This window comes from Cydia fagiglandana, chromosome 1 (genome assembly GCF_963556715.1).
Source record: "Cydia fagiglandana chromosome 1, ilCydFagi1.1, whole genome shotgun sequence".
Taxonomy (NCBI): Eukaryota; Metazoa; Arthropoda; class Insecta; order Lepidoptera; family Tortricidae; genus Cydia; species Cydia fagiglandana.
The window spans coordinates 23,919,934-24,064,112 of NC_085932.1; the positions used below are offsets into that span (position 1 = coordinate 23,919,934).

Sequence of the window (144,179 nt, forward strand, 5' to 3'; positions counted from 1 at the left end):
ATAATTTGTGGATTTATAAAATAAAACGAAACGAAATTTACTGGATTTATATTATATTATTTTGGATTTATATTATAAGTTTTCTAAAGTACAGTCGCCATCAGATATATTGGTGCAGCTAGGGTGCTCATAAATATCTGAACACGCCTCTATTATCAGGGCGTGCGTGTTCAGATACTGTGAACACCTTACCGAGCCCATATATAATAGCCAATAACGACCTAGTTATAAGACTATTACAATCTTAATCATTATGTATGTATAATACAACAATCACGTTTATATAGTCCTCACAAACGTATAAGTTACCATTTTGGCCAATATATCTTCAAAGCTTGGCACCGAATCGCTGTTAAAGACTTTGGTGTGCTCAAATACGCTGAATTTGGAAAGTAACGTCACGTAATATTTACTATTTACTATATTTACTAATCGTTATCATTATCAAAATATCCGTGTTGAGCGTGCTAGGGACGTTAAAAATACTTATTCTAGAAATCACACCGACATCCAATTACAAGAAAACACAAATGTTTCGTCCGACCATTATTTTCCAATTATTTGCAAGTTATTTTCCAAGAATGACACTGACAGTTGACATCGATTTTTTTTCTATCTCGTCCCATTTACTACGGCAAAGGAATTAATTACTCGAATCTGCCATTTCACCTCACAAACGTCATATCGATCATTTAAAAAATTATATTTAATTAATAAAATAATATAAAAATAAAAGAGCTGCATTTCCGTGATCGCTATAATGAATACTATCGGGAAAAAATATAATTTGCCTATCTTCAAAAAACTTTACCTACCCAATTGTTAACACTCAGGTCAACTGAAACAAACATTTCCTCAGTAAGTAGTTACCTACTCGTACCACCAACATTTTGTTAATGTATTTAGTAATTGTATTGTATTATTGTAATCGCCATGAATTCTCATTGTAGTAGGTATAGCGATGTGCCTTACCGGTAAAATACCCAAGGTGGGAAAATTCCCAGTAATGTTACCGGTAAGATTCCCCAAAATCAGTAATTTACGGTAATATTCAAATTAAGTAAATGTCAACATAAGTTGTTTTACATTAAATCATTACTTGACAACAAATGCATCATACGAATTGCAAAAAATCAACATAGGTTTACTTTTCTAGTAAATTCCCAATACTACTGGTAATTTTCCCAATGTTACTCGGTATTTTACCAATATTACTACGTCAAAACCAGTTCCAGTCAAAACCACTCAATGAATAATATCAGAATTTTAGTAAAACTAAAACGAAAATGTAAAAATCACATTGATTTAATAATAATCATCACATTTTTATTATGAGTAGGTAAGGTGTAGTACAATGACATTGTTTTTATATGTTATTTATTTGATTTATTTTGTTTATTTTCATTATTTTATTTATTCATTTTTTTATGTTATTAATTTATTTATTTTATTAATTACTTATATTATTAATTTATTTATTTCATTAATTTATTGATTTTATTAATTTATTTTAGTGACCGAAAAACGCCCGCTATAGACGAACTTCGATTTTTCGGGTTATAGCCCAGTACATACGGGATACAGCGTAATACTACATTGCTTCGCAACTCCGCTAAGATTGAGTGAAAGAGATAGCTGATGCTACGAGTGGAAGAGACGTAAAGATAATTAAGCCATTTCTACATGTTTTAAATTAAATTAATTCAATTATAATGTAAGCGTTCAAGTTCGAGTATATTACCCGCTTTTGGGAATATTACCGGTAAGAATGGTAATTTACTAGTAATATTCCCAAATGGTAAAATACCGGTAATGGTATTTTACTCTCGGCACATCACTAAGTAGGTAGTTCTATAGATGGTCAAGCAAATTTTGTCAGTAGAAAAAGGCGGCAAATTTAAAAAATGTAGGCGCGAAGGGATATCGTCCCATAGAAAATTTGAATTTCGCGCCTTTTCCTACTGACAAGATTTGCTTGACCAAGTATATCTGTTTTTGTCTAAAGCCTCCTCCACACTCGTGCGCGAATCGCGGCGCGAAGCCGCGAACGCAAGTGTGGCGCCGATTTTCGCAGACAGCCAAATCGACTCCACACTCGCGTTCGCGGCTTCGCCCGCGATTCACGCGCATAGTCTGGAGGGGGCTTGACGGAAGTGAAAAGACCTATTGAAATTAACAGAAACTTGTAAAACGCCTAGGTCTTGTTATACCTACTACCTCAAACATAAGACTGAATTATTCGGAATAAAAGGAGAAGGTGCGGGCCGATTACTCTCATAAACTTTTACCCGCGCCATTTCAGTGACGCCCCGCGTACGAATTCGCGTAAAGCCGGACTATGTTTTATTGCCCTACTAAAAGAACCAACAACAAAGCCGTCACAAACATGAAACTGGGGCAATAGAATCGAACAGTGTTTCTTGAGGTTTATGACAGATTTATTGAATCAACGATCTTATTCGCATCTAAAGTTCATATAAATTTTGTTAGCAATCGGTAGTGACGGCAACAGCGATGTTACATTCAATCCGTTTTGTTACAATTTATCAAATATTTTCTGAACAATGGTTGTCAACGGCAAAATTTTTCGGAGTGACTTTGATATATAGGTATCAAACAAAATTTATCGATGAATGTTTCGAACCAGAATGCCAAAACCTGTTCATCGTTTCAATTAAAAGTTGGGGAAATAAAAGTTCGGCAGAGGGTTCCAACCAATACACTGGTCCGGCAGACGAGCAAAAGCTTTTCGCCGCAGGCAGTCTCGTTACTTTATGTCGAAATTCCAAATCCCCACTGAACGAACACTGCATGTGCTATCTCTTCCTGTGTATTGAAAATAGGACACCCATATTATTTTATCCGCGTTGCATTACTGTAGTACATGTTGCTCAAAATGCACAAGCAAAAACTGATCATTATAAATAATCTTTTCCTCACATGCAAAGCAAAACCAAATAATTATGACAAAAAGTGATATCGATCGTTTATAAAAATATATCGTAAAGTATGCCATTGCCCATTACCTACTCGGAAATGCATATTTAACTAAGTAGCGGATATAGGTAACGCTACACATACCTATAAGTGGACGTTTAGAGTTCATAGTGGAATCGGCGAACCAAATTCCTTGAATTAAAATTTTGTTTCGAGGCTACACAATTAAAATGCCAATTTAATCATTTTATCCGAAAAATTGTCCCGTCTCAACATTGCACACAATAATACGACTCAATAAGAACTAAATTTCCCATTAGATGTATTTATTTATTGGTTACATGAAATCCTGCATAACTCTACGCGAAGTATGTACCTTACCTACCTAAATCGTGGAAAGTGCGACAGAGTTTTAAGGGAGGTTATCGAGTGATTTCTTAACAAATTGCTCATATTTTTCATGCGATTGAACGCTTTGAATTCGCAGGGTTGCCGCTACCGGTGCGTTGGCCTGACAGCTGTAATGTTCCTCATCTTGTCGAGCATTTTTCACTATAAATGCCTAACAAGAGGCATGGTACGTAGGTAATACATACCAAAGATTTGTGCAAGATGAGGAAAGTCTAAGACGGTTTCGTGCTTCGAATTTGACAGCTAAACGAGATGGATGGCGCTGTATGGCTCCGTACAATATGCGGTAACTTAGGTTGTCAAAATAGATTGGTTATACTCTACTCATAGATTAGAGTAGTAGGGTAGGATGAGGGTAGGATAGGTTAGTTCCGGGTCATTTATAAATCAAATCGTACCTGGTCTGTAATAAGTACCTAAGTACATGAAAATTCTTTTATTTTAAGATATAAGTACTTAAAAGATATAATACAGACGCAATTTTACTCCTTATATCATAACTTTAGCTTTCATGGTAGCACTTCTATCGTGTCTTGTCGACGTAGTCAGTGGCGTAGCTAGGGGCGGGCGGTGGGGGCGGTCCGCCCCGGGTGTCACCGATTTAGGGGTGACACCCGACCCTGAACATCAGTAGTGTCATCTATAAAAAAAACCGGCCAAGTGCGAGTAGGACTCGCGTTTCTAGGGTTCCGTACATAAGTCCGACTCACGCTTGACTGCACATTTCTAATAGATTTTCCTGTCATCTATAGGTAAAGAACTATTTTGAGTATTTTTTTCAAAATTTTAGACCCAGTAGTTTCGGAGATAAAGGGGCGAAATTTTGGCGAAATTGACGTACGTAAACTCTTTTAGTTTTTTTCCTTATTTTGGCCTCAGAAATGCGTGGTTAAAATCTCTCGGGTTCCTCGTGGGCACCTGGTATGTAACAATAATCTGTTGGTTTTTTTATTAAGTGATTATTTCTGTAATTGAGAAACTATGTCTCTTTATGAAATGTGGGTTACACCGAGCGTATGCTGTCCTTGCCCGTGTCATAGAACGCGCGCATAGGCAACACCCGCCATCGCCAGGGACTATTGTGACCCCATGTGGACTATTGAGAGTTCATGGAATCTAAAATGAAAGCGATGGAGTAAATTGTGAGCTATGGAGCATTAAACATAAATTACTATTACTTTTTTAAATAATTATATTTTACTATTTTGATTGAATTTTGGGGCGACACCCACAATTTCCGCCCCGGGTGCCACCCATGCTAGCTACGCCACTTGACGTAGTAACTATTTATTTATCTGTGACTAAACTATAAAATGTTTAGTTCCTGATCCGCCGGATTTACTTTAGTACGCCAAAATCCGAAGTATCTTATCCGACGAAACAAGAATCCGGCGAAACAATAATCCGGCGAATTGGGAACTAACAATTTTATTATGACCACATTTGTAACACACAATAACTATTACTCTTTACCTAACTCAATATTTGACGAAATCGTTCTCAAACCATCTCCCCTCAACGTCCCCCTATTCCTTTGTTCCTCTGTGCATGTAAGCTACCCTTGGTAAGGATGCTCCAAAACGGAGCCAAACTTACACGATGCGCAAAGTGAAATCTGTAATCTCTCCATGAACTATTAAGTTACATTAACATTAGTTCATTTTGGTTCATGGTGTCTATATTTACGAATGTCATTCTAAAATAGGAACGTGTCTTCCGCAAATCAGAGATTGCAATGCTTTAATCAGATTACTTAGGTACCTATCTATTTACATGTTGATTTTTGGTGTACCACTATACGGAGGGCTTTGTAACGAAAATCAAATAATGTACTATATAAACTTGAAACGTTTAACTATCTGTTATGTATTTTATTTAGTCTAGTACATTTTGTAGTCAATGATCGTTAAACGTGGACCAAGCAATTTAAATTTTAGCTAATAATTATAATAAGTTTTTGTTCTTACGTCTTGTTAAAATGGCACGATTACGAGTAAGTTCCATTTCATACTTTGTAAGTAAGGTTCCTAAGTAAGCACCATGAATATTCTAATCTAATCTAAGAAACTTTGCTTTTCACGAAAGCCGTTGAGATTACTCTTTGACTTTCAATATTGTTGACCTTATATTTCAGTACGCGCCTGGATGCAAATTAATGACATAGCGCCGGCTTTATAAATAAAAGGCGTGGATGTTTCCGAGCGGGTCACTGAGCCAGGGTGGTCCTTTAATTGATTCGACGCGAGATTGCTCGCGCGCGGAGATAAGCGGACATTTTTAACCGGCCCTTTTGTTTTAAAAATGACTTTATCCGGTCGGGAATCCGTAAACAGGCGACCCTTTTGTATGCCAATGAAGCTTTTAGCCATGTACCGGAATAATGATTATCTTCATTGAAGCGGACCCACTTTTTTGTTTATTTCGTTATTTTTAGGATAACGAGCACATTCACACAAATTGAAATTATAGGTAGGTACTTACGAGTATATAACATCCAAATCAATAGGTAGGTATTAACTGTCGCGGCTGACACGGATACTGACGATGGCGGAGACTAGCCATTACAACTTTGTGCATCTCGCTTAAGTCCCCCGCCGCGTCTGTCTGTTTGTATGTTCGCGATAAACTCTAAAACTACTGAACGGGTGATCATGCGGTTTTGAATTATAACTAGAGTGATTCTTGAAGAATTCATCTTATACACGGTGGCTAAAAAATAACAGCATTCCCGTTGCCAGGGAGGTTTTGGGATTATACTGAGCAACTTTTACTATGGGACCAACCCCAAAATCTTGAGAAAAAAACAGGGTTGGTCCCATAGTAAAAGTCGCTCATTATAATCCCAAAACCTCCCTGGCAACGGGAATGCAGTTGTTTTTTAGCCATCCTCGGCGCGATTCGGTAAATGAATTAGAGATTCATTAGACATGAAATAGAAAAGATAAGGTCAGGGAGCGCATTTCCGTCATACTTTTTTATAAGTTCAGGAAAATCCGTCAACTGGCACGTTTTTTAAATAATTGGCTACTGTTTTTGTGCTCACCATTCAGCGCCACTGTTAAGGTCCGAAGTACAGTGTTATTATGGGCGCAACAACTTAAATTTTAACTCTGTATTAATTTTCATACTTATTATTTAATTAATTCAAATCAAAAAGGTTGGCAATAGGTATATGAAATGGGGAATTTCCGGCACGTGACGGTTTTGCTCGTTTCACAATTGACGGATTTGTCTCCTCGATCATTTCGTTGATACCAATATTCAACCGCCCATAGTTTCTCACCAACAGATTATAATTGAAAATTTAAAGAACTACCAACAAACATGCACATCGAAGTATATTAAAAAACATACTTACCTACTAAGCCAGTGGTTCTTAACCTGGGGGTAATTACCCCCGTGGGGGTAAAACTGGTATTTTACGGGGGTAATAAGTAAACCTAATATAACAATACAACAAACGTACACGTTTTATTTTTTATTACCATTGGGAGGAGGGGTAAAATCAGGTTCCCTAGTTAGTCATAGGGGTGACCGGACTGAAAAGGTTAAGAACCACTGTACTAAGCCATAAACTTACATTTTCTCATCGCACCGTCCCGAAACACAGCAGCTCACTACACTCGAGTTCGAGTTCGGAGCAAAACTAAACTTAGAAAGCGGTTTTTTTTTACTGGCTAGACAGCGCCATCTGTTTTTGACTGTGGGTATACTATGTTCTCTCTGCTTTACCGATCGAGTCAGAAAGCGTGTACTGTTGTTTGAATAGCCGCAAACGCCGCTTGACGGAAATGCCGCGCTGACGAATTTGGCCACCCTGACCTTATGTGACGTTCCACGGAAAAAGGTACCAGTAAGCACCAACCGCCATAAGGTACCTTTTGCCGTGGAACGTCACATATCTTTACTATTTCATGTCTAATGAATCTCTAATTCATTTCCCGAATCGCGCCGCCTGTATATGTATCTATATATAGTCCGTTTTTTTTAGCATTAGAAAGAACTTCGCAGAAGTAAGCTTGTGGTTCCAAATCCGGCACTTTTAGCGGTAATAATTTGAAGTAAATTATATGTATTGACCATGCTACATTAGACAACTCAATAATTATTAACAATTCAAGAGCCTGATAAGAACTGCACGCTTGCTTCTGTGGAGTTCTTTCTAATGCTAAAAAAAACGAACTATAGTGCCAACCATAATCCTTGTTTCAAATTACAAGTGCTACGCGAAAAGCTACGCCTTGTGCTACGAACGCGTCGACGTCAACTTTGCTACACAATAACCGCCTTGCTCTGCAGTCGGATCCGAAACCCAATATCGTTATTCGGCGCGATTCGGGAAATGAATTAGAGATTCATTAGACATGAAATAGCAAAGATATGTGACGTTCCACGGAAAAAGGTACCTTATGGCGGTTGACGCTTACGCTATTATTAACGCCGCTCCAATATTATTGCGGCGCTATGCGACGTAAGCGCCGGCCGCCATAAGGTACCTTTTTCCACGGAACGTCACATATCTTCACTATTTCATATCTAGTGAATATCTAATTCACTTCCCGAGTCGCGGCGCCAGCCGCCATAAGGTACCTTTTGCAGTGGAACGTCACATATCTTTACTATTTCATACCTAGTGAGTCTCTAATTCATTTCCCGAATCGAGCCGTTCGTCTTCGGTTCAGACTCTGGCGGTTTTATCAATTTTATTTGCGCAAAACACGTTCCTTTTATGATGCCTTTGTTTCGTGGAGGTGAACGTAAAACAATTTACAATTTCGAAGGGTAAAATTCAATTAAGGCTGGGACGCTGAGGGCACCACGCTCAATCAGATTGCCTAAAAACATTTCATTGCATTCCTTATAACGAGAAAATATTTCGGAACTTATAAATAGGGTAATAGTTATTACTGTTATTAGCCAAAGGTTGTCTGGCTGTCTCTGCTCTTTAGCGATTATACCGCGTGTTACCAAATACATACGGCTCGATTCGGGAAATGAATTAGAGATTCACTATAATAGATATGAAATAGTTAAGTAGTAAAAATATGTGACGTTCCACGGCACCTTATGGCGGCTGGCGCCGCGATTCGGGAAATGAATTAGAGATTCACTAGATATGAAATAGTAAAGTTATGTGACGTTCCACGACAAAAGATACCTTATGGCAGCTGGCGCTTATGTCGCATAGCGCCGCAATAATATTGGAGCGACGTTAATAATAGCGTAAGCGCCATAAGGTATCTTTACCCGTGGGCAGGCGTGGCTCACTCCGCGATTTCGTCGCTTTGCTACACCTGTAGCAAACCCCAAAATTGGGGTCTAACGGATGTACTTTTAGCTACCTAGCTAAAAGTACATCTGTTCGACCCCAATTTTGGGGTTTGCCATAAGCCGCGCGTGGCGCTTTCGCCACCTAGCGGCCATATCTGTGCTAAATAGCATATTCGACGAAGAGTTTTAATTCTTTTATGAAATATTATATACCTATTCATTTCAAGTCAAGTCAGATAGCGCATATGACAAACCCGAATTGGAGCACAGTCAGCGTCAAAAGTAGCGGAACAGACGACGCGTCAAAAGTATCTACCGTTTTCTAACTGCATAACAAGATATACCTAGTATGTCTCTATGGACAGGACGATTAGACTGAAATTGAAACTTTTAAATGATAACTGTACCTAGAGATTTATCTCTATTTGGAAAAGTTTTCCAGGGTGGCAGATACTTTAGGCGCGTTGTTCCATATATCCGCTAATATTGATGCTGAGACATGCTGACTATACCTAATTTAATGCAAACGTGACTGTTATTGTATGAATAATTTTAGGTATTTTTACTTTTTAGCTGTAGGTACTTAACTGTAGTAGTTAGGTACGGTAATCATATTGAAGTGGTATGTACTACTGTCGGGACTGCTTACATGTATATTTATCGCAAAGATATGAAAGTTACGGCCGTTGCAAGAAAATATTTTTCCTGTCATAAAACAACGATTTCTTTTAACGTTACCGTTTCATAGCACAAACCGCGTATATGAAAAAGATTTTCCTCCTCCTACACTTTTCGATATACTTCACGTTAGGTTGTCTTTATAGTGCTATAAAGCGGTTATTGCTCAAAGGCGATAACAGGCGATTTATAACACTTTAGTGCTCGCAGGCTTCTTTTGATCATTTCTTACCGAGCGTGGGTGAGTAGGTATAAGTATGATCTCTGATTGAACATAATTGTTATGAATATCGAGGTCCTAACTATACGAGTTGACTTAGTCGAAGCAGACTCCTATGCTCAGAAAGTGATGTCAATAACAGCGTGGGTGGGCTTCGACCGCAATCCCTGCTAAAATACACTTTATTTTCTCACGTTAATAATTTTCAGTGTCGCTTATCGAAGTCGCTGTAAGCTGAAAAATATTTCATGCTGGATAGAAAAATAGCTTACATTTTACTGTTATAGCCAGATGTGTACGTCGGAAGTTTTGTTAGGTAAAAATTTGTTGTTATTACATATACACCCTGTCAATTCATCTTCGTCAGTAGAAAAGAGCGGCAAATCTAAAAAATGTACGCGCGAAGAGTTATCGTACCATGGAAAATTTGAATTGAGCCTTTTTCTACTGACAAACCTATTTACTCATGGAATAGGGGCTATATTTACTCATGGAATACGGGCTATATTTACTCATGGAATGGAATACCCTCCCAAGGCCCAAGGTCCTACGTCTTCAGTTCGAAGAAATTTAAATCCTATTCAATTAGATTTGAGTCCCTTATCCTTTGTTTCGTAATTTTTCAACAACGCAAAATCAAATTTATATCCTACAAAATAGATTCAAATGTTAGTGACAAATTTTGTATGTATTTTTCATATGTACGGCTGGGCCTTAGGAGGCTCAAAGACGTTATTAACCTTTTCAACGCCAACAACGGACTAGTCCATCACAGGCAACAGAGCAACATAGACCTATGTGCATATGCATAAAGTTCATTTTCAGTTTCGACATTAGGATGATGTGGCGTCTGAGTGACAGCTTTGGTGTTTGACACAGCGTCTACTTATTAAACATGTCATAATAGTCTTTTATTTATTTCTCTCTCGCCAAACATCAATGTTATTCAATAAAAGCATTTATTTTAATTTATAGGTGAATGATGGATAGAGTGTAAAACCATAAACAATTAAATGCAGTGGAAAACAAAATATATTTCATTAGTAAATATCTCTTGGTGGTGGTCGGCCAAACAGAAGCTTCCATGACACAGGCTGTATTAGCTCAGACATCAAATCTGATCCTTCACTATAAAACTGCAGAAGATTATTTAAATAATTAACCATTTCATAGGCATCAGGAATATTGTCTCCTTCAGAACAGTATTTGTATATTATGAGAGAGGGCACATCAAGCTCTTTACAAATTTGAAATATTTGAGTCGCAAAGCCCCCTCCGTATATTTTAATGCCGCCTTCCAATGACTCATGCACCAACCAATTCAAAGATTTCAAGCAATCTTCATATGGTGAAGTCTCACTTGCTAAGTATCTAAATGGAGATGTCATTATGTGCTTCCTTTCATGAGCAAAACTGCTGGTGAGCACAATAATATCCTTAATTTTTTTTGCTTTGAATTGTTTTACAACATCCTCTAGGAAATTTTGTGCGTATTCAAATACAAGAGGTGCTCTCAGCTGTAGAATAACCAATTGTCTTTCTCCACATTTGTATGCTTCACAACTGCTTGAAAGTTTGCTGGATTTCAAGTCGTACGGATCATAACCAGCCACCGGGATAAGAGCTGAGCTGTAAACTGATGCAATTTTCTTCATATTTAAAGACGAAATTAGCAAGTCACAGGCAAGCTGCCCAACATTTCCCACTGCAACGCTCGGAATGATCAATGTGAACCCCTTCAAATGACCAGTATCGAAGAACTTCCACAGGTTGATTTGATCCATTGTTGTATCACAGAATGGTTTATTAAAAAAAAAACTTTAAAATTTGATTAAAAATCTTACAAATTTCTAAACTTGGAAAGCTGCATGTCATCGACTCATCGACAGACGACCATCAAATTTTTGTTATGACACTTGACGTTTTATTTGACGTAAACTATGGTGTTGCTACATGGCAATAAAATATCTATAAAAAGGATGCATAGACGATCACTAAAGGCGTGTCCAAACGGGGACAATTTTTCGCCAACCATTAAAATAATTTTAATTTAAAATGTCCGCGATTCGCGCACGATTGTGGAGGGGGCTACTGAACAAGGCGCGCTCTTTCTTTCCGTGATTGCTTCTGACAGTTCTAGTGGTTTTGACATCACATTTATGGAGTGTAGAAGTAATCTCTACCTTCCATAATCACATTATTTTGGCCTACCGCGTTGCTCTACACACAATTTGGCACTGGTCCCACCGCGAGCTAGTAAGCTATGAGCTATCGGCTATAAACACGAACAAAAGATAAGCACTCCCGTGTAAATAAAAGAGACACGGCGATATTTATAGCTCACCGCGGACGACGTAACGATAAATCGTTGCGATAAAACTGTGCAGTCCACACACACACAGTGTGTGTGTGTGCATCATACACACGGTTCGATTTATCTCATAGAAGTAGCATCCTATAGAAGTGGTGTGCGCGTGCCTCCGTGAGGGACAAAACATACGCAATGCGAACATATTAAAAACACGTCTTAACATTCCTGATAATATACCAAAAATAATCTACGTAATTCGGTCGGGTTATTTGTTGCCCACCATAGCCCATACTTGGCCCATACTTTTGAGATAGAGTCTGTGCGGAAAGAGAAGAGTCGTGGGATTTGAGGGCGCGCCAGTGCTATTTTATGGTTTTTGCTATACTGACAACACTGGTCACGTGATTATAGTACGATACTAAAGGTCATGATACTTGAATCCCTTTTGTTCCGGTTTTTTACCACGGCTTACTAAACGGAGCCTGGTGGTGGTGTCGGCTCGTCAACTCAATCCTCTGATTTAGCGCAGGCACTACTTTTCTTTTTAAAAAACACTTTGATTTTATGTCTCAGATACTAAAAAGTGACTGCGATTGACAAAACTGCTAAAACTAGTTAAGAATCTGCCGAATACAACTGTAATTTTAGTACCAAACAAGATAGAATCTCATTTATGTACTGCCTAATCTGTGCAGTCCAACAGTTATTAAAACCGGGTAGATCGGGTAGAAATTGGGCAATAGAGCTGTAATTTTATCTGGGATATATTTCACCCATTGTAAACTTGACTTGTAATGTATGTGTACATTATTAATAATAAATATGAATATGAATAAAAATACTGCATAAGGAGGTAGGCCTTATTGGGATATGTCCGGTTCTCTCATCTCACGATATTTTACTTCGCCGAAAAGTCACTGCTAAATATGAAATATAATTTCGTAACTAACAGAATACAGATCAATTTCGTAAGCAGTAAAGAAATATTTTATTAGAAAATGTTTTATTCAGAACCTAGTAAACGAACTTACAAATAAAGAAATATTTTATTAGAAAAAGTTTATTCTTTGTAATCGAAGTCTGAATTAAAATATTCAATGTCATTTATGTTTGAGCTAGCGTCAAAACAACCAGAGACCCTCATAGGAACTATCTTCATCTAAACTGGATGTGCTTGAATCCGGCACGTAGATTACGAATTCTTGCATATCACCTACTTTTAGCGGTCTTTTATTCGAGATACCGTAGGTACTTTTACACAATCCTGAAAAAGAAATTACATATAAATATGCATAAAATGGCAAGTATCAAGACTATTTGTCAGTTATTTTAAAGATCATGAATGACCTGCATATTTATGAAAATTAATATATTTTTAATGAATATACTTACCGATTATATACCGGAGACAAGTTACTTAGGGGGGTAATTATTTAATATTAAATACAACATCAATACCCGCGAATAGCGGAAACACGTTCCGCGACTTTTTGTAAGTAGATAGTCGGCTTTTAGCCCTTTTCTTCCCGCTGAAAAAACCGAAGAATGTTAAATATAATTTTCCCTGTGGTTTTATGTACGGTTTTATCGTGTTTTGAAAATATTTTATACATAAAACTTGCGGTTTTTGTTAATAAAAATATACATTGACAGAAGTTTGTTTACTTTTTACAAGACAGGTGTCAAAGGTTTGATTGCCATATAAAATTTAAAATGTTAGTTCCCGTTTCTGCCACGACTCTTCTCTTTCCGCACAGACTCTAGGATATTATGGAAGATTGAATTTATTAATATTATTGAAAATAAAATTAGCGTAATGACATGTTAGTTTATTCTTTCAGATAGAAATCAAATATAGAATAGGATAAAGACAATAAAGTATTGCCAACACAAAATACTACTTTAACACTCCTCCTCGATTATAAATGTGGCAAAGGTTAAAAACATATATAATCGTATATAAGTAAAACTAAAAGTAACAGTTCTTAGTTACGAAAACTTAAATAATAGTGTTTATCATTAACACAACACACAACACTCTCGCTTTACAGAAACACTGAAAATAGAAAACTAAGAAATGTTTAGTAAGTCTCTATTGTGAGCAAATTTCTCTGCAGACAGTATTTTTGTAAACATATAGCCCCCTCCAGACTATGCGCGTGAATCGCGGGCGAAGCCGCGAACGCGAGTGTGGAGTCGATTTCGCTGTCTGCGAAAATCGACGCCACACTCGCATTCGCGGCTTCGCGCCGCGATTCGCGCACGAGTGTGGAGGAGGCTTATCAGCAGCATTATTGTATGAGTCTACGTGATACACTGTTATGGTTTTGTTCTTCACTAAGTCTTTGACGAAATGGTATTTGATGTCAATGTGCTTTGCACGTTTGCTGTTTTCGTAGCTATTTGACATGGCGATGGCTCCCATGTTGTCTACGTAAATGGTAGGGGTTAAGCACTTACCGAAATCCTTCGCTAATCCTTTTATATTTACTACCTCTGTACATGTGGTGGCCAGCGCGACGTACTCTGCCTCAGCCGTTGACAAGGAGACACAGTGTTGTTTTCTCGAGTGCCATCCGATAACATTGCCGTTGTACATTATTACACTTCCACTTGTACTTTTCCTATCATTTTTCTGGCCTGCCCAGTCGGCATCTGAATATGCTTCAATATTATTATTGTTCTTCGTGTAATTCAGCCCGTAATCTGCTGTTTCTTTTAGGTATCTCAGGATTCTCTTTGCTTGCTTCCAACATTGTATATCTGGTTTGTCCAGAAATTGACTTAAGTATGACACAGCATAACTGATGTCTGGTCTAGTTACTGTTGCCAAAAACATAAGGCTTCCTATTATCTCTCTATAGGGAACATCTATCACATTATTGACATCTTTGGTCGTTTTAATTTGGCAATCTTTTTCCATCGGTGTTTTAACACCATTACATTCTGTCATCTTAAATTTATCAAGTATCTTTTGTACTTGTTTGCTCTGGGTAAGCTTCATTCCTTCATCTGATCTTGTTATTTCTATGCCAAGGAATGTATTGATAGCGCCTAAATCTTTGGCCTGGAATTCTTTAAACAATTCCATCTTTACTCTTTTTATCTCTTCCTCTTCTCCTGTTATTAATATGTCGTCAACAAATACTAACATCCAAACTTTGTTGTTGTAGTACAGGCAAAAATCATTTTGGGACCGCTTTAGTCCTATATCATTTGTAATAAAGTTATTCAGTCTTCCGTTCCAGCATTTTGGACTTTCTTTTAATCCATATAGACTTCTTTTTAATTTTAGTACTTTGTTTTTGCCAGCTTTAACACCTTCGGGTACTTTTATGTACACTTCATTTTCCAACACTCCATTCAGGAAAGCTGTTGGTATGTCCATTTGACATATTTCATAATCATTTTGTACGGCGTTTACTAAAAACATCCTGATTGTATTCATCCTTGCTACTGGTGAATAATTGTTCCCGAAATAGCTGTCTTTCTGCTGGAATCCTTTTGCTACTAGTCTAGCTTTCTTTAAACCGCTATCTTTGGTCCTAAAGACCCATTTCGTATCTATCGCTTTTTTGCCTTTAGCTTCTACTTCTTCCCAAGTATTCAACTTTTTTAATGAATTTATTTCTTTTTCGATAGCTTCTTTCCATTCTTTATCTTTAATTGCTTGTTCGTATTTCAGTGGATCTTCTTCATTACTTGTGAGACAGTACGCCATGTAAGTCTCGTAGTCATTGAGATGACTTGGTTTGTTAATCTTTCTTCCTGATCTCGTCTGTTCTTGCACGCTCATATCTGATATATTATTATTTTCTATTTCTATATCCGTATTGCTTTCATTATTATTATCTTCTGCAGTATCATATATTGTTGTATTTTCGATATTTGTTTCAATTTCCATATCTTCATCTATTGGCTCGTCTATTGGTTCGTCTACTTCATTATTGACTATTATATTTTCATTATTTATGTCTATTTCATCTTCTTCATCATCATCATTCATATTTTCATTATTTATGTCTATTTCATCTTCTTCATCATCATCATTCACGTATGGTATAAAATTACGCTGATTATCTTGTCTTTTCTCTTTATTAAATGTAGTTTCGTTTTCATTGAACTTAACATCTGTGGATATTATTACTTTATTTTCTTTAGGATCATACAGTCTATATCCCGAGCCACTGTATCCAACCATTATATATTTCTTAGCTCTTGGTTCTATCTTTGCTGGTCTGGGTAGTGTTACAGCCCATGCTTGACTGCCAAAGACTCTAAGTTTTGTTAGATTGTTATTACCAAACCATATCGTTGCTGGTGCTTCTCCATCTAGCGCTGCGGTTGGACTTCTATTTATTTCGTAAGCAGATGCTGTAACTGCTTCACTCCAAAGACATTTTGGTAACTTGGTTTCTGCCTTCGAGCAACACGGAAGGGAGGCGGCATTCGCACTATTTCCCCTCTGCCGAGGTACAAGATTAGCGCGTCAAAATAATCTAGCGCGGGTAATAAAACTAGTTGCACTTGGATTTTTCACTAGACCGAGTCCAGACGCGCGCGTGAACACTGCTGCACAAAAATGCCTGTTTACTCGGTTTTTTGTTATAAAAAGAGGTCGGGGACATCAAATTTACAAAAAGAAAGTGTTACATTTCACATGTAATTTTTTTTTACATATCATACGTTAAATTACATCTAAATACAATTATTATATTTTAGTCTCAAGTAATTGTTGGATTTATCGATTTTGCTCGCTCATTACAAATTGCGGATCGGTCGAGCGACAAATCCGACTTCTCATCTCTCAGAATACAATGACATACTTCAACGAAAATGTGTTAGTGTGCGTGTTGTGACACTAGTCACTCGTCCGTACATAAAAAGAGATCGAGGTTTGCAAGATTTGTCTTTGACGTGTGTCATTTTCTATGTAATTGTGTCGTCATTACAGATTGGATTTTGTACGTAAGTGTGTGAGAAATGCGACTGTGTGCACCTTTCCCCCCGCGAAAAATGGCAGAAAGATTTGTACGGCGAGATATCGCTTGGGCCCCTCCCTTCCGACGTGTCGGAAGCCGGTGTTGCTCGAAGGTTTCTGCTAATTTGGTTCGTACTTTATTTAGAATATTTCTGTTCATTCTCTCTGATGTCCCATTCTGTTGCGGCGTGTATGGAGTAGTATATTCGATTTGAATACCTTTGTTGTTACAGTATTGTTTAAATTTATTTGAACTGAATTCACCTCCATTATCTACTCTTAGCCGTTTCGTTTTTAGTCCAAATTGGGTTTTTATAAATTTAATGAAATTTATTATATTATTTTCAGCTTCATTTTTAGTTTTTAGTAATCTTACGACAAGGTAGTGTGAAAAGTCGTCAATCAGAACCTGAAAATATTTGTGTCCATATATACCAATCGGATCTATTGGTCCACAAACATCAGAATGAATTAGATCTCCAATTTCTCTTGTGTTGCTTTTCTGATAGTAGAAACTTCTTCGTGTACTCTTACCTTCGACACAAGTATCGCAGATCTTGCTTGGTACTGGCAGGTTTAATCGTTTTAAATCATTATAATTAATATGACCAAGTCTCTTGTGCCATAAGTCATTATTTTCGTTTGTAAGATTTGCATTTTCAATGTTTTCAAGTTCAATTAGTTCTAGTTTCAGTAAGTATAAGTTGTTTGTTTTATTTCCTTTTATGTAAATATCGCCTTTTTGTAATTCTACATTTGTTTTCTTGAAGGTGATTTCAAAGTCTTTTTCAGTAAGTTTATTAATCGACAATAAATTATGTTTCAATCCATCAACCATTAGCACTTCAATTTCAATTTCTAAATTTTCATACTTGGCGTTTACAATTCCGTTCCTTCGTGCTATCAAGTATTCTCCATTGGCGATTTCTATTTTAATTGGTATTGGCATTTCTTTAGTTTTAGTCACATATTTCTCACATTCTTTCTTTAACATATGGTTTGACGCTCCTGAATCTAGAATAAAGTTATCTGTATCTTCTATTGCAGCCATTGCTATAAATGCTACTTTGTCTGTCAAATAATGTGGACTTTGTCCTCTGTATGAACCTCTTGTGCCTCTTGGTGCACTTCGATATGATCTTCCTCTATAATTGCTCTGTCCTCTATAAGAGCTTGTGCCGCGATTGGGAGTTCGACCTCTTTGTTGATTAAAATTATTGGAGTAGCAATCAGTTGTTCTATGGCCTCGTTTTCCACATTTGAAACATGCTACAAATGTCACTTCGGGTTGCGATGATGGGTTATTCTTTAGTTCGGCGTCTAATAGTCGGCTCTTTACAAATTCTGTAGTTAATTCTTTATCTACGCTCATAGTTTCTAGTGTTGTAATGACGGTTTCATATGAATCTGGTAAAGTAAGTAATAAGTGAGCGACTTTATCACTTTCATCTAGTTTACAGCCTGCGGCTTCCAGTTCGCTTATAATTGTGTCGAATTTCAAAAAGTGGTCTTGTAGATTCCCGGTGCATTTTAAGGTCAATAGTTTCTTTTTTAAATATAATTTGTTGAAAACGCTTTTTCTTTCGAATATTTCTTCCAACTTCGTTAACATATCTTTGATACTATTTGCTTTTTTAATTATATCTAAGTATTTATCGGATACGTATTGTACTATTGTTGATTTTCCTTTCGCGTCACTTTGTAGAAATTTCTCTTTTTCTTTTGCCTCGGTGGGCGGATTATCGGTTAATACCTTTGCTATGCCTTTCTCTTCTAGTAATATTTTTATTCTAAATTTCCAGTTTGAAAAGTTCTGTTTATCATCCAATTGTGGAATTACATTGTGATTCGACGTAGCCATCTTTTATTTTTCGCCGTTGTGGCAGAAAAATTTGAAATTATAGGTACTTACCTTGTTTGATTTTTCGCTCTGGGCTTTTTATTTATTTAGCATATTTACTTTTAATTGTTTATTTATTGCCCATAACCTTTTGAGATAGGATATTATGGAAGATTGAATTTATTAATATTATTGAAAATAAAATTAGCGTAATGACATGTTAGTTTATTCTTTCAGATAGAAATCAAATATAGAATAGGATAAAGACAATAAAGTATTGCCAACACAAAATACTACTTTAACACATACTAACAAAAAGGTGGGGAACAAACAAAAAGTGAGACTGTGACAAGGACAAGCAATAGTACCGCTTTCTCTGCTACTCCTACTGAAATTTCTATAAGTGTATCCCCGGCTACTCACCGGTTACGTGAGTAGCCGGGGCAAAGAATATAATACTCACTAGGAGAAGAACGATAACTCCATACAAAAAAATGTCCCCTTCAAAAGTTCGTTTACACTACTAGCGCTCGGTAGGATACCATTGTAATTAGAATTGACAACCCGTTTAGCCTAGCGCCCCTAGCGGGTATTGGCAGTAATCCAGTTCAGGAAGCTAATGGTCCTGGGTTCGAATCCCGGAGAGGGCATTTCTTTTTGTATTATTTTGATTTTTTGTTGGGGTCAGGTTTTTAAGAGCCCATCAACGTGCACACTAGCGCCACTGCTGAATACATTAAACTAATTTTTATGTTACTGGATTCGTCAACCTACCCGTTCAAAACTAAAGCGGCCGTTTTTGTTTTGAGCTCATAGATTGACGAATCCAGCAACATAAAAACTAGTTTGATGTATTCAAAAGGTACTTAAATACACAATACAGTCAGTAGCGGCCACTTTTTTAAATACCTGTAAAATTTAAATTTAACTTAAATAATCACGATTATTTATTTTAGCAGTGGTGCTAGTGTGCACGTTGTTGGGCTCTTAAATTAGCATATCACAAATAAATAAAGAAATACGTTATAAGATAATGATTAGGTACTATATTTAAAAATTCGTCAAATATAAAAGGTTACAAAAAGTTACGTATTATTAAAGTATAAAATAAATATTTTCATTCCTATTAGGATTAGTGTATATATGTTAGGAGCAATACATATGAATACATACATTGATATGGCAAATGGTTACAAGTTGTTATTACATCTATCCGGTTATCGGACACTTCTGCTCCACAGTTCCACGCAGCGTTCTTGGTCACCGGAAAACTAGTCTGTATATGCAGCAGATACGTGCCCTTTGAGCTTTTTCCAAGAAATCATATGACGGGCCAGGATTATATTATTATCTCACGCTCAAGCCATAATTCACTTTCTAAAACAAAATAGTCACAAATTAAACAATATAATCTAACTTCCTAATTACTAACGTCGCTAATTCCTAAGGTCTAAATTTACCAGCTTACTCGTAAACAATGAGAGGTTTTACATCTATGATGAATTTAGATTATAATTTCGGACGCGATATAGCGTCCGCGGGACTTACGGGGATAGTAAGATTAAAGTATTATATTTGAATTTGGTAATTAGTACGCTCATTTTTATTTAAAGATTGATATATTTCTTACCTTGAAATTATCGCTGTTTCTGGTTTACTACAACGGTTTCCACACACACATTAGGGCTTTTCATAATCCGGATAAGAATTGTTGATGAAGTCGCCATTGCCGGATACATAATACAGCAAGGAAGGAAGAGCGACAACGGTTTAAATTTAACTAAGTCTGTGCGAAGACGCATTTAGATATGTTGCTCGTACATATGAATAGTTTTTATTTTTAAATTAATAGGTAAATAAATATATTTCAAGTGAATAAATCGTTTTATATGAAAATTTATATTTTTGGCGTTAAATGACTTAAATGACAGCATTGACATTACTGACTTTTGTATTGTCTATGTTCTTACCGGCCAGACTCAAATCAAGGCCTATCAAAGAGGCCTATTGACAAATTTTTTTTTTTTAATTTTATCAAAGAGGGTAGAGGCACGTCTACCCTTCATAGATTTTATGAACATAGACAAAGACAAACTGAAATAGATAATAATTAACATATTTCAAAAAATAAATAATAATTTACATATGACTTTGACCACTTCATAAAATACAAATCAAAATATATTTGATAAAATAATTGGATTTGTTCCTAGAAATCGTATAGACAAAGCCAGTTCTAGCAATGTTGCTGTAGTAAAATATTTTTATGGTAATTACTGGCAATACAGCTCTAGAAACGGAGCACACATATACAATTATGAAGGGTCACGTCATTCCAAGGAAGTCAATAGGCCTTGAGCCGGGGTATCTCTTTTTTTTTAATCTTTATTTTGTAAAAAGGGTTTTTTCACAATTGAAAATACCACCCTTATCGTGACATAGCAAAACAAATCAACTCTAACTCTTATTATCTACGCTTAATACCTAGGTTAACAATTTCATATATTTTCAATGCCTTTTTTGAATACGGGTAGGCTAAAATTAAGTTAACTTCACCCACGTCATATAAACTGCAGTTGTATTTTTGCGTGAAATATACCCTCTCAACCTCGTTTCGGACACATTCCACCAATATATGAAACACATCCTCCTTTACCCCACATTCAGTACAGTCTGGTGACTGGTTCTTATCCATCATGAATCCGAAACTATTAAGTGGTATGTGTCCGGAACGCAGCCTGAGAGCAGTAACAATATCCGATCTGGCCATATTTAACCCTACAAACCAAGGGATCCGTAGCAGATTGGGTTGTATAGTCCGATACCAGATACCTTTGCTTAGCGATCTTTCATTAAAATATTCTTTCCACATATCAAAGCATTTCTGTTTCACTCCATACAAAAGATCACTGTGACATGGCAACCACTTAGTAACAAGACCGTCCGTTACCGCCTCTTTAGCGAGACGGTCTGCCTCCTCATTACCCAGTATCCCAATATGTGATGGTACCCATTGCAAAACTATGGCAATTTTATTTGCTTGCAAGTTACGGATTGACCTTAATATGCTATAGGCTATCGGTGCGCCTCGATAGTTTGAGGTGCATCGAGCCAGGTGTTGTAAACCGCTTCTTGAGTCTGTAAACACCACAAACCTACCAGTTTGGAACGATTCAATGTAAGACAGGGCTTCAGCAATTGCCAGCAATTCAGTATTCATAGATGACGTCGTGACCTTCAACTGTAACTTAATACTACTATTTATCTGAGGATCAAACACAGCCAGACCGGAGTCACTGGTATCCCTAGAACCGTCCGTATAAATGTGATAGTAATTTGAGTAGGTCGATGTAATAAAGTCAGTACATGTTTTTCTTAAATTGGCTCGATTACATTGACGTTTAGGTAAATTCATATTACTAATGTTATACATTAAAACCCCGGTTAAATCCACATCGCTGATCCACGTGTTTAAGGAAAATATCTCCAATTGACTAGTTGAATATATTACTTCCGATTTGAGATACTCATGAATTTCGACTAATAATGGCTTCCTTTTCCGCCTCCAGAACCGATTTTGAGTGCTCGCGGCAAGGTGGTCCACTGTACCAATATTTTCAGTGGGATCGAATGATTTCGTTTTGAGCCAGTATTTACTCGCCAAATAGAATCTACGGATATAAAGCGGTGGGAGAAGAAGTTCACTTTCCATAACATGTATTGCTGTACTCTTAATGAATCCCCCTATTGTACGCATGCACTGATTCTGCAGTTTATCTAACTTGCTCAAACTTTTTTTGGTACTAGTATCATATAAAAAACTGGCATAGTCCATTCGGCTACGAATAGATGCGATATAAAGTCTCCTTAGATAAGTCTGATGCATACCCCATCCAGGACCAGCTAAAACTTTAAAAGCATTTAAATATCGGAAAGCGTTTTCTACAATAACCTTTATGTGCTTGTTCCAATTTAAATTCCGGTCTAGCCAAAGGCCCAAATATTTTACATCGTCTACAAGCTCTAAAAGTGTACCATTTATTTTAAGATGAATAGGATCCTTTAAGAAACCTCTTTTAAATACACAAACTTTACTCTTTGATGCCGAAATGTCCAACCCTATACATGTTAATAAATCATGAAAGATATCGAGCGCGGCTTGCAATTTTTGTATACTCTCACTTAGTTTATTTCCTGTAACAAATATAACGAAATCATCAGCATATTGCGAGATGTGTATATCCTCGTAAGTTTTGACGGTCTTACAAATATTTAAGGTTGCCAAATTAAAAAGAAAAGGTGACATAGGATCCCCTTGAGCTAGGCCTTGACTGGTAGTTCTACAAATAACCGATCTATCTTCTATAAATATTTTTAAATTTCTGTGTTTTAAAAAATTCCAAATATAACGACAAATTTTTGACCCAACTCCAATTTTATCCATTATGCTTAACAGGAAATGCACATCTACATTGTTATAAGCGCTATTCACATCTGCAAAACATGCTACTGTGTGTTGCTTATCCGCAAAACCGGTTTGAATTTTAGAGACTAAATAGGTTAGATTATCTAAGGTAGATCTACATTTTCTAAAGCCAGTAGTGTATTGTGATAATATGTTTTTTCTTTCCACGTACCATTCCATTCGATTAGTAATGATAATATGGAACAACTTACATAAGCAGGACATCATCGATATGGGTCGTAAAGATTCCGAATTGGGTTTAGGTATAGGGATGACATTGATGTCTCGCCACTGTATTGGTATAATACCAGTATTTAAAATTGCATTAAACAAATTTAAAAGGATTGACTTTGCGGTATCGGGTAAGTTTTTTATCATTGAATATGAAATATTATCAAAGCCCGGTGAGGTGTCTTTATGGCGGATATTTCTCTCTAATTCCTGTTTTGTAATAGGGCGTTCTAACTGTAAATTACTAGAACTGAAAACAAAATCTTCCCTGCTGACGTAATCCGGCGTTAGATTATATAAAAGTTCTTGTGCCCGTTCATGGTCCACAATGGGAAGACTATTCTTACCACCTTTGAACCACCTCATCTTTCGCCACATATCAGCATGTGTTATATTTTCATTTAATGACGAACAAAACTTTTGCCACGATGTATCTTTCGCTTTCCTAATTAGTCTCTGGGATTCCTGCAATCTGCGTTGAAGATGCTCTAAATTGTTAGGAGTTGGGTTTCTTCTAAATTGTGAAAGTGCTAAACGCCGCATTGCTACCGATTTCGAAAGAGACGGATTCCAATACGGTTTTGGTGCAAACTTACTGCTAGGGTTGTTACACATTTTAATATGCGGAATGTGTAAATCTGCTGCCATAAGAATATACTCCATAAAACTGTCATACGAAAACTGCAAATTATCCGTTACTTTAAAATTGTCAAACAGGTTAGTCAGCAAGATTTTATATGAATCCCAATCAGCTGCCTTAAAATTTCTACGTCTGAAAGTTGTGTTTCCTTTGGAGTTATCCCAACTGGTAGAAATTTTAATCATATAATGATCACTTCCAAAATTTCCGTTTAAAACTTTCCAATCAAAATACAATGCGATATCCGATGTTGCGAAAGTCACATCTGGCGACGACTGTTGTAAGTAATTGTTAACTATCCGCACACGGGTCCGCTCTCCATTATTAAGGGACACAAATTCATTATCAATTGAAATATCTAATAACTGGGATCCCCTCTGGTCAATTTTATACGACCAGTTAGTATGGTGGCCATTAAAATCGCCCATAAATAATGTGTTTCTGTTAAATTCGGGGGACGGGGGGGGGGGGGGTATCTCGTTCGGTCATTTGGCCCCTCCCCCATGTCTTCTCTATATTATGCCGGCTACATACGTAACGATAAATCGTTGCGATAAAACTGTGCAGTCCGACTGTGCAGATAAATCGAACCGTGTGTAGTGATTATATGCTCAGTGCCGTGTGTATGACAAATTGTTACGATAATCGACAACGATTTGTCATACACACGGTTCGATTTATCTGCACAGTCGGACTGCACAGTTTTATCGCAACGATTTATCGTTACGTATGTAGCCGGCAGTCTGTTGACATTTTATTTTTGACAGCCCTCTGCTTCTGGTCTGATCTTTGATTTATGCAAATGATAATGAATATTTTACTTCTGAATGTGGTTTGTGCTTGTTTAATACTTTAGGCTTTAAAACATCAAAAAAATAGTTAGAAAACCTTCTAAATTATTAATTTTAACTGATATGACAGAAAACCAAAGTATAGATCCGCAGATAGAAGACTTCATTAACGCCGAAACGCAAAAACAACGTTTCCAGGTTAGTCATGTAAAACGATTTCCTTATTGTTCTTTCTTCATTGCTTGAGTAGATATGATATGACTCTCACGTAATACTTTAAAGCGACTTTTTAAAGTGTAGATTTGTTTCTGCTTTACACGTTTTATATAAGCCAAAGAAAAATGCAGTCCCACTATAATTATACCTTTGATATGTTTCAGGTGTTGGTTCACGGTCTTACCGACACATGCTGGGACTCCTGCATGGGGCGGCCCTCGACGCGGATAGATTCTAAAACGGAAGTATGCATTATGAACTGCGTTGAGCGCTTTATTGACGCAACCACATTCATTACGAAACGTTTGATGAACACTACTAAATACCGTTCGGACGCCCCGCTAGAATTCTAGCAACTGACTGTTTATTTTTGGTACTTAAGGACTAAATAGAACTAAACATGTTCTCCAGTGTAAGAAACTTTTTGCACCGACACAGGAGGAAGTTTATAGTAACTGGTGCAGTATTCGGTGGCCTGTACTTATTAACAAGTTACGCTCAAAAAAAATTGCGGGAATGGCAAGAAAGAGAAGCAAAAAAGTTTTTTGAGATGACTCGCAAAAAGCAGCACTTTGAAAGCACTGAACGGACTTGTAATCAAACAATTCTGTCTTTGTCTAAAATTGTCACAGATAATATTTTGAGTTCTATAGACACTGAAAGAATTGTTCTAGAGTTGCAGGAGAACCCAGAAAACAAATTGGCTCTGTGGGAACAAATGAAAATAATGATTTTCACTAGAATCTGTGTCATTGTGTATGCATTGACCATACTGCAAGTGACATTGAGAATTCAACTCAATATAATTGGAGGATATCTATATAGAGACTCTGTATGTGAGGAGGAACCTCTTATTGACAGTGATCTACAAGCTAAATACTTATCTTTATGCCACCATTTTGTCAGCCAAGGCATTGAAGATTTTGTAAAACAAATTGAACAAGCAGTCAAACGGGTTGTAGAGCCAGTATCATTGAAAAAGAAAATAACATTACAAGAAGTAGAACAAATGTTCTGGTCCATACAAACTATTTTATGTACTGATACAGTACAAGGAGATCCAGTAAAGAAAATGGTGCACTATTTAGTGGGTCACACTGCTACCACTAATGACTCAAAACTGGATACAATAGTAAAAGAAACTATGGATGTATTGGAAAGTGATGAGGTCACCTCAATAGCTATGTCCTCGATTGGAAGAAGTTTCTCATCTGTTATTGATGAAGTGGCAAATTTGTTTGCAACCAGGTCAGTTCCAATTACTAAGAACCATTTGGAAGTAGGAGAGGGTCATGTGGTCACAAATGGAGCTCTAAGGCTGGGTACAAGTCCCAGTCCATTCGTAGATGTAAATAAAGTAGAATTGCATTTTGTTAAAATTTTACCACTGATCAATGAACTGATCACTAAGAACACATGCAAGGGTAATACTAACATTCCAGATTTATTAACTCAACAGTTAACCCTCAATGACAAGTTAAAATTGTTGGGTGCAAATATTTATGAAGTATTCAGTAGTTCCTAAATAATTTCATGCTGCTCTAAATATGGAATCGGATATGGTTGGGTTTCCGGGTTTGTTTTTTAAAGTTATTGTAGTAATAGTGGCTAAATGGTTCTCTCACAGATATTATAATGTGATGTTTTCATGCAAATCACAGGTATCTTTTTGCATATTGTCATTATGGACTTTTTCTAATTAATTCCTCATTCAATGCCTGTAGTGTCACATTGACATGGTAATGCTTACCTAAGAATGACTCATTCAAATGGTTTTTCACCGCTAAATGACAAAAAATGTTTTGTTCATACTTTAGAATCTAGTTTTAATAATGTATAATTTATTGACTGCTAGACTTTGAACAATATTTATTTCATTCAATATATCACTTGATTTTGACCATGACTAATATCTACTTGAATAATGGATAAGATATTTGTATATCTGTAATGATAAGGGGGAAATAAACATACAATTGGAACAATTCTTCTTCTATTACTAGAATCCTTTTTATGTTGGCAGTGTTCTTTAAGCATACCTACCCAGTTTTAATGCCTGCCTCGTACAGATATGCGCCAACATAGGCTAATGAGGTTCAAACAAAACCCACAGTTTATTATAATGGTTATAATGGCACCAAAAAAGATCTAGTTGTTGGTTTTATTAATATATTAGGTATATATAAAGACTTTTTCTTTTAAACTACTGCAACGCCATCTGTGTTATACTTTGCGAGTTTATCCTCATTGAAATGACACAGGACACAGCTATGCTGCAGGAGATAGCAATAGCAATACTGCTTGCTCCCTATAACGCGTAACTGTGTCACTTAGATTGGCTTTAACCGAAAATGTAAAGGTGAATTATATAATGTAAGCCTTTCCCTTACGCGGAACAATGGTGTTCTAGACATTTGGGAGGTGTGCGTGGAGCCAAAGCCAACACAACACGTAGAGACCCTTTGGCTTGCCTGGCAGGTCTCAAAGCCTAGTACGAGTAGTATGCAATGGAAATACGCAACCTGACAGTAGGTGCAGGTACATATTTCTAATAATGATGCGGTAAAAAGGATAAACGTGCAAAACTTAGTAGAATGGCGCTTCAATCGTTTAACATACAGGGTGGAAAGATAAGTCGGGCCCTGGAGGGAAACTACCTTAAATCCTTAAGCTGGCTCATTTTACTTAAAGGAGACATTCCTTTATTTTTTAAAATAAACTAAACTGCATTCATGCATGCGTTTTCGCTAAGGATGGCACCTGCTAGAAACAGATATAATTATGAGGATGAGCTATCTACAATTTATTGTGTCATTCCTTTCTTTTGTAGCGTCGGACATGCTTTGTTTATGTGATGTTTTTGTTTTCTTTAGTTGGACGTCGGATCCCATTTGCGCGTGAGTGACAGCTCGGAAACATTCCTACATAATTCAAACGATAAAAATAAAATACTTCTTAAAAATGATTTATTGAAGGAAACCGTACATCTCATGTGATCATAGAATGTTTACACTACCGACCGCTTATTTCGCTTGAAAAAACACTCTTATTTTGTGCCAAATAACATTTATAATCCAAAATCAGGAAAAGCGAATATTAAAGATACCCCACATTCGGCGGTTGAGTGAAATTTTCAGCGCGGTTAGCTTATTCCGTGTGCATTGATATGCGGCCGGATATCTAAACTTTGATAAACGAAGCTATTTATCTTTATTACGCAAATACACAACTCCATTGACAAATGGGCGCCGTCCAGCGATATTATGATCACGAGGTTTAATGTTGAATTATAGGTACCGTAAAAGTAGGTATAAAACTTTGCCCTTTAAAATAACTGCCCACCGCGTCACAGTTCAGTAAAAGCGAAGTAACTTATTAAAAGTAGGTAGTTACAGATATATCTAAACTCTAGTCGATAGAACACTCGCTCTTTTTATTTAGGTAGTCGAAAATTGATTAGATCGTCCGATAAATTTTCAACTAAATGAATTAAAATCGTAAATTGAACCGTCGTTTTAGTCAGTTATGAAAATGTTAACGGACGCGGACGTAATTAATGTGTTTAGAGAGACTGTGACCAAGTTTAGCTTTCCAGTTTTTCTTAGCTTTCCAGTCAACAAGGCAGCAAAAAGTGTTTGTGCGTTCGTGTGGTGCCGTCATTGCAGGCGGCGGCCGCGGCCGTGGTGCGGCAGCCTGCGCGCGCAGCCCTGCCGACGTAGTTGCCTCGCGGCCCGAGCCGTCGCGCCGCCAACCAACCAATAGCCCGACCGAACTCGGCATGAGCGCGCGCCGCCGTATCCTTATCGACGCGCAAACGTGATACACCTCTACGGGTGATACCCGGACCCTCAACAGTGCCGCACATTTTTTTTGTGAACAATTTTTACAGAAACAATCACTAAAGAAGCCAGAACCCAGAGCGCGGATCTAATACAATTTCCATTATCAGTGGCTGAAATAGCAGAAGCGTACAATCATGTAAGTAAATAAATAATCAGCAATGCTGTGCTTGTTTTGATAAAAAATCATTCAATCAATCACTGAAACAATTTTGATAAATGTTGAATAAACATATATGTAAGTAGACTTACTAGAATACGGTACCCAAATAACGTGTTTCCCATGTTTTGTACGGTTGGTGGGTAGATAGGTACGCACTTTTTTAAAATCATTATGTAACTTGTGTCAAAATGTGACAGGTCTTTGAGGTCCGTGGAAGCATGGAAAAACATCCGCGACGTTATTTCCAAAACTATGTGTCTACCTAAATGTTTTCGATTACTTAAGGATTTCATTTTGCATGCCAAAAACACGCAAGTCTATTGATGCAATATCAATAATATCATGCTGTGATATGTTCATGCTTAGCTTATTCCAGAGACTGAAATCATAAACACCTACTTCATTAATTATAATGATGTAGACACTCTTTCCGCACAAACTCTTCTTCTTCCTCGCGTTATCCCGGCATTTTTGCCGCGGCTCATGGAAGCCTGGGGTCCGCTTGACAACTAATCCCATGATTTGGCGAAGGTACTAGTTTTTACGAAAGCGACTGCCATCTGCCAGAGGCTTTGCTTTGCTGAGGCTTATTATTTTATTCCATGATTACTTAGTAAGTAATTATATTATTAATTAAGTAACTATATATCCTTATTAAATCGTTCTTATACCTATTAGGTACAATGGGTCAAATAGTAGTCTATCAAATCATACCTATTTGTTTACTTTTTTGCCTTTTCCAGGCATTATAGGCCAGTTTAGGTGTGCTGTTAAATCAACAAGAGTCATTATTATACTTATTCATTAAGCTACCAAAAAGTAGGAAAAGTTACTGCCAATTATATTTAGTCGGCCAATCACAAAAAACACATAAATTAGGTAGGTACATATTTATCATTGGCGCTTATATATATACACCTACCTATATAAAAAGCAAAACATAATATTGTATCATTTGTATCTAATATGTATACCTATAGTACAAATGACACAAAACAAACACGTTTCGTATGGTATATTATAGAGAACTTAGAGAAGGTACATACCATACCGGCATCAGAGCCAACTTTATCGTAGGGTGCAAATCCGAAATTAATATAGGTACACCTGGGGGAAAAGTTTGTGTTTTTATTGTTATATTAAATAGTTAAGCTACTATTGCAACAATTTATTTCATTAAATAGGAGAGTGCATAAATATACGTTGCCACTTGCCAGGCTAGGCTTTGCCATATGAGCGTGACGCAACGTAATCGATTTTCTATTCGGAGCCCACTTATCAATCATGAGTAGGTACATGCCTACTTAAATTTAATTTCCATTGACTTGTACTTACTTACCTACTTCTCGAATACAGATTGTTTTCAGTGTTTTCAAATTCCTTACTGAAATAAACAAACTGCAGACGAAAAGAGACAGGTATTTGTTTTATTAACACCTATCTTATTTACTAAACATTTAGACCAAGCAATGAGAAGGTATAATAGAGGGAAATTATACAGGGTGATTGCTGAGTCGTGATCCAGAACCTTTTCTGACTCTGTAAATGATCCACATTATCACATGGTTAGTATTTGATTAAAACATAATTACTTTAATTATTCTTATTTTTCAAGTAAAATTAATGTTATACCACAGGGCGGACACGCCATACATCGAAAATCATTTGCGTTTATATGTGTGCACGGCACGTCTGTACACGCGTCATTGTGTGAGTAAGTGGCTTAGGGCTGACTCGTGCGGCGCGCGGGGAAGGCGAAGCCGAGGCTTGCCGAGGCCGGCCGAAGGACACGACGAGCGGCCCGCTGCGTTGCATAATTCGACCGAAATACGTAAAAAAACAAAATATAGGTTTATGTTTTATTTCGCTCCAATTGTTGAATTGGCTTTGTCAGTTTATAGTCCTGCACGTACTTTGACTTTCAACACGCCTTTATTAAATGTACCTTATTGTTGATGCCTATTGATTATTTTATATAACATACATAATTAATTCTTAAATTATTAAAATTAAATCGCGACCAACAAGTTCTTTTTTGTGAAAAGAGTGTTAAACTAAAAATAAAACATTTACGAGGAATATCTGTGTAGAAGATCTAGTTACCTTAGGTATACTTTAAATATTAAATGTTGGCTTAACATTCACAAATTCAACGAACGGGTTTTAATTCATATGATATTATTATTTTTACGCAAAAGTATAGCCTTATTTACTGATACATATTTCGTCTCTTTGGAAAACTAACTTATTATTCATTTCTACAATAAGTAGGTACCCGTACATCGCACAATACGCCGGCATTTTGAACGTTGCGTCATCGCGTCGCGGCGTCGCTAGCCGAACTGAGCGTACGTCAGGAGTCCGTCAGAACTCAGTCGCGGGGCGAGGTAATCCGAGCCGGGGCGGGGCGGTGCGTGTCCGTTCTGTATGATAATACTATTACTTATTCTGTGGTTATACTAAGTAATTATGGTCACCCTATGACTTTTGACATACGCTGTATGGAAAGCGACAAGACGTCACATTGAGTAGGGTCACCAAATTGTATGCAAAAATGTTTTTTCCTACTTGTCATCTGGAAAATAATCATCATTATTCTTGATAAACAATAATTGCAATAATTAACAACATCATTAGGCTCATCTTTGGATTCTGTATGATTTCTGGCTCTCTTGCTCCACGACCCTGAAATCACCCTGTAGGAACACAATTTTTGACTCCGCAGTTTTGTTTAGACTAAATAGGAGGTTAACATATCAAAAGTCCCCGGCCGTAGCCTTTGAGCCGGAGGGGAAGGGGGGTAAGAAGGTCCCATTTTCCGGCTTTTCACTTAATAAGTGAAGATATAATATATCTTACTTATATCTTGGAAACGTTGCTTCTTAGCGACATCACTCCTTAGACAAACCGAAAGCTCATTAAATTTACTACAGGTTTAGTTTGGTCAAGTTTATATAACGATATCTTGAATAGTTTTCGTGATATCCCTCTCTTGTAAGTTTATTTGGGGCTCTAAATTTTATCGTGACTTCTACATCAGTGAAGCTACTACATAGGCCATGTTTGGTAGGTATCGTTTTCGTATAAATCAGTATGGCTACCACCAGTTTGGCACTGGTTTTTAAAATCCAGCTAGACAGTTTTTCTACACACAATCATATAATCCACTGAAGGCAACACTTATAACTTTAAGATCTTTCATCTGCATCGATGCATTTTAAGAATAAAATTTCTTTCAAGTCGTCCACTAACTCGCTAAAGTCAACACTTTTTCTTTTTGGATGTTATCGTTTTCAAGGTTTTCTCCCGTTCGCTGCTGAGAAATAAGTTGTTCAAGAAAGTGTCCACGTTTTCTTCGCGAGATCTTTCTTTTTTCACGTCGCCTTGCGTTTTCATGGTGAATCATAGCCATACGTCGGACTATAGGGGGCAGTTTGAGGGCAAGGTAAGGTTAACAAAAAAATCTTAACTTACGAGTATCATAATGTACCTAGTATTTGTAACATAGCCGTGTTCATAGAACTTGACATGCCCAGTTAACTCATTTGTTTTGTTCCTTTCTCACAGCTGCAATAGGCATGTTGACAAGTTTTTAGAACTGTATTCATTTTATAGATAGACACGTAATTATTACAAAAAAATATATTTAAAATTTTTATTCATTAATTTTAAATACTAAATAGAGCTTAATTAGTTTAGTGTTTAAAGTTTGAGCCTAAACGCTCTAAGCTGTCACGTGACGTCACGAACAGATAAATAAACAAACTGCTGCCAAAATGTCAGTCCTAGCGTAGAACAAAAGCTGTAGTATTTAATTTATCTCTCTTTCTAAAAGATCAGTATTACGTAAATATATAAGCTAAAATAATGAATAACAAGTTTTACATGTCTTATGCAGTGCCTATCTGTAAAAGAACAACAATCAAGACCCTAGAGTATAAAAAAATATATACATATTACGTTCAGCGATGATAAAACCATTTCAAAAATGAATCACAATAACTAATTTCACACAAAAATACTTACAGTTACAATTTAAGATGAATTATTATGATACAACTAAAATTGTGAGTGCAAATATAGTGGCGCAGATATAACTTTTTAATTTATTTATTTTTTGTTTCCGACAGCCAACATGGCAATGATAGTTCCATTCAGCCAAATTATTAAAAAGATTTTGGTGAAATATCGTATTATATAACATTTTATTTATTTAATAACTAATAAATATATATTTTATATCATGTCATAATATTTTTTGTACGTAATAAATGTCTATTGTCGAAATAAAAAGTACATACACTGTTTGAACATCCAAACTCTTTGGCGGTGTCCTATGGATTACGGTCAGGTTTGACGACTAGTCTGTGGTGTTTCTCATGTCATGACGTCACGCGCTCCGATTGGCGTTTGCAGTCACGTGATACTGGGCATTATTTTAAATACTTTTGACTATTTTTAATTAATTAATTACGCATATTTACACTTACACAATATGATTTTCAGCATTCTAATATTCCCTGCTATGGTAAAAACATAACATGTTATATATTTGCGATTCATGTCAACATGCCTATTGTCTGAGTGACGGATAAAGCCAAACGAACTTTTTCGCCATTTTGACTTATGTGTAGTTCAAGTACGTTTACAAATAACGCAGTTAGTTGCTATGATATTTGGAATTTCACATTATAAATACTAGGTACCAAATACTAAGTACAAATACTCGAAAGTGAATTGATTGATTTGCGAACCTTACCTATCATTCTGACATGCCACGAAAATGCCCGCTGGAGTCCGACGTATGATCATAGCTTTTTTTTCCACTGCCTTGGCAAAGGATTTTTCTTGAGTGGGTTGACTGGGTAGGGCAGACTGGGTACATTCTGAAAATTTTTATTTCAGAAAAGAAGCTTTTTTCATTTAAATAAACTGGACACGGCCGAGAGGGTGATATACAGGGTGGAAAGATAAGTCGGGCCCTGGAAGGAATCTTCCTTAAGCTGGCTCATTTTACTTAAAGGAGACATGCCTTTATTTTTAAAAAGAAACAAAACTGCCTTCGAAGATTTTCTAAAACTCGCTTGCCTCGCCCGGGTCTCGAACCGACTAAAAATTCCAAAAAATAAACACTCGCAATCTTATTCTACTAGTCGATACAGTTAATGTTAATGATAACATTTCTCCAAGAAACATTAGGTCTTACACTCGTCTGTCGTACAAAATATCCATAAAATCTAATATTTAGTACTTAAGATTTTTTTAGACAAGCCAGATTGAAGAAAAAAAGAAAAATACTTTGAATGCAGTTTTGTTTCTTTTTAAAAATAAAGGAATGTCTCCTTTAAGTAAAATGAGCCAGCTTAAGGATTTAAGGTAGTTTCCCTCCAGGGCCCGACTTTGAAAAAGCGTATTTGGACGAATCACACCTTTGACCAGAGGCGGATAACCCATCTTTCCACCCTGTATAGGGGCCCTCGCAATTAACACATTTAAATTCGGTTGTTTCGCAGCTTGCGTGATTGTTCCCACACTTCGGCAGGCGTGGCTCACTCCGCGATTTCGTCGCTTTGCTACAGGTAGCTAAAAGTCCATCCTTTCGACCCCAATTTTGGGGTTTGCCATAAGCCACGCGTGGCGCTGTCGCCACCTAGCGGCCATATCTGTGCTGATCGTGACAGACGCGTTTTGTTAGAGAGTGAGTCTTCTGTACCTAGTACTATTATTTATTCTGTGACTTCGGACATATTAGTTATTCTACTAATCTTATCGCCAACTATCTCAGTCATGTATATAGTATAGTACCTATTAGTAATACAACAATTTGTTATGTTTATAAATTAGGTACATGTTTGGTATACCTGTTAATGTAATTTAGTCAATAAATAAATGATGATTCTCATCATAACCCCGTTTCGGTGGCCAAGAGGTATCTACTTCCCCGTTTACCTTTATTTCTCTTAACTCATTATTTTGGTATTGTTCTGGTTCTAATATTTCCGCCTCATCTAAACTAAAGAATTGTTAGGTGACATCGGTAAAGGCATTTCCATCGCCCATCTTTTCTTACTTTGTAGTTAGTTGTAAACAACAAACACTAGCCCACCGGCCGTCCAGTACATAGAACCAATACTGGTACACAATGATTTCCTTATCGCTCAACGATGCACTTGTTGACCATAGGCAAAAAAGCGACTGACCCGTACGAGTGCCGTGCCGACTTGCCGAGACTGATAATTTATTTTTAATTCGGTAGTTGTAACCCCTGTAAATTTTTCCATCAATTTTGTGTATTTACACGCCTTTTGTATGCACTTGCACGTAAGTCACGTAACAGAAGTCAGAAAGATTAGAGCGACTGGCCTCATGGTTGGAAAGGTCACGAGTTCGAATCTTGCTCAAAGCGGCGGATTTTTTAACCGACTTCCATTTCATAGAAGGAGGAGGTTCTGCATTCGGTTGTGGCTATTTTTTTTTTCTATGTACGTTCACCGATTACTCCGACATCCGTAGTCCGATTTGAGTAATTCTTTTTTTGTTTGAAAGGAGCTACCTCCGAGTTGGTCCCATTTTAATTTGGTTCTGTTCTGATGATGGGATCCATGAGGAATTGAGGGAACTCCTCAATTTTTAAAGGCACATGCATGGTGATTTGGGTGTTTTCTTAAGCAACTCGAGCATTTTCTCCCGAAAACCACCACTTTGATGAAGTAGACCTGATGATGATGATTGTTTTGATGATAATGATGATGATTTTTAACCGACTTCCATTTCATAGAAGGAGGAGGTTCTGTATTCGGTTGTGGCTATTTTTTTTTTCTATGTTTTAAATGTAGTATGTTCAGCAATTACTCCGGCACCTGTGATCCGATTTGAGTAATTATTTTTTTGTTTGGAAGGAGTTACCTCCAAGGTGTTTCCGTATTATTTTTGGTTCTGGTCTGATGATGGAATCCATGAGGAATTGAGGGAACTCCTCAGTTTTTAAAAGCACGTGTAAAATGATTTCGGTGTTTTCTAAAGTAACTCGAGCATTTGCTTCCGAAAACCGCCAATTTGATGTAGTGCAAGTGTAGCCAAGTGTAGCCTTACCACGAGTTTGACATTGACATATTCGCTAAGTTAGCGACGCTAACGTCTTCGCTACGCCACGCTAGCGAATAAATCAATGTCAAACTCTTGGTAAGCTGGTAAGGCTACTGATCGGGGGTTAGGGTTAGGAATTAAGGCGAAGCGAAGTTAAGGGAATGGCGGTTGAAGGGCTGCTGGTTCAGGGTCGAGGGGTTCATGCATCAGGGGTTGATGCGCTGTGAGGTAGAGTGATCGGGGAGTTGAGGGATTGGGTCAGCGGCGGGGCGGAGGATGGATTTAGTGTAGTGACAGGAATTATAATTTCCCAGGCGGACTCGAAAAAATTCCTGATTAAGTACATATTTATTAAAGTAGGTACACGAATTTAGTGTTAATCATGATGTTGTTTTTCATTCATGCGTCGCGCACTTAAGAGCCAACAGGAGTGGTCATTTCTCCATACAAACGTAGTCCTCGTTTTCCTCCGTGGTTTTTGAAGCTAGAGCAATGATTTTTTCAACACAGATTAATATTGTCAATATCTGTGTCGGACCGTTTTGCTTTTTTTGATATTTTTGTTTTTTAAGGCACTAGAGCCCTTCAAAAATGGCCAAAATGGCCTAATTGACTATGCCGCAATGAGAGGCGTGGTATTCAAAACTGATATCAATTAGCCAAAAAAGCAAAACGGTCCGACACAGATAATTTCATAATCATTTAGATTTCCAAATTTGGTTACGATTGGTTAAGTTTTGGAGGAAGAAAAAGAGGAGTACGAAACCTCGATTTTTGTCATTTTTACGCAGGATTTTTCGCCTCAGCTGCAGTTGTCCCTATCGCACTAATTTTAGGGGCGGAGTCAAGTTTCTAAATACGTACACAGCCAGAAAAGTGATGGGCAATAGTCGACATTTAATGTCGATAATCTAGTGATGTAAGAAGTTATCGATAAACCGTCTTGTGTGAAAATATCTAGATCCTCCTAAGACACAAGGGGTTTTGCATTGAGAGGGAACACATTTTTGTAGTTACATAGGTACAATCTATTTTGAACATTTTAATTCTAATATTTCAAATAAGAAATCAAAATCAAAAATATTTTATTGCATGGTTATGGGTTTACAAAATTTTTAGGTACGTCACGCTCCGTAATTGTCGAGCAATTTAAGGTCCTAGCTAGGGAATGCAATCTCGCACCAAGATTGGCGATTCGAGATCTCGCACGAAAAATCCGAATCGAGATTGGGCGTTTCGAGATCTCGACAGTCAGATTTTCGGGATCGAGATTAATATCTCGACGAGATCGAATTTGACAAAGTAAAATGTGTTATTTGTTATTTTAATCAATAATCTCTAAGAATTCCATACATATAGACATCGTAAAATCGGGCGTATCGAGATATTCCTAGGAATATAATGAAACGCCGACATTTCATGATCTGCCTAGCGAACACCAGCCATTTTTCGCAAACCTCAAGGTGTGATATTCTGATATTCCTATAGTCTATAGGCAAATTAAACAAAAGTCGTCTCCTTCACGATTTTCGTCGACATCTCTTCTAAATACCTAAAACTGGTATGGACGTGTTTCTCGTGGTCTCCAGAATATGAATAAACCGGTTTTTATTTTATGGACGGGGGGGGGGGGACGTGTCGAAAAAAAGGAAGGAAAAAGTGGGCGGCCGACCAGCATTGATATTTATTCACGTCTTCAGTCCTATGGGACCGATCGGTTCGTGTGAGATGTCGTTTGAAAGAGTATTAAACGTGCAATTATTGTTTTATAATACCCGTAGTCATGACTGTAGTCATTTACAAAATATTTAAAATATATGATTTTTTACCGTGCATGGATGGCATAAGTACTGACAAAACATGCGTCTAACTCAATAAATTATAACTTTACCGCAATTAATGTTATTATAAAATACTTATACGAAAAATTTCATTAGCTTTCCAAAAACATAAGTTTTATTGATGTATGATATTATACATATAACAAAGTAATGATGAATTTTGTTCCGTCACGTAAATGGCGGGCGACCGACCTCAACTGATCATTATTTCTCGCGTTCTATTTTACTGATCAATTGGTGATGCATACCATTAGAAAGAATATTAAACATACTATAATTGGTTTCTAATAACCGTAGTCATAACTGTAGTTATTTACAAAATCATTGAAAATATGTATTTGATTTCTCGATCAATTATTTTACAATGCGCCCGCTATGAAGCTAGGAATATCAAAGAATGCATTGCTCTGATGGATCTGCCGTCTCTTTCATAAGGAAGATCGTGATATGCCTGGGTTAATATTAGATCAGGAAATGGTGGCGTTTCATGATACGCCAAGGATTACGATTTTACGATATGCCGCCGACATACTACTTATTTAAGGTACCTCGTGTTATATTTTGAAAATAACAACAACAAATTAAATATTTAACATAAAATCAATTTTAATTTTTACTTTACTTCTATGAAATGCTATCGATGTTAAACCACTATTTACCTTTACTTAGAAACTGCGTAACAATAATAGAGCTAAAGCCGGACACATAATAGCACTGCCTGAACAACATGAATCTAAGGTCATATATTACTCAAAACAAAGTATTTCACTTTCAGTCTTGTTCGAGATCTCGAATATATTAATCGAGATCTCGACCGAGATTGCATATATCGAGATTTCCTGTCAACTAGGTTAAATTTCGAAAATACGTGCGAGATCTAGCGAGATCTCGAAATTGCGAGATCTAGATAGCATTCCCTAGTCCTAGCTGAATTGGTTGTTTCAAACACTTACTCTTACTCTATAGAATGTCCAATCCTGCCTTACAAAGACGTTAATATTTATATTTGTCATGTCTATACTTCGTTTCTGAGCATTATTGAAAAAAAAATACTTACTTGATACTAGTATTAACCACTAAGTACATAAATAGGGTAATTCGCCAGTAACAGGCCACTATTAGTAACGGGCCACGCCAAACCAAAAATGAATTCTATTCACCTATAAATAGAATTCATTTTAGGGGTCATCCATTAATTACGTCACACCAATTTCTAGGTTTTTTGACCCCTCCCCCCCCCCCTTGTCACACTTGGTCACATTTGGCAAACCCCTCCCCCCCTAGTGTGACGTCACATTTTTTCTACGAGATCGCCAAATCGAATTAAGTAAGTACCTAAGTATTATTAATATTTTATCAAAATATTTTTGACGATATGTATTAGTAATTTTATAACCCAAAACTGCTTAGGAAAGAAAATTAAACGAATAAAAACGATGATCGTTTTAAAAACTTGTTTTTTAAATGTACAGCGCATAAAATAATTTCAATAAATTTTCGGTTACTGAGGAAGTTAAAGTGACGTCACAAAGTTTGTGTCTCCCCCCTCCCCCATGTCACAATATGTCACATTTTCTTGACCCCCTCCCTCCCCCTAAACGTGTGACGTAATTAATGGATGACCCCTTAGTATAAGGTGGCCAGTTATTCTGTATAGAGGTGAATAGAATTCATTTTTAGTTTAGGGCGGCCAGTTACTGGCGAATTACCGTATTCGATATCGAGTTCCGTAAACGTAAGCCGGGTAAGTAAAAAAGTTCAATCGCAATAGGGTAATCCGTCAGTGACCACCCCAAACCAAAAATGAATTATATTCACCTATAAATAGAATTAATTTTAGTATAAAGTGGCCAGTTATTGAAGTTATTGAAACCTTATACTAAAATGAATTCAGTTTATAGGTGAATAGGATTCATTTTTAGTTTAGGGCGGCCAGTTATTAAAAGTGGCCAGTTACTGGCGAATTACCCTACTTAGTAGTAGCAGTAACAAAAAGTGGCAATGCAAATTGCAATCAGTGAGGTGCGCGCCAGCGCAAGTACGGGCGCACCGCACGCGTCTGTGTGCGTGCATTACACATACAAATACAGTCTCTCACGCCGCGGTTACGCCCCGTCAGAGCGACGGGTATATTCAGCTTGAAATCTCAAAATTGACTTTTAGCTCAGCTCCCGTTTCGTCTTACTAAAAATGGAAAAATAAAAACATTTTACAAAAAAAAGAAAACCGACTTAAAAAAGGATGAAATAAAATATTATCCTTTTTAAGTCTATGCGTTACCAACTGATATGTTTGAAGTCGGTGCCAAGCCAAGTAGTAACAATACCCGTCAAAAATAATCAGCTTTAAACCCCATTAGAACTGTACTAATGAGTATTATAAATGTGTAAGTAATTCTGTCTGCCTCTTAGTCGCCTTTTCATGGCTAAACAACTGAACCGCTTTAGGTGAAATATGGCAAGAACGTAAATTCCTTGATTTGTTTTATATTTTGAAATGTAGTCCTCTGAATAAGGGACGGGAAATAACTCAGTGCCAATCCCACGCTTGCGTGCCGACAAACATGGTACGGACTGTACCAAGAAGGTTTGATCGTGTGTTCTTAGCTACAGACGCTACAGTCGACGTCAAAGATATGTTTACACTTTTGCACCGTACTCCTTTGTAATATGTAATATAAGACGAAAAGTGTAAACATATTTTTAACGACGACTGTACCTACAGAAAGTATTACGTTCATTGTCTTCGTGTAAGGCAATCCAACGTAAATCATTATAGAATCGCACCAAAATCATGATATGCTTCAAAAGTTGGCTTGGCACCGACTTCAAACATATCAGTTGGTAACGCATAGACTTAAAAAGGATCATATTTTATTTCATCCTTTTTGAAGTCGGTTTTCTTTTTTTTGTAAAAAGTTTTCGTTTCTTTCATTTACATTACAAATAATTGAAGGGATGTTTAACAACCGGTTGACACTTTTTTAAGAACATTGTTAATCGTTTTAGGTGTTAACCAGTGTAGTGTTATATTGTTTTTGTAAACATCCCTTCAATTTTAATCTCGATTATTTCAACAGCAAAGTTGCCGATTTAGTAAAGATAAGATAAAGATAAAAAATAGTTTATTCAAGTAGGCATATTACAATGCGCTTATGAACGTCAAATTATAGTACAAAATTAAGTCAGATATGTGGAAATAGATCTAAGTTCTTAAACTCCTACTTTGTTTGCATTTTTTCAACGGATCTACACTGATGTTTTGTAAAACAGATGATACGTTTCCGAATAAACTTCCAAACGCGAGACATTGTTTCTAAAAGGTTTATGGCATTTGCACATAATCGTAAACAACTTTAACGACAGCTACATAAGTTTCACAGAGAACTTCTTCTATTTCGTTGTTTCGTAATTATTGTGCAATTGCAATTTTTGATATCGCGTAGTTTATTAGGCCTGAGTTACACTTGTAAGTTTTACTTACGTAAGTAGGGACACGGCTATACTACAGAAGGAGAGATGAATATCGTTATCTCATTCTAACAAATAGCTTTGTCGCTACTTACGTAAGTAAAACTTACAAGTGTAACGCAGGCCTTACACTTCATTGACGAACTGCGAAAAGCCTTTTAAAGACTAACGGATTTAAAGGCTAAATAGGGACGTTAAGAAAAACTAGTTTCAACTATACTGCAAATCGTAATTAGATTCCAAAAAATGTTGCCACTGCAATAATTTGTTTGTAAAATAGTAAATTCCTATTTATAAATAAACACGCTAAGATAATTTATTTATTGGTAATTTTACTCCTAGGATTTAAAAAAGTACTTTTACTTACTTATTTTTACATAAATACAAGACGCGCTAGTAAAAAGTGGCAACATTGTCCTACTTTTTTTGGAATCTAATTATGATTTTCAGTTTAGGAAAAAATGAGCTTATATGTAGGTAGGTACATCATAGGTATATACATGTACTTAAACTTGTTTCCTTTCTACCATCAAATTTCCAAAATTTTATAGGTCCCAACTCAAGCACGGGTGTATTATCGAGTACTTAGGTAAACCCACTTTCAGCATCGTCGGCTTCTTACCTACTTAGTGCAAAAGGGCAGAGACATTTTCAATACCTATACTTACGCCCTAACTGCTCGATCACCTATTTATGTATAAAATTATAAATATTATAAATATTATAATACAAAGTTAACATTATTCTTTCAGTATGTATGATTTTGAAATATGAAATTTTTCTAAATTGCCTTCAGCGCAAACGGTTTACCTATTGTTGAATGACCATGATTCATAAAATGTATATCCAGGTGTGTAATGATTTGTTAAGTTGTTACCTACGGTTGTTGAATTAATACAAAGTGGTTTGTCGTTCCTCCATACTTAATTTCAGGGCGGTAATTTACTAAATAACTCCACCTATAATACAGGCGAACCATATTTAGTATAGATATCTTTCTAGAATTGCCTTTACTCGTATATGCACAGGCAAGGAAGCACGCAAGACAGGGAAGGGGGAGGCCTATGTTCAGCAGTGGACGTCTTATGGCTGAGATATACGAGTATATGCACATACCTATATACCGGGTGTGGCCTGTAATATGAGCAAAAAATTAAACTGTAGTCTATAGTCCTCATACTGACCAACATTTGTTCAGCGACTTTTAAACATAACTTGTGGTTTGATTTTTAATACACTTTAATGTATGCTTTAAAGTTTATTCTGAGACGCAATGTATTGCCAATTTTGTTATGTTTAAGGCGTGACAAGCAACGTCAATCACAATGATATGGCGTGGCGATGGCGTCCATTGAAGATAATATTTATTTTGTATGAAAAATAGGGAGTCTAAATACTTAATAATTTTTAAAAGTTGTTGAACAAAAGTGTCATCGTTTGAGGAGTGCAATCTATGTTTTAATTATTTGCTCGTGTTACAGGCCTCACCCGGTATATTGATTAAACAAAATATACTATAGGTATCAGGCGTCTAACAGAACAGTAGAATACAAAACGTTTTGAAAATATCGACAAGCATTAATGTGGAACTGTTGTTATGATTAGTTAATAGAGGGGTATTATGACATTACCTGAATAGTGCTGTGATGGTGTGAAATGATAGGTCAATAAAATTTACAACACTGTAAAGTATGACATACATTGCGTATTTACCTATTACCTGACTCCAGATTAGTGTTTTTATCGTTTATTGACTGATATTAAACATTATTATCCTATGTACACGATGATAATAACCGGCATTTCATAATTCTAAGTAGGTACATGATTGAATTTTTTTAAACCTTTTTAGGGTTCCGTACCTCAAAAGGAAAAAACGTAACCCTTATAGGATCATTCGTGCGTCTGTCTGTCTGTCTGTATGTCCGTCTGTCACAGCCTATTTTCTCCGAAACTACTGGACCAATTAAATTGAAATTTGGTACACATATGTAAGTTTGTGACCCAAAGACGGACATGTAACGTAAACAAATGAATTTTAACCATGGGGGCCACTTTTGGGGGGTAAATGAGAAAATTAAAAAATAAAGTTTTTCAAACTATATCACGTTACATATTAAATGAAAGAGCTCAATGTGCGTCTCAAAATTTTTTTTTATAATTTTGGAATAAACAGTTTAGAAGTAATTCAAGAAAATAGGCAAAAAATTACGATTCACCCCCCCCTTTATCTCCGAAACTACTGGGTCTAAAATTAAAAAAAAAATACATAAAATAGATCTTTACCTATAGATGACAGGAAAACCTATTAGAAATATGTAGTCAAGCGTGAGTCGGACTGATTACTTAGTTTTTGATCCGACCCCTACGGGTTTTTTAAAGGCAATTCACTCGCGTTTCACATATAAAAATACATTGTCAAAAATGGAGTAATGTACGGAACCCTTGGAACGCGAGTCCGACTCGCACTTGACCGGTTTTTTTTTAATAAGGTCTTAGATATTATATCTCCGTGCTATCAAAGCGAATTTGTGGTAATGGTAGAGACAGCGATTTTTTACAAACTTTTATTTAACTTGCCCTGTTACTTGTTAGTATGTATTAGAGACGGGCCGAAATTCGGTAATTATTCGGTATTCGGCAAGTTTTCCCATGCTCGTATTCGGCCGAACTATTCGGTTAAAAGTGCCGAATATTCGGCAAATACCTTTTATTAGGTATGTTTGTCTTGTTAACAAAATGTACCTACTCCTGAAGAACTTATCAATTATGTACTTTCTTCCATCACGTGTTCGCGTTGTTGTCATTAGAAATACAATATGACGAAACATGATGAATCGATAGGATGTTTTAATTATTTGGAGTGTGTTATAACGATTGCAATGCGATTTTGCTCACTGAGTGAGACAAAATGTCATTCAAGTGACCTTTATAGTCAAATGTAATTTCAACATGCGGGGTCTAATACAAGTTCGATATACTTGGGTTCTATTATCTCTGTTCCTCTAGGTATGTTCTCACTGCTTAAGGTGAAAATTTTTGTGTACTACACGAGATCAAAGTTATTTACATCTCGTGCGCTTTTGAATCCCTTACTACGCTCAAGATTCTAAATTAGATTCACTCGCTACGCTCGTGAATTACATTGCGGGTTTTGATCTACCGTCACCTTACGGATACGTCAAGTAATAGATCTGGAAACGATATGGATTAGATGTGTCAGTGTCAAAAGTGACGTTTTTGTTTGAAGCAACGTCCCATTTGACACTGACATATCTAATCCATATCGTTTCTAGATCTAGTACATGAATCTATAGTTCGTATTTTTTAGCATTAGAAAGAATTCCGCAGAAGCAAGCGTGCAGTTTTTATCAGGCTCGTTAATTGTTAATAATTATTGAATTATCTAATGTAGCATGGTCAATACATATAATTTACTTCAAATTGTTACCGTTAAAAGTGCTAGATTTAGAACCACAAGCGAACTTCTGCGAAGTTCTTTCTAATGCTAAAAAAAACGGACTATAGTATTAAACTGGATTGGGCATGAGTGGTGGGGATAACTGACAGAACGGGATAGTCTTATGTATCTTTCAGTAGGAGTAGCAGCGAAAGCGCTATTATTGTTTGTCCTTGTCACAGTCTCACATTTTATTTGTTCCCCACCTTTTTTTTAGTATTGATAATGGTGGGCAACAAATGAATTCGACCAATCACAGTGTCGCATTTGCGTATGTTTTGTCCCTCTAGCGGAAGCAGTTATAAAGTTGACCCAAAAATTTTTTATTAAGCTATGAGCTTCATCACATATGTTCCTTGAGTAATTCTAAGCATTTCAAGCCTGGGAGGCAATAAGAAATGTGTGTCTACTCGGATTTGTAATGGATTCAAACTTTCAACCCCTTTTTAACCCTGTTAGGGGATGAATTTTACAAAACGCTGAAATTACTTTTCCTGTCTTTTAATAATATCCCCAAATACAAAGATTCAAGTCCCACGTTCGAAATTTTTTTTGATATCCATACAAACTTTCAAACCCTTTTTCACCACCTTAGGGGATGAATTTTCAAAAACGCTGAAATTAGTTTTCTTTTATTTTAATAATATATCGTTTTACGAAGTTTCAAATTCCTAGCTTAAAATAAAACTTGAACCCCATACAAACTTTCATCCCCTTTTTAACCCCCTTAGGGGTTGAATTTCTCAAAATCGCTTCTTATCTCTTGTACACTTTATAAATATAATCTAGTGTGCAAATTTCAACTTTCTATCATTTGTAGTTTCGGCTCCGGGTAGCAAAAATCTCCAACCAAATTTTTCACCTTTTTACGTTTTTCTTGTAAAATTACTATGAAACTGAAAAAAAACAAATACCTATCAGCAATGAATTCTACGTCGTTGGTTTATACGAAAATTATACCAAACTTGCCCTAGTATCCACCAAGATCAGAATAGATTTTTTTTAAAGATGACGGGTGGCGGCCGTCTTTGTACCCCACCCTCCCCCCCACCCTAGGCTAGAAATGCTTAGAATTACTCAAATATCAGATGTGATGAAGCTCATAGCTTAATAAAAAAATTTTGGGTCATGTATGGCAGCGTTACATAACTGACTCCAGTACTCACGGAGGCACGCGTATGCCACTTCTATAGGATGCTACTTCTATGATCTAGTAGTTGACGTATCTTAAAGTTAGAATCGGGCCGTAGGTAATAATATTTGAAGGATACATGGCTGATACTGGCTGATACACGGTAAGAACGTGTCTAGTCACTTTAATAACATTTTGAGTAATCGCGTTTTTTAAAGTATCGGACGATATAAAAAGCGGCCAAGTGCGAGTCGCGTAGCGTAGCAGCAAGTAACATAATAAAATTGCGGTTTACGATTTATGACGTATTAAAAAAAACTACTTACTAGATCGACTCGTTCAAATCAATTTTCGGTGGAAGTTTGCATGGTGGTACATCATATATTTTTTTTAGTTTTATCATTCTCTTATTTTAGAAATACAGGCGTGGACACACATTTTACCACTTTGGAAGTGTCTCCCGCGCAAACTATTCAGTTTAGAAAAAAAAAATAAGAAACATCAATATCATTTTTGAAGACCTATCCTATAAAAATTTTGAGTTTCAGAGTTCTAAGTAGGTAACCCCCAAAATTTATTGATTTTTTCTATATACCTAGTTCTTATAGTTTCGGCTTCGAGCAACACCGGCTTCCGACACGTCGGAAGGGAGGGGCCCAAGCGATATCTCACCGTACAAATCTTTCTGCCATTTTTCGCGGGGGGAAGGTGCACACAGTCGCACTTTTCACACACTTACATACAAAATCCAATCACAGGCCCTACCGCGAACCACGTTCAACGTGTTGCCTCTCTATGGCACTTGTAAATTCATACGTAAGTGTGACAGGGAGGCAACACGTCGAACGTGGTTCGCGGTAGGCCCTCTGTAATGACGACACAAATACATAGAAAATGACACACGTCAAAGACAAATCTTGCAAACCTCGATCTCTTTTTGTGTACGAAAGAGTGACTAGTGTCACAACACGCACACTAACACATTTTCGTTGAAGTATGTCATTGTATATTCTGAGAGATGAGAAGTCGGATTTGTCGCTCGACCGATCCGCAATTTGTACTGAGCGAGCAAAATCGATAAATCCAACAATTACTTGAGACTAAAATATAATAATTGTATTTAAATGTAATTAAACGTATGATATGTAAAAAAAAATATTACATGTGAAATGTAACACTATCTTTTTGTAAATTTGATGTCCCCGACCTCTTTTTATAACAAAAAACCGAGCAAACAGGCATTTTTGTGCAGCAGTGTTCACGCGCGCGTCTGGACTCGGTCTAGTGAAAAATCCAAGTGCAACTAGTTTTATTACCCGCGCTAGATTAGATTGACGCGCTAATCTTGTACCTCGGCAGAGGGGAAATAGTGCGAATGCCGCCTCCCTTCCGTGTTGCTCGAAGAGTTTCGGAAAAAAGTGGCTGTGACATACACGGACAGACAGACAGACATGACGAATCCATAAGGGTTCCGTTTTTTGCCATTTGGCTACGGAACCCTAAAAATTCCGTTTTTTAAAGTAAAAAATAACAATACTTCACACTGTAGTGTAGCGTTATTATTACACACACATCAGGGTTCCGTACCTCAAAAGGAAAAACGGAACCCTTACAGGATCACTCGTGCGTCTTTCTGTCTGTATGCCTGTAACAGCCTATTTTTTGTTATGTTAGGTATATAATTATGACATCTATGTATATATATATCAGTTTATAAAAATAAATAAATAAATTATGAATTGACATAGTCATAGACATAGAAAAATTTGATTAAACATCACATTAATAGTACATTTGAACATGAAATCTTATAAATTAAATAGCCGTGAATGCTGTGACCGTTTTACTCCAATGGCTACAGCAATGCATCCTCTATTAAGTCAGACAGGATTTTCTATGAAGCAAAAGCAAGACTCATAAATTATGAACATTGTCACAACAAAACTAGATATAGACCATCTATACCTACTTAGGTATAGATGGTCAAGCAAATCTTGTCAGTAGATAAAGGCGCGAAATTCAAATTTTCTATGAGACGATTTCCCTTCTCGCCTGCATTTTTCAAATTTGCCGCCTTTTTCTACTGACGAGATCTGCTTGACCAAGTATACTTACAGAACTGTATCTCCATTATTTACTTTTTTTTATTCAACGCAGAACATTTTAGGTCAGGAAATGAATGCTAAAAACGTTGTAGAGGGAAATGCTAGGAACACAATTTTTGACTCCGTAACTTTGTTTGGACTAGTTAGGAGGTGAACATATCAAAAGTCCCCGGCTGTAGCCCCGGTGCTGTGGGGTAGAGGGGGGTAAGAAGGTCGAATTTTTCGGTTTTTCATTGATATCTTGGAAACTTTGCGTCTTAGCGACATGACTACTAAGACAAACCGAAAGCTGATAAAATTAGTTACAAGTTTTATGCAGTCAAGTTTTTCGATATCTTGAATAGTTTTTGAGATACCCGCTCTTGAAAGTTTATTTAGGAATTTTTATTTTATCTTGATATCTACATCAGTGAAGCTGTTAGGCCATGTTTGGTATCATTTTCGTATAAATCGGGGGTGCTGAATTCATTTACGGTATCACATTGCCACTATTCCGAAGTAAAACCAAAATTTAAAAAAATATATTTTTTTAAATCCCTCTTCACGCTTAAGCCGCTGAACCAATTTCGTTGAAATTTGGTATAGAAATAGTTTCAGTCTCGACACAGGACATAGGATAGTTTTTATAACCAAAAGCATCTTTTGGGGGTGCGAAAAGTGGGGTGGAAGTTTGTATGGGGAGTCAATAACCGCTGAACCGGTTTAGATGAAATTTAGGATGGTATACATCTGTGTTTAGATGAAATTGATACCAAACATGACTTCAAACCTTACCTTAAGCAGTATTAACCTCAGGAATTCAGTTTCGTCGATGAAGTTGAATTCCCCCCATACTCCATTTCACAACTTTAAAGGATGATTATTGAGATAAATAGTATCTTATGTCCTGTCTTAGGACTCGAAATATCTGTATACCAAATTTCAATTAAATTGGTTGAGTGGTTTAAGCGTGAAGAGGACTTGAAAAAAAAAAGGTATTTCTTTAAAGTTTATATGTTTTTTCTTAGGAATGGTGTCAATGTGATACCAAAAATGAATTCAGCACCCCCGATTTATATGAAAATGATACCAAACACGGCCTAGCAGCTTCACTAATGTAGATATCAAGATAAAATTGAAAGCCCAAAATAAACTTTCAAGAGTGGGTATCTCAAAAACTATTCAAGATATCGAAAAACTTGACTGGATAAAACTTGTAACAAATTTTATCAGCTTTCGGTTTGTCTTAGTAGTCATGTCGCTAAGACGCAAAGTTTCCAAGATATCAATGAAAAACTGAAAAATTCGACCTTCTTACCCCCCTCTACCCCCCAGCACCGGGGCTACGGCCGGGGACTTTTGATATGTTCACCTCCTAACTAGTCCAAACAAAGTTACGGAGTCAAAAATTGTGTTCCTAGCATTTCCCTCTATACCTTCTTATTGCTTGGCCTATTTCTACGTCACCGCGCGTCATTTTGTTTTGGGTATGGGCACGCGGCGTAAAATGCAAGTACGTCACATCAAATATTTTTAAAGGCAAAAGTTTTTGAATTGAAAACTTCTTTAGCGGCGCTGAGCACTTTTTGAGGTGGGGAAAAATTGATAAACTCGATTCAGCGTAACGCGTAACGTAACGCTGACGTCATGTTTCACGGACAATGTTATTCACCAAATAACTTTAGTCATAACGTATCATAATCAGGTCAATTATTTAAAACTGGACTTTTATATCAAGCAATAAAGCTCAATGTTTTAATCTTGTACGGGCTGAAATACGAGGGAGGATCTCACAGTTACATTCTAACTTTATATCACTCAAATATAATTCAATAAAGCTACATGCTTCCAGAAAATGTTGACCTTCTTTGGCCATGTGGCCCGCCAAGACCCGTCCAGCTTTGAAAAGCTCGTTCTGGTTGGGTGCGTCGAAGGGAGAAGGAGTAGAGGCAGGGCTCCAACTCGGTGGTCTGATGCCATACGCGACGCTACGGGCGTCAAAATCCAGGGGTCAATACAGCTGGCCCAAGACAGGGGGGTTTGGAGAGCGGTGGTGAAGAACTGCACTCCTGATGGTCACGACCCTCAGCCTTGAGGAACCGACTAAGAAAAAGACATGAAATCGCTAATAAAAGTGAACTCTAGTACTGGTGAATAAAACTCAAAATATCATGACCAAATATATTTAGATGCGAGGTCTGCAAGGTAACTTTACAATTTCTATTCGAATTTGAAACAATTAACGCTACAAATTTAAACTCTCTGGCCAGCAATTTCGGAACTAAAGTTTTTCAATAGAAAGGGGGATGGGTCAATTATACATAGTGCTGCAGACATTTTGGACTAGTCATTGAGTTTTCACTTCTGTCGGCACTCCCGGAGTGCAACCCGTTGTTTTTTTTGTAAGGGTAGTTAATTTAAGTTTGCATTTGACTTTTTCAAATTATGTTATTGAATATTTTTTTACATACAAAGCGGTTTTATGCTGAATGTTGCGTTATTCTAACATGGGTATAAAATTTAACTCAACCAAACAATTGTAAACTTTGACATATAAAGGGTTATATATTTTTAGGGTTCCGTACCTCAAACGTAAAAAAAAACGGAACCCTTATAGGATCACTCATGCGTCTGTCTGTTGTCCGACCATGGACCTCCTCCCACCCCCCCTCCCTCTTTATCTCCGAAATTACTGGTACTAAAATTTAAAAAAAAATACACAAATTGATTAATGTACGGAACCCCTGGAACGCGAGTCCGACTCGCGCTTGACCGGTTCTTTTTAATAAATATGTATGCCTAAGACTGGACTACGGATATTTCGGAACCCTAAAAAATGATTAGGTACATTGATTACCTATTCGTGAAACATAAACATCCGCTTGTTTTTAAAATGTTATCTACAGTTTGACAGTTGCTATATATCTAGCAGTGATACTAAACTACCTACCTAGGTACTTATATACTTTACGAGTACAATTAGCTTACATAGGTAAGCTAATTGTACTTGGTATAGACCAACCTATATTATACCTATACCTCTATTTAAATGTGAAAGACCTCTACGAGTATTTCTATAAAGGGCAATAGGCATGTTGCAAGTAACAAAGAATCATGGAAATAATGGTTTCAAAGAAACATATGTTAACATGATTCTAAAAAATGGCCCAATCTCAGTATAAACTGAAGGATTATTAAGATATTCAATAAAATAAAAGTGCAAAATTCTCCAATCGGCCATTATTACTGAAACGCCAATCAGAAGCGTTCTAAACAGTGACGTCATCAATCCATAACATATTTCTTTATTATTATTTAGGTCAAGAAATGAATGCTCAAAAAACGTTGTAGAGGGAAATGCTAGGAACACAATTTTTGACTCCGTAACTTTGTTTGGACTAGTTAGGAGGTGAACATATCAAAAGTCCCCGGCTGTAGCCCCGCTGCTGGGGGGTAGAGGGGGGTAAGAAGGTCGAATTTTTCGGTTTTTCATTCATATCTTGGAAACTTTGCGTCTTAGCGACATGACTACTAAGACAAACCGAAAGCTGATAAAATTAGTTACAAGTCTTATCCTGTCAAGTTTTTCGATATCATGAATAGTTTTTGAGATACCCGCTCTTGAAAGTTTATTTAGGGATTTTAATTTTATCTTGATATCTACGTCAGTGAAGCTGTTAGGCCATGTTTGGTTTCATTTTCGTATAAATCGGGGGTGCTGAATTCATTTATGGTATCACATTGACACCATTCCGAAGTAAAACCAAAATTTAAAAATAAATATTTTTTTAAATCCCTCTTCACGCTTAAACCGCTGAACCAATTTCGTTGAAATTTGGTATAGAAATAGTTTAAATCTCGACACACGACATAGGATAGTTTTTATAACCAAAAGCATCTTTTGAGGGTGTGAAAAGTGGGGTGGAAGTTTGTATGGGGAGTCAATAACCGCTGAACCGGTTTAAATGAAATTTAGGACGGAATACATCTGTGATTTAGATGAAAGTGATACCAAACATGACTTCAAACCTTACCTTGAGCAGTATTAACCTCAGGAATTCAGTTTCGTCGACGAAGTTGAATTCCCCCCATACTCCATTTCACAACTTTAAAGGATGATTATTGAGATAAAAAGTATCTTATGTCCTGTCTTGGGACTCGAAATATTTGTATACCAAATTTCAATTAAATCGGTTGAGCGGTTTAAGCGTGAAGAGGAATTTAAAAAAAAAGGTATTTGTTTAAAGTTTATATGTTTTTTCTTAGGAATGGTGTCAATGTGATACCAAAACTGAATTCAGCACCCCCGATTTATACGAAAATGATACCAAACACGGTCTAGCAGCGTCACTAATGTAGATATCAAGATAAAATTGAAAGCCCTAAATAAACTTTCAAGAGCGGATATCTCAAAAACTATTCAAGATATCGAAAAACTTGACTGAATAAAACTTGTAACAAATTTTATCAGCTTTTGGTTTGTCTTAGTAGTCATGTCGCTAAGACGCAAAATTTCCAAGATATAAGTGAAAAACCGAAAAATGAGACCTTCTTTCCCCCCTCTACCCCCCAGCACCGGGGCTACGGCCGGGGACTTTTGATATGTTCACCTCCTAACTAGTCCAAACAAAGTTACGTAGTCAAAAATTGTGTTCCTAGCATTTCCCTCTATAACTTCTTATTGCTTGGCCTAATTATTTTTTCTTTATTTAGGATTACCAACAGATAATACATCTTACATGCTCTTAAATCTATATAACAATCATGACTGATGCTTATCTAATTATAGGTAACCACAACTCATATAAGTGTCTTGTATATGTGAACAATATTGAACATGCGATAAACTTATAGGTTATAGGTAAATGAATTAGGTAATAGGTACCAGTACATTACATTAACTAACATTAAGCCTCCTCCACACTAGTGCGCGAATCGCGGCACGCGATTCACGCGCATAGTCTGGAGGGGGCTTTACATATCTTGACAACTAGGGTGATGTTAAATTGTCGATAACAATTATTGACTATAATACGTACATACTTCTATACAAATATTTTCTATAAATATTTTATAAAGTATTATATATTTTTTTAGACCAACATAGACAACCTCATTGACCGAAATCTATACGTCCTCACCAAAGAGTTCGAAAGGTGCAAAAAAAATATTATTTCGCCACTAAACATTTATTACGTCCAAAAAATATTATTACACGATATAAAGTAGATATAGATGGTCAAGCAAATCTTGTCAGTAGAAAAAGGCGCGATATTCAAATTTTCTATGGGACGATATCCTTTCGCGCCTACATTTTTCAAATTTGCCGCCTTTTTCTACTGACAAGATCTGCTTGACGCAGTATATCTATTTGTTATTACTTAAATAAAATGCTAAATAATACGATATTTCAACAACAAACTTTTTTAATTATTTGGCTGAATGGAACTATCATTGCCATGTTGGCTGTCGTAACTAGAAAAAATGAAAAATTAAAAAGTAAACCGGCGCTCGGTGATTTTCACTCAATATTTACATGTATCTAAATAATTCATTTTAAACTGCAACCGTGTGAGAGTTTTTTGTGTAAAATGAGTTATTGTGATAAATTATTGTAATGTATTTATCATCCCTAATCGTAATATATGGTGCTGAATTAACAATATCATTCCGATTCAAGGGAAATTCGTAACTGTAAGTATGTAAACATTGTCAGAGTCATGGGTGTTTTCTATGTATTTAAGTATTTGTATATTATATATATCGTTGTCTGAGTACCCACAACACAAGCCTTCTTGAGCTTACTGTGGGACTTAGTCAATCTGTGTAGGAATGTCCTATAATATTTATTTAATATTTATTTATTGTCTACCACCCTACCACCAACTAAATTATGACGTCTCAAATGGCATGCGAGGCGTTTTCGCGCGAAGTTTAAACTAGCTATAATAAAATGCAATTATCTATGTTAAGTCTTACGAGTATAGCTGAAATATTGTGTTTTTCGGAACCAATACAGGTGTACCGACAATAATAAAAGGGATTTCAAAATTTGTCATCAGGCCTATTAAATAGATCACTCGCTAAAACACATTTCTTAAGGATTAATAGTTGTTTGTTTGCACTTTTGTAGTGCAAGCTTGATGTTGTTTGGCGCAACTGTTTGTATTATATTGGGAGCCGACCGAATGGTTTACGAAATACACGAGAATGAATCACGAGAACCGCACGTTCTACAAAATACGGACGGACAGACAGACAGACAGACATAACGAATCCATAAGGGTTCCGTTTTTTGCCATTTGGCTACGGAACCCTAAAAAAGACCTTTGAGTGATTTCCATAGTACGAGTAACCCTACATAAAATATAGATTCCATTGTATCGGCAATTAACACCACTTGTTACTAATGAATAAATATAGACACGACGAGTGACGACGTATATTTTATTGTAACGAGAGTACTTATTGTCATGCAATTACTTAGGTACTTGTATCTGGGTTTTTAACATGTGTGCGCAGACGACAAGCGGTACCGTCATTAGCATCTGAGTCTTAACCAGGCGAGTCAAGTTCATAACCCTCCGATAATACCTGCCTTTTGTGGGCCGACCTACTTCAATCATTATCATCATAACTATCATTATATTCATTATCATGCAAATTCATTTTACTTAAATATATATCGCATGTGGTTTCAGTTGTAGACACTTATCCATATACTTTAGGTAATCATAATTAAGGCTGTACGTAAAAAAACTGTGCTATTAAGTATATTTTGGTCTTAAGAAAGACAGAAAGAAAGAAAGAAAATACATTTATTTACGTCAAACCAAACCAGTTAATTATAAAAAGACATAAATCAGCTCAGTTATCTTATGGGCCAGATCTATTTTAGGATATAGAAAAAGTGCATTCACAGATTTTAAAGAAACTCCTACATCCAGATGCGAATTGAAACCGTGAAGTACATACGTGTGTATTAAAAATATTTTTAAGTTTATTGCCGAAGGGGATAGTAGGTAATAAATTAGCTTATTAGGGAATCAAATATTTATTTTTTTATAAAGGAATGTTATTACCTACTATGTAATAATTTGCTTCCAGATGTTACAAGGGTCATGGCGATAATGGACGCAAGGGGGCGGATACCACATCTATAGGCATGGCAGACTGCAGTATAGAGGTTAGTCATAAAATAACCAAGAGATATTGAGATAGGTCCGGAAAAAGGTTAAATCATTTATAGAGCAACGAAACCCCTCTAGGTATTCTGCCAGACTATCTTTAATACGTCCTTAATATCTGATCCGAGAGCCTTGCAGCTGTTCATCGGTGAAGGTCAGAAAAGAACAGAAATGCCTGCGTGGGTGCGTGGGGGTTTTAAAATTAATTTACGGTGCGCGGTGTGCAATGTACACGTATTAGCATAGGTATACGGCTCGATTCGGAAAATGAATTAGATTTCTACTAGACTTCAACAAGTTACGATGTGGATAATTTGAAGATATTTGTAAGATAGATGTGTCAAATTTGACGTTTCCGCGATTTTGAAGGTCCTCTTGAACGATTTCGACAAGTTATGACTTAATAAATATCCAAGTTACATCTAGTCGATATCTAATGTAGATCTAGTTGATCTCTATATCGTCTCAAGATCTTGTGATTATCTCGAAATCCGAATAGGCCTGATAGTCGTTATGGTTTTAAAATGTCGGAATCCACTTGAGAGATTACCTGCCGATGAAGGGCATTTGTTAACTTTTGTAAATTAAATTGTATTCTGCGGTCTTTCCGGACCGATACGACCTACAAACCTTCAAGAAAAGAGCTTACTCCCAACTTAAAGGCCGGCAACGCGCTTGCAACCCTTCTGGTGTTGCGGGTGTCCCTAGGCGGCGGTAATCGCTTACCACCAGGTGATCCGTCTGCTCGTTCGCCTATAATTCATTAAAAAAAATTAAACAGATTATTACCTGTGCAAAGTGAAATGCAATAACAACAAAAGATAGCTCGTACCTACTCGATATAGGCCCTTTTGGAATTCGGAGCCATGGTCACCCAGGTGTTTCTTATGTGTCTTATGTTTAATTTCCAAAAGATCGAGCACCTATTATTGTAATTTAACTCTATTCGTCAATCGGTAAAGATGTTATCTGTTTAGAATCTTATTGTTTTTATAATAATGAACTTTATTTCAATGTAAATTGTTTTTATTGCATTACACTTTGCAGAGGTTTGGTCTAACAAAAGATAACAATGCCATCTCAAGTGGATCCCAACATTTTACAACCATACGACTATAACGTAAGTATGGGCTTAATTAGGGTTGACATACGTCCGGATTTGACCCTTTGTCCGGATTGCGGCCGGACTTGGCAAGTGTCCGGATTTTTAGGAATGACCTTATAAAAAAAATGTTAACGTGATATATTTATTACAAAGTTTTCATGAATAAAAGGATATATATGTCGTAGTCAGATCGTATAATCCGCCGTATTACATTACGGCTAGCCGTTTTCAAAAACAGGGGCGTTTTGAAATGCGGCGGTTCGACGATTAGCCGGATTGTCACTGCGATACGTTCTTCAATAAGGCGGCCCACGTTTAGCCGCATCGTACATTGTAGAGTGACCAGTTCTTTCGGTTGCCTACGTAACCGGAGTTTGACAATGTTTGCAATTTAATTTATTTCTACCATGGTCCCACCGCACTACATGTGTTTCTTTTCCAAAACATTTCCTTCACAACTTAAATAGACGGAGCCCCGCAAGCGGGGCTCCTATTTCTGGGCGGTTTGCCCTTCGGGCATCTGAAGTTACCTAACGAACCTAACCTAATTACCTACCTACGCTTTTTTCCCCAAAGTGTAATGTTTTTACGGACGTCTCACTTAATCAATAGGTAGGTAGGTTAGGTTCGTTAGGTAGCTTCAGATGCCCGAAGGGCAAACCGCTCAGAAATAGGAGCCCCGCGAAGCGGGGCTCCGTCTAGTTAAGTTGCGAAGGAAATTTTTTTTTGAAAAGAAACAGTCCGACAAACTCCAGATTTGATGGACACCCCAGCGTTTGTCAGGCAGCGCCACGAGTGTTAAAAATGGGAACTAAAAACTGTCAAAGCGGCGGCTAATGACTCGCTGTATTACATTACGGCTAGCCGTGTTGAAGAACGTATGGCGCCGAATACATTCCGGCGGATTCTCATTCAGCCGCATTCAATACGGCTAATCGTTAAACCGCCGCATTTCAAAACGCCCCTGTTTTTGAAAACGGCTAGCCGTAATGTAATACGGCGGATTATACGATCCGACTGCGACATATATAATAATTAATAAGTAATCAACGAAAACAATAATATTTCTTTCAACGATACAGTACCTACACCGCTCAAGCTACGTCGTTCAAGCTACGCCAAATCTCTGTTACAAGAAATTTCCGGATTTTTATCAGGACATTTAATGCTTCCATATGGCAACCCTAGGGTTAATTGACTTTATAAATTGGATAGATAAGTATACCTATCTTTTTCCAGATCTACTTCCGCCAGCCCACTCCGTCTCTCTACTTATACCTAAAACTTGCCTTTTCTTTTATATTTACACATTTTTTGGCTTAGAGGATATTATAACCAACGGAGACGCCATGTCTATAATTTTCGGTACAAAATAGTCTGCCGTTTTTTGCGGGGGAGGGGCACATCAAATGTATACGTAACGTCAACATAGCCATGTCAAATAAACGTCAGTCCATACATGTGTTTGACATGTGGTTGACCATTGGCCGCCTTTTTTCGACAGAGGGGAACGCCTGTTAATGACCACTCCGTTGGTTATATTCTCTAAGTTTTTTGTTGTCCATATATTGCAGGTAGTATAGCCAGTATAGGTAATCCCACCAAAAACATTCTGTAAAAAACTAGCCAAGTCTCGATGGAGCTGCTTGTTTATCTCTAAAAAGTAATGAAATCTAGACAAAGTCGTGCCAAGTCTAAGGTTCCTTACTGCGATTTCTTTATTATTATAGTTAATGTTGTGTGACTTGGCCGTTGAAGGGTACACAAGGGTACAAAACCAGGTGCTCCGTGACACCATTGCACCAATCTGTCGCCAGAACCGCTACCCATTGACGATGGAAAATTGCCACTTGGAAAACGTTGATTCAATAACCAGTCAATTGTAGGCTTGATAAAGCTGCGTATTTCAATAATACTTATGTATGGGCGAGCCTGAAACAAACACTTCTTTTTGGTGCAATGGCAGATTGGTGCAATGGTGTCATGGAGCACCTGGTTTTGTACCCTTGTGTACCCTTCAACGGCCAAGTCACACAACATTAACTATAATAATAAAGAAATCGCAGTAAGGAACCTTAGACTTGGCACGACTTTGTCTAGATTTCATTACTTTTTAGAGATAAACAAGCAGCTCCATCGAGACTTGGCTAGTTTTTTACATGTAATGTTTTTGATGGGATCTCATCTCTTTTTGTAGGCAGTCCTTCTTTTCGGGTACTCATACCCATACTATGTATACACATATCATAACTAAACATATCTTCATTCATACTCACATCGTACATCGTAGAGTACCTTTACTTTACTTTACCTACTATTTGTAGGAACTGCAACAGTAACTTTGTAATATCATATATTTATATGGGATTACAAACTTACTTATGCAGTTCTTAGATCTTTAAAACGTGACTGATATTGCAATATTTTTAGGTTTTCCCTTTATGTGGCCATTAAACCCTAACTCTGTACCAAATTTCAGCTCTCTGAGTTTATGGGAAGTACTAGTTCTATTCTGATGATCATGAGTGAGTTTCATAAATGCGAAACTTTGCTTTCGCTTAACTTCGGAACTAAATGACCTACAGACTTGAAATTTTGGATTTTAAGTATGTGATTATAGCTTACTGGATGACCAAAATTTCTTCGTTCTGGTCTTATCCAGAGGTTCTCAAATAGGGGCCTGAAAATGCGGCGAAATGGTTCCAGTAAATATGGTACGGCAGTGTTTGCTTCGCGCTCGACTTGGCGGGGGCACTGCCGTGCCCCCCGATATATACTTACGAAACATGCTGGTACGGACAACTTTGACGTTGAAAATAGCCTGTCAATTATGACTTTTGATAATAATTTATCAGTTATGTTTTATAATTAATTTTACATATCAATATTATTTAAGCATCGCGATTACGAGTTTACGATATATAATTATGAAAAAACTATTAACAGTGTTTCAACGTCACTGGAACCAAATTTATTACATATTAGGTCTGTCCTCAGGTAGCTATTATAGATCCTTAAACGCGCCTAATAAACACTTTGTAGTAGCCTATTTCCTAATAGCAAGACAGTAGTAAAGTACCTATTAAAAGACATCCCCGTGTGCTCATACCAGATATGTAATAAGTACTAAACTTACCTAATTGTCTGACTGTCTAACCTTACTAGTCCCATGGAGCTAGTCTAGGACCTGACACCATGCTCCCATTTATTATTGCATTTTACTTAACTAAGTACTACGTATGCCTTGTAGGACCTTAATATATATCTATGTACCTACATAGATATGTGAAAGCAGAGCATTATTATTATTATTTTTTTATTATGAATGGGCTTACTCATGGCCACAGACTAGCCGAGGCGTAGACGTGGCCTACGATGGAGCGAGCTCGCCCAGAAGGTGCCTGTTCACTCTTGATTTGAAGGTTGCATTTACCTAGTGCCTGGGTACCTACCTAGCCACTAGGTAAATGGTCTCTATCATAGTCCATAAACCGCAGCAGTAATCTACTGCTTTAAGCGGATTAATGAAGAGCTTTTCAGTCTAGTACCTGCCGTTGTTAAGGCCATGAAGCTTGCCGAGTTAGTTATAGTTAAGTCAGAACCCCATAATGAAAAGTACGCGATTTCAGTTTGGTATACGAAGTCTTAATTCAACCATTACAGTTCACCAGTCGAAAATAATATTATTTTTCGCCTGCACATAAAGTACATAAACACTTAGGTGCCTATTACCTACTTACATACTTTCTACGCCGCCTATGAACCTTTAACGGTTTGTGTTACGTTTCGTAGAGTGGGGGTTAAAGCAGCGGGCACAATGTGGGCGCGAGTGTCGCGGGCGCTGCGGCGCGTGGCGCTCCTGCTGCCGCTGGCGTTGACGGCGCTGGGGCTGATGCTTTTGCCGCGACCCCCGCCCATCACACCTACTCGCCTGCACTCCGCTCCAGCTCAGTCGTCGCCGCTGCGCGAGGATACACATCTCCAGGTAAACATTTGCTGAATAAGGGCACGATGGAAGTGTCCGATTGAACAACATCTAAGCCGCCGATATTTTGGCCCTTACTCTTACCGTTAAAGTCAGTCTCGTTCATACTTAACTCACTGGCATATATTTTCGTAAAGCATAAAATAAATCTAGCTACCTAACTACTAGGTTCCTTACTTACATTCATTCTTGATCATTTCAGAACGCGTTGAATGACATCGCGGAAAGTGAGGAAAATGGCGCGGATATGGACGACGTCTCAGACGTGGCGCACCGGCTGTGGTTCATGAAGGGTGGCGAGCAGCGGCCGTGGCAGACCGACGCGCACAACACCAAGCTGTTCCCCGAGGATGCGCCGGGCGAAGACAGGCAAGTAGCGCAGCGCCGTGGTTCATATGGTCTTCATAGGGGGCGAGCGGCGTGACGACCGTGGTAGACCGACCCGCTCGACGTCTCTTACGTTGAAATGTAGGTACTTACCTATAACCTGAAAAGCATGCCAACCACATGGAGGGTAGGTACCACATAGGTACCTGCGTATTTGCATTTGGCTAATCGCCGATATGAAAACTAGTGAAGTCACTCAACAGTTTAAATTATTGTAATGTCTATTACTCCTAACTAACCTCTATTACTTACTTAATATTTTTAAGGGATTTTATTACTTACGACACGACAGTCACGACACTTATCTTACTGCAGAGAAGGATGAAAAAAGCTATTATGTACCTAATGTGATATCATCCTAAATTATCGATTAGGTACGACATAGCGCTACGACCGTAGATTAGCTGTGACTACTACATTATGTATTTTCGCTACATGTACCTACATACACCATTTTAATAATTAAACAGTTTTCTCATTAATTCGTTATCAGAGCCTAATGGCAAAAGGGAGTTTATCTACGTAATTAAATTGCGAGTAGACTGGTTTTGATTAGTAGGAATTCATGTATTCATAGGCACGAGAAGCAACCACAAACTCATTTATGTCAGTGCGAGAAGTAAAAGTATACACACTATACCTACCTACTTACTAGCAGTAAGTTAGTGCCTAGTTAAAGCACGATATCGGCAATAAGTTACTGTTGAACACTAGGAAAGGGTAGTTGTAAGCTAACCTATCTCTTTTATTGCAATCATGTACAACGTAGGTAAGTACTACAAACTAACATATTATTGAAAAACATGAATCCTGACAGGGTGTAGTAAGTTTATAAAAGTGTCAGCACAGCAAGTGAAGTCAGCGTTCAGAGCCATTTTTAACATTTAAGTATGGGTCGTTAACTCGTTACATGTGGTTCATGTAGGTAATCGATGCCGTTGCCGGTGTTCCTCAATTAATTAAGTTCTTTCCTTAAACCATGCCGGTTAACCTAATTCGCTTCTGCGGGGAAATATAATATTATTAGTCGACCTTTAGAGGCAGCTGTTAATACATATGTGTAACATCATCAACTGATTTCATAACAAATTTACTTGTTTAAGATTTCGCTCTCTTATCAGTAAGAATGAATTAATTATGTCGGAGTTTCCCAAACTTTTTACCAGGTGTATCTACCCGTAATAAGTTTTTCAAATTACTGCTACCACATAACGAAAAAAAATCTGGTTAGAGATACGTATCGCGAACCCCTATACGCTCACTGGCGAAACCCTGGAAGTTCGCGTACGTACCACACTTTGAGAACCTCTGACTTAAAATATCAATTAAAATCCCCTGTATAATCTTACCATAGGTACTTTAACCGCCTTTCATAAACGTCTTCTAAAGTTGACAAGCCGATAATAATTTTTATCGGCATGTTAACTTCAGTAAACGTTTATGAATAAGGGGGTTAGTGTTCAGTACCCATGGCTAAGTACTAAACACAGTGGTCCCTTTTAAGTCACGGCTCCCTTAATTTAAACCTCTACTTTTCAGGATGGTCGAACAGCTAATGTACACCCTACCAAAAGACGAGGAGGTGCCGATAAAGAAGATCTTGCTGGCGAACGGTCTGGGCGCTTGGGGCGTGTCGAGCGGCCGCACGGAGTTCCTGCGCAACAAGTGCCCGGTGGACCGCTGCACGCTGTCGGCCGACGCTCGCGACGCGGCCTCCGCTGACGCCATCCTCTTCAAGGATCATCACACGCCTTTTAACGTCAAACGCCCGCTTAACCAGGTGATCACTCATTCTTTTGTTTGTGATAGGTGGTACGTCACTTGGTGCTGGCAGGCGTGGCTCACTCCGCGATTTCGTCGCTTTGCTACAGGTAGCTAAAATTACATCCATTCGACCCCAATTTTAGGGTATGCCATAAGCCGCGCGTGGCGCTGTCGCCACCTAGCGGCCATATCTGTGCTGATCGTGACAGACGCGTTTTGTTAGAGAGTCTGTCTTCTGTACCTAGTACTATTATTTATTCTGTGGTGCTGGGTACAAAAATATGTTGTTTTGGACATGGGTTTTCATATACCTACCGATAACAATGGGGTCAACAGCTTGAAAAATTTGAAGCAAAAGCTGCTAAACGGCGTCGCATGTCCCACGTCAGATCTAATTACTTAAGAACACATTGAACAACCGATGTGTGATGCATTTTAAAGTACTTTCATTACTAAAGAGGCTGAGACAGTTAGGACCGCCGGTGAAATAACTAGTTATACTTACTTACCTATATAATAGACTGAGACAAAGCGGGCATAGGTGGGTATGTAATATTCTAAAAAATATGCGCGAAAAAGAATAACGTTGTACGAAATATAAAAATTAGGTATTAGGTACTTCTCGATTCACCACGCCCTAAACTAGAAACTTCAATGATTCCTTATATGTTCGGGAAAATGTGTACCTATTGACCTTAGAGTGATGTATGTATCAATTTACCTCGTGTTACTTGTCAGATCTGGATCCTGTACTACCTGGAGTGCCCGTACCACACGGCGTCGCTGCGGCCGGGCTCCACGGGCGTGTTCAACTGGACGGCCACGTACCGCCGCGACTCGGACATCGTCACGCCCTACGAGCGCTGGGTCTACCACGATCCGCGCATCACCGAGAACAAGATGGAGAGGAACTATGCCGCTAATAAGACTAAAAAGGTAAACTGGAACGCACTGCCCCCAGACCACAGAAGAAATAATATTACTACCGTACAGAAAGGACACTTCCTACAAACCCGAAGTTTGACATGTTTGACAGCGATTCAGGGTTGAATCATGCTATCCCTTTCTAATATATGGGACTATGCCTTTCGGCAATTTAGGGTTGTCAAAATTCAAGTGATTATATATAGCTACTATTAGCTACCTATCTTATCTGTGGTCGTGCACGCAAAAGGAAGTCAAGTGGTGCTAACCCTAATAATTACTCGGACTCCGAGTCGAGCCTCGGAGCAATGCTGAGCCGAACGGAGCCGAGTTCGACCGAAGTCAGGAGTGTCTCCCCACTGCTCAGACATTGAGGAATACTGGGAGTCTGTATTCAAATAATTCCCTTAAACGAGGGGGTAATTCATTTCTAAAGATATCATTTGAATAATGTTTATTTATGGAAATGTAGGCCGATACATTATTCCTACGCTTAGTTACAAGTATGATGATGCTAATGACAATTTATTCCAACCGCTCTCTAAGACTTTTTGTATTATTCTTGGAAATGTCCTGTAGCTTGCATTAACTAATCATAAAACATTAGAGAATCTACATCAGTGGTAATGTTTATGTTTAATACACACTTGAGTATGAGTAGTGCATTAAATTTAACCCGGTATTAAATGCTTACCTAAAAAACAATAGGAATCTTAAATCGTCATAAAAATGATGATCTGACGATTCTGACGAGATATGTAACATTTTAATGGCTCCTGAAATTTCACGATTTGTAGGAAAACTACTGTTTCTGGGTATTATAGTTACCCACGGCAGATAGCAAACACATAAGGGTAAGATAAAAACTTTAGTTATCTACCACGTCAGCACGTTATTGTTGAATGCCTTGTCTTTTTGTCGTTGCTCAAAAATGTCGACCAAAGGAAAGTCCGCCTGCCCGCTTAGGTGTAGTCCGTATTTACTTAAGGTTTCGCCGAATTTAACAATTTACATTTACCTACAACTGTAACTCTTGAACGATAAACTGTAAGATAGGGAAATAAATTCAGGTCATAAGTAGTTATACCTATTTTACCATAGCATAGCGAATCCTTATCGCTTGTCGCGAGCACTTATTCGCCCGGCAAGCGATTGCTGTGCCATCGAAACTACTATAGCGACAGCGATTATGCATATGGTAACGACATCAATAATTGCCTAGGAACACTTTATTGCTTAGATAGTCTATTGAATTAAAATTGGGTTTATTTTATCAATAGATACGAGTAGAGTGTAAAGATACTTACTCTTCAAAGCACGATCTTTTGTCTTTTATTATTTAGGTGCGCATGGTTTTAAAATCTAGGTACTTAGCGATTGCAGGAGTCGGCAAAACTCCAAACTAACTTTTGCATCTCTTTCGATAAGTTGTTAAAGAAAAATAATAACCGCTAGAAGTATCCCGGCAGCTTAAATAGTACAGTCATTATTATCCAAAAAACCGACCCTTCCCGTGAATAATTAGTTCTTGGATTTTTTTTTCGTAGGTCCCTCGGGGGGGTCACTGGGAGTGTAAATTCAAAAAGTAGGCTTAATCAGGCTCCTGCGTATATTCGAAAAATGGTTTTTTTTTCCAAAAAAAACGGTTTTTCTTCAATAACTCGGCCATTTTTGATTTTACAGTAAAACCGTAAGGACAAAAATTGTAGGAAATTTGATTCTCTACAAGTTAGTCCAGTCATTATATCCAAAAAACCGACCCTTCCCGTGAATAATCAGTTCTTGGATTTTTTTTCGTACGTCCCTCGGGGGAATCACTGGGAGTGTAAATTCAAAAAGTAGACTGAATCAAGGTCCTGTGTATATTCGAAAAACGGTTTTTCTTGAATAACTCGGTAATTTTTGAATTTACCGTAAAACCGTGAGGACAAAAATTGTTCAGAATTTGATTCTCTACAACTTTGTTTCCCTTCATTTATGCCGTAAAGCGTGGAACATAGGAGATAATGATAATATTTTGAATTTGTCGCGTTTTTCAGGTTTAATTTCTAAAATATCGATTTTGGGGGAAAGAAGGTGGGAACCAAAATTGTTCAGAATTTGATTCTCTACAAGTTTAGTCCTTTTCATTTATGTCGTAAAGTTGAAAATAAACGAGATGTTGAAAATATTTTGAATTTGTCGCTTTTTTCAAATTTTATTTCCAAACTATCGATCCTAGAAGAAAAATTGTGAGGACCAAACTTGTAGAGAAACAAATTTTCTAAAATTTTTGTCCTCACGGTTTTACTGTAAAATCAAAAATGACCGAGATATTCAAGAAAAACCGTTTTTGGAATATACACAGGACCCTGATTCAGTCTACTTTTTGAATTTACACTCCCAGTGATTCCCCCGAGGGACGTACGAAAAAAAAATCCAAGAACTGATTATTCACGGGAGGGGTCGGTTTTTTGGATATAATGACTGGACTAGCTTGTAGAGAATCAAATTTCCTACAATTTTGTCCTTACAGTTTAACTGTAAAATCAAAAATGGCCCAGTTATTGAAGAAAAACCGTTTTTTTGGAAAAAAAACCATTTTTTGAATATACGCAGGAGCCTGATTAAGCCTACTTTTTGAATTTACACTCCCAGTGCCCCCCCCGAGGGACCTACGAAAAAAAATCCAAGAACTAATTATTCACGGGTCAAAATCTATAATGACTGTACTAAAATGATAGTTGTATGTGCGATCTGGTCCCAGGTTGCGTGGTTCGTGTCGAACTGCCACGCGCGCAACCGTCGGCTGCAGTACGCGCGGCTGCTGGCCAAGCACATCGCCGTGGACATCTACGGCGCGTGCGGCTCGCAACACTGCCCGCGCGCCGACCCCTACTGCCTCGAGATGCTGGACCGAGACTACAAGTTCTACCTCGCCTTCGAGAACTCCAACTGCCGCGATTACATCACTGAAAAGTTATTTGTCAATGGATTGCAGTAAGTTTCGTGTTGTGTTAGCATTAATGGTAACAACATGAACTGACCGTCTATGTATGTTCGGTTTGCGTTGCGTTGTAGATTAGATTGTTTAATCTATTAAATATACATATGACAATCTACCTCTATATGATAGAGGACTTACAAGGAGACTAGGATCGGCCAACAAATTAATAAATCTAGGTACACGAGTAAGTTATTGCGTTACGCTTTGGACGCCAAAACTTACAATGTTAAATTGTACATTTTCATAGATATTTAATTTTATTTACTAACCTAATGAATTTTTTGTAGGCATTAACCCTTTAGTCCGTAGCGGCAACATACTTGCCATCATACTTAAAACAAAAATGCATCTCTACTATAAGAATTACGGTTCCAAATCGAATGACTAGAAAGGAATGTCAAATGGTTAAAAAGGGTAACTCACCGTATACACGTGTATCTCAGTTTATAACATAGGGGCCGATTTTTGAATTCCGATCGCTCGATTTCGACATTCGAAAATCGGTGGAAAACGGTGAAATGCTAATTTTTGAAATACGAGCGATAGAAATTGGGAATCAAATGGTATTGACCACTCGTTTTCAATTCTATTAGTAGAATTTAAATGCCTAATAGGAGATATTATTGTACGAAATATACGAAATCGAGCGGTCGAAATTCAAAAATCGGGCCCATGTTTACTTTTGCTTGTCAGGCACGACGTGTTGCCGATTGTGATGGGCGCCCGGCCGGCGGAGTACGCGGCCGCAGCGCCGCACAACTCGTACGTGCACGTCGAAGAGTTCGCCTCGCCGCAGGAACTCGCTGCCTATCTCGACAGACTTGACAAAGATGATGCCCTCTATAACTCCTACTTCAAGTGGAAGGTGAGTCATAGCCGATTGCCGGGGTTACCGTGGAAAACTCGCGGCAAAACACAGATAGCCAAAATTTTTTGCCTATTATGCCCATAAAATATACCTATTAACATGCGAACCCACATGTATGGATTTCTAATTATTTCCAATAGGTTTCGTGTTAGTTTTAGTACCAAATATATACCTATACTGTGAGTGAGTCTATTTGTTTCAAGTAGACTTTGCACATCTTACTTATTGAGATTACATTGTATGACAGTGCTGTATCCATCTATTATGTGGTAACTCTGACTGTTAAAAGTTGACGTTTGACAATTCACTTACAAAATCCTTTTTAACAGTTTTGTCCGCAGCTACCTCGAATTTGCCTGCGCAGTTTGGAAACCCTACCATAATGTTCATAGTGATAGAGTGGAGCGAGTACCTACAAAAGAAGTTTGTTAGAACCCTCGATTTTAGAACTGGTCATACTCACCTTAACTATAATGAATCTCTGACACATCATAAACTCCAAACTCTTGCTAGTCGACGAGACTGTGTAGACTCTGTCCTACTTTTCAAAATATTGAATAATGTGTTAGATGTCCCCTCACTACTACATCAAATACATTTGAGAGTTCCTCATAGACGTCAGCGCCAATGTCAGAAGAAAAAAATGTTTTCCATTCCCTATAGTAGAACATGCTATGTAAAAAATGTATTTATGAGACGTGTTTGTAAACTTTTTAACGAAAATGAAAAACTTTATAGTTTAGATTTGTTTAACTGTTCCATAAATTCACTAAAACGTGCTTTTCGGTAATTAATTAAGTATGTAATTTTTCATTACTTATGTCTCTTTCCGGTAATTTAATCAATACCCATTAATTTCACTCCGACTCTCGTGAGTATACCTATATGTTCAAACTAATCTAGTACCTTATGTTTATGTTACTTTATTTTACAGACTGCAATTTTTATATATAATAAGGAAACTCCAGGTCTTAATTTAAGAAATATTTTTGTAAACCTATTTGTAAACGACTGTTTGTTTCTTCTTAAATAAATAAATAAATAAATTCAGTGACCACAAATCATATGGCCAAGTGCCATTGGTTTCGGTTTTCACAGTAGGATGCACGTTTGTGGCACAAGCATATTCAGTAGGTACAAAAATGCTTGTGCCGCATATTGGTGGAATCCCGCCTTTGGAGGCCATTTCGAACGTACACTGACATCAGAATGATGTAATTTAGTTATCGTGCGTTTCACTCGCGCCAATACATGTACGGAATACGAGCGAAATGCCATCGTTTCGAATCGGCCCGTTAGACTTTACCTCTCTATCACAATCCGTTTGCTCTAAAGGGGCCCACTGATTAACAGTACGCCGGCCTCAACATCGGCCTGTCAATTAGAACAAAATTTTGACAGTTCCGAACAACTGACAGGCCGATACCGTCTGGCGGACTGTTATTCTAATCAGTGGGCCCCCTACCCCGGCTACACACGTAACGATAAATCGTAGCGATAAAACTGTGCAGTCCGAACTGCGCAGTTTTATCGACCGTGTGTATGACAAATCGTTGTCGATTATCGTAACGATTTGTCATAAATACGGCAGATAAAAATGCGCAGTTCGGACTGCACAGTTTTATCGCTACGATTTATCGTTACGTATGTAGCCGCCATTAATTGACGGGCGTCGATCACGTTGCAGGGCACGGGCGAGTTCATCAACACGTTCTTCTTCTGCCGCGTGTGCGCCATGCTGCACGCGAGCGAGCGGCGGCAGCGCGTGGCGCAGCGCGGCGACGTGCAGGCGTGGTGGCGCGACGGCGCCTGCACGCGCGGCGAGTGGCGCGCCGCCGCCGTCGCCGCCGCCGCCGCCGCCGCCGAGTACTCCGACACCCAGGACAAGGGCTAGACCGCCACCCGGCTTTAGGGCGACTATGTTTCGAGAGGCGTGCGATTGTTTGCGATGGACCGGTGGCCGTTAAACATCGGGTTGCCGGAGAAGACGCTCCGATGTCTGTGCTCGAGCGCTTTATCTACATTCGTACGAAGAGAGAGTTCCGGCGGTATTTCGGAATGTTAATATACTGTTCTGTGATATGGTGGCAGATTTCCGCGCCCCTGGCTCTCTTTGTACGCACATTGAAAAGTCGCTCGTATGAAAATTCAAGGGTAACGCGCATGTTAAGCCCCCTCCAGACTATGTGCGTGAATCGCGGCGCGATGTCGCGGAGCGAACATATCGCGAAGTTGACGTATGACTCCACACCAAAGAATATAATACTCACTAGGAGGCTCCACACTCGCACACTTCATGGCGATTTCGCAGTTTGGTTTGCGGCAATATGGCGGAAAAGCATCAGCTGATCGAGTTTAACTGTTAGTTATCTATGGCATCATACGTGATTTAGCTGATTTTCCATTTTGTTTTATTGTAAAACCGTAAAATATAGCTGCTTAATATCATATAATTCATATTTATCTTGCCACAGAGGAGCCAAAATATTGTGTAATGTGGAGTCTTGCAAGTTCGCGCTTCGCGTCTCCTTTGACGCGGGCCGAAATACCGACAAAAAACGGAGAACAAGGCGCGAAGGCGTGAACAATCTGCGAAATCGACGCCACACTTGCGTTCGCGGCTTCGCCCGCGATTCACGCGCATAGTCTGGAGAGGGCTTTAGGTTTGGATCGATTCAAACGTCTATCCGCAGGCCTCGCTTTGTGCGATGTATTTGGTTAGTTTTTCACCAGATTAGCCAATTAAGTTTTGCTGGTATTAATGTTACTAGGGCGCGGATGCAGGCATCAAGTTATAGTATGCATCGCTTACTAATATCATAAACAAATATATTTGTGCTCACACGTCCATTACTAGTAATAGTTATGCTAAGTTACATATGTATGACCTCACTGTTACTCATAAATAAGTGTGTAGACCATATGAGCTAGACACGCAAATGTCATAACATAATTGGTCACGCAACAAATTGGCGCCCACTCTGGGGCCAAAGTCAGATTTTTCTAACGACACAGACAATAAATAAACAAAATATTAACAGTGAAAATAAACGTGTTAATCTCACTTCACAATATATCCAACGATAGCCTGTCCATATAACACAAAACTAAATTACCGCAATAAGTGCAATACAATATTGCACAAATTACCGTTAATGATTTTTACTTGTTTATTGAGTTTATTATTTATTTGTACTTAAATATTATTATTATACTATTGTTATATTTTTGTAGTATAAGTTTACCTACCATATTCTATGGTGAAGCTACTGAAATAGCACAAAGTACCTAAGAAATAGAAAATTACAACAGCACAATATAATATGCACTCTAGCGACATAAATTGAGTCGCAATTAGTTTCACTTCTTTAAGAAGGTTTTTTCCTTTAAGCGTTTATATTTTTAATAAATTGTGCAAGTTACCTACTGTTTTATTTTATAATACCTACATAAGATTTGTAGCGATTGAGGTATGATATATATATATATATTTGTACAGTGAGCTGCGAAATTGCATGCAGAAATTGTGAATTCATCGATAAAGTCGCCATGCACTTTTACGGCTGATGGTACAGTCACCTGTAATAATACCTAATTATGTTACACAACGAAGACCGCAAAAATATCTGACTCGATCTTATTTGTAGAGCCATAGAGCGGGTCACGTATTTTTGCGGCCATCGAAGAGTAACATTTTATTGCAGTGACTGTACCTAGGTACCTAAAATTGGTTTGTACTGAAATACCTATACGAATTATCGTTACGAGCTTCATTTGGAGACAGACAATTTAAGACTTAGTAAATGCTAGGGTAGGAAATAACTAGAAACATAAGGTAAGTACCTACTTAGTGTACTACCTAGGTACCTAAATATGCCCCGAAATGATCCTCTATAGTTTTATAATTTACTAAATTGTCTTAAGTTGCCCTCAAAACTGTATTGTTTTAGCCTATTATTATAATATATTCAACTTGTACCTAGCACAAATACGAATATGTTAAATTACCGTACGTATATGACGTTATTTTTTGTGTAAAAGCAATCAAACTTTGTTGTTAGCGTCAGGCCAACAAGTTTGAAGCAAATTCAATAGTACAGACTGTGCAAGTGTTATTTTAATCGTCAATCTATGAAATTATGTTGTTAACCCTTTAGTCCGTAGCGGCAACATACTTGCCATCATAATTAAAACAAAAACGCATTTCTACTACAAGAATTACGGTTCGAAATCGAATGACTACAAAGGAATGTCAAATGGTTAAAATAACATTTGCACAGTATGTGCTATCAAAATCGCTGCAGAGTTAGTTACCTTGATCTAAGTATTTTAACGGACTAAAATGTACATAATATACTACTTATGTTATTTCTCTAAAGTTGCGTTATATTTGGTATTAAGGTTTGGTTTTGTGGCCGAGCAAAAATGCCGGGATAACGCCAGGAAGAAGGTTTGGTTTTGTATTAAGTAGAACATTTTCATAGCATGTAAGAGTCTAGAAAAAAAATATTTATATTATTTATCAGGGTATTATTTACCTACTTAATTATAATTTATTACGATGACAAGGTACCTACTTAAATTATCATTTATCTATTTCATGTTCCAAATGTGCAAATGCATTTACGCGATTGACTCTTATTAGGTATTATACTTACTACTTACTGTTATTTTATGCTAAACTATTATTTTTATATACCTAAGTAAAGTTAGTTGCTGATTTCTATGATCATTGGCATTTAATGTACAATTCTACATTCCAACTATGTCTGACAATTGATGATGATGATATTGATGATGCTCTCCTGACCGATTTCGGCCACAGCGACTGTGTGCTCTGGAGTAAGCAATTTTTAACTTGTGTTATTAGAGTGTAGCTGATCCATTGTCTGGTGCACCCTTAGGTGGCTACTGCTATATACTTCTGACAATTACTGCTTTCAGAAGTATTCAATATTACAATCTGTTAATATTTTACTTGATTATCCTAGAAAACAAATATACTAAATCCTTGATTTTGATATCATTAAGTATATGTTATGTAGTTTTGTCAGTTTGGCTCTTAATGTTTCTACTTGTGTCTGATATTTCATATGTAGTCAGTAAGTATTACTACACAACTTCCTCATACACATCACATAAAAGTGCTTGTGTTACAATATAATTAAGTATGATAGATGTGCCTGCCATTTAAATAAAATGTATAAGCCAAAGATATAACTATGTATGAAGAACTATTGTTATGTTGACTTAGAGTAAGCATCTAAGGTATGAATCTAGTAAGAGATGCATTGATGTGCCTAGTATGTTTACCAAAAAAAGTCTATGCATTTATCACTTCAATCTGTATCAAAACAATGTATTTTCATTAAAACTGGCAACAACCCCACTTATTAATTCACAAGATATGCACATGTGCCACTTATAGTTGCAGTTTGTGACCTTCATGACACATCAACATTATTTTGTATTACAGAAATATACTTACGAGTAAGTATATAATATAGGTACATACAAATAATAACTTTAAGTGTACCTACCTATTTATTGTTATAGTTATGTAAGTAGAAGAAATCTAGTTTTGTCAATGTAAAAGATAACACTGAGGTGATGCTTTATTAAAAACTTCTATTGGATAAATGCTCAGTTATCACAAAGCACTACCTTACAAACATATATAAATGTACTACTATTTATTTGTCCTACAAGTAAGCCAGAAATGCATAAGCATATTGAAAGTTGCAATTAGCCTATTACAGAAAATGTTAGAATATTGAAAACAAAAATTCATATTTATTTATAGTATTTTAATGACATAACTGTATCTAACATTTAGTCTATTAACCACTGTTGCGAGCAAGGAGTGCAATATTGACTGGTCAATTTTGCTTTATTTTAAATTATTTAAATTAAATCTTATTAATCAAAAAAAGACACCAACATGAAATACATTATTTACAAATTGTTACATAATATTTAAAATAAATATCAATGGTTAGAAAGTAAAAACCACTAAGTAGTGACTTTGTTACAAAATCATATGCAAACAAAAATGTGCTTATGCAGTACAATATACTGCTGATTGACTCCATTGTATCTAGCAACCACCAACCTATTCATAGTGAATAAAATAATTCAAATGAATGCTCTGTTTTACTAACTCCCCCCAAATTTGGATTACTTAAACAGATTTAAGAAATTCTTTATATCTATGAACAATACCAAAGTCTGTCATATTTTGATGTATTTGGTACTGTGTCCCAGCACATTCAACAACATACCTTAATGTGTTCTGGAATATTTCTCGTGCCTTATGCATATTTTGCGGCACTAATATCCCAAACCATTTAAGTGGATTAATTGTATCTTCGGCTTTATTCTCTACAACCTGAAATTGTTTGTCTTCTGTAGATTGAACAAGTACAGAAGCAGAAAACTCTGGACTACTTTCAGTAGGAAGTCTAGTAGTGCTGACTGAGGTTTGGCCCATTATGTATCTTGATTTAGCAAGATGTATGCTGCCTTCATGAATTCTGGACTCAACATTAATTACATTCTGCATTTTTTCTTCCATCAGGTGTAGTTGCTTTAAAGCAAGTTTGTCAAGTAGACCTGATATTGTTTCTAAACTGAGTGAGTTCCCTTCTGAAAAAGAAGTTTATACATATTATAGATAGGTAGTTATACTTTGTACTCCATTATCATTTATAGAAGAGGTTACAATACATCATGGTTTTAGTCATTTGCATTACCAAGCCCCAAATAACCAGCATGAAGAAAAATGTGTCTCCCAAATACTTAGTCGAATTTAACCAGAGTGGGAAAATGTCATATTACAAAAATATATCACAGGTAAATTAAAGATCCTTATTTTACACTAAATTCGTACAATGCTGCCTGTTTACTTTGTTGTTTGTTATAAGAATTTCCCCGGGCTTTTGCATTATATCTCGGTAATTTATAGTGGCAAAACTTCACAAACGAAAGCAGGTACAATGCTTCAATCTATACGATTTAATTTTGATTTAATTAGCTTAATAAAAAAAAAACGTTAAATGAATAAAAAATTGTTTCCAAAGGGACATTAAGTATTGGTTTTAATTTTTATACATGAAGACAAGGTCTAATCTAAATTTTAAGTCTAATCGATGAAATTTTTCATGACACCAAATGACACGATTATCAAAATACATGTGTATTTCATTTACTTGCCTGCTGGTTCCATGGTAATTATTAAGTTGTATGAAACAATACCCAATTTTTCTAAGAAACTTTATACAATTTTTTTTTTTTATTGATAAACAAAAATCTTATCATATCACATGACTGACATACGCTTCACACAGACTGTCAATCAATGCCCATAGATATAGTTGGTGAGGTTGGTGACGTTGGTAACAATGAATAAAGGGATTGCTAGACGATGGCTAGACGTGACCGGCCAACACTTGCCACCTCTTTACAGCTTGGCAAAAAAGACTAGAAATTAAAAAGTGGCAGCACTGTAGTGCCGTCCCTTTCAAACCAATTTATAAAAACGGGATGACACTAGTACCACTACAGTGCTGCCCTTTTTAATTTCTACTCTTTTTTGCCAAGCTGTACTACTCTGCCCTGAGGCTTGTCGAGGTTCGCTACGCATGTAAACTAGGCATTACAATATATTTTTGAAACGTGGCAACATTACATTTTCGGATACGCCGACACGCCGCCGCCATTTTCTTTGTAGAAAATTGAAACGAGTGGGGAAGCTCGTATATTCTTGTTATTCTGTGAAATATTGTTGCTGAAATAACTGATTTACCATCTATTATTAGAAGCTATCCAAAAATAACATGTCCGACCGAAAGCGTTTACTGGACGAACTAAGAGTAATAGATTTGCGTGCAGAGTTGGAGAAGCGTAACCTAGATAAGAGTGGTGTACGCGGTGTACTCATCACGCGTTTATCAAAGGTAGACCATTATCTTTAATTCAACCCAATCGCGTTATTTAAAATTTGTAAAGTATTCTAGTGGTAACAGTGATTACGGTCACGCTATAGTTTTAACTACTTACTAAGAATTTGCACATTGAATACAACATGTCTTGTTTGTTATAGCATTTAAAGGAAGAGGGTCATGATCCTGAAACATTCAAATTTGACCTGAGTACACCTGAGGGCAAAACTCCATCGAAGAGGACGCGACGTTCAGAGAGCACGGTGGAACAAGAGGCTGAAGAAACGCCCGCCATGGAAGATATGATTGTTCAAGATGACGCAGGAGAGGAGGATGACTCCGAATCGCAAGATAACCATACAAAGGCTGATACCGAGGAGAAGACACAGGAAACTATGGACGTAGATGGGACAGAAAAAATCAATAGGAAACGTGAAAATAATGAAGAACCTGAAACATCTCCACCCAAAAAACCTTGCACAGACAATATACAAAATGAGGAAGAAGATCAAAAAGCCGAAAACAATTTGGAGGAGGATAGCATAAATTTGGACCTTGGCGAAGATGAACTGCTGAATGAAGAGGTACGGTTTTATTTCTTTAGGGTCACTGTCACCTTGCCCTCAGTAGCTCCTAAACTAACTAATGGCTTCCTGATGGAAGTAGATTAAGCTGAGCCATTGGTTATCATCAAAGCTATAACCATGTATTTATTCTAGTCACTAGTAAATAGAAATTGTACTTGACAGACAATTGTTAAATTTTGCAGTTAAATATAATTATTTTGGTTCATATGGAGTTATCTTTATTTTTATAATAACTGTCATAGAAGTCTAACATGTAGAATAGTTGTATAACTTTCCATGTAATAAGCTTGATCAAAGCTATAAATCTATTCAAACTGTATTTTGTTTGGAGCCTGGCCAAGAATGCGGCAGCAGCTGTTTTCTATACTCTATTTACTTGTTTCAGACGGATTCTACTGCAAAGCTCAAAAAAGGTACGTTTTAGGCATATTTTGACTCCCAGTCCCATTAATAAGTGCAAACTATTCTGTATATTGAAAGCTCAGTGAAATTGTTATTTGTGTTTAAACTTATTGTTTAATTATTTAATATGCTGAGGATTATAAATATTTAACTATTGCAAATACATGAGGAGTGCTGCTGTCTTCAAGAATGGAGATGACTGACAATGAAGAAAAAACTCAGATTGTATAAATTGGAGGCACCACAATAGAGAACTTGCAGCTGGTTATCACCACAAAATAAAACAAGCATTGTATAGGATGAGAACCCACCAGTTTCTTCAGACTATGCCAGTGAACAACTCCTTCAGCTAATATCCTAATGTTAATGTCATGGTTCTTCTTCTCATGTCACAAATCAAGACATAATTCACATGCCTTGCAGTGTACAAAACTTATGTTCAACATACATAGCTCCAACTCCGCTCTGGTACTCAATCCATCCCTAGGGACAGTGATGCTAATATAGAATCAAGTTTTCAGGTCAAAATGAAATAACTTTTCCCATTATGAAGAAATGTGAAGAGAATCATCTTGCTACTTTTGACCTGAGTGAAGATAGAAAGCTTGCAGGGCGGGTCGCTCCTAACGAGCGGCCCGCACTGCCCCCAGCAACGACTGACTCGTGTACTGGCGTAGATGACGGCGCGAGTGAGGAGCCCACACCGAGCGACGAGGCTGCACCAGCGCCTGCTGCCGCTCCGAGCAACGCCACCGTCGACGACCAACAAGTAAACTCCGAAGGCGCCGCCACTAGGTTGGTGAATGCTGAACGGCCGTCGCGACGCCGCCCCGCGCATCTATATTCTCCGTTTCGAACGATTGATACTCTAGTACGTTATCGCTACAAAGTTTTGCACCAAACACGTGTCGTCGTGTGGCGCCAACTGGAGGGTCCTTGACTGGTCGGCAACGACGCTGCGTCTCTGATGACTTTGGACTGGACGACTGTTTCGTGTGTACGACGAGTTTGCCTTTCTGCGACATCAAGCCCCAGCTACCGAAGAGGACTTCAAGAAGATAGTTGCAATAAGAGCGCTCAGCTGCGCCGCATCATTGAAGGCGTACCCGGCCCCCAGCACGCTTCGCTCCGGTCACCGAGAGGAGTAATAATGGTGCAAAACTTTGTAGTTGATTGGGTGTGACGCAATGTAACGACTTCTCGCGCTTCATTTTTACTTGACTACACATTACACCTATTACAATCGTGATCGCAATTTGTTCATGTTCTAATTTTCAAACGGTTTATATGTTTACTGATCTTTCTTTTTGTTTTTCAGCAATGACTGCAATAAATCGGATAAGGAAGCTAAAGGTAAATTTAATTGTGATTTGTATTATGTCAATACAAATTTAGTGAAGGGTTGTCATTTATTAATAAATGTGTAATTTTGCAGAGGGTCAGGACAAGGATGGCGAGGGTGACAAAAAGGAGAAGAAGGACGATGGCAAAGAGGGCGGCGCGCGCAACCTGTGGGTCAGCGGCCTGTCGGGCGACACGCGCGCCAAGGACCTCAAGCAACTCTGCAGCAAGCATGGGAAGGTAAACGGCATCTCCTTGATGCATTTTATAAAAGCTATGACCTTATGACCCTTGTTTATTAAGGCGGAACACGGCTATTTATTATGGCCGCCATCAATTTCAAGGTTTGTGATATAATACAATTAATAAAACTGTAAAAGGTATTCATTTATTACATTTTATACAAAATACAATGATATTTGCAGGTAATTGGAGCAAAAGTAGTTACAAATGCTCGGACCCCAGGCTCGCGTTGCTACGGCTACGTCACTATGGCTAGTGCCCAGGACGCTGAAAACTGTATCAAGAACTTGCATAGAACTGGTCAGTGTCACTATTTCCCTTTTTATCATTACTATTTGTATTTTAAACGAATATTCATATTTTTCTTTTCTTACTTTAAATCTACAGAGTTGCATGGACGAATGATCTCTGTCGAAAAGGCTAAGTCTGAATCAGAATCGTCGTCTAGGAGGCAGCCAACAAGACCGGACCGCAGATCGAGCAATGATCGTAAAGATGACTCGAAAGATAAGGAAAACGAGGTAAATTAATAAATATGTCGAACACAATAATTTTGAAACACATATTTCGTGATCTTGACAATATGAAATTGTTATAGGATGGCAAGGAGGGTAACGAAAAGAGCACTGAAAAAGTAAAGAAAGAGGGAGAGGTGTCAGGTGAAGAGAGCACCAAATCAGAAACGCGCGACAAGGCAGACCAAAAAGACAAAGTAAGATAAATAACAACATACATTCATAACAATTCTCCAAATATTTAATAACTAACGTTAAAATACTCTCAGCTTGTTGGTGTGATAAACACATCAAAATGAGGGGCGACAGAAATTGTGTAAAAAAACAACATTGTAAAAGCGCTTTTGCAGCAAAATTGAACCAAATTGTTATGTATGATAGAATGATTATGTAGTTTAGCCTCTTAAAAGTCAAGCTAAAACTTTGTTAACAGGACAAAGCCAAACGCAGCACCAGAAGTCGTGAAAGAAGAAGGTCACCAAGAGAAGTCCTCTCTTTTTCCAAGATATGGGTAAGGGAAAACAATTAAACATTATTTGTTGTTAATTGACCAAAGCGTAGCAAAGGTCTACGTTTTGACCAGGGAGTAATTTTAATTTTCTAAATTATTCTAAACGGCAGAGCAATTTATTTATTCAGCTTTAAGCTATGCTCGCGAGGCGCTTCTAAATAAACCCATTTGAGCATCCTGACATCACAGTGTACAGACATACTTGTTACCTTTTGACCCTTGAATCGCTGAACCAATTTAGTTTAAATTTGGTATAGAGATACCTCGAGTCCCAGGGAAGGACATAGGATAGTTTTTACTCCGGAAAGCTTCCTAGAAGTGAAATAATTGATGTCATAAGCATTATGCTCAAATTCAATGATGGCCAACACTTTATCAAGGCGTTATAATGAATTGTAATTGTGAATAAATAAAAAGCTGATTGGATAAAAAAGAAGCCACCAAAATTAATCCACACAGACGAAGTCGCGGGCAAAAGCTAGTAAACCATAAAAGAAAAAACAAGGGACGAGACTGCCGGCCTAGCCAAGGTTACAATCGCTATCGCTTCGACAACGAAAACCATTATGTCTCTCTATCACTCTTCCATATTAGTGCGACAGTGACAGTTGCGTTTCGATCGCTACGGAGCGTAAGCGATCGGCATCTTGGCTACGCGGCCTGCTTTTTCTTCCCAATTCCGTTTTGTAAAACTGTGCTAATTACAACTTTGAGTCGTGTGGTGCAGAAAGAGCGCGACGCGGCGCGTGCGCGCGAACGGTCCCGCGCGGCGCGCGAGGAGGAGCGGCGGCGGCGCGCGGCCGAGGACGCGCTGCGCGAGCGCGAGCGCCGCCAGCGCCAGGAGAAGCACCGCCTCGAGCTGGAGCGCGAGAAGCTGCGCGCCGAGAGGTCAGTACTCCCGACCCGACTCTTGTCACTGTGGTGCAGGAAGGTCCCGCGAGGAGGAGCGGCGGCGGCGCGCGGCCGAGGACGCGCTGCGCGAGCGCGAGCGCCGCCAGCGCCAGGAGAAGCACCGCCTCGAGCTGGAGCGCGAGAAGCTGCGCGCCGAGAGGTCAGTACTCCCGACCCGACTCTTGTCACTGTGGTGCAGGAAGGTCCCGCGAGGAGGAGCGGCGGCGGCGCGCGGCCGAGGACGCGCTGCGCGAGCGCGAGCGCCGCCAGCGCCAGGAGAAGCACCGCCTCGAGCTGGAGCGCGAGAAGCTGCGCGCCGAGAGGTCAGTACTCCCGACCCGACTCTTGTCACTGTGGTGCAGGAAGGTCCCGCGAGGAGGAGCGGCGGCGGCGCGCGGCCGAGGACGCGCTGCGCGAGCGCGAGCGCCGCCAGCGCCAGGAGAAGCACCGCCTCGAGCTGGAGCGCGAGAAGCTGCGCGCCGAGAGGTCAGTACTCCCGACCCGACTCTTGTCACTGTGGTGCAGGAAGGTCCCGCGAGGAGGAGCGGCGGCGGCGCGCGGCCGAGGACGCGTTGCGCGAGCGCGAGCGCCGCCAGCGCCAGGAGAAGCACCGCCTCGAGCTGGAGCGCGAGAAGCTGCGCGCCGAGAGGTCAGTACTCCCGACCCGACTCTTGTCACTGTGGTGCAGGAAGGTCCCGCGAGGAGGAGCGGCGGCGGCGCGCGGCCGATGACGCGCTGCGCGAGCGCGAGCGCCGCCAGCGCCAGGAGAAGCACCGCCTCGAGCTGGAGCGCGAGAAGCTGCGCGCCGAGAGGTCAGTACTCCCGACCCGACTCTTGTCACTGTGGTGCAGGAAGGTCCCGCGAGGAGGAGCGGCGGCGGCGCGCGGCCGAGGACGCGCTGCGCGAGCGCGAGCGCCGCCAGCGCCAGGAGAAGCACCGCCTCGAGCTGGAGCGCGAGAAGCTGCGCGCCGAGAGGTCAGTACTCCCGACCCGACTCTTGTCACTGTGGTGCAGGAAGGTCCCGCGAGGAGGAGCGGCGGCGGCGCGCGGCCGAGGACGCGCTGCGCGAGCGCGAGCGCCGCCAGCGCCAGGAGAAGCACCGCCTCGAGCTGGAGCGCGAGAAGCTGCGCGCCGAGAGGTCAGTACTCCCGACCCGACTCTTGTCACTGTGGTGCAGGAAGGTCCCGCGAGGATGAGCGGCGGCGGCGCGCGGCCGAGGACGCGCTGCGCGAGCGCGAGCGCCGCCAGCGCCAGGAGAAGCACCGCCTCGAGCTGGAGCGCGAGAAGCTGCGCGCCGAGAGGTCAGTACTCCCGACCCGACTCTTGTCACTGTGGTGCAGGAAGGTCCCGCGAGGAGGAGCGGCGGCGGCGCGCGGCCGAGGACGCGCTGCGCGAGCGCGAGCGCCGCCAGCGCCAGGAGAAGCACCGCCTCGAGCTGGAGCGCGAGAAGCTGCGCGCCGCACACAGGCGAAAAATCAATAAAAGTCGGACAAAACCTAAACATTCAGGATTATTATAGAAATCGTATTAATGCAGGTTTGCCAACTAATAAAAACAAAATTACAATTATATTATGACATTTTATTAAATTTTGATCATAATATCTTCTTCTAAAAGCGAAGCTTCTTGGGAAGCGACTTTTTACCACCCAATTTTCTTAGTCCTGTTATATAAGGATCGGAAGACACTAAAAGTCTCTTGAAAGTGTCTTCCATAGCCATTTGCCTAAAAAAAATGTCGCTTAGTCACATTTTTGATTAAACTAGTCATCGATTAAAATGAAAATTTTGTTAAAATGTCGCGTAAGGTCGCATAAAATAATGGTTGTATGTTAAAACCCAAGTTCTGTAGTTTCTAAAATTGATAATATCAAAACCGGATCTATCAGGAAGTTGTACTTTTCTCCTTGGTGAAGTTGAACAATGTGCAAAAAATACAAGACATTACACTTATTTTTTTTTATAATAAACAAGCAAGCATAGCTATCAAAAGTAACTATTAGTAATTAGGTTATTACCTCCTGGAAGGGTATCCATCATTAAATCACAACTTTCTGAAAGCAAACGATAAATAAGTAAGCACATAAGTAACACTTCGCAGAGCACTAAAATATTCGCCTTTGAACAAGTCGAACTTTGGAATGAGAACGTGTCGCGTAGATGACTCTAACATGAAAATGATTATGCGAGTAGCGTGCACTGTTTATTGGACTACCCGCTAAGATTGGTTTTTGCCTGTTGGGGCTACTTAGAAGTTTTTTGGTTTTGTCCGACTTTTATTGATTTTTCGCCTGTGTGCGCCGAGAGGTCAGTACTCCCGACCCGACTCTTGTCACTGTGGTGCAGGAAGGTCCCGCCAGGAGAAGCACCGCCTCGAGCTGGAGCGCGAGAAGCTGCGCGCCGAGAGGTCAGTACTCCCGACCCGACTCTTGTCACTGTGGTGCAAGAAGGTCCGGCGCTGCGCGCGAGGAAGAGCGGCGGCGGCGCGACCAAGGACGCACTGCGCAAGCTTCGCCAGCGCCTCGTATAAAAAAATCCCGCACCCCAAACCCCGGGGTATACTTATCACTGACTCATAATTGTTTAGAGTTGTCCTGGTAATTTTGCTTGGGTAGACTGGGGTCCACTCGGCGACTTGATGCAAAAAAACTGACACATGAGAATTGACACTCCGACCTGAACGGGTAGCTATTCGTTATTGGGACACCCCACGGGGTTCGCCTTCTCTGAAAAATTAGATTATTGTTTAACAATTAGGCTACCAATACTTTCCCGTACCCGATTCTTATCATTGTACTAGTACTGTTATTTATTTATTTTTTATTACGGGAATTCGGAAACAACAGATATCCGACGCAATTTGGGCTTACATAATAGTTCGTTTGATTACAGGGAAAAGATTGAGCGTGAGAAGAACGAGTTGCTGCGGCTCGAGCGCGAGCGGCACCGGCTGGAGCGCGAGAAGCTCGAACTCGAACGACTCGAGCTCAAACGCGCGCAACTACGGTGAGTATGCAAACAAAAATAAAAACAATAGCTGGGCTACCTTGACATTAGTAACTTATGATGATGATGATGATGATACATCTTCCTCTCGTTGTCCCGGTATTTTTACTACGGCTCATGCCTGGGGTCCGCTTGGTTACTAATCCCGAGAATTAGCGTAGTTTTTACGAAAGCGATCTAACCTTTTAATCCAAAGGGTGAACAAAGCCTTATTGGGATTAATCCGGTTTCCTCACGGTCTCGATGTTTTCCTTCACCGAAAAGCGACTAGTAAATATCAAATGATATTCCGTACATAAGTTCCGAAAAACTCATTGGTACGGGCCGAGGTTTGAACCCAGGACTCCCGGTGTCAACAACAACAATACAGTGTACAGTGAAATACAGTGTATGAAACTAGAAGAAGTACTTATTCGTATACAATCGCTCTCATATAATCATGTTTTAATAACTTGGTATTCGTGTTTGGCAGCCTGGAGGAGGAGCGTCGCAAGCGCGGCTACGAGAGTAGCGCTGCCTACCGCAAGACGGCCGCCAGCCCGCCGCCCGACAACTACGAGCGCGAGCCGCGCCACAAGCGGCCGCCGCCGCCGCCCATGGTCAGTGTAAGTTACTCGACACACACCCTCTCTGTCTCGACTGTCGCTGTCCCCCTCTACCTCGAATACTCTTCTTCTTTGTAAGTATCCCTTATTACTGAGAATCGTGACCACTTAGTTGCGCAGCTCCTACAATTTGTCTCCATTTCCCTGTCTCGATCTCCCATGGCCCGCTTGGTGGAGTTTGCCTAAGGTGGCCTTCCGCACCACATTTCTAATGCGTCTATCCTCTGTCTCTCTCTGTCCAAGTTTCTGAGGGCTTACCGCGAACCACGTTCGACGTGTTGCCTCTCTGTCGCACTTGTGAATTCGTATGCAAGTGTGACAGGGAGGCAACACGTCGAACGTGGTTCGCGGTAGGCCCTCTGCTCCGAAGATTGGAAAGACCAAGGCTCTTACTACTTACCGCGAATAATAAATAAATAAAGAGCCTTTTATTTATAATTGTTTTACATCGTATTTTCACGGAAACGTACAAACGTGTCTTGCTTCAGTCAATCTCGGTCCAAAAAGTACTGGCCGGCGGCTCGGTACTAACAGAAGTGACCGGTTGCACCGCCGTGTGTTCCGTGTCCCTCTATCGCAATATAGGCTCACTCACTTTACAAGTGTTAAAGTTAAAGCGTGATACTACTCTGCACTCTCTTATCGTTAACAGATTGTATTGATTGATGTACATTTTAACTTACATTAGTGCACTCTAATGTTGACGATGTTTCTTCTGCAGTCATCAAGCCGAGGCCAGTTCGAGGCGCCGCCGCCGCCGCGGTTCGAGATGCCGGCGAGCTACGACCGCTCCGACAAGCGCGATCGCGACCGCGACTACAAGCGGGACTACCCGAGACACGTCGCCGGTAATAGACCCATATGTAAGTCGTTTATTTTATTTACTATTCAATTTGTCCTATTTATCGCATGCGGAGTTGATTCCGTAGTAAAAGCTATTTAGAGATGCATATCTAGCTCACACAGTTTGATAAAACACTGGAGTATTCATGCTTACTTATACAACTTCAAACCTTATAAACTGAATAAAAAGTCTGCTGTTGAAATTATATTAGTCCCATTTCAGTGGGGGAATTTTTCGATTTATCGATGTCTCAGCATGTTTATAGCCTCGGCTAGAAAATTTTGCACCTCTTTTAGAGTACAATATTCGTCCATCCGGCCATTCATGGCAAAGTCGCAAATTTTGCACACTAACGACCGGCAGACACACGTCCGTCGTACAAAACTTAAAAATAACAATCACGAATGAAAAAAAAGAGGCGCTCAATATGTCGGACCTCGGCCCCGGGCGGGCCGATCCGGCGGCTCGTCCCTCCCCGTAACGCTAACGCCGGTGTGTGGTCAGCCGGCAGCATGAAGTACCCGAACGGCAGCTCGGAGGAGGCGCGGCAGCCGCTGCCGCCGGGCACGCGCGGCAAGGAGCCGGCGCGCTACGAGGCGCGCGAGCGCTACCGGCCCTCGCCGCCCGCCAAGCCCGACGCGCGCGCCTGGCCGCACCAGCACTCGCACGCGCACGCCCACCCCCACCCCCACCCCGCCGCGCGCTACCCCGACCCGCAGCCGCCCGCCAAAGGTTCGCTTTCAAATATGTCATTATAAACACGAGTGAACCGAGTTAGGTAATATAATATACCATGCTGATAGTATTTCAGATGTTTAAAATGGTCTTTCGATTTTGATGCGAACGTAAGAGTAAACTGAGATAAAGATAAGATAATGTGTTATTTTTCGACGTTCGCTATACATTCGACGAGTCGATCGATTCACGTTCTACAATTTTTCTCAGATTTATTTTTAAACTCCACTGTGGCCTACCATTCTAGCCTCCGCTAACGAACGGCTCCCAGAATAATGAATCTAGTAATAAAGATAGGATATCAGTGTCACGATAGTTGAAGGAGTTTCTCGCTCTTAAAACTGCACTCGCGGCAACATTCTACTTGTAGAAATAATTATTGGTTTTGTGAAGCGAGAATACTTATTTACGGTACAAATGCGGTAAGTAGGTAATTCGCAATCTGTGTTAATTCTAATTTATCACCACTCGGTGCGAATTTCATACATTCCGTACTTGTATCGTTAAGTAGTTATTATTTTGATATACATTTTAATTCGAGAATGGGATCATGCCGGGAAAATGCTTCACCCAGATTCGAAATTTTATAAAGTTTATCTTGTGCCTATCACGAACAATTGTAGTTTTTATAATACATACAATCAACGGTCAATGTCAATACATACATAGTTACAGTACATCCTTATTTCCATGGTAACAAAGCTGTGTTAAGACTCACGATATATTTGACTCCTCAGGCGGCAGCAGCAGCGGCGGCGGCGGCGGCGGCGGCGGCGGCGGCGGCGGCGGCGGCGGCGGCGGCAGCGGCGAGGCGTGGTCGGGCGAGGCGCGCTACGGCGCGTACGAGCAGCGCTACCCGCCCGCCTACCAGCCGCCCCCGCCCGGCGCCGCCTACCCCGACCGCTACGCGCAGCCGGCCCGCGACTACCGCAAGTACTGAACCCTCCACGCCCGGCTCACGGTGAGCGCTCAGCGCCCCGAGCCCCACGCTCCTAGAGACTTACTTTTATGAGACTGCCCTAAAAAAAATTCAGTGTTTTTAATTCCAGGGTCTAGTCTGAGTTTTATAAGCGTAACTCGACGAGACTCGAATAAGGACTCCCTCAAAATACTAGTTTCAGTAAGGACGAGAAGAATTAATATGGTGTACCTCCTGAACCCATTAATTTTACATGAAAAAAATGCATCTTAATTTTTTTTTATGTGAGAGTTCTTTGAAAAGGATCGTGTCCTTATTTAGCCTGACTAAATTGTGAATCATAATCTTTGTATAATATCCAGCTCTGCATTATACATTGTTTTAAATTTTATAATAGAACGAAATGGGAGAAAAAATTAAGACATTTCGTTGTTAAATATGTAGTAATTTTTCTTTATAAGTCATACATAGCTAACATAGCATTTTACCTAGATTTATACTATGCCCGTTACTCCACGGAAAGGTGGCTAGGTTCATAGTGGATTTGAAACAAAATAAATTTTGTTGCAGGTAAAGGACATTCTTTGAAGCAGACAGTTTAATTTAGCAACATCCAACTTCTTCATGCGAGATAAATATAACAAACGATTATTTACGTAATCGGCTCAAATACTGTATTGTGGACTTGAACTTGTGAATGTGTTAATAATTGTTTTCAATGGTAGATGTGGAAATCTTTTTATAATTTATACAAGCCGCTTAGTTATGAATTATGATGCTATGTTTCGAAAAACTGCGGTGATTCTGACAAGTGTAAGGACCAAGTTGAATTAAAACATTTATACGAGTGTTTTCTCAAAGTACAAAAATGTGCATCGTGAAATTTTATGTCGGACTTACAAGTACTGAATTTGATTAAAGTTTGCAAATGTATCAGTAAATAATAAAGTAGGTATGTATGGGGTGCTTGGTGGTGATGCCACAAATCTTGACTGTATATCATTTACACTAATTATCTGTGTTACAGAGAATTTAAGTATTTTAAACTTGTATATATTATGTAAAATGAAAAATAAAGTAAAACAACAAGAGTTGCAGTTTATTTAAAAATAAAAGTACATATTACCTTAACAATAAGCATCAATCGAAGACATCACACTAAACATTTTGTATGCAATCATACATTTGTGTGTACCTATATTATTCATAAAACAAATCTAAACGTCATATAACGTTATACTTCTCGAAATTTTATTTCGGATCGCTTTTCAAAATTAACAAAAATAATAAGTGTAGGGAAACAACAAGTAAGGACTGTTTAAATGTTTGACTAGCCTCACGAAATAAATCACGTGTGCCCTTCCTCGTATGGAAAGTTTCCAACCCTTTAAAGGCGAGTTTAACGGTAAACCCAGATCTAGAATGTCCTTTTGAGGGCTTTCCAGAAAGGACATGAAATTTTACAAATACCTACCTAACTATCACAATTAATGACAAAATCTTTCTAAAGGACTCTAGGTGTTCAGAGCCGTGCAAAGACGACAAACAGGACTAATTCTACAACTAAAATTAATGAATGAAATTTAAATCTAGCAGCGTAATTTTGAGTAGACCTCATTCAATTTAGACTCAAAAAGACATTCTCGGCCACACTATTGTTTTGCAACATACATACTTAACATAATTTATCAAAATTAAGATTCGTGCTAAAACGCAAAACGAATCTGTCATTGTTGTAAGTCACACAAATAATCCCGCCACCGTTAAAGCCACTATCGCATAAATCGATATTAGTCAATATATGATCAGTAGATCATAAGTATTATAAGGAAAACTTAAATTTGGTTAATGATTTTATTTCTAGTACCAATTCTTTTTACATCTAATTACGTTTTTGTACCTTACGTGTACAAAAACGTGTGTGTGTGTGTGTGTAATGTTTCAATTTACTCGCTACGCTCGTGGTTCAATTTTGGAATCATTCGCTTGCTCGGATATCAATATTAGCATGAGCGGTTAAACAACAACTTTGACCCCGTTGTAAAACAAACAACTATTGTTTAGACGTTAAGACGGTTCTAACCGGTCCCTGCAACTTGTTTTCATCCATTTTTTTTTCTCAGTTAATACCTACGCTTTCCTGTTTGTTGCGTTCCCTTCAGAATCTTCTTAAGCGGGTTATACTGTATATATTTTTAAAAATACTAATAGGTAAACTTAAAACTAACTACCAGGAAATACGCATTATAGGATGATTGTTCGACTAAATGGCTTAATAACAAAATGATTGAAATCACAAAAATACGACGGGACGTTTTATAGTCGACCCAACAAAGAAAAATTAATAAATTTGAGGACGAATCATTTGTGCATTTTCAACAAAAAGAGTAGCGTGGGCTGGCACAATATTACTATTGTCATTATGTAGGTATGGCGCAGACGGATAGGCATACGTCGACCGGTCGTCTTCGTTCCTCGGCTTTGCTTCAACAATGTCTTCTTCAAGTTCTTTTAGAGCTTTAATGGCATCTTGCTGACCCTAGAAATACAACGTAACGTAAGTAATGAAATGATTCACATCGTCTGAACTTTAAAATCTTGTAAAAATTACCTATTGGTATTTTTATGGCTCCTCTACACAATGGGCCAGCGCCGGCCACTCCAAGGGACGCAGCCATGCGGTAGAATGAGATAGCAATATCACTAGCTCCCTCTAACGCATAAATGCGTTCCTTGGAGTGGCCGGCGCTGGCCCATCGTGTAGAGGAGCCATTAAATAAGTGCTCTTATTTAAAAATGTACGACGGGCGTTTATGTCAAAAGGATAGTAACAATAACTTTTAGTTACATGCAGACTGGACCATGTGGACCTTGGCCAATATGGCCATGGCCTCAGAGACTTGGCGACACCAAGACGCGTTGAGTACATAGCGCTGTCGCCGTGCACTCAGCTCGCCCGAAACCGAAACGCAGGCTAGCTCGTCCGCACGTGGTCGTTTAACTCCCTGCCATAGATGAGTATATGCTATTTATTATACAGTGTGGAAAGATAAGTCGGGCCCTGGAGGGAAACTACCTTAAAATCCTTAAGTTGGCTCATTTTACTTAAAGGAGACATTCCTTTATTTTTAAAAAGAAACAAAACTGCATTCAAAGATTTTCTAAAACTCGCTTGCTTCGCCCGGGACTCGAACAGACTAAAAATTCCAAAAAATAAAAACTCGCAATTTTATTGTACTAGTCGATACAGTTAATGTTAATGATAACATTTCTCCAAGAAACATTAGGTCTTACATTCGTCTGTCGTACAAAATATCCATAAAATGTAATATTTACTACTCAAGATTTTTTTAGACAAGCAAAATTGAAGAAAAAAAGAAATACTCTTTGAATGCAGTTTTGTTTCTTTTTTAAAATAAAGGAAGTCCTTTAAGTAAAATGAGCCAGCTTAAGGATTTAAGGTAGTTTCCCTCCAGGGCCCGACTTATCTTTCCACCCTGTATACTGCTGCCGGTCGCGCAGCGCGACGCAAGTCGCAGCCGCTTGTTTTGACTCCGCATTAAGGCCACACAGGCTGTACGTTTTTCAGTACGCCTTAAGACCACACAGACTGCAGGCATCACTGTCAACAAACGTGCTCAAAGGATGGGTTTTGATGGTCATTGGTTACAATTTAGTTACCTGCACAGCAGCTAGACGAAGCAAACGAGTGGCAGTGGCTACATCCCGCGTGAGGCCTCCTCGGCCCTGCCCATAGTAGATCCCCAAATTGTAAAGGGCTGCTGGGTGTTCCCGAGCAGCGGCTGATCGGTACAGCTCCATAGCCTGAGTACAAACATTTTCTATACTAAAATACATGTATACAGGCCATTTTTATTATGTCAATTTTGTTTTCAATAAAATTTGGTGGATAATTCCCTGTTCATACGATACCTACTTACATAATAACAAATTTATTATAAATTATAAATTTTTCCCAAATTCTGAATTTGTTACACCCAGAATGAAGAGCTCTTTAAACAGGCCGAATTTTATCCAAATCTACAAATTAATATTCGGCCCATATAAGTATCAACTAAGGAAATGCTGAAATTTGAAAACGGAAAACTTTCCGTAAGTTCAATGCGGCCAAATCCGTCTGCGAGAAATTCCGTACACGAGCATATTTATCTTACTTTTTCTCGACCATGGGCAATCGAGCGCTGCCTACTTTTGACTGCTGAAGTGCTGAAACTAAAAGCAAGAGCTGCTTTATCGTTGAAGATAATAATCTTGTATTAATGTTTGAAAAATAAGCAGTCATGTATGGAAATTCCTGCAGACGGATTTGGCCGCATTGACTTCTATTTTACCTTAAGTAAATTATTTTCTAAAGGGAAGTGTCAAATGAAGACAAAATAATGTAGAAAGCTTTCTATACCATTTTTTCGTCAGCAGCAACTCCAAGGCCCATCTCATAACACAACCCTAAATTATACTGAGCTGGTGCATGGTTACGATTTGCTGCAGACCTAGAACAAACAAACCAGTTAGATTATAATAAAATGATAATAAATGCCATTTTTTCATTTAAGCGGGTGCATACCTTCAACTGGCTTAAGGAGCTATTTAAAGGTAGATTTTGTTTACTTTTATTTAAATACCTAAAGATAAGAAGTATAGTTTGAGAATATTAGTTAGTTACATAGGCGTACGCACGGTGGGGCATGTGGGGTAACTTGCCCCACCCTGGTCTGTGATCTGACGAGAACCTAAAAATATTTAGGAACAATTAAGGCATATAACCCTACTTCTGCCCCACCCTTTAAAAAATGCTGGGTATGCCTATGGTTACTGGTTAGTTATACAAACCTGAGAAGGTTCAAGCCATCTTGGTGGTGGCCATTTTCAAGGGCAGCAAGCCCTAATTTGTTCTCAATGGAATTGAGAACTTCTCCTAAATCATTTTCTGATGAATCAGTACTACAAGCACCACTGCTTGAATTATGATGTTTCTCTTCAGCATGTTCATTTGTTATAAAATGTATTGTAGGAGTAAAGCCCCTTAACACATTCTCAATGTTAGGAATAGGTTTTAAGACTCCATCATTTTTCTTAACAAACTTCACATATGGATACAAAGCAGAAAATATGCCATTTATTGATGGACATTTCTTAGAGGAATCCTTGAGATGGTACTTGTATTTTAAGTGAAGTAGTTGACTGGCATACCACCCAACAACTAGGGCACTGCTCTGTAAAACAAAAACAGCAACATGAATCAATATAGCTATTACTTATATACATTGATACATTATTATTCATCCATAAAATAAACTGTAATGCTATATGAGGCCACATAAATATCTAGACACAAATGGTTTATTTCTTAATAAATGTTAATTACTGCTCCCATTATTGTTTTATTAAGAAGCTCCTACCTCAACAATATAAATAAACTGTATTGCTTACCCATGTGATGGCACCTATCCAACTGCGGTTTAGCTGTTCGAAGTTCCACCTATTACTGTTGGTGTTGTTATCATTTTGATAAGACCCACAGCATCTCGAATACCAACGGCATGAAGGAGACCGTTTATCCTTATCTTCCGAACCACCATTTGTGTTTCCATAACCTGTAGTACTACGTCTGTCGAAATGGGCAACGTTCCTCTCTAACGTGTCCCTGATGCGGCGTGATACATATTTCCACATGTTAAAAACAAAATAGATATGGATCTTGAAGGTTAAATTACAGGATTTCCATTGTAGGACAAAATACTCAAAATCCCCCTTGGCCTACGCCAAGGCCAATTCACCACTATTTCACCAGTCCAGGGTGCGTAGCCAACATGCAATCGTTAACGCTCAGTAGCGAACGAAACAACTGATTGTCGCACTAGTTTTAAAGTACTAACGTAGAAAATGAGTGCATCATGTCGCCATACTTTTCTGAAAAATAAATTAAATTAAATTAAAAAAGAGTGATAGAGAGAGATGATAACGATACGCTACGGCGTGTCAAGTGTGAACTATACGTAGACCACAGTGTGTGTGTGTGAAGTGTTGTATCGTCTGTTGCTGCATCTTTTTCTTTTGACATATTGAGGAAAGAGATGCAATTAGTGTAATGCAAGTGTAACTCAATCATAAACCACGAAGTGATTTATGTGCTTTGACTTTCTTGCTTAAACATTTCGAACGTTAATATAATTAGCTAGAACAGTCCATCTTAAAAGTTGTTTGTTTATTTGTCAGATTTGTCAAATCGGTTGGGTTGGCGCCGTTGGCGCACAAAGTTAACCCTTAATCAAACGGAACACCTTTTATGAGATTTTTGAAAACTAAGATTGGTTTTTAGGTAATTTGGGTGCGTAGATTACGAAAAAATATATAAAAAGAATTTTAGTGGGGGGAAAGGGGGGTTTTGCGGTGGGAAATAATTTCCCGTTATCCGTTACGGAATAGCAAAATTTTGAATGAAGTGGGAAATAGTTTCCCATTGTCCGATACGGTTACGAACTTTTTACTAGTTAGTAGCTCTCCCCGGCTTTGCTTGGAATTCAAGTATGATCCTTTATAGACCAGCGGTGGAACAAAAATGGGTTTTGATAACATTAAAGTTTTTTCTTTTTTGATATGTTATTGTAAGCATGTTAAATAACATTCATGTAAAAAGTTAGAAAATTTTAGGTGGAGCGTTCGGCCATATTTAAATATTTCAATTTTTGCTAAATAACTATGTAAATATAAAATTAAAGTTACAAAAAACTTTAATATATTCAATAACACTTTAATTTATTCACAATATTCGGTTTTTAGAAATCTGGAACAGCTGCTTTCTGGTGAACGTAAAAACACGAATTATTATGCAAATACAGAATTAGAGTAGCTGATATTGCAAAATTACGATATTATCTATCAACTTAGTATACATGTAAAAAGTTAGAAATGTAGACAATGTGCTTGTCTAGATATTGATTTCTGGTTAAGCAGTATAGCCAATATTGAATTAAAGTTTGTAGAGTTAATATTACACGGTCATAATAAAGATCTTACTTCTCACACAAAAGATTAGAAATATAAAATCATGGCGACACTAAATACTGATACGTAAGTATGCATTCCGAGCTTATATTAAGTTACATTTCAAACGCGCGGCGTTTTCGCGCGCCGCGCTGTGCGCCGTGGCAGGAGGCAGCGATCGACGGTCGCGGGCTAGCGGTTAGCGTGGTGCCCTTAAAAATACGCAAAGCGTTTATAAAATTATTATCAATGGTAAATAGTTATTTTACACAGTACACTAATGGAAACTTACCTTCCCTTATTTATTTCTATATGTACTAGGGATTGCCCGCGGTTTCGTTTACGTAGAATTCGTTATCGTATTGAGTATAGAAATAATAGATACAATTGAATAGTACATTGTGTATTAAGGGCGGGAAATAAGAAATTACGAACGAGTGTCAATTTTAAGCCCGACGCGAAGCGAGGGCTTAAAATGTTCACGAGTTCGGAATTTCTTTACCGCCCGTGGCACACACAATGTTTTTCATCACACTTGTAAGGAAAAAAAGGAGAATTAATAAAAACAAACTTCTGTATAAAACACTTTTCCGCCCTAGGGCGAAAATTTCAATTTCCCGCCCGCAAGCCCTACGTGTAAATAAGTGTTTTTCATCACACTTGCTCGGAAAAGATTTTTTCCGCCCTAGGGCGAAAATAACAATTTCCCGCCCGCAAGCCCTACGTGTAAATACATCTTTTCCGAGCAAGTGTGATGAAAAATTATTTTAGGTGCATTGTCATACAGATAACTACCCTTGTTAAAGTATTCTTCAAATTCAATACACAGGTGTCATTTCAATATAATTTTGCGTAATTTGGCGCTTTTAGGTTATAAATGACTAGCGACATATATTTTTTAAGAGCGATCATCTCCGATAATATTTACTTTATCATAAAATCAATTTCAAACTAACGTTATTCAATATTTATCATTTTAACGTCAATATTACCAACTAACTGATCCAATTTACCTACGGAAACAACTCAAAATTTGCATCAAATTAAATGCCACTTTTCTTATCCGTTTCGAACAATCAAGAGGGCCTTTACGAGCTGATGTGGTGAAAATTTTATTTAACCTTCGTCCCTTGAAACCTTCACTACGCTCAAGGTTCAACTTTACGAACTTCAATTTTCAATTTTAGAGTTCAATTTTAGAATGTTTGAATTTGTCAATGTACTTCCTGCCTCGTACAGCCAAACTGTGGAATGAACTGTCCGATACCACCTTCAAACCTTCAAAGACCCCCATCTTAAAGGTCGGCAACGCGCTTGCAACCCTTCTGGTGTTGCGGGTGTCCATGGGCGGCGGTAATCGCTAACCACCAGGTGATCCATCTGCTCGTTTGCCTCCTATTTAATAAAAAAAATGTTTCGCTTGTTTGGGTATCAATATTAGCACGAGTGGTTAATTAACAACTTTTCCCCTTGTAAAACAAATAAATAAGGTAGGTGAGGTGCAGGCATATGAGGCCCGGCGGGTAACAAGGCCCAGCATTCAAAAATAGCAGTTGCTCCCTATTATTCCCAATTATTCTGAATTTGTACTTGTTGCTAAGAAGGCCCACTGTCAGTGCAGGTAAAAAGGCCCAGTCCCGGGCCTTATTGAACGTATGAGATGAAATATAAGATTAAAATATTTTAAGGTAATTTTGAATATTTTTTATCTCTTATTAATAAGGTCGATTTGAAGAATTTCTATGAAATTATGACTTATAAATAACACTTGCACTGCGTGGGCTGTCAAAATTGCTGCAGACTTTTTTTGGTCTAACTCTAATAATTTTTCACTTGCTTTATTGACCTAAAGACGTTTTAAAGAATCAAAAAGTCTAATAACATTGAGGCACTTATACTTTTTAAAGGCAGTAACTATTTACAAGTGACTTTTTTTTTGTTAATACAATAGGTAGGTATTTACGATAGAAGTACGAAAAATAGATATTTTGCAACGAGTGACGAATTTTAATACACGGCCAAAGGGAGTGTTTTAATGTGCTTATTATAGCATCGGTGTCGTAATGTAGCACCAGGCCCCTGTTTCACCAACGTGACAGGTGCGACGAATTGTAAAATCACTGTTGCTGACGTCACAGGCATCCATGGGCTACGGTTACCGCTTACCATCGGGCGGGCTGTATTCCTGTTTGCCACCATCATTGTATTATTAAAAAAAACTTTATGATATCGGAAAAAAAAAGATATTCCTCTTGCTCCGTTTATGACAATTGTCACAAAAAACACTACAATTGTCACGAAATTCCGACATATAACTCATTACCTGTCAAGAATTACCTACAATTCTTCTAAATCTTTGACAATTGTCAGAAACTTCGCAGGAGAAATATCTGTTTTATTCCGATATAATAAGGTTTTTTTTTTATAATACAATACGGCCCGCCCGATGGTAAGTGGTAATCGTAGCCCATGGATGCCTGTGACGTCAGCAACAGTGATTTTACAATTCGCCGCACCTGTCACCGATGTGAAATTGGGGCCAGATGTACTGTAAAAATTGTGTTAAAAGATAATACCTACTGTTACAAATAAATATTTATACTGTAATAAATTATCCCACCAAACACATTTTCATGTAAATTGTTGCTAAGACGAAACCATAAGACTCGCACTGTCAAAAAGTTGTCAGATCTCTTGTCGAGCCAAGCTTCAAACTCTACAAGCCCTAACTTCACTAACTCTACACCTTAGTCTAAATATGTGGCTTGGCTGTTTCGCTACCGCCACATGGGCATAAGGTGAAAAATTTATTAAATCATTATTTTTAGGGTTCCGTACCTCAAAAGGAAAAATAGTGAACCCTTATAGGATCACTCGTGTGTCTGGCTGTCCGTCTGTCACAGCCTATTTGCTCCGAAACTACTGCACCAATAAGTTGAAATTTGGTATACACATGTAAGTCTATAACCCAAGGACATACATGTAAAGTAAATAACAGAAATTCAAATAAAGGGGTCACTTTTGAGATGAATGATAAATAGAAGAAAAAAAACCTATATCTTGTTATATATCAAATGAAGGGGTCATTGTGAGAATCTCAGATATATTTTTTCATAATTTTAAAATAAACAGTTTAGAAGTTATTTAAGAAAATACAATAAATGACCATCCCCCCCCCCCCTTATCTCCGAAACTACTGGGTCTAAAATTATGAAAAAAATACACATATTAGCTCTTTTCCTATAGATGACAGGAAAACTTTTTAGAAATGTGCAGTCAAGCGTGAGTCGGACTTAAGTACCTAGTTTTCCGATCCCTACGGGTTTTTTAAAGACATTTTACTCACTTTTCTCTAAAAAAAATATATTGTTAAAAATTGTGTAATGTACGGAACCCTTGGAACGCGAGTCCGACTCGCATTTGGGCGGTTTTTGTATTATACTTACATACAATAGTTCTTGTAGAAACGAAACGGCCAAGCCACATACTTTTGGTGTAGAGCTAGTAAAGTTAGAGGGCTTGTAGAGTTAGAAGCTTGGCAAGAGATCTGATAACTTTTTGACAGTGCGAGCCTTAAGGTTTCGTTTGGGCAACTTTTTACATCAAAATGTTTTTGGTGGGATTTCACTTCTTTTTGTAAGTTGCTTATGACAATCTTCCATCCCCTAATTCAAAGGGTTGGGGTGATTTACTATTAAAAATCCTGAAATAAGTATCTGGGGGCATCTGTTACACAATGTACTTCTTACTGATTCCCCATATAAACCCTTCACTCCGTAAGGGTAAACTTTGGGGTTGAAATCTGCCTTCACCCCGTAAGGGTAAACTTTGAGGTTGAAATCTATTCTATATCCTTCCCCATAACAATACCTATCTACATACCAAATTTCAACGAAATCGATTCAGCGATTATTGATTCCCCATACAAAATTAAACTTCCTCTTCATCCCCTTAGGGATAAAAAATTTCAAGTTTTTGAATTTATTTGTTGTTTGTGTACTAAAACTATCTTACATACCAAATTTCAGCTTCTTAGAGGACTTCAGGAAGTACCCGGTATTGATGATCATCAAGTGAGTGAGTCAGTGACGAAATCGAAGTTTTTAGATATGAATAAAATCTAAAGTATAAGAGCTATGCAATTGATATGCTTAATAAGTCCGAGAACTTTGTTTATCTGATGTAATCCAACCCCAAGTTATGAGGGTTCCAAAAAACGACGAAGCGCTTCGAGAAAAGGTAGATAGTGCCCTTGCGCTTTGCTCGTCTTGGCGGAGGCACTTCCGTGCCCCCAGATGTTAAAAGATGATACTGCTGTAACTAATAAAGATTTATGTTTAGTTACCTACTATATTAGCGAAAACTAGAAAATTTTTATATCTTTAGTTATTAAGGCCCAAAATAATTATTTTCACTTATTATAAATAAATCCTCCCGATATGAAGTATCAAATATTGTTATTTGTATATGTATAACTCTTAAGTTAAAAACAATAAAATCTGTTATTACCTACTGTCAAAATGATTATTTTTTGCGGGATTAAGTAATACACTGCTAGTGTTCAATAAGGCCCATAATAGGACTTTTATAAAAGGTATATTTTCCAAGAGTATCGTAATATTTTTATAACTATTTTGGTATAATGAAGAAACTTAAATAAATGAGAAACCTATTTGAGTGAGTTTTTCATACTTCATATCCTGTTCATTAAAAAAAAACCATTTTAATTTAAGGTGGGCTGTATAAGTATAGGCATATACGGCCCACACGGAATATACAAATAGGTAAGTGAGGCCACTTACCTTATTGTATATTCAGGATGTATACCGTGTAATATATATTGAGCAGTTGGTTTATAATATACGTATTATGATATTGACGTTGAATAGGACAGGACATGACAATAGAAACCAGAAATAGGTATAGTTGGTCAAACCAATTTGTCAGTAAATAAAAACAAAAAACTATATTCATCCTTTTCTTTTGGGTGCTAGTACTAGTGTAAGTCAAAGATAGTATGATGATTCTCTCTGTCTATGTTTGAAATGAGACAGTCCTTTGACAAACTATGTATAGTAAAAAATAGTTGTGAATATCTTGTACATTTTTATTACAATATTAGTCAAGATAATGAAATATAGCTGGTCAAGCAAATCTTGTCACTAAAAAAAGGCGCGAAATTCAAATTTTCTATGGGACGATATCCCTTCGCGAATACATTTTTCAAATTTGCCGCCTCTTTCTACTGACAAGATCTGATTGACCAGCTGTAGGTATTTTTACGTAATAAGATATTTTAATTTCACGTAATGTCCGCATCTAATTTATGTATGTGCACGGTAAACAAACAAATGAATGATAAGAAAAGACAGACAGTGTTACTGAGCGGGAGGTGGGGCGAGGGGCGAGGTATAGGTAGGCTATGATAGGCTCTCGAGCGCCGCGCCGGCGACTGACGGACCAGCGCGGCGTATGTATGAATTTCGCGCCTTTTTAACTAGATTTTACTATTACAATGCAAGCTACACACAGAAATTTCTTACTTTCCATAATATGGCTGCGTATATTATTTTATAGTAATAGACTTATTTTTACTAACTCTAATTCAATATTAGATCTTATAGGACAAAAAACGTATATTAATTTTAAAGCATATATCTTATTCTTCTAGCTTTTTAGCTTGCCTATTAACTTAAAAATTTAGATATGTTGTTGTGGATTTATTAAACTTTAATTCAATATCGACAAAATAATAAGCTAATTGTAGTTTGACAAAGATGCACGTTAAAAAAATTTCTAATAATTTTACATTATAAAGCGTCATACATATTATAAACAATGGAACTTAAACATTGCACTTTAATTCAATATTAAAAAATCATTACTAAAAATATATAAATACCTAATTTATATCTAACGCTCGTTCTAACTTTTCATCATATATTGCAAATATGCTTAAAAATATGTCCCATATCAGGTAAGTATCACTTTTTCAACTTTAGAATTATCAAAACTTTTAGTGCAAAAATCCGGTCCCACTATTGAGCTATTTAATGTTATCTTCAAAAATCAAAGAAATAAATAAAAGAAAAAAGAAAACAAAACAGGCACAGATTTTTTTGTATAACAGGCAAACGGGCATATATTTTTATTTATGGAAACCAATTAAAATTTAGGTATAGAACAAACACTGGGAAATAATTTCCCACTTGATAAAACCTACCAATTTTTTTGTAAATCGTACTTTCAGGGACAAACAATGGGAAATAATTACCCACTTACTAAAACCTAAAAATCTTGGCTAAGTCATATCGCTATCACAATTCTTTTCAAGCAAAACACAGGGAAAATAAGTCTAGTTTATGATAGTATTCAGTGTATGCTCTTACAAGATTTTTTTTCGCATTTAACCTCAAAACACTAAAAAAATTGTCGTTATTGCAAAAAAAATCACAACAACTGACATTGACTTTGACGTATGGTCACAAATGGCGGCCATTAGAAAAGTGTTGCCATTTTTCAAATTCAAAATGTTACTAAGATTTTAAATCTGTATAGTTGGTACCGCTGAGTGCTGCCTTTAAAAAGATAAAAAATATTTCGTAAATTAGAATGAAGTGGGAAATATTTCCCGATATATGATTAAGGGTTAAAGAAAGTACGAATCATTAATGCGGCACAAATATTTTAGTTTAATTTCATCGCTGTATTCGCTGTACTAGTTTACTATGTGTGGCCGTACTGGATTGTAAGTAAAAATAACGTTTCCAATTATTATTAGTAAAGTAGCATATGGCAGTACATAATCTTTTCGATTTTATTATTGTTTTTAGATCGCTTAATAAAGAACAAGTAATATGTGCATGCAGCTATAAGCCAAAACCCGGTGATCTGCACTGTAAACCTGAATGGATGCACGAACATAACGATGGCAGGGAATACAAACCTTCATATAACATCGCTCCCACAGACGTTACTCCCATTTTGGTCTCTGCAAGTAAGTTCAAAACTGCAGCTCGAACCAGAAGGATTGTAAAACCTATGATGTGGGGAATTATACCTCCCTGGCACAAGGTATGTAATAGCCAATTTTTAATAATTACGTCATTTCAGTAAAACACATTAATTAATGGGTAACTGTTCTTTTTTTCTAGGGTGATTATAGAAATCATAATCTGAGTACCAATAATTGCCGTTTAGAAAACATACAAGGGTCAAAGCTCTATGGCCCTATTTTACAAGACGGGGGTAGATGTGTGATTGTTGTAGAAGGGTTTTATGAATGGCAAACTACAGACAAGGCTAGCAAAAATAAACAGCCTTACTACATATATTCTCCCCAGGATGAAAATGTCAAGGTAAACATTATTATGTCACAAAAATATGAATGAAATAAAAATTTATATTACATTGCTGACTACTAAGGTAAACTGCATTCATAAGTTTGATCATATCCCACAATGTAATGATTGTATATAAGTTTGCTTTAGTTAAAATAACTATTAATGTCTATAGGTGGATGATCCAGCAACTTGGAATAATTCCTATGATGATGAAAATGGCTGGAAAGGGATAAAACTTTTGCACATGGCTGGCTTGTACCATGTATGGCAAAATGAGGAAGTTATAATATACTCCTATTCAGTGATCACCATGGACTCAAACAGCACTCTCAACTGGCTGCACCACAGAATGCCGGCTGTATTGGACAATGAACATCAAATTGATGTATGTATAGTATACATTCCTAATACCATAATTTGTTCTTGTTTTTCTATGTTTTGTAGCACCACCACCGACAAACTATTCAAAGATGGCTATCATCATTTTTACTCATGCCAATCATTCTGCTTTTTTATATTACCCCAGCAATTGAAACTCGGTTTGGGCTTTAAAGTTTATAGCAAATAAAGTTTTATGAAATAAGAATTAAGTAATAAATATTAATTGGTTTCAGGCTTGGCTCAACATTTCTGATGTTCATTTGCATATGGCTCTGGGATATTTGAAACCAGTCAATATACTATCCTGGCATCCAGTTTCAACACTGGTCAATAATTCAAGAAATAAATCAGCAGATTGCAACAAAATAATAACCTTAGCCCAGAAAAATAAGTCTATACAGAAAACCCTAACAGGGTGGTTTGTTAAGCCTGAAAAAAGAAAGATAAATGACAACACTGGTGGTGAAACCAAAAGAAAAAAATAACTGAGGAACAAGACAAGTTTATTTGTCAATATAAACTGAAAGGACAGGTAAAATAAAAACAGTGTGATTACTTACACTTGAATAAAACTATCTACTTAATAAGAATGTTTAGTTAATAATTAAGGTTATCCAACACAACTGGCAATTGTTGTTTTAAAAATTTAAAACTGTCTCTTCATCACCAACTTTTATTCTTCACAAATTCTCAATTCTGAACTGTTTGAAATCTGCTTCACACCTTATCATCTTATGATTATTCAGGAAATCTGTCACAAAGCTGCTTACTTCATATTCATCTGAAATCATAAATTGGCATTTAATAATTTTAACTAGTAAATCTACTGTGTGAATGTAACAATTACCACCCTTGCATAATAATTATTGTAATAACCTCTAGCATCTGAAATCCCAATACCACAGTGTAAAAATAAGGGGACAGACGGCCATACTTTGGGTCAAATCTTGGAAGCTAAATTTGACCCACTTCCCGGTTTCCAATTGTTTGCATACATATGTAAATCAGTTGACAATGCAGTATTATGATGACTTGGAGCTGATCTGATGATGGAGACAGAAGGTGACCTCATAGGAACTCTGTGATGAAACAACGCAACCTAATTGTTTTGGGTTTTTACAATTGTTGCAATGAGTATTAGTAGCCTATGGTAAGAAAAGCACAGTCAGCAATAAAAGCATGTACCAAAAGTGAAATGTTCGCCAAAAACTTTTCTTGTATAGTGGACTATGCCATGGATAATAATACTTATTAAAAATGGTTTAATGTTAGTCAGACCCGCATGCACAGGAAGGTTTCTGTACCATCATACAACTAAAGTAATGAAGTTACGTCATTGTTATTGATCCATTATATTATAACGCTTTTTACTTACCAGGGTATCTACTGCACTGGTATATCAATTTTATTAAATGCTTTGCTAGAGCTTTAAAAAGAGTCTTGCCCCTTATGCGTCCCCTAGTATAGTATGGGGTTAACAGCTTAACAACCCATGGGGCTATGCGCTCTTTGCAACTAACAACAAATTCCGGTGTCTCATCCAGTGGTGAAATCACCCCTTCATCGTCACTGTCATCACCAAACAGGTCTCGGAATAAATCCTTAATCTATAGAAAAGCAATAAAACAGATTAAGATATGTGAGAATAATTTGTTCTATTTCATTTACTTTCAATAAATTTTCACTCATTAAATTCTCCTTTACTCAATAACTAGCTGACATTTTTTTACCACCCTCCATATTTATTTGAGTATAGTAAATTTTTTTGTGTTTGTTGATGAATCATGTAAATCACGTTGTTAGTAACTATTCGGAACCAAATCCATTTTTTTAGTTGTAGAAATGGGTGAGAAAAAAAATTAGTTGTTACCTGGTAACAACTTGTATTGTAACTAGTGGAAATGACATAAGACATGTAATGTACATACCCGCATATGACCCATCCTGTTAGTCTCCCTTATTAAGTCCAACAATTCATACAAACGGACTTTAAGAAAATACTCCTCACACAACCACTTGCCAGGATTCTGTTTCCTGGATTTTTGGGTGTCTATTCTGGTTTGGTCATCAATTGTTTGCTGAGGCACAGGATTATCTGTAGAGTTGGCTAACAAACCTGCCAGTGAAGCCACTCTTTCATCTAACGATTTTATTTTAGCTTCATGAGCTTCTATTACAGTGGTATTGGTAACTTGGGTCTGAGAAATGGGTGGACATGTCATTTGATCAACTGGAACTTTTTTTGCACTGTCATTGTAAACATAATCATTAGAACAGAGTGTACCCTCAAACAAATCATCATCATTAGGATCACTATGAAATAGCTTTTCCAACTGCTCTGCTAATTCATCTGAATATGGTGTTTCCATAGCCTTTGGTGGGCTTATATAGCTTAATGAACCTTGATTGTAAACAGTTTGTGTTATATCAGTAACTGTAGTTGTTGGTGGCAGCACAGTACTAGTAAGTGGGTGGAGTGGATTGGAAGGCTGCATACTCTGAATACTAAGTGAATCAACATGATTGATATCAAATGAATTATCAATTGATGTGTCAGTCACATTATGTGTAGTAGACATCCTGCGGCGTTTCTTTCTGTTATTACATTTGCATTGGCAGTTACAGTTATCTGAAGTTTTAAAGTCTGTTTGGAGTTTTTTCTCATTTTCTGGTGGTCTGTGTAGACAGTCATATAATTTCTTATTCAATTTCCCTTTTTTGGTGTCATTCTTCAATTCTTTTATCTGAAATTTTAAATCATGTAAAGAAAATAGTGATACCTATTTTCTTAATGTTAACCTTTATGCGGCTAGCCATAGATTTCAGGTCACGAGTTTGAAGAAAAAAAGCCATGCCAAGTTTGTATAACTGAAAACAAAGGGACACGCTACCATCCCGAAGAAAAATGCTGGTTTAAAGGAAAAAATCAAAAAGCAATTGTGAAAAGTGTGAATAACTCAGAATTGGAAGTTGAGCTGAATGAGCAGAATCCAAAAAACTAGAAGTACCACCATTAATAAAAGTAAAGCTGCTGTTAAATGATACATTAAAAGTGTCTGGGATTTATGACCCAGGGTCAAATGTGTCATTAATAAATTCTAAATTATTAAAGATAAAAGATAAAGAAAAGACAACTGATATAGAAACAGCAAACTTGAGTACTATTAATGGTGCGAAGAAAACAAAAGGTATGATAACACTCAAAATAAAAATATATAAAATTGAGTCAAAGATGGATATTTTCGTCATAGAAAATCTTCCTTATGATTTTCTAATAGGTTTGGATTGTATAAAAAAATTCAAATTAATGCAAGATGATGAATTAAACATTTTACAATATAATAGTCCAGAAGATAAAAAGAAGTTCCTGAATGGAGAGAATATAGAAAAAGAAGAGTTGATAAGTAATTCTTCAAATATATCTAACGTCAATATTCCTGATGTACTGGGTGACAAAGATGACGATATTACTTTTACGGAGATACTACTAAATAAAGAGATTAAAAGCAGATATGAAATAAATTTTAACGAACATATTAATTCAGATGAATTTGAAATGTCAGTAAATCATCTAGATTCATATCAACAAAGACAGATTGACAAGTTAATTGAAAAATATAAATCAGTCTTTGCTAAGGATAAATATGACATTGGCACTGTACGCGATTATGAAGCTCATATAGACTTGATGGTGGACAAGTACTGTAGCAAACGTCCATATAGATGCAACACAGAAGATAGAAAAGAAATAGAAGGACAAATATCGAAACTACTAAAGAACAAATTAATTGAAGAATCTTATAGCCCGTTTGCTGCTCCGGTGACTTTGGCATATAAAAAAGAAGATGGAAAACGAACAAGGTTATGCATAGATTTTAGAGAATTAAACAAAATCGTCGTTCCACAGTCACAACCATTCCCGCTGATTGAGGATTTAATGGTAAAAACTGTAAACTGTAAGTACTTTTCTACTTTCGACGTAAATTCCGCTTTTTGGTCAATACCTTTGAAAATTCAAGATAGATACAAAACTGCATTTGTTACCCAAGAAGGCCATTTTCAATGGACGTGCCTTCCGTTTGGTTTAAAGACTGCTTCAGCAATTTTCCAAAGAATATTGAGCAATATCATAAGAAAACATAAGCTCTCTGATTTTGCGGTAAATTTTATAGATGACATCTTGATTTTTTCGAAAACTTTCAATGAACACATGCAACATATATCTAGACTACTCGAGGCAATACTAAGAGAAGGGTTTAGACTTAAGTTCTCTAAATGTAGTTTTGCAAACAACCATGCTAAATATCTTGGTCATATAATCGAGAACAATTCAGTCAGACCACTTAAAGACTACTTAACCGCAGTGAGGGATTTTCCAATTCCGAAAACAAGAAAAAATATACGCCAATTCCTAGGAAAAGTAAATTTTCATCATAAATTTATACCACATAGCGCAATTATTCTGGATCCGTTACACAATTTACTACGAAAAGATGTGAAATTTATATGGTCGCCAGCATGCCAAGAATCATTTGAAAAAATAAAAAGTATGCTATGTTCAAAACCGATTCTGAAAATATTTGATCCTGAACTGCCCATAAATATATACACAGATGCTAGTATCGACGGAGTCGGAGCGGTTTTGAAACAAGTAGATAAAAACGGAGACAGTAAGCCCGTGGCATACTTCTCGAAGAAACTAACTGAGACTCAAAAAAGGAAAAAGGCCATATATCTAGAATGTCTTGCAATAAAAGAAGCTGTTAAGTATTGGCAGCACTGGCTTATGGGAAAAGAATTTGTGGTATACTCCGATCATAAACCATTGGAAAATATGAACATCAAGGCTAGAACTGATGAGGAACTTGGAGATTTGACTTATTATCTTTCCCAATATAATTTTAAAATAAAATACAATCCTGGACAATCTAATCAAGAGGCAGACTGCTTAAGCAGAAATCCAGTACTAGAGCCATATGAAAATAATGATGACTTTTTGAAAGTAGTAAATTTAATAACACTAGAAGATATAAAAAATGATCAATATAAAAATCAAGACCTACAAAATGGAAAAACAAACGCGATATTGGAAAACACAATTTATTACAAAAAAAAAAAAAATAGAAATAAAATCATACTATCTGAAGCACTTAGCAAAGCTCTCATCAAAGATGTTCACAATACTTACTGCCACATTGGGAGAACCCAGATGATAAATAAAATAACACCATTTTATACAGCGAGAAATATATTCACAAATATTAAAAAAATGTGTGATGAATGTGAAATATGTATAAAGAACAAATCAAGGAGGAAGTCAAAATATGGCTTATTGTCACATTTGGGACCAGCAACACGCCCGTTTGAAATAGTATCTATTGATACCATTGGAGGCTTTGGAGGATCACGGTCAACAAAAAAATATTTACATCTTCTAGTTGATCATTTCACGAGATATGCATATATTTTGGCATCAAAAAATCAAAACTCTAGTGATTTTATTAAACTGATAACTTATGTGACACAGAGTTATAATATTGATATGGTATTAACAGATCAATACCCCGGCATAAATTCTAAAGAATTTAAAGATTACCTAAGGAGTAAAAATATAAAAATGGTTTTTACGGCTGTAGATGCGCCATTCTCTAATGGTCTTAATGAAAGGCTAAATCAAACTTTAGTCAATAAAATAAGATGTACAATTAATGAAAATGATAAGAAAACAGCCTGGACAACTATTGCACAGAAATGTGTAGAAAAATATAATGAAACAGAACACACTGTCACGAAATTTACTCCAAAATACCTTTTGGAAGGTGAAAACGTAAATATTTTACCATTAGAATTAAAATCAAAGTGTTCAAAAGAAGACCTGAAAAGAGACAGAAAATTAGCCTACGAAAACACAATAAGATCTCACAAATATAATAAAGAAAAATTTGATCGGCATAGAAAAGAACACAGTTTTGAAATGGGAGACATGGTTTATGTAGAAAATGGGAACCGACTGAATAGGAAGAAGATGGATGAATTAAGAATTGGACCATTTAAGATTCTAAGAAAAATATCAAGCTCCATCTATGAAGTTGATGCAGGACACAAGAAACTGGAATCAAACCTTTACCACATTACAAAATTGTCTCCAGTGGTACTTAGTACCTGAATTAAAAATTGCGTGATTGTTTTCTCCTATGCAATTTTTTTCTCTAGGAGGGAGATGTAAAGAAAATAGTGATACCTATTTTCTTAATGTTAACCTTTATGCGGCTAGCCGCTTTAGCCATAGACTTTACCGAGTGTCATGAATAACACTTAAGACATTGACATCCATCATAGGAAAAAATATTCAATACTATAAAATAGATAAAGATTGATTCTATGTAAAAGAAATAACAAAACCCCAGAATAGAGGCTTTAAATGTTGTTTCTTTATTATTTACAGGTAAATTACTTTATATTTCAAACAAATGTTGTAGAAGATTAGATGTATTTAGTTCGATTTTAAAATAAATCTTTATTATTTACAGAGAAACGCAATTTCGCCTTTATTTCATGCACCATAGTGTGATATTATTATAATCATATAAAATAATGACATAATTTATGTCATATTGCCAGCTAAAGTAACAAACCTTTTATCTCCCTTGCAAGAAGTTATAAGGTTTGCAACTTTAGGTACTGTTATATCCACAAAAAAGAGTTACGAGGTTGGTGATTTTAGCCTTTAGATAAGAAAGAAAGGTATGTATATTGTGTGATATATTTGTACAGAAAAAAGTATTCTTCTTACTGTATAATCCTCAGTGTGGTTTGCATAATCATAAGAAAACTACAAATCAGACTAAATATGAATATAACTGTAAAAATACTCTATAAAATGTAATACAGACCACATCCTGGATATTCTTCCTGTAGAGCTGCACTACCATACAAGCCTGAACAGCTGATGTTTCAATATTTTTGGCACACCTCCATATAGCACTGGGCAAATATATATTTTTGTTCAGCAATTTCTGGTTATTTTCATAATTTATTGACAATAATTTGATCACATATTCCATGTAGTGTTTTCGGACCTAAAACATGTAACATATCATTAAGTATTGTTATCTGCTTGGAAGAATGATATTCTAAGTTACAAGTGGTCCAACCTTTGAAATAAGAAGATGAGGGTCAGATTCAAAATCTGGCACCGGCATAGAAGTCTCATCATATTTCTGTATCAATTGGTCAACAATTGTGTCTGGATCGGGGTCCGGCTTCCAAGCTTCCATATTATAAGGAGACAGAACTTCGGATATTAGCTTACTAGTATTTGCTAGTATTCAATACCATGGTCGCAATGTTTAATTTGAATATACGCAGTCTAGTTAGTATTATTAAGCTCAGCTGGAAATATTAAAAAAATACTATCCGAAAATAATTATTAGCTTGCTTTAAACTTAACAGTAACAAACACACTGCGTCTATAAATAAATAAAATAGAATAACATTCTTTTCTTTTAGCCGTCTGCTGTCATAAAATGTCATGCATGTGTGAAACTGAGAAATGACATTTACTGTGTATTGTATTTAAGCAAAGCTTAAAACTGCCAGAAAAATTTGCGCTTGCTTATATTTTAATGTTGCCATAATTTTGTAGGTAAACCAAGCCAAGAAAACGAAACGAACGTCAATTCAATCAATCAAACCAACCAGTATTTAGCAGGAGCCACAACATCTTGATTTTTCGCAAAAAAGTTAAAAAGAGGGTAAAAGAAATGGCTGATTCTACGGTTTTAGACGCTAGTAAAATGAAGGTAGTTGATTTACGTAAAGAGTTGAAGTCGCGTGGCCTCCCTCATACGGGCGACAAAGCAGAACTCGTGGCTAGACTACAAACAGCCATGGCACAAGACGATCACCAGGATATCAATTTGGATTCAGATGAAATAGACTCTGATAGTGTCTTGGAAGAAGAGGAAAAATTGGATGACGATGACGAAAAAAACCAAACCGACATACTTGACGACTCTGCAGTAGACACTATAAACGAAGAATTAGCGCTTGCCGATCAACCGGCGCCGAAGCCTGCCAGCGAGGTGAAGCCTTTAAGAACACTCAAGCGAAAAATAACTGCAGACTCAAAGGAATCCAAAGAAGAAAATAAGGAGGCTGGATCTAAAAAAATTGTGTTAAACAGGGCAATTTCTGTGACACCGGCAGTTAAACCAGATGCAGAAATCACCCAAAGTCAACCTGAAGTTACAGCTCCAATTGATACCAAAATAAAAATAACTGCAGATATTGATGCAAAAACAAGGTTAGAAATGCGTGCTAAAAGATTTGGATTACCCGTCAAGATGTCAGATGATGAAAGGAAAGAGGCCAGAAAACAGAGATTTGGCCAGAACACTTCAAGCGCAATTACTTTAAACAAGACACCAGCAACATTAAGTGAGAATATAGATAAACTCAAACAAAGAGCTGAAAGATTTGGACAATCAGTGTCTAAAATTATGACTGATATAGAGCTTAAGGAACGGATTGAGAAACGCAAGGCTAAGTTTGGTACTGTTACTGCTAAGTAATAGCAGTTCAGTGGTAGAATAAGGAAGTTACTGTAAATATTCACATTATCGTTGGGTGACAAGCAAAAGTCACTAAGTACTATCAAAAAATTCAAGTAACAATGCACTTTATTACACTTGTAACAGTTTATTGTCCAATAATATCAATGATATTAGTTAGTTACGTTTGATTGTCACCCAATGTTATCACCTTTGCAAATTTTCTGTTTAAGTATAAATGTTAATAATGACATACATTTCATGAAATTAAATATTTTGCAGTATTGGTCTTTATTATTTCAAAATAATTCTATCATTCAAGGTCCTTAAATGGTAATTCATTGAAGTCTTCAGCAGCCACAGTTGTTTTCCGGCATAAATATTCTGGGTGTGATTGATTCTCTTCTTGTATTTTAGTAAAATCTTGAGGTATATGCAGAGTAAATTCCATGTTAGCATCTTTGTGAACAGTTGCCCAGCGAACAGCCACATCTTTACTTAGACTTTTTCTGAATGCCATACAATGCATATGCTTAAATTTTTCATACTTAATCCTGGAGAACCCAATACATGCTAATGTATAACGCCAATTCTTCATCAGTTTACCATTAGCACCAACATGTTTTGAATCTGGAGTGTTAATGACCAGTATTCCACCTGGTTTTAAAATATCATAGGCTTTTATACAGGCCTTAATTCTAAGAGGTGAACTAGGGATATATTCTAAAAGAAAACAAAATGTTACAATATCAAAATGATGTGATGGTAACTGTTGAATTTTATTTGATGTTTGCCTTAAAGAAGCACCACATGGCACCTCTAAGAAGTCACATTCAAAGACAGATGCATTTGCTGGACATAAATCCACAGCCAAAACATCAAAAAAATTATACTTCTTAAATGGGTTGTAGCAGCTGCCTACATCAATAAGTTTTAGGGGCTCAGAGAAATTCTCTTCAATAGTGATTTCAGTCTTCATTTTCACAGCTATTTCATATTCTTTAAATCTATGCGAAAAGTACAATCTTTGCATAAAGTAGGAATGAGCCAAATCTGCCGTCCACTTAATTCTTGATGTTGCTTCACTGTGTTCACTTGCACAATTTTCTTCCCAATGAGTTGTAGCTAATTTCTGCATAGACTCTGCATATTTACTAAGTATATTCTTATTTTTACAATGTTCACGCCATGCGTTTTCGGGGCCTACTTCCAGAGATGATTTTCTAAGAGATGCGTGGACTTCTTTAATTATATTTGCCAAATGTTTATGCTCTTTAGTGGCCATTGCTGTGAATACCAGTGGCTGTTCTGGTTTAGTAAAATGATCAATAATAAACGCACATTTAATTCACGAATTATAGCTTTCTTTCATCTCTTCCCATAGTACCAGAGAATCCAGAGTTGAGTGGAGTTTGGAGTTGACCAGGAATAGCATTACAAAAAGTATCTATAACCACTTAGAATGATAATGATGGGCTGATGGCGTTGGCGGTGTGGTGACTGTGGTGTGTAGAGGGCGTCAATGACAAGTGACAGTGACAGAAAGCTTTTTAAATGCGGTTTACATTCTCGCGCGAGCCACGAGCCGAGCCGTGAGACCAAGGCCCTAACGTTGTCTGTTCTCTTTGACGGCGCAGCAACTATAGACGGTCAAGCAAATCTTGTCAGTAGAAAAAGGCGCGAAATTCAAATTGTCTATGAGATGATATCCCTTCGCGCCTACATTTTTTAAATTTGCCGCCTTTTTCTACTGACAAGATCTGCTTGACCAAGTATATTATCATTTCTCTCTCCCTGCTCTTTTAAAAATGCCGTTTGTCAAAAAAGGACAACCATACTGTTGACAAGATGGACTTCAAATCAAAGTGTTGCCTTTTTTGGTGCATCCAGACTGTGTATCATCATCATCATCATAATTTTAAGAGTATGCGCCAGTTTTCGCGGTCCTCGGCCAGGTTCTTTAGGTCCCTGTAAGACACGACATTTGCTTTTGCTTTTAGTTGTTGTGTATAGCTTGCTCGTGGTGGCCAGGCTGTGTATGTGTGCTCTTTTAGGGATGTGAAAAGAAGATTTTAATTATGTTATATATCGATAAACGCTACATAGCGGAACGAAATAGCTATTAATTGAAGCTTTAATATCTTCGTTAAACATAATTGAAATGCTAATGAATAATAAATATATTAGAATATAATAAAATAATTCAATTATTGCGGAACACATATTTTTGTAGGCATTTATGTATTTTAATTAAATATCTGAACTTTCCCTTCGTTGCCTGCTGGGGCGTGACGATAAAATTGTGATCTGATAACTACAATAAAGAATAAAAGCGGTTTCGTTTATTTTAGGTATCGTTAAACCTTTCAAGTAAAATTAAAATTGCAAGAAATGTCGATAGTTTATCGATATGACTTTATCGACATGGCTACAGCAAGGTGGTGTTAAATTGTTAATCGTACACTAAACAAAAGTGGTTACAGTGACAGCTCGCTTGGACGTAATCTTTAAATATATCTATGCGTGAGACGCGAGTGTAAGGCCCTGTTCGCGCGGCAGCTTTTTCAACGCGCGTTAAAAAAGCGTTTGAATGGCACAAATGGATATAGTCGCACGAAACAAAGTCTGCAGCTGCAGATTTGATAGCCCACGCAGTGTAAGTGTTATGTATACGTCATAATTTCATAGAAGTTTGACGTTTAAAATGACACTTGCACTACGTGGGCTATCAAAATCGCTGCACTTTTTACGGTCTGACTTTATACCATGCATGTATTCGCACGACAACGGTGACGCTTTTTATCAAGCGTTGTTGGATTTTCGACTTTAAGCCTTGGTCGTTAAATCGTATTTAGCGTGCTGACAGATTCAAGCGCTTTTTTTACGCGAATGAGGGCTAAATGTTACATATTTGCCGTAACTTATTTTTAAAATGTGTTTTTCAATTAAAAGACACATCAAGATTGTTTACCTTATTTCTAATGCTAAAAACCGGGCAAGTGCGAGTCGGACTCGCGCACGAAGGGTTCCGTACCATAATGCAAAAAAAAAAACGGTCACCCATCCAAGTACTGACCACTCCCGACGTTGCTTAACTTTGGCCAAAAATCACGTTTGTTGTATGGGAGCCCCATTTAAATCTTTATTTTATTCTGTTTTTAGTATTTGTTGTTATAGCGGCAACAGAACTACATCATCTGTGAAAATTTCAACTGTCTAGCTATCACGGATCGTGATATACAGCCTGGTGACAGACGGACGGACGGACAGCGAAGTCTTAGTAATAAGCCCGCTCCACACTCGTGCGCGAATCGCGGCGCGAAGCCGCGAACGCGAGTCTGGAGTCGATTTCGCATATCAGCGAACTAGACTCCACACTCGCGTTCGCGGCTTCGCCCGCGATTCACGCACATAGTCTGGAGGGCGCTATAGGGTCAGGAAAAGTAATTTCAGCGTTTTGTAAAATTCATCCCCTAAAGCCAAGCGCGCACCACGATTTTTTGTCGCGCGATAATTTAGTCGCAGAAATGTAACGTATGGGTTTATATGGTGGTGCGCGCATATGCGACAAAAAAATCGCAGCGATTTTAAAATTGTGATTTGTTACATTTTTCCACGACAGCGCGCGACGCGATTGTCGCAAAGTGAATTGCAGCATACGAAGCTGTATGGCCCCGCGCGCACTGCGATAATAAAATCGCAGCCGGGACCTCAGTCGGCATTTCGCTCTCCAAGCGTCAACATATCGGAACCTGCTTCTCCAATGGAGTTACAAGATGAGACGCTAGATGTTGACCGTTTAATTATAGAAATAGAAGGAGATCACCTTTGTGGTATAAATCAGTCATACAGCGATTGCATATTGTTTCACGACAAGCGACTGGTACGACATCCATGTCGAGAATGAACAAATCGTCGACTTTTTCATCGCAGTGCGCGCACTGAATTTTCTGCGATAAATTACAGCGCGATTTTAAAATCGTGTCGCAAAAATTAAAATCGTGGTGCGCGCTTGGCGTAACAGTGTTAAAAAGGGGTTGAAAATTTGAATCCATTACAAATGCTTTGAAACTTCTTAGAAAGGCATAATAGCCAATTACAAAAAAAGTTGTTCCAACATTTTTGGAAATTCAACCCCTAAGGGGGTTAAAAAGGGGATGAAAGTTCCTCATCGGGTGCAAATTTTATTTCAAGCTAGGAACTTGAAACTTTGTAATAACGTATTAAATTAAAATACAAGAAAACTAATTTCAGCGTTTTAGAAAATTCATCCCCCAAGGTGGTGAAAAAGGGGTTGAAAGTTTGTATGGATATCAAATATTTTTTCGAGCGCGGGACATGAATCTTTGTATTTGGGGATATTATTAGAAGGCAATAAAAGTAATTTAAGCGTTTTGTAAAATTCATCCCCTAACAGGGTTAAAAAGGGGATGAAAGTTTTATATGGGGTTAAAGTTTTCTTTTAAGCTCGGAATTTAAAACTTCGTAAAAAGATATATTATTAAAGTACAAGAAAACTAATTTCAGCGTTTTTGAAAATTCATCCCCTAAGGTGGTTAAAAAGGGGTTGAAAGTTTGTATGGATATTAAACATTTATTCGAGTGTGGGGCTTGAATCTTTTTATTCAGGGATATTATTAGAAAACAGGAAAAGCAATTTCAGCGTTTTGTAAAATTCATCCCCTAACAGTGTTAAAAAGGGGTTGAAAATTTGAATCCATTACAAATGCTTTGAAACTTCTTAGAAAGGCATAATAGCCAATTACAAAAAAAAGTTATTCCAACATTTTTGGAAATTCAACCCCTAAGGGGGTTAAAAAGGGGATGAAAGTTCCTCATCGGGTGCAAATTTTATTTCAAGCTAGGAACTTGAAACTTTGTAAAAACGTATTAAATTAAAATACAAGAAAACTAATTTCAGCGTTTTAGAAAATTCATCCCCCAAGGTGGTGAAAAAGGGGTTGAAAGTTTGTATGGATATCAAATATTTTTTCGAGCGCGGGACATGAATCTTTGTATTTGGGGATATTATAAGAAGGCAATAAAAGTAATTTAAGCGTTTTGTAAAATTCATCCCCTAACAGGGTTAAAAAGGGGATGAATGTTTTATATGGGGTTAAAGTTTTCTTTTAAGCTCGGAATTTGAAACTTCGTAAAAAGATATATTATTAAAGTACAAGAAAACTAATTTCAGCGTTTTTGAAAATTCATCCCCTAAGGTGGTTAAAAAGGGGTTGAAAGTTTGTATGGATATTAAACATTTATTCGAGTGTGGGGCTTGAATCTTTTTATTCAGGGATATTATTAGAAAACAGGAAAAGCAATTTCAGCGTTTTGTAAAATTCATCCCCTAACAGTGTTAAAAAGGGGTTGAAAATTTGAATCCATTACAAATGCTTTGAAACTTCTTAGAAAGGCATAATAGCCAATTACAAAAAAAAGTTATTCCAACATTTTTGGAAATTCAACCCCTAAGGGGGTTAAAAAGGGGATGAAAGTTCCTCATCGGGTGCAAATTTTATTTCAAGCTAGGAACTTGAAACTTTGTAAAAACGTATTAAATTAAAATACAAGAAAACTCATTTCAGCGTTTTTGAAAATTCATCCCCTAAGGGGTGAAAAAGCGATTGAAAGTTTGTATGGATATCAAACATTTTTTCGAGCGCGGGACTTGAATCTTTATTTATTTATTTATTTATTTTAATCTTTATTGCACAAATTGCACAATACATGAAGGTACAAAACGGCGGACTTAATGCCTTAAGGAATCTTTGTATTTAGGGATATTATTAGAAGACAATAAAAGTAATTTCAGTGTTTTGTAAAATTCATTCCCTAACAGGGTTAAAATGGGGTTCAAAGTTTGAATTCATTACAAATGCTTTGAAACTTCTTAAAAAGACATAATAGCCGATTAGAAAAAAAAGTAATTGCAACGTTTTTGGAAATACAAGCCCTGAGGGGGTTAAAAAGGGGATGAAAGTTCGTCTTGGAGTGTAAATTTAATTTTAAGCTAGGAACTTGATCTTTTTGCAAAAAAAAAGGTTTTAAATTAAAAAAACATGAAAACGAATTTAAACATTTTTAAAAATTCATCCCCCAAGGTGGTGAGAAACGGGTTGAAAGTTTGTATGAAGATCAGATATTTTGTGAGTGCGGAACTTGAATTTTTTCATAAGGGCATAGGTACCTATTATTAGAACACAAGAAAAGTAATTTCAGCAACCAACATCAAAATCCACTTGACTTAAAACTTCATACAACTTGCTAAAAAAGAAAAGTAATTTCAACATTGCTTGGATATGAAAACCCATCAAAAACATAAATGTAAAAAAGGAGAGCCAAGTTCAATACAAAAATTATGCTTGGCTGTGGTGTTCGCCGCAAAAAGAATGGAGATCTAAATGAGTGCCAAGTTCTATGCAAAATTCAAAGATGTATTTATAGGAACAAAATAACATTATAAACAAGTATTAAACTCTATTTCTTTGCTTTATTGGATACCTATAACAATTGCTGTTATTTAAAAAAAATGCGAGATCTTAAAGCAGGTTAGATTTGACTTGGCCAGTTTTCATTACATCAGTCATTTTATAAAGTTATTCAACATATATATTTTGTAATTCTGATAAAAACTGGCCAAGCCAAATCTAACCTACTTTAAGATCTCACATTTTTTAAAAATATGTAACAGCATTGTTATAGGTATCCAATAAAGCAAAGAACTAGAGTTTAATACTTGTTTATAATGTTATTTTGTTCCTATAAATACATATTTGGATTTTGCATAGAACTTGGCACTCATTTAGATCTCCATTCTTTTTGCGGCGAACCCCACAGCCAAGCATAATTTTTGTATTGAACTTGGCTCTCCTTTTTTACATTTATGTTTTTGATGGGATATCAATACTTTTTGTAAAGAAAACTAGGCTGGTATAGGTATTGAGATTTAATGTTTTTTCTTGTGTTTCCGCTGCATGTTTTCTACTTCTGTTCTTTGTATTAATAATATGTGGTGCCGCGCGCCGCCAACGACACACCGTTGGCCGGTTGTTTAGCGCGTATTACAAGTTTTTTGTATGGGGACACCACTTATTTTTTGACTTAACTTTATTTTTATATTTCTTTTATATAGCAAATATAATAATAGATATATTGGGATAGTTTCAAATATCTGCTTGTAACGGTTCCAACGCTACAATTAAAAAATATTTTTTTGTATGGGGACCCTCCCTATTTTTTCACTTTTTTTATTTTTAGATTTTTTCCTACGCTTACACACAATTACCGAGCTGGATTCCAAATTTCATCCTTCTAGGTCATCTGGAAGTAGGTTAGGTTTAGGTACTATATGTCAGTCACAATAAAAAATAATTTGGCCAAGTCCGAGATAGCTCGAGGCATTTAGTGTTCCGTACGGCTACCATCAGTTTGGCATTGACATAAACGATATCGTGAACGTAATTTACTTCCTATAGGTATATCTCTTTCGCACTAATATGTCAGTACGAGCGAGATGCATAGAAAGTAAATTACGTTCACGCCCACGGTAGCGTTTAGTCAATGCCAAACTGATGGTAGCCGTACCGCTCGCATCGTTACATTTTACAGAGGTTGTTTGCCTGTTTTTAGGATACCGTATTCAACTACACACACAGAACAATAGTACAAAGTGTCTAAGTGCGAAGGCCGAAGGCCGAGCTTTAGCAAAATGTCATCGCTTTAGCACAGAGCAATAGTACAAGTGTCTAAATGTGAAGGCCAAAGGCCGACCTCCGCGTAGCCCGAAGGCCCGAAGCGTCCAGGATGTCAGTGCTTTAACACAGAACAATAGTACAAGTGTCTAAATGCGAAAGCCGAAGGCCGAGCTCCGCGTAGGGCCGAAGGCCCGAAGCGTTCAGGATGTTAGTACAGTCAGCATCAGATATACCTGAGCGGGTAAGGTGTCCAAGAAAACATATACACTTCAATCGTCACAAAAATAAGGACATCTAAGTTGTCATTTTAGCATAGGCTTTCAGTTCGTCACATATATCTTAACTTCTGAGTTTTTCTTTAACACATACACCCTTATTTAATCACAATGACAATAACGGTTAGAAACTCAGTGGTAACTAAGCAGTCAAATTCAAGCTGCTGTCATTAATACCTACACGCACTGCCAATCACGTACGTCAGCAGCCAGGGTGCCACCAGTTGCTAAGCAGTTGTTATTTCAATGGTAACTAAGCATCAACATTTTATCTGTTTAACTTTTAAAAAAATACTGTAGCAGCTACGAATTGACACCTCCTTTCTTAAAGAAGTATTTTATCGTCAAGTGTCAAACTTAGACAATAAATAAGTAGGTTTTACGAGAATGATAGGGTTTTTATTTTAACTGTCATAGGCGGCCGTTCTTCCAAATCGTAGAGCATATTATATGTTAATATATTCATTTAGCCCGCTTATTGTACTAAAATATACTATATAGTACTAAAATACGATGCTCCGAATCGAACAAAGAACGAAGGAGAAAATAATAGAATTGAAACTTAACACGTTCTCTGTCCCAATCTGACATGTAAACCTTATGGCTTTGTAATAGAGGCTACCCGTTAAAACCATCACTGCCATGCATACTAGTGATGGGTAGGACATCAATTTAAAATGAGTTTGTATGAGTACCTCATTTTCTAAAATGAGGTGTTACAATGTCTTACTTCAAATGAGGTGAGGTACTAGCATATTTTCAGCGTCGACTATTCCATTAACTCCAACGGCAACAAAAATATTTAATGTATATACATATTTATGTATTCATCACTTCCTTTATAAATAAATAAGTAGTAATATTTCATTGGAGTGCAATTCTGGAGGTTAAGAATAGAACTTTTAGGAGAAAGATAATTTTAGAATCAAACTAAGAACATAAAGTACCTAACTTAATTTGCTGCTTTTATGAAACTTGTTCTAATGTAGCTCTTTTTTATTGTTAGATTGTTTAGACCTCCTCCTTGCTACTTGATATAATTTTAAGTATAATAATCACTAGCGATCCGCCCCGGCTTCGCACGGGTTAGCAAATTATACACCTAAACCTTCCTCAAGAATCACTCTTTTGATAGGTGAAAACCACATGAAAATCCGTCCAGTAGTTTTTAAGTTTATCGCGAACATACAAACAAACCCACAAACAGACAGACGCGGCGGGGGACTTTGTTTTATAATATGTAGTGATATATTTCATAAGTACCTATTAACCATAAAACTACCACAATTTTTAACAAACTAAGGAGAACAAATTCAATATTTTCACAATCATTATTATATAGAAGTGACTAACTTACCACCTATAATTTAACAGTAATATCATCAATATGATAATAAACATAAACAAAGCACCATTCGAGCCGGCCGCACCGTCTACATTTACACTTCATTTTTTCATGCAAAAGGCACCATGAAGATCCGCCGGTATATTTACTGGCGAAAACTATGTCCATATTTTGTTATGATTATAAGAATTATTACTAGGTATTAGGTATTAGAGAACTAAAATTAGCTCTAGAGAACTAGAACGAAGTACGGACAAAATAAATATAAATATGTCATAATCATAACTTGTCAGTTCGAAGACGTTTACAAAGAATGTTAATAAAAAGTATTGCAAATTGAAATCGGTATAATTTACATCTACATGTTTATTTTACCTATGCAAATTATACTTATACTGGGTCAAGCAAATCTTGTCAGTAGCAAACAGCGGCAAATTTGAAAAATCGCGGGTTAGCAACACTTGTGTTCGAATAATTCGAAAATCTCGTGTCATCTGTGTTTTATCTGTGGAATGTGGATCGCGAATGACAGCCATCATCTTTGTTTACATTCTGAATCGATTCTATTTCAAGAGATATTTCTGCTGTGTCACCATTAAATACCAATATATTAAATAAAAATTGTGCTTAATCAAAGATAAGGTGCCTACAATGCCTACAGTTCCAACTGATAAATCTAATAAAATATTAAAATCCAATAGGACATCTATCTGCTGAAGCAATGATTTTATTCATTACATTCTTGTTTAACGGCATATTCCACTTCTAATTTTATTTTGAGATCTTCAAATTCACCACACACCGCTTTTAAATTGTCCGTCCATACCATTTAATAACAATTTCAAACATTTTCAATAGAGAATCCACGAGTGACAATTTGAATTGACGTACGTAACAGGGCGCGCTTAGCGGAAAAAAAAGTTTTGTTTCGATGTACATTGTACATTGCTGCTTTTCTTAGCGCAATACTACTCTTTGAGTGTTGCCCTACTTTAGTTTGCTTTACATTGCTACTGACAAGATTTGCTTGACGCACTATACTTTTTATTTAATAAAGTTGAAACTTATTGAAATTATCATAAATTGTGTACGCTACCGTATTATATTTCAATAATATTTTAGTCACTTAAAGGATTTCTGTTTCTAACCAAGCTTCGTAAATGCCCGCCTGGTATACAGAGGGCGTACCGCGAACCAAGTTCGTCATGTTGCCTCCCTGTCACACTTACGTACGAATTTACAAGTGCGACAGAGAAGCAACACGTCGAAATTCGTTTTGAAGATTGATTTATCGCGCCATTTTGACACGTAAGTTAGGATCAAAAAGGCGTAAGATGTATGAAAGCTTGCAGCGCTTACGCTTGTTGTCTTTCGTGTTTAATTTTTAACGTATTTTCGGTGGTGACGCGAGGCGATATTGAAGTACGGCGCGTGTCTGTCTCACTCCCTCTTTGGATATTTCTAATTCGTTGTTTCATTTTGAGGTATTCATGTCACAAAGAGCCGGTCAGCGGTACAAACTCAACGCTTTTCTCGGTGGACCTTTTGTCGTTGCAATAAGGTTTGTAGTTCGGCAGTTGACAGTGTGGACCATTACGTCCATTACTCGTTTCTTCATTTGAGTTTCGAGTGTCGGCGAGCGGGTGAGGGGTGAGCACCTCGAGCGCCTCGCGCGATCCAGGGACTCTTTTGCGAGGTTATGAGTAGCGTATGAGTTTTCAGGGTCGCGAGTGAAATTGAAAGGATAAGAGTTTTTTGAAATTTGAAGTGTGTGAATGATTTGTGTGGCAAGAGGTGTTTGTGATGCGCGCGAGTAAATGAGTAAAATGAATAGAGGTGTGATGTAAGACATTTTTGCGGTATGAAGTACTGCGACAAATTAACAAAATGAGCGGTACAAATGAGGTGCTTCACGAGTGAGCGACTCAACACTAATGCATACATATATACACCTACGTAATATGCTAACTGTTGACCATAGGAATGACGAATTTTGTTTTTACAACTTAGCAGAGAGGATAGAGTATACGGAGTTATATACAGTATGTATCAGAACGAAAGGCCAAGAAAGAGACCCATTAATGTTTAGGTCATACTGAGCAACTTTTACTATGGGACCAACCCCGAAACCCCGGAAAAAAATTACTCTCCCATAGAAAATTTCAACATCAGACCAGCAAAATGTATGAAACTTCCAAGTATTTTTCCGCGTTTTCGGGGTTGGTCCCATAGTAAAAGTTGTAAACATTAATGGGTCTCTTTCTTGGCCTTTCGTTCAAACTAACGTTCGTACTAACAATAAGTTCAAAGATATACAGTAGGTATGTATCAACATACTGTATATCTTTGAACTTATTGTTAGTATAACCAGTATAACCTAGCAGTAAACATCAAATGGCATTCCGCACAGGAGTAATCTAAGGAACGCTTACTGCGGGTTCAAACCTACAACGTCCTGTTAGAAAGTCGTACATACTCTACATGTGACATATCTTCAAAAAACATATAAACTTATGCGAAATTAATATAAAACTACAAATTAATAATAGAAATGAAACCCAAAAAAAAGCTGTAATCTCTAGGTGCGTCCGACTGAGATTTGAACCCGCGGTCTCTGCTTTGAAAAGCAAACTCCTTAGTCACAAGACCACAACGTGCCTTGACAATTGGCTCTAAATTCGGCTTCAGTTAGCTTTCGCTATGTGTCACTCATTCGTTTTGATGATTCTATTCAATAAAAGAAATAGTTTTCAGTAAGCTGACTGACAGGCCTCTGTCAATGGTTGAAGGGCAAAACGTGAGATAGATGTATGTGATGACAAGACTGTACTGCTTTCGATGATTGTCAAAACGCTTTACCTGAAATTAGCATGGCTATTATTCATTCAATATACGACCATACATGTATGCTTTAAACGTCTATTTTTCCATATTGTTCAGATATATTTGACACGTTGACCGCTTAGATACCAGTGGTTATTTGACAGCTAAGGTATCAATGATTTGTTGTAAGTGTAGAAATTAATGAATAGCGACTGTTAAGATATTTGTGACATGTTGAGCGCTCACAAGTAAATACTACCATGACAGTCAACAACTTTTTGACAGTTTAAACGTTTACCTCTCTTTGAGCACCTGGAGTGTATAGCGACTTCTGCTGCTGACTGTACTTAAACACAGAACAATAGTTCAAGTATCTAAATGCGAAGGTCGAAGGCCGAGCTCCGCGTAGGGCCGAAGGCCCGAAGCGTCCAGGCTGTCAGTTCTGTGTTTAACCACTGACATCTTGCAGGTGTGGGTTCCTTTGAGAACGGTTAGTACTTATAACGGAAACCCACGAATAAGTTTATAATTATTTATTGATCACAAATCACAACATGATACAGAGTACGATACGATAATAACAATATCACACGCGTCGGTTAGGCAGTCATACGGAACTCGCGAGAGCGGCAAACGTAAGGACGAGTGACGTGACCGTGCGTTAGAAGTGTCTGGCTCGTACTGGTTGGTGCGGCCGCTCGACTCGAGGGGCGCGCGCGGGCCTGTCGGCAGTTCTCGGAAACTCGATGTTTGCGAAGGCCGTTAGTTATAGAGATGGGAAAACCGTGTGGAACATGAGCTCGCCTCAGTACTCCCCCCCCCAGAGAAAAGGTATCTTATTTATAGATCTAGTTTATCAGGAAATCTCACAGTTCTACCTGTCCTGGTCGTAGTGGAACTTCGCTGTTTCGTGGCAGGTGCAGGTGGTGGCGAAGTAGGAGCTGGTTCATTGATAGGTATAGGAACAGGTCGATCAGGGGTATGAGTTGGACTAGTATGATCCGTGTCGATGAAAGCTGGCTTTACGTTGTTGATGGAAACTACGCGAGGCAAGCCGTTGACGGTAATGGTGAGGGTTTTTTCTTGTCTGTCAGTGATTCTAAAAGGTCCTTCGTACGGATTCTGTAGGCCTGTCTTGTTAAATCGTCTGATATATACATGTGTAGCTGAAGCTAGCTCCTTGTAAACGAAGATTGATGTTTTTGCGTGAGAGGATGTTTTAGTTGGTGCTAATCGATTAAATGCTGATTTGAGTGAGGATGCGAATGTTGACTGAGGTTGAACCATGGATGTTGCAGGTGATACAAATTCTCCAGGCAGTCTGATATTCTGGCCGAAAACCATTTCGGCTGGAGTAGCGTCTATATCTTCTTTGTAGGCTGCTCGGAGGCCCATCATGACAACTGGTAAATCATCTGTCCATGATGGGTTGTTATGGCATCTTAGGGCTGCTTTAAGTTGCCGGTGAAGACGCTCGACCAAACCATTTGCGATTGGGTGATACGGAGTGGTATGTATATGTTGGAAACCACATATTCGAGACAGAGATGAAAACAGTTCTGATTGAAATTGTCTGCCTTGGTCTGTAGTTATGCGAAGTGGTACGCCATAGCGAGATATCCAACCAGAGAATAACTTTTGTGCAACGGTTTCTGCTTCCATGTTTTTTAGAGGATAAGCTTCTGGCAGTCTTGAAAATCGATCCACTACTGTAAGAAGGTATCTGTATTCCCGGGAATAGGGCAAGGGTCCAACTAAATCGACGTGTATGTGTTCGAATCTGGTGTTCGGTGGTGCGAATGATCCGGGTGCGGCCGTAATATGGCGGTTGATCTTGGATGCTTGGCAAGCGAGGCAAGAACGTGACCAATTAGTGCAGTCTTTCCTGATTCCGGGCCACGCATATCTGTCGGTGATTAGCTTTGTTGTCACTTTAACTCCAGGGTGTGCTAAGTTGTGCAGCGAATCGAACACCTGTCGTCGGAGTGTTGTTGGAACGTACGGCCTAGCCACGGTAGTAGAAGTATCGCAAAAAATTGGTGTGTTCGTATCAGGGAATACGATCTTCTTGATTAAAAGGCTTGTCTGGTTATCGTTAAGAAGCTGTTGTAGCTCTCTGTCCGAAGCTTGAGCAGCAGCAAGTTCTTGATAACCTACTGGTTGACTGATGGCTTCGACTCTTGACAGAGCGTCAGCGACGATGTTGTCATTGCCACTGATGTGCTTGATATCCGTTGTAAATTGGCTGATGAATTCTAAGTGGCGGAACTGACGAGGACTGCACTTTTCCGGTTTTTGTTGAAACGCAAATATCAATGGGCGGTGGTCAGTGAAGATAGTGAAATGTCTTCCTTCTAACCAATGCCTAAAGTGATGAATGGCTTGGTAGACAGCGAGCAGTTCTTTATCATATGCGCTATACTTGGTTTGGGCTGAGGTCAGTTTTTTTGAGAAAAACGCAATCGGTTCCCAGCCGTGGTTTCCTTTTTGATGAAGGGCAGCCCCTGTGGCAGTATCTGATGCATCCGTGTAGAGAGAAAGCTCGCTGTTTTGTTTTGGATGTGTAAGTCTAGTGGCGTGTGCGAGACTTTGTCTACATAATTCGAATGCATTATCGGCCTCAGAAGACCAGTGTACAGGTTCATTGCCTTTGACGCCATCTTTGAGTAGATTATTGAGAGGTGCTTGTGTTTTAGCAGCATTTTTGAGGAAACGCCGGTAGAAGTTCAGTACTCCTAAAAATCTGCGAAGTGATTTAACCGTTGCTGGCTTCGGGTACTGTTGAATGGCTTCAATCATTGATGAAGGAGGTTCTATGCCAGAAGCTGATACTTTGTATCCCAAAAAATCTATTTGAGTTTGGCCAAATAAACATTTAGAAGTGTTTATAATGACTCCATATTCTTCGAGCTTCTGAAAAAGGGCTTTGAGATGTTCCAGGTGTTGGGAGTCATCAGCGGAGGCTACTAATATGTCATCAAGGTATGGAAAGGTGAATGGTAGGTCTCTGGTGATCTCGTCTATGAAGCGCTGGAAGGTCTGCGCGGCGTTCCGAAGACCGAACGGCATTTTAAGGAACTCGAAGAGACCAAAAGGTGTGATTACTGCTGTCTTCTGGATATCTTCTTCGTGTACAGGTAGGTGGTAAAATGCATTGACCAGGTCTACTTTGCTGAAGATGGTGGAACCTTCAAGAGACATACCAAAGTCTTCAATATGACGGAGTGGGTAGCGGTCCGGTAGAGTGCGGGCGTTGAGTGCTCTGTAGTCGCCACAAGGGCGCCACCCTCCCGACTTCTTGGCCACCATATGGAGTGGAGATGCCCAAGGACTGTCACTGGGTCTTATAATACCTTGCTGGAGTAGCTCATCGAACTTCTTTTTAGCGATTTCTAACTTTTCAGGCGGAAGACGTCTAGCTCTACAGGCGGATGGAGGACCTGGAGTGGTTTTGATGTGGTGCTGGATATTATGTTTAAAGTTGTTGATGTTACAGATCGGTTTCGTTACAGATGGGAATTTAGCTAAAAGCTGATGATAAATTGTTGTACCTGAGATGACCTTGACGGATGGGGAGTCATCAATAATGACAGGCCTACCTGGAGTACTCATGCCAGTTGTAGAATCTACTAAACATCTCTTCTTAAGGTCGACGAGGAGACCGTAATGTGCGAGGAGATCAGCTCCAATGATAGGTCTGCCGACATCAGCGACAATAAATGACCAGGTGTAGTCGCGTCGAAGTCCGATGTTGAGGTTGATTGTCATTACTCCATATGTTTTTATCGGCGTAAGATTTGCAGCATAAAGTTCGTATGTAGATGTAGGGCGCCGCCGTTCAATTAATTTATACGGGTAGACGCACACATCTGAGCCTGTATCTACAAGATAATCTTTCTTGGTTGTCCGGTCCATGATATAAAGGCGGTTAGAGTAAATTTTTGGTAAGTTGGTAGGGTTACTTACCGCCGCTAGCAACCCTACTGCTGGTTTTCCTTAACAAATTTACACGGCTGCTCGCACCTGCGTGCATTGGCACCAAAATTGGTATGGTACCAACATAAGTCGTTGCTAGCGTAGCGGGCGCGGGACCTGCTGCTGGATCTGCTCCTATTGCGCGAGTACGAACGATCAGAGTTTCGTTGTGTTTGACCGAGGGCAGCAACCATTCGTGTAAGCTCATTGATTTGCATCTGCATATTTTGCATATCAAAAGGTTGGTTGTGGTTAGAAGGTAAAGCGCTTGCGGAACTCTGATTGTATGTAACGGCGCATGCAGAGTTTGCGTTGTTACAATTGCATTGTGACTGCATCGGCGAATTGACTTGTTGCACCAGATGGTGGTGGTTATTCGGCGTTATGCCATACAATTTGTCGGCTAAGTCGCCAAGGTCGTCCAATGACATTGTTGAGGGCTGGGAAATTAAATTTCCTTGTATATGTGTAGGTAGCCTGCTTATCCAAATGGTTTTGATCATTTGATCTGATCCTGCTCCTTTAGCTAAAGACTTCAAATGTCGTAGGAAAGAGGAAGGTTTGCGGCTCCCAATTTCCTCTTTTTCTAAAAGTCTATGAATTTTCTCTTCACTGGATTCCGAGAATCGAGCTATTAGTGTATTTTTGAGTTTGGTATAGGGTTCGTTCGCAGGAGGGCACGTAATTATTTCTTCCGCCTCTGTGGCGGTTTTGGGGTCCAATTGGGCTATTGCGTAATAAAATTTTGTTAATTCTCTGGTAATATTGTTTACGTGAAACTGAGCCTCTATTATACCGAACCATACAGTGGGGTGATCGGGGTAAAAAGGCGGAACTCGAATCCCAACACGGCTTACCTCATAACCATAACCAGATGGCGGCTGCAGCGGCACTAGCGGCGATGTCGGATGGGCGGCCGCAGCGGCAGCGTGGACGGCGGCGTGGGCGGGAAGCAGCGGAGCACCGGTAGCACCAGTGCCAAGGTGAGTATTCACAGCGTTACCACCGGTAGGGTCGGCGGCGGCACCACCGGCGGCGGCTGCGACGGCGGCGGCGGCGGCGGCACCGGCCGCGGCAGCGGCGGCGGCAGCCTCGGAGTCATTTTCATTGTTATTTAAACCTTCCATGTTCGGGGTCACCACTGTGGGTTCCTTTGAGAACGGTTAGTACTTATAACGGAAACCCACGAATAAGTTTATAATTATTTATTGATCACAAATCACAACATGATACAGAGTACGATACGATAATAACAATATCACACGCGTCGGTTAGGCAGTCATACGGAACTCGCGAGAGCGGCAAACGTAAGGACGAGTGACGTGACCGTGCGTTAGAAGTGTCTGGCTCGTACTGGTTGGTGCGGCCGCTCGACTCGAGGGGCGCGCGCGGGCCTGTCGGCAGTTCTCGGAAACTCGATGTTTGCGAAGGCCGTTAGTTATAGAGATGGGAAAACCGTGTGGAACATGAGCTCGCCTCACAGGCTTCGGGCCTTCGGCCCTACGCGGAGCTCGGCCTCCGGCCTTCGCATTTAGATACTTGTATGTATTAATTACCTGTGTTTAGAACTGACCTCCTGGATGCTTCGGGCTTTCGGCCCAATGCGACTTCAGCCTTTGGATCTTGCGACTTAGACACTTGTACTTAAAAATACTTGGAAAAGTTACGGGAGGCGCGCGTCTGTCGGACGCTTAGGATCTTCGAATCGCTCCTTCGGCCTTTGCATTTAGTTAGATTCTTGTACAATTGCTTTGTGTTTGAATACCGAAGTCGAGCATCTCGCGAATGCTTGATGTATTATAATAATTTAGAGTAAGGCCAAGCGCGCACCACGATTTTTTGTCCTGCGATAATTTTGTCGCAGAAATGCAACGTATGTGTTTATATGTTAGTGCGCGCATATGCGACAAAAAAATCGCAGCGATTTTAAAATTGTGATTTGTCACATTTTTCCGCGATTGTTCGCGACGCGATTGTCGCAAAGTGAATTGCAGCATGCGGAGTTGTATGGCCCCGAGCGCACTATGATAATAAAATCGCACCCCGGCCGGACCTCAGTCGGCATTTCGCTCTCCAAACCCCAACATCTCGGCACCTGCATCTCCAATGGAGTCTCAAAATGAGACGCTAGATGTTGACCATTTAATTATGGAAATAGACGGGGATCACCTTTGTGTTATAAATGCTCAAAGTCATACAGCAATCGCATATTAAAGACACGTTTCATGACAAGCGACTGGTACGAAATCCATGTTGAGAATGAACAAATCGTCGACTTTTTCATCGCAGTGCGCGAAGTGAATTTTCTGCGATATATTACAGCGCGATTCTAAAATCGTGTCGCAAAAATTAATATCGTGGTGCGCGCTTGGCCTATAATACCTTAAATGTATACTCCTTCAATTTGAATTTAGAACTCATTATTATTTTTTATTTGATTTTGTTTCTAGTTCTATGCCATATATGTATATAGACTTTAATATTATTTAGAACTGCTAAAAAACAAGATCGGCTTACTTTAAATATTTCGTCAATTTTACCTTTGTTTCTAAAAACTGTGATATTTAACTGTCATATACTATTAATGTCTTCCAAAATTATTTTCTCGTAACAGGACTGAGGGGCTACCGCGAAAACCGAAATTCGCAATTTGCGGGGATCTTTCTCTTTTACTCCAATGAAGGCGTAATTAGAGTGACAGAGAAAAATGCTCGCAATTTGCGAACTTCTATTTTCGCGGTTATAGCCCTGAATCTTGTTGCTCACCGATCCGTTCAAAAATATACATAAGTACTGAATATAATTAATAGATATTATAATTATACAATTAATACAGAAATGTAATGGTACTTAATGAAAAGGAATATTGTGTATATTGTTTCGACGAATCAGATACTCTCAATAAAATCTATACATGAGGCCAAAGCTGTTCATAAATATTAAATGACTTTATTATCTCTATACGCCTTACTAACTCTATGTGTCCTATTGTGGAAAAAAAAACACAACGACAGTCAAGAACGGAATTCTTAATTTGAATTTTTCAGTTTAGTTGAGATGCCTAGTCCATTGGTTGGAAAGCCCGTTCGAAATTGAAACTTATTTGCAATATAATAAGGTCGTATTTTGTAGATCTCTCTCATACTTATAGTAGGCTATTGAGATAAAATTAAATATCCCACAAAAATAAGCAAGCAGAATTAAACTTTGTGTCAAAGACATAAGTCATAAATTTCAATGCCAAAGTTTTAACTAAGGATGTTTCTCGCCTAATATGAATTGACCAGTGTAAGCATCAGTTAGCTAGCCCTAAGCAACCAAAGGTCAAGCTGCAGTTGAAAAACTAATAAAGATAAAGTTAAGCTGATAATTTTCCCGCCGTCTCCATGCTTCTTTAAGTTTGGTATTGACTGGTCAGCTGCCTGTTAGCTATAGTTTTCGCGAAAATCGCCAGGACAGAGGTGAAATTTTTTGTATGAAAACTTGCAACTTTGAATGCATTTTTTGACGAAACTATTGCAGTCTAAAATGAAGTCAAAATCAGTCCATCGACTCAATTTTTTGCAAGCTTTCTAATGGTACCCCACACGATTCTTACAAATGAAAAAAGTTTCAGCCTACCCCTCTCAACCCCCTAAATTTTCCCCTTTAATAAGAAATAAGCAGTTTTGACTTATTTACAATATGAGTGGTGGTAATTGCTATAACTGTTCCAAATTTTAGGTATCTATGTCAAACGGTCTCTGAGAAAAACGTATTTAACTGATTTGCAAGACCGAAGTGATCCCATAAGTGTTCCGTAAACAAAGTTTTGTACGGAACACTAAAAACGGAAAAAAATGCAAAAAGAAAACGGTCACCCATCCAAGTACTGACCACGCCCGACGTTGCTTAACTTTGGTCAAAAATCACGTTTGTTGTATGGGAGCCCCATTTAAATCTTTATTTTATTCTGTTTTTAGTATTTGTTGTTATAGCGGCAACAGAAATACATCATCTGTGAAAATTTCAACTGTCTAGCTATCACGGTTCGCGAGATACAGCCTGGTGACAGACGGACGGACGGACAGCGAAGTCTTAGTAATAGGGTCCCGTTTTACCCTTTGGGTACGGAACCCTAAAAATAAATTTGTATGGGGACCCCCCCCTATTTTTTAACTTTTTTTTATTATTACATTTTTTCCTACGCTTTCACACAATAACTGAGCTGGATTCCAAATTTCATCCTTCTAGGTCATCTGGAAGTAGGTTAGGTTTAGGTACTATAAGTCAGTCAGTCAATCTTAAAATTTACGACTTTGGGGCTATTCATAAATTACGTCATTTCAAATTAGGGGGGGGTCTGGACATCGGATGACGGTAGCATGAAGTAGAAGGAAATGGAGTCATTTGAAGCATGATTTTTGGATGATTATAGGGGGGGGGGGGATCAAAATCGATGACGTAATTTATGGACAGCCCCTTTTTGACCTTCATATCTTTATAACCGTTTGAGCTAGCTTCATGAAATTTGGGCTTCTAGATGTCCTTATGGATATAATTAAACACACGTAGTTTTATGTGTTTACGTTAAAGATGTTTTGAGTTATAGAAGGGTCAAAAGTGGCACCAAGTGGTTCGTGTAATATTACACTTGGCGCTGGCTAGCCAGTTCCTTTGCTTGAACTTGGCTTGACACGCTGCCGCGTGTCTAGATTATAGGTACTAAAGATGTAAAATGTTGAAGATAAGATTTCACGCGGACGAAGTCGCGGGCAACAGCTAGTTTTTAATAAATCTTAAAAATGACGCAAGTCGGAAACTATCAAACATAAGAAGCTGAGACTTGGCCAAAATAATAGACACCATTAGGGGTGCTTACGACAAAAAAAATCGATACTCTATTAGTAGGAGATCGGACATAGATCAGGAAATGAATGCTCAAAAAACGTTGTAGAGGAAATGCTAGGAACAGTAGGAACACAATTTTTGACTCCGTAACTTTGTTTGGACTAGTTAGGAGGTGAACATATAAAAAGTCCCCGGCTGTAGCCCTGGTGCTGGGGGGTAAGAAGGTCGAATAAGACTCTTCTGTTTTAGTTTTTACACTTATACCGGAAAAACTATGTACCCACGTCAAATTAAGCCGAATTTGGGCAAGCTGCGGAAATAATTCGTGTAGTTTTGAAAATTGGTACAGGTATACCTTTGGCCTATTTTATAAAGCTACAAGTTACAATTTACAAGCGGAAGTCTCGTTCTAACACATAGGGTTAGAAAGAGACTTCCGCTTGTAAATTGTAACTTGTAGCTTTATAAAATAGGCCCCTTGTGGTGTCCAGATAAACATACTAAAAGTCCTCGAGGGTAGGGGGTGTGCTGGGGGTGTAGAGGGGGGGTTGAAGGTACTTTTTTTCATATTTTTGCTCATATCTCGAATATCTGTACGAATAGCATTATAAGGACTTCGGACAAAAGTTTTAACATAATATTTACTACAAATTTGGTTATGTTAATATGTTTATTTTTACTCTGCGAGCAATACTTTAGGAGCTACAGGCTGTTAAAGTTAAATAAGAGATAAAAAACCGGGCAAGTGCGAGTCGGACTCGCGCACGAAGGGTTCCGTACCATAATGCAAAAAATGGCAAAAAAAACGGTCACCCATCCAAGTACCGACCCCGCCCGACGTTGCTTAACTTCGGTCAAAAATCACGTTTGTTGTATGGGAGCCCCACTTAAATTTTTATTTTATTCTGTTTTTAGTATTTGTTGTTATAGCGGCAACAGAAATACATTATCTGTGAAAATTTCAACTGTCTAGCTATCACGGTTCGCGAGATACAGCCTGGTGACAGACGGACGGACAGACGGACGGACGGACAGCAGAGTCTTAGTAATAGGGTCCCGTTTTACCCTTTGGGTACGGAACCCTAAAAATGGACGGTTTAAGAAAACGTCGTATTTTCGTAATTGTTCATCATAAATAAAACATTTAGTTTAGAATAAGCAAGCTAAGCGACCTGCTGATAAAATATAAAAAAACCGGGCCAAGAGCATGTCGGGCCATGCTCAGTGTAGGGAGAATCGATATTGCTATGTTTTAATGGGGGTGATTGTTTTATTTTTCTCATACCCAGTCCAGTCTACAAGTTTTTAATGCAGCAATATCAATAACTAGCATTTGACACCTTGTTTGCCAACTAGCAACAACCTTAAATGGCCATTGGTAAACTTTATCTCGTTGCAGTAAGGTATGCAAATGGTCAGTTAACAGTGTTTATGATGGTAGCTAGCAATTGTTTTACGTAATTAAAACGACAATGCATCTTGTGTAAAATAACTAATCGAAGAGTTGAGAGAATTGTTAAGAAAACTAAACCTCGATTTTATAAATAATGATTAGATTAAAGAATAAATACGCAAGATGCGTTCAATATAAAATAAAAACACACTCAAGCTCAAAGCAATCAGGCTCAAGTAGCACTGTTGACCGTGTATAAAGCTACGGAACCCTCTCCACCGCGCACTTGTTGATACTAAGCAGTAGTTTGAATAGCGCTTCTCATTGCGTTCATTTTGCAGCTTTTAGCAAGAAAAGATAGTATATGTGTAATAAAATCGCTATAACTTAAGTATAAGTGTTGTTTTAGTATGTATTATTCAGACGTTATGTCTATAAAAGCCATAATTAACTCATATATGCAGCTACTGAATAACATATAAAATGTGGATTTCCTGACAGCTTCCAGTAATAGCGTCCACCTTTATTAAAAAACTAGCATTAACACAGAAACTGAAACCGCTTTTATACAGTTGGAAATCTTCACCGACGCTTCTTTTCAGCATTTAGTAGCCACTATCACATTTTTCTTAATAATGTCTGCTTAAATATCTCACAACACAGAATATGTACAGCTAATTGCTGCTAATGCTGCTATTATGCAGCTTTTAGTAACCACAAATGCTTTAAGCTGAATAATGTCTGACTAACTGTGTAAGAAATAAGTATTATTCACCTTTAATATGTAAAACCGATACTTATGCAATCTTAATTTGAATAAGATGATAATTTTACTCTATTATCCTGCTTGTGTGTTACTTGGGCGGCAAGTGGATGCGCCGTTTGGCGTTCAAAAGGTTAATACATAATATTTATTTATAAACATTGAAGCCACATAGTGTACAAAACAATTACTGAAAGGTCTTGTAAATTTCAATAATTTTTTTTTTATTTGAAAAAATGTTTACATGACCTTACAGACAGATCCAATGCGCCATGAAACTTAACATTAACATATACCAAAGGTACATATAACAATCAGGTACACACAAACAATTACAAATCACTAGTCCCTTATCACATCCACAATTACACTTTTACGGATGTAGGCCTCGCATCCATCACCTCACAGAATCTTATGCATTCATTTCTCACAGACACCCAACGCCACGCAAACAGGTCGCACTCGGGTACTGATGCCAAGATCAAGAGTGCATTTAACTGTGTGAGGGCACGGAGCAGCGGAGAGTTCAGTCGTGACACGGTGCGTCCCGCTGGCAAAGCCAACAGACCGCGTCGCCGCGGTCTGAGGGCTATCCTGGGGATGTCTGGCACATGTAGTCGTACAAGTCGACTCACCAATTCTGGACAGTCCGAATCACCGCGCAGGGTCCGACACGCCAACGTCAATAAGCTAAGGTTACGTCTCACCTCCAAAGAGTTGTAACCTAAGGCCCCAAGGAGATACTTTGTCGGATAAAGAAACGGGTAATATCCAAACATTTTCTTGTATAAAAACCTTAAGAGCGCTCTTACAAGAAAAGTCGAAATAATGCAAAATTGATGATACTAGTCGACGAAATTCAGGACTTGGTGCTCATTATTAGAAACAATGAGTACTTGTTCCAGTAAAAGCGTCTTCTTATCTTTTTAAATATCGTTGTAAATATTAGAAAAAGGACTTATTAAATTAGTAATGAACTTTTTTCTGATGGTCGTTTCCGAAAAACCCCGTGAAGCACTGAACGGCAAGCTCTTATTTGGAAATGTTGAGAAGTTTACTCTGCTAAACCTGGCTATTTTGTATTACTAATACCCTGTACTTTAGGCATATCAAACGATATTTTTCCTACATACCTTTGAGAAAGAGAAAATCAAAGTAAAACGAACTCAATTTTCTCTCCGAAACAAGTGTCAATTTCTACGAAAATCTACTTAATATCGAAGTCATTTTCATACTCAAGCAATCTGCAACGTTTGCTTATACTGTTGGTATACATTAGTGTTTATGAAATTCTACTATAATTTTTTGGCAATTTTTTGAAAACTACTCTATATTACCGATGACGCGCGCTCGCCAGCTCAGTGCCGCGGCAGAGCTTGTACAGGCAGGACGTGTGTCGGTCGGCTCCGCACATTTTCAACGGCGACGACGAGGTTTTTTATCATTGTGTGCGGCGGGCGCCGTGTAAAACGCTATAACTGTGTGCGTGTAAACCGCAACGAGAGACTTTGATCCTAGCACTGTTTTTATAGTATTATAATTTATAATGGTACAGTTTAATAAACTACCGGACAGGATTAAAAATATTTGAAACGACCTGACATTCTATATGTATTTATTTGACTCAAGATAGTACTCAGGGTCTGATGATGGAGCCGGAAGTTGGTCACCAGTACCAGTCAACCATGCAACTAAACCACTTCGTGTTTAGGCTCGTTTTATTCGTCTCAACAAGATCTTTGACACAAGATAGTACTCAGGGTCTGATGATGGAGCCGGAAGGTGGTCACCGGTTCCAATCAACCATGCAACTAAACCACTTCGTGTTTGGGCTCGTTTGATTCGTCTCAACAAGATCTTTGACACAAGATAGTACTCAGGGTCTGATGATGGAGCCGGAAGGTGGTCACCGGTACCAATCAACCATGCAACTAAACCACTTCGTGTTTAGGCTCGTTTTATTCGTCTTAACAAGATCTTTGACACTAGGTGATACTCAGGGTCTGATGATGGAGCCGGAAGGTGGTCACCGGTACCAATCAACCATGCAACTAAACCACTTCGTGTTTGGGCTCGTTTGATTCGGCTCAACAAGATCTTTGACACAAGATAGTACTCAGGGTCTGATGATGGAGCCGGAAGGTGGTCACCGGTACCAATCAACCATGCAACTAAACCACTTCGTGTTTGGGCTCGTTTGATTCGTCTCAACAAGATCTTTGACACAAGATAGTACTCAGGGTCTGATGATGGAGCCGGAAGGTGGTCACCGGTACCAATCAACCATGCAACTAAACCACTTCGTGTTTGGGCTCGTTTGATTCGTCTCAACAAGATCTTTGACACAAGATAGTACTCAGGGTCTGATGATGGAGCCGGAAGGTGGTCACCGGTACCAATCAACCATGCAACTAAACCACTTCGTGTTTAGGCTCGTTTTATTCGTCTTAACAAGATCTTTGACACAAAATAGTACTCAGGGTCTGATGATGGAGCCGGAAGGTGGTCACCGGTACCAATAAACCATGCAACTAAACCACTTCGTGTTTGGGCTTGTTTGATTCGGCTCAACAAGATCTTTGACTTAAGATAGTACTCAGGGTCTGATGATGGAGCCGGAAGGTGGTCACCAGTACCAATCAACCATGCAACTAAACCACTTCGTGTTTAGGCTCGTTTTATTCGTCTCAACAAGATCTTTGACACAAGATAGTACTCAGGGTCTGATGATGGAGCCGGAAGGTGGTCACCGGTACCAATCAACCATGCAACTAAACCACTTCGTGTTTGGGCTCGTTTGATTAGTCTCAACAAGATCTTTGACACTGAAGATACACAAGGTTTGATTATGGAGCTGAAAAGTGGCCACGGGTACCAGTCTATCATGTAACTGAACCACTTCGTGTTTAGGCACGTTTTATTCATCTCGACAAGATCTTTGACACAAGATAGTACTCAGGATCTGATGATGGAGCTCGAAGGTGGCGACGGGTACCTGTCTATCATGCAGTGTTGGCATCAATCTGAACTAAATCAATCCGGATTGATCAATCGAATTGACGCGTCAATCCGAATTGATCAATTCGAATTGATTTAATTCTGATTGACGCGTCAATCCGATTGAATCAATTGGAATTAACGCATCAATCCTCAATTCGGATTAAATCAATTCTCAATCTAGATTAACCTAGGGTCCCTTTCCCTTCCCTAAGATTAGTTTTCAAAGGTGTCCTTTTTAAGCACTTACTTACTGGACTTAAAGTCGATATCTGAGGTTCCCAGAGGTTCGAAAACATGTTCCTGATGTCAGTATTGACTGATGTCCCTTTTAGGGACATTTTTCGAAATTGGCCAATTACGTTCATATTCGTAATCGATGTCGACCATAGGTCCCGAAAAATGTTTCGCGCGTCAGTATTGAAGGATGTCCCTTCCATTTCGGGACATTTTTTTAAATTGATCGTTGGCACTTTAAAACGATATCTGAGATTTCCAAAGGTTCCGTAACATGTTTCCGACGGCAATACAGACGGAGTTTCCTTTTTTTTCTGGACATTTATGGGACATTTCTTCCAATTAACCGATTGCGTTCAAAATCGATATCTGAGGTGCCCAAAGGTTTCGAGACATGTTTCTGACGGCAATACCGAGAAATGACCTTTTTTCAGCAGGGTGGTGTAATGCAGGTAGTAAAGTAAGTACGCGGCTAAAGTGTAGAATCTAAATATTGCCGTTGAAACCATATTTTGCACCTCAGATATCGATTTTGAATGCAATCAACTACTTTCAAAGAATGTCACTAAAATGTCCCAAAACAGGACATCTTTCAATATTGCAGTTGAAAAAATGTTTAGAAACGTCTGTTTACCTCAGATATCGATTTTAAACGCAATCGGGTAATTTCTAGAAATGTCTCAAAAAAGGACATCTCTCAATATTTCCCTCGGAAACAAGTTTCGAAACCTTTGGGCACCTCAGATATCGATTTTGAACGCTATCGGTTAATTTTAAGGAAAGTCCCGAAAATGTTCCAAAAAGGACATCCTTCATATAGCCGTCGGAAACATGTTTCGGAACCTTTGGTAAACTCAGACACCGCTTTTGAACGCATTTGGTCAGTTTCACAAAAATGGCCTAAATAAAAAGGACATTAGGTAGGTACATACAAAGTAATCGTCAATCCGAATTGACGATTGAGGATTGACCGATCAATTTGAATTAACGATTAGTAATCGTCAATCTTCAATCAGTAGATTTAGAATTAGTTTCGTCAATCGTCAATTCGAATTGATCGGTCAATTCTCAATCGTCAATTCGAATTGATTTTTTGCCAACACTGCTATCATGTAACTGAACCACTTCATGTTTGGGCTCGTTTGATTCGTCTCAACAAGACCTTGGACACAAGTTAGTACTCAGGGTCTGATGATGGAGCTGGACTGTGGCCACGGGTACCAGTCTACCATGTAACTGAACCACTTCGTGTTTGGGCTCGTTTGATTCGTCGCAACAAGATCTTTGACACAAGATACTACTCAGGGTCTGATGATGGAGCTCGAAGGTGGCGACGGGTATCAGTCTATCACATAACTGAACCACTTCGTGTTTGGGCTTCGTGTTTGGTTTATCACCTGGTGTCAAACATCTTGTTGAGACGAATCAAACGAGCCTAAACACGAAGTGGTTTAGTTGCATGGTTGATTGGTACCGGTGACCACCTTCCAGCTCCATCATCAGACTCTGAGTATCACCTAGTGTCAAAGAACTTGTTGAGACTAATCAAACGAGCCTAAACATGAAGTGGTTTAGTTACATGGTTGATTGGTACCGGTGACCACCTTCCGGCTCCATCATCAGACTCTGCTGAGTATCACCTAGTGTCAAAGATCTTGTTGAGACTAGTCAAACGAGCTTAAACATGAAGTGGTTTAGTTGCATGGTTGATTGGTACCGGTAACCAACTTCCAGCTCCATCATCAGACTCTGAGTATCACCTAGTGTCAAAGATCTTGTTGAGATAAATAAAACGAGCCTAAACACGATGTGGTTTAGTTGTATGGTTGATTGGTAATGGTGACCACCTTCCAGCTCCATCATCAGACCCTGAGTACTGTCTTGTGTCAAAGATCTTGTTGAGACGAATTAAACGAGCCCAAACACGAAATTGTTTAGTTACATGATAGACTGGTACCCGTGGCCACCTTCCAGCTCCATCATCAGACCCTGTGTATCTTCAGTGTCAAAGATCTTGTTGAGACGAATCAAACGAGCCCAAACACGAAGTGGTTTAGTTACATGATAGACTGGTACCCGTGGCCACCTTCCAGCTCCATCATCAGACCCTGTGTATCTTCAGTTTCTTGTAACTTGTTTCTTGTAAATAAGCGAGTACCTATAATTTCTTTCGAGTAATATACGTTCATAAGTACGAGTATGGGGCTATTCATAAATTACGTCGTTTCAAATGGGAGGAGGGGGGGGGGGTCTGGACATCGGATGATGGTAGCATGACGTAGGAGGAAACAGAGTCATCCGAAGCATGATTTTTAGATGATTTGAGGGATGGGGGGGGGGGGGGGTCAAAAATAGATGACGTAATTTATGAATAGCCCCTATGTACATTTGCACTGCATTTAGTATTTTCGTACTTACCAAATAACAGTTTTAGGACTTTATAAGTTAAGTACAGTTAGTGTTGTTATGGTTGATTTCAATATGCTTCGCGATGGATCAAGAATGTTTAATCCATAATTGTAGTGCGAGTGTGGTAGAAGGGATCGGAATACTGAGCTCGCACGGCCTGCCGCAGCGCGTAAAATACCTAAACTCGCTCAACCCCGAAATGTAATAGCACTCTTAAGGCCCATTTACATGGTGCGAGTTTCTCGCACGCTTTGGGGCGAGAAATCGTATGACATTATCGTATGCAATAATCGTCAGGCGATTATCGTATAAAAATGTTTACACTCATGCGAGAAATAAAAACTCGCCTACGATTATGTCATGCGATACTCGAATGGAGATTATCGCCAGGCGAAATAGTTTACACGGGGAGCTGCGTTCTAGGGAGATATTTGCGTACGATTTCTCGACTCGTCTAAACTGGTGCGAACCGATTTTTATACGAGTTTTACCTGTCAACTTACGTGATTAGTTACTAATCTTTTCACTATATTGTCAATATTCTTAGTAAATATTTTTTGTTTCTCTCATTATTTTTAATTAATATATTTTAAGTTGCATTTACGAGTATTTTAATATTGGCTCTTGGCTGAAATAACATGACGTTGCTTTTAAGAAAAAATAAGTTGCCGGGAAACGACAACATATAAGTACACCTACACGGTGTTTCTGTGATATGATATCTAGGTAGGTAGCTCATACAAAAGAACTTTTACTTACCTACCCCATGGTAGGTAGGTAGGTTGTCATAAATTTCGAAGAGTCATAATATGTAGGTACGTCAATGTTTTCTATGGAAAAAGCAGATTTGTTTCGCGTTCGCGATTTCGGGGTTGGCTCCACACTCTAAAAGCTGTTCAGTATGACCTAATTCACCCATCAGAGTACCTATGGTCAAACATCACAAAAGACACTGTATGAAAAGAAAAATATTGTTGTACGTTTTGGCTATTAATAAAACATTTTAAATGTCCCAAAAAACGCATAAAATTGGGACTACAAAAAACATGAACTCGAAAGTCTCGAAATGCGATTCTCGCATTAAAATTTTGTTTACACGGAGACATCCAATCAGCAAAGGCGAGGCGATTATCGCTCCTTCTAGTACGATATCGTATGTTTAGTTTACATGATACAATATTTTTTCTCGTGCTACGATAATCGTGCGTTCGAGGCGAGAAACTCGAACCATGTAAATGGGCCTTTAAAGGCTTTTTGTACCTTTTCAAGAAGCAAACTGTAGGTAGATTCGTAGGGATGCCAAACGATCGATGATGTCTCAAGGTTGCTTCTTACAAGTGAATTATAGACAAGCCTGATAGCAACAGGATCGTTAAACTGACGAAGGTTGCGTATAACGAAGCCCAGTCTTCGAAAGCAGTTGGCAGCAAGCGTCGAGATATGCTCATGAAAAGTGAGCCGCGTATCGAAGACCACACCCAGATCTTTAATAGAACACACGCGGTTTATAGGCTCGGACCCCAGCATATATTGTGCATGCAACGGCATATGAGCACGGCTGAAAGTGCAGACGCAACAATTAGCCGGGTTGAACAGCAGCTTGTTTTCGGTGCTCCAGAAAAAAACCGAGTCGATGTCCCTTTGTAACGACTCACAGTCAGTACTTTGCTCCACTCCATACACCAACTTAAGGTCATCTGCATATAGAAGACACTGAGCCGATTGAAGGACCGAACTGAGGTCGTTTATCATGATGCCGAATAAGAAAGGACCTAATATGGAGCCTTGACTGACCCCAGACCGGGTATGGTATGGGGCCGAGACAAAACATCCATGCTTGACGTACTGCTGCCGATCGCGTAGATAACTAGCGAAGAAAGACAAAAATGCGGGAGAAAAACCAATCCGATCTAGTTTCGCCAAGAACACATCGTTATCCACGCGATCGAAAGCCTTACTGAAATCAAAATAAAGGACATCGACTTGGATACCTCTATCCAGGTGCTCAGATATGCTATCAGCCAAAATTAATAGGTTGGTGTTAAGAGCGCTCTTACAAGAAAAGTCGAAATAATGCAAAATTGATGATACTAGTCGACGAAATTCAGGACTTGGTGCTCATTATTAGAAACAATGAGTACTTGTTCCAGTAAAAGCGTCTTCTTATCTTTTTAAATATCGTTGTAAATATTAGAAAAAGGACTTATTAAATTAGTAATGAATTTTTTTCTGATGGTCGTTTCCGAAAAACCCCGTGAAGCACTGAACGGCAAGCTCTTATTTGGAAATGTTGAGAAGTTTACTCTGCTAAACCTGGCTATTTTGTATTACTAATACCCTGTACTTTAGGCATATCAAACGATATTTTTCCTACATACCTTTGAGAAAGAGAAAATCAAAGTAAAACGAACTCAATTTTCTCTCCGAAACAAGTGTCAATTTCTACGAAAATCTACTTAATATCGAAGTCATTTTCATACTCAAGCAATCTGCAACGTTTGCTTATACTGTTGGTATACATTAGTGTTTATGAAATTCTACTATAATTTTTTGGCAATTTTTTGAAAACTACTCTATATTACCGATGACGCGCGCTCGCCAGCTCAGTGCCGCGGCAGAGCTTGTACAGGCAGGACGTGTGTCGGTCGGCTCCGCACATTTTCAACGGCGACGACGAGGTTTTTTATCATTGTGTGCGGCGGGCGCCGTGTAAAACGCTATAACTGTGTGCGTGTAAACCGCAACGAGAGACTTTGATCCTAGCACTGTTTTTATAGTATTATAATTTATAATGGTACAGTTTAATAAACTACCGGACAGGATTAAAAATATTTGAAACGACCTGACATTCTATATGTATTTATTTGACTCAAGATAGTACTCAGGGTCTGATGATGGAGCCGGAAGTTGGTCACCAGTACCAGTCAACCATGCAACTAAACCACTTCGTGTTTAGGCTCGTTTTATTCGTCTCAACAAGATCTTTGACACAAGATAGTACTCAGGGTAGATATGAGCGCCGATTGGCATTTAGCCGGCGGCGGCGCGCCGCTCAAAATCGGTCGGCGGCGGCGGCGAATCGGCGGCGTGGCCTTGAAACACCTTTGATTAATGAAGAAATAATTCAAACCGAAATTTTACCGAAAAAACATGTTTTTGCTGTAAGAAAGTTATAAAATAAGTGGATTTTTCGATTTCAAGGATAATTTATTGAATAAACGTACGAAAATAGTTTTATATCAGTATAAACACTCGCATAAACGGTATAGCGCTGCATCAGAGCCGGTCTTAATCTTGGTGAGGCCCTGGCCGGAAGATCTTTGCGAGGCCCTTATCTCTTGTGCTAACTAAACAGTAGCGGATTGACTGTGTCATCAGGAAAACGTCTTGTCGATATTCTAAAGAGCCGAAGTGAGGAAAATCAAGCTTTGTCGTTAACCAAAATCAACCCAACAAAACCGATTTATGTCTAAAGAGTAAAGGTGAGGCTCGAGGCCGAGCTCCACCTAACACCGAAGACCTCATTCCGACGCCTTCCCATGTGAGCATGCGAGGCCAGAGACTGAGCTGCTGGTATTAAGAATACAGCTTAGAATCGAACGCCAATTGTGAGCTTGGTTGACGGCCGAATGCCTGGAGCGCCGATTGCGGTGCGCTTCTGTGCAAGGCCGAAGACCAAGCTGCAAGAGAGCAGAGCTTAGAAGTGAACTAGTGGTCCAGTGTAAGCAAGTCCGAAGGCCGATAAAGACCGAGACCATGACATTAGATGCAGGCGCATTCGTGCGAGGCCAAAGTCCGTGCTGCAGTGGAGCTAAGAATCGGACAAAAACCAGTGACCAAACATTTTAAATGCTAGGCCGAAAGCTCCAAACAGAGCCGAAAACTTAGTGGTTCAGATAGGATAGCGGCATACTTCCATGCGAGCGATGCGAGGCTAAAGATCGAGCTTTGAGAGAGCAAAGTTTGAAATTTGAACAATGGCCAAGTTTAAATGAGAGCCGTTTCCGTTTCCGACGCCCTTCCTTTGGACGTGAAAACGCTTAATATCTGAAATTAACCCCTTTTTACACATTTCAAAAACATTCAGCCATGCTTGCAATGGTTAATTTCGCGGTGAATGACGGATTACCTAACCAGCTGACAATATTTGTAATTTCGTTGTCCTACGACTAGTAGCGCGGTTACCAGACAGAAAAGTTTGAATTTACCTACCTTTTGAATGTATATTAGCTATTCAGAGTGGCGCCGTTAAAGATCTAAACTAGATAAAATCTCATTCTGGAAGTAGTAGTATCTAACAAGGTCACGCCGATGCCACGCCGATAGCGCAGCGTCGGCGGCGGCGGCGCGAAAATTTCGTCGGCGGCGGCGGCGCGCCGGCGCGGCGCTCATATCTAACTCAGGGTCTGATGATGGAGCCGGAAGGTGGTCACCGGTTCCAATCAACCATGCAACTAAACCACTTCGTGTTTGGGCTCGTTTGATTCGTCTCAACAAGATCTTTGACACAAGATAGTACTCAGGGTCTGATGATGGAGCCGGAAGGTGGTCACCGGTACCAATCAACCATGCAACTAAACCACTTCGTGTTTAGGCTCGTTTTATTCGTCTTAACAAGATCTTTGACACTAGGTGATACTCAGGGTCTGATGATGGAGCCGGAAGGTGGTCACCGGTACCAATCAACCATGCAACTAAACCACTTCGTGTTTGGGCTCGTTTGATTCGGCTCAACAAGATCTTTGACACAAGATAGTACTCAGGGTCTGATGATGGAGCCGGAAGGTGGTCACCGGTACCAATCAACCATGCAACTAAACCACTTCGTGTTTGGGCTCGTTTGATTCGTCTCAACAAGATCTTTGACACAAGATAGTACTCAGGGTCTGATGATGGAGCCGGAAGGTGGTCACCGGTACCAATCAACCATGCAACTAAACCACTTCGTGTTTGGGCTCGTTTGATTCGTCTCAACAAGATCTTTGACACAAGATAGTACTCAGGGTCTGATGATGGAGCCGGAAGGTGGTCACCGGTACCAATCAACCATGCAACTAAACCACTTCGTGTTTAGGCTCGTTTTATTCGTCTTAACAAGATCTTTGACACAAAATAGTACTCAGGGTCTGATGATGGAGCCGGAAGGTGGTCACCGGTACCAATAAACCATGCAACTAAACCACTTCGTGTTTGGGCTTGTTTGATTCGGCTCAACAAGATCTTTGACTTAAGATAGTACTCAGGGTCTGATGATGGAGCCGGAAGGTGGTCACCAGTACCAATCAACCATGCAACTAAACCACTTCGTGTTTAGGCTCGTTTTATTCGTCTCAACAAGATCTTTGACACAAGATAGTACTCAGGGTCTGATGATGGAGCCGGAAGGTGGTCACCGGTACCAATCAACCATGCAACTAAACCACTTCGTGTTTGGGCTCGTTTGATTAGTCTCAACAAGATCTTTGACACTGAAGATACACAAGGTTTGATTATGGAGCTGAAAAGTGGCCACGGGTACCAGTCTATCATGTAACTGAACCACTTCGTGTTTAGGCACGTTTTATTCATCTCGACAAGATCTTTGACACAAGATAGTACTCAGGATCTGATGATGGAGCTCGAAGGTGGCGACGGGTACCTGTCTATCATGCAGTGTTGGCATCAATCTGAACTAAATCAATCCGGATTGATCAATCGAATTGACGCGTCAATCCGAATTGATCAATTCGAATTGATTTAATTCTGATTGACGCGTCAATCCGATTGAATCAATTGGAATTAACGCATCAATCCTCAATTCGGATTAAATCAATTCTCAATCTAGATTAACCTAGGGTCCCTTTCCCTTCCCTAAGATTAGTTTTCAAAGGTGTCCTTTTTAAGCACTTACTTACTGGACTTAAAGTCGATATCTGAGGTTCCCAGAGGTTCGAAAACATGTTCCTGATGTCAGTATTGACTGATGTCCCTTTTAGGGACATTTTTCGAAATTGGCCAATTACGTTCATATTCGTAATCGATGTCGACCATAGGTCCCGAAAAATGTTTCGCGCGTCAGTATTGAAGGATGTCCCTTCCATTTCGGGACATTTTTTTAAATTGATCGTTGGCACTTTAAAACGATATCTGAGATTTCCAAAGGTTCCGTAACATGTTTCCGACGGCAATACAGACGGAGTTTCCTTTTTTTTCTGGACATTTATGGGACATTTCTTCCAATTAACCGATTGCGTTCAAAATCGATATCTGAGGTGCCCAAAGGTTTCGAGACATGTTTCTGACGGCAATACCGAGAAATGACCTTTTTTCAGCAGGGTGGTGTAATGCAGGTAGTAAAGTAAGT

The 144,179-nt window shown here is 38.3% G+C and overlaps 9 protein-coding genes across 10 annotated transcripts; 5 read left to right on the forward strand and 4 right to left on the reverse strand.

Moving 5' to 3' along the window:
* Positions 1 to 10,531: 10,531 nt before the first annotated feature.
* LOC134666741 (proteasome assembly chaperone 2) lies at positions 10,532 to 11,405 on the reverse strand. The gene has a single exon (XM_063523998.1). It carries the CDS (start codon positions 11,299 to 11,301, stop codon positions 10,558 to 10,560), a length of 744 nt encoding a protein of 247 aa, XP_063380068.1. The 5' UTR covers positions 11,302 to 11,405; the 3' UTR covers positions 10,532 to 10,557.
* A 13,351-nt stretch (positions 11,406 to 24,756) lies between these two features.
* LOC134667373 (peroxisomal biogenesis factor 3) lies at positions 24,757 to 26,978 on the forward strand. Its single transcript, XM_063524766.1, has 2 exons — positions 24,757 to 24,974; positions 25,157 to 26,978. The coding sequence occupies exon 2, from the start codon at positions 25,393 to 25,395 to the stop codon at positions 26,515 to 26,517; it is 1,125 nt and encodes a 374-aa protein (XP_063380836.1). The 5' UTR covers positions 24,757 to 24,974; positions 25,157 to 25,392; the 3' UTR covers positions 26,518 to 26,978.
* A 1,693-nt stretch (positions 26,979 to 28,671) lies between these two features.
* On the forward strand, positions 28,672 to 73,417 carry LOC134667296 (glycoprotein 3-alpha-L-fucosyltransferase A). Its single transcript, XM_063524642.1, has 9 exons — positions 28,672 to 28,970; positions 55,175 to 55,253; positions 60,152 to 60,344; positions 60,547 to 60,713; positions 62,271 to 62,511; positions 63,234 to 63,431; positions 66,166 to 66,398; positions 67,099 to 67,270; positions 68,961 to 73,417. The coding sequence occupies exons 3-9, from the start codon at positions 60,177 to 60,179 to the stop codon at positions 69,165 to 69,167; spliced, it is 1,386 nt and encodes a 461-aa protein (XP_063380712.1). The 5' UTR covers positions 28,672 to 28,970; positions 55,175 to 55,253; positions 60,152 to 60,176; the 3' UTR covers positions 69,168 to 73,417.
* A 1,559-nt stretch (positions 73,418 to 74,976) lies between these two features.
* Positions 74,977 to 86,902, forward strand: LOC134667776 (SAFB-like transcription modulator). The gene is made up of 17 exons (XM_063525190.1): positions 74,977 to 75,228; positions 75,375 to 75,797; positions 76,186 to 76,213; positions 76,880 to 76,997; positions 77,521 to 77,555; positions 77,638 to 77,783; positions 77,969 to 78,086; positions 78,174 to 78,307; positions 78,385 to 78,498; positions 78,735 to 78,812; positions 79,540 to 79,700; positions 82,595 to 82,708; positions 83,181 to 83,307; positions 84,035 to 84,161; positions 84,662 to 84,889; positions 85,630 to 85,853; positions 86,382 to 86,902. The coding sequence occupies exons 1-16, from the start codon at positions 75,109 to 75,111 to the stop codon at positions 85,830 to 85,832; spliced, it is 2,274 nt and encodes a 757-aa protein (XP_063381260.1). The 5' UTR covers positions 74,977 to 75,108; the 3' UTR covers positions 85,833 to 85,853; positions 86,382 to 86,902.
* Positions 86,890 to 91,619, reverse strand: LOC134667388 (uncharacterized). Its single transcript, XM_063524791.1, has 5 exons — positions 91,263 to 91,619; positions 90,663 to 91,045; positions 90,232 to 90,322; positions 89,493 to 89,636; positions 86,890 to 88,350 (listed from the first exon to the last, which is right to left on the reverse strand). The coding sequence occupies exons 1-5, from the start codon at positions 91,503 to 91,505 to the stop codon at positions 88,153 to 88,155; spliced, it is 1,059 nt and encodes a 352-aa protein (XP_063380861.1). The 5' UTR covers positions 91,506 to 91,619; the 3' UTR covers positions 86,890 to 88,152.
* Positions 91,620 to 99,454: 7,835 nt separating this feature from the next.
* Positions 99,455 to 108,299, forward strand: LOC134666759 (abasic site processing protein HMCES). 2 transcript variants are annotated; one of them, XM_063524047.1, is made up of 6 exons: positions 99,455 to 99,564; positions 99,650 to 99,890; positions 99,971 to 100,174; positions 100,332 to 100,544; positions 100,774 to 101,072; positions 108,186 to 108,299. In XM_063524047.1, the coding sequence occupies exons 1-5, from the start codon at positions 99,545 to 99,547 to the stop codon at positions 101,023 to 101,025; spliced, it is 930 nt and encodes a 309-aa protein (XP_063380117.1). In that variant the 5' UTR covers positions 99,455 to 99,544; the 3' UTR covers positions 101,026 to 101,072; positions 108,186 to 108,299. The 2 variants fall into 2 exon arrangements, with proteins under 2 accessions (XP_063380117.1, XP_063380108.1); XM_063524038.1 differs by lacking the exon at positions 108,186 to 108,299 and having other exon boundaries at positions 100,774 to 101,203.
* Positions 101,086 to 108,093, reverse strand: LOC134666745 (uncharacterized). The gene is made up of 5 exons (XM_063524011.1): positions 107,695 to 108,093; positions 107,434 to 107,619; positions 102,469 to 103,284; positions 101,916 to 102,147; positions 101,086 to 101,321 (listed from the first exon to the last, which is right to left on the reverse strand). The coding sequence occupies exons 1-5, from the start codon at positions 107,815 to 107,817 to the stop codon at positions 101,221 to 101,223; spliced, it is 1,458 nt and encodes a 485-aa protein (XP_063380081.1). The 5' UTR covers positions 107,818 to 108,093; the 3' UTR covers positions 101,086 to 101,220.
* A 1-nt stretch (position 108,300) lies between the features above and the next one.
* On the forward strand, positions 108,301 to 109,376 carry LOC134666771 (SAP domain-containing ribonucleoprotein). The gene has a single exon (XM_063524058.1). The coding sequence runs from the start codon at positions 108,304 to 108,306 to the stop codon at positions 109,111 to 109,113; it is 810 nt and encodes a 269-aa protein (XP_063380128.1). The 5' UTR covers positions 108,301 to 108,303; the 3' UTR covers positions 109,114 to 109,376.
* On the reverse strand, positions 109,367 to 110,598 carry LOC134666750 (S-adenosylmethionine sensor upstream of mTORC1). The gene has a single exon (XM_063524024.1). It carries the CDS (start codon positions 110,375 to 110,377, stop codon positions 109,406 to 109,408), a length of 972 nt encoding a protein of 323 aa, XP_063380094.1. The 5' UTR covers positions 110,378 to 110,598; the 3' UTR covers positions 109,367 to 109,405.
* Positions 110,599 to 144,179: the final 33,581 nt, after the last annotated feature.

What these genes read in the sequence shown, in the direction of transcription:
- LOC134667388 (XM_063524791.1), bottom strand. Translation starts at nt 91,505, where the DNA reads ATGTGGAAATATGTATCACGCCGCATCAGGGACACGTTAGAGAGGAAC. An exon ending in GATGGCTTGAACCTTCTCAG is followed by an intron (nt 90,323 to 90,662) that starts GTTTGTATAACT and finishes TGTTTGTTCTAG; the next exon opens with GTCTGCAGCAAATCGTAACC. An exon ending in TTGCTGCTGACGAAAAAATG is followed by an intron (nt 89,637 to 90,231) that starts GTATAGAAAGCT and finishes GTTTGTACTCAG; the next exon opens with GCTATGGAGCTGTACCGATC.
- LOC134666741 (XM_063523998.1), bottom strand. Translation starts at nt 11,301, where the DNA reads ATGGATCAAATCAACCTGTGGAAGTTCTTCGATACTGGTCATTTGAAG.
- LOC134666745 (XM_063524011.1), bottom strand. Translation starts at nt 107,817, where the DNA reads ATGGAAGCTTGGAAGCCGGACCCCGATCCAGACACAATTGTTGACCAA. An exon ending in GGAAGAATATCCAGGATGTG is followed by an intron (nt 103,285 to 107,433) that starts GTCTGTATTACA and finishes TTAAAATTTCAG; the next exon opens with ATAAAAGAATTGAAGAATGA. An exon ending in CCAGTGCAGTAGATACCCTG is followed by an intron (nt 101,322 to 101,915) that starts GTAAGTAAAAAG and finishes TTATGATTTCAG; the next exon opens with ATGAATATGAAGTAAGCAGC.
- LOC134667296 (XM_063524642.1), top strand. Translation starts at nt 60,177, where the DNA reads ATGTGGGCGCGAGTGTCGCGGGCGCTGCGGCGCGTGGCGCTCCTGCTG. An exon ending in GATGCGCCGGGCGAAGACAG is followed by an intron (nt 60,714 to 62,270) that starts GCAAGTAGCGCA and finishes TCTACTTTTCAG; the next exon opens with GATGGTCGAACAGCTAATGT. An exon ending in TTATTTGTCAATGGATTGCA is followed by an intron (nt 66,399 to 67,098) that starts GTAAGTTTCGTG and finishes TTTGCTTGTCAG; the next exon opens with GCACGACGTGTTGCCGATTG.
- LOC134667373 (XM_063524766.1), top strand. Translation starts at nt 25,393, where the DNA reads ATGTTCTCCAGTGTAAGAAACTTTTTGCACCGACACAGGAGGAAGTTT.
- LOC134666750 (XM_063524024.1), bottom strand. Translation starts at nt 110,377, where the DNA reads ATGGCCACTAAAGAGCATAAACATTTGGCAAATATAATTAAAGAAGTC.
- LOC134666771 (XM_063524058.1), top strand. Translation starts at nt 108,304, where the DNA reads ATGGCTGATTCTACGGTTTTAGACGCTAGTAAAATGAAGGTAGTTGAT.
- LOC134667776 (XM_063525190.1), top strand. Translation starts at nt 75,109, where the DNA reads ATGTCCGACCGAAAGCGTTTACTGGACGAACTAAGAGTAATAGATTTG. An exon ending in CAAGAACTTGCATAGAACTG is followed by an intron (nt 78,087 to 78,173) that starts GTCAGTGTCACT and finishes TTAAATCTACAG; the next exon opens with AGTTGCATGGACGAATGATC. An exon ending in CGAAAGATAAGGAAAACGAG is followed by an intron (nt 78,308 to 78,384) that starts GTAAATTAATAA and finishes AAATTGTTATAG; the next exon opens with GATGGCAAGGAGGGTAACGA.
- LOC134666759 (XM_063524047.1), top strand. Translation starts at nt 99,545, where the DNA reads ATGTGTGGCCGTACTGGATT. An exon ending in TTATACCTCCCTGGCACAAG is followed by an intron (nt 99,891 to 99,970) that starts GTATGTAATAGC and finishes CTTTTTTTCTAG; the next exon opens with GGTGATTATAGAAATCATAA. An exon ending in CCCAGGATGAAAATGTCAAG is followed by an intron (nt 100,175 to 100,331) that starts GTAAACATTATT and finishes TAATGTCTATAG; the next exon opens with GTGGATGATCCAGCAACTTG.